Source organism: Amphiura filiformis, chromosome 4 (genome assembly GCF_039555335.1).
Source record: "Amphiura filiformis chromosome 4, Afil_fr2py, whole genome shotgun sequence".
NCBI lineage: Eukaryota > Metazoa > Echinodermata > Ophiuroidea > Amphilepidida > Amphiuridae > Amphiura > Amphiura filiformis.
In genome coordinates this window covers 66,282,471-66,398,096 of record NC_092631.1, presented here as the reverse complement: position 1 = coordinate 66,398,096, position 115,626 = coordinate 66,282,471, and the positions used below count along the sequence as shown (strand labels likewise).

The 115,626-nt window shown below is 37.9% G+C and overlaps 3 protein-coding genes across 5 annotated transcripts; all 3 read left to right on the top strand.

Moving 5' to 3' along the window:
* The first annotated feature begins 2,799 nt into the window (after positions 1–2,799).
* LOC140151230 (probable E3 ubiquitin-protein ligase MGRN1) lies at positions 2,800–28,056 on the top strand. Of its 3 annotated transcripts, XM_072173497.1 has the most exons (17): positions 2,800–3,005; positions 8,659–8,777; positions 9,742–9,839; positions 10,091–10,222; positions 11,906–12,023; positions 14,830–15,063; positions 15,775–15,889; positions 16,417–16,464; positions 17,033–17,115; positions 17,854–17,953; positions 18,680–18,743; positions 19,917–20,103; positions 20,879–20,929; positions 21,601–21,805; positions 23,653–23,828; positions 25,440–25,476; positions 27,969–28,056. In XM_072173497.1, exons 1-16 carry the CDS (start codon positions 2,918–2,920, stop codon positions 25,443–25,445), a joined length of 1,824 nt encoding a protein of 607 aa, XP_072029598.1. In that variant the 5' UTR covers positions 2,800–2,917; the 3' UTR covers positions 25,446–25,476; positions 27,969–28,056. The 3 variants fall into 3 exon arrangements, with proteins under 3 accessions (XP_072029598.1, XP_072029597.1, XP_072029596.1); XM_072173496.1 differs by lacking the exon at positions 27,969–28,056 and having other exon boundaries at positions 25,440–26,517; XM_072173495.1 differs by lacking the exons at positions 25,440–25,476; positions 27,969–28,056 and having other exon boundaries at positions 23,653–25,167.
* A 9,176-nt stretch (positions 28,057–37,232) lies between these two features.
* LOC140151229 (sialidase-1-like) lies at positions 37,233–39,881 on the top strand. The gene is made up of 3 exons (XM_072173493.1): positions 37,233–37,903; positions 39,071–39,165; positions 39,469–39,881. The coding sequence occupies exons 1-3, from the start codon at positions 37,276–37,278 to the stop codon at positions 39,769–39,771; spliced, it is 1,026 nt and encodes a 341-aa protein (XP_072029594.1). The 5' UTR covers positions 37,233–37,275; the 3' UTR covers positions 39,772–39,881.
* A 5,565-nt stretch (positions 39,882–45,446) lies between these two features.
* LOC140151228 (sialidase-1-like) lies at positions 45,447–49,076 on the top strand. Its single transcript, XM_072173492.1, has 3 exons — positions 45,447–46,122; positions 46,702–46,796; positions 47,298–49,076. Exons 1-3 carry the CDS (start codon positions 45,495–45,497, stop codon positions 47,760–47,762), a joined length of 1,188 nt encoding a protein of 395 aa, XP_072029593.1. The 5' UTR covers positions 45,447–45,494; the 3' UTR covers positions 47,763–49,076.
* Positions 49,077–115,626: the final 66,550 nt, after the last annotated feature.

Sequence of the window (115,626 nt, the reverse complement as noted above, 5' to 3'; positions counted from 1 at the left end):
AATTATTCCGAGATAACATGATTATCTCGGGATAATTTTCAAAAAAAAGTTACATGTCACCCATGAGGCTCCGTAATTATCTGTAGAATTCGTCTAAAAATAATTATTGAATTGGGAATTAGATTTCGTCAAAAGATTATTGAAATCGTCTCACCTATTGCATGGAGAGTAGTACTTGTACAATTATTAGTCTTTGTTCATTCATTTTCATGCTTTGATCAAACTAATACGTCCTCCATGTGTTATAATCCCGTGGGGGGTCACTCCCATTGTGGCCTGTACACCATCCGCGATAATCAACTTTTGAAAAGCACCCTAAACGAGGATTTAACCCTTGGCTAAAACGATACCCTAAACAGGGATTTTATTCCTTGCATCAAATTTCATACCCTAAATTTCATTTCCGCGTATTATAGCAATTGCAATTTTGCTAGGCCTACCCTTTTTTTCCCATTTTTGATGTTTTTGACACCCTAAACACGATACGCGCGTATCGTGCCTATCGGGGTTATAATAATGCATTGTAGGCCTTCATTTTTGGATTGCAGCTTGGAATTGAACCACTGGGTTTAAGTTCGTTCCGAGTTCGTTTCCCTACCTGATACAGATCGGAATAGACGCATCTAAATTTATTCTGACCAAATAACACATAGTGCAGTTATGCTGCACATCATACATGATTCGACCTTTGCAGTAGGCTATACTTGAACCTGGTTAACAGGAAATTACTCCAGCAAAATCAATCGATAAAGTCATAGTCCATCCTCCACATTGAATGGTGGGCTACACTTATGCCCATATATGTCACTTGCCAATAATGACCCAATTGAATCCCCTGACTTTCTCCACTGACCACCAAATGTAAGTTATGGATAGATTTGGGAGTTGTTTTTGCTGTTATCTGTCATTTTACGGCAGGGAGGTACGATCATTTGCACAACAGACGCCCCACCTACTCAGATTTTAGCCTACATGTAATGTATATAGGCCTACATTATTCTTGAATAACAGCAAGTGCAAAAAATATCCGTCAAGTGGTTAGTTTCAATACCCTTCGGAAGAGAGCGGTCCACAAAATGAGTAGTCCAGTCAAAGTGCGTTTTGACTCACCACTAATTGCAACAGAATTTTTTTCACTCCTATGAATGTCAGAGATGTCCCCTGAACAGCATACAAAAAGTATACTAAAATATAATTGGTGGAAAGGTAGTTTTTGGCGGGAAAAGGTCATACAGGGGTCAAATTTCCAAATCGCTCCAATCATTTTAAAAACTATACCAAATTATTCCTCTAGTCACAAGGATTCAGAAAAAATATAGTTTGCCATATCTGTGATGTACGGTTCTTGAGTTATAGCGGAAAAGGTCAAAGGTCAAATGTTGGGTTCAACAGAGGTCAAAAAACTAAATATTGTCTGATTTTAACCAAAATGGTCTCAAGTTGTTCGGCTTGCAAACATAATTCATTTAAAGAATATTTGCACTGTTTAGGTTGTTTAATTACATACCGGTACGTAACATCGAAAACTAGATCGGGGTCAATAGAGTTCAATGGTCAATTACCTCTTTTACCCTGCTACCTAGGTAACGAAACATCCAAGATATGGCAAACTATTCTTATTTTAGAGTGTTTTTAAAGGACGAACACATTGAGACCATTTTCAAGCAGATCGGAGCATTTTTTCGAAGTTGACCCACGTGGAGCCCAAAATTTGACCTTTGACCTTTTTGCTTATAACTTGAGAATGGTACATCACAGATATGACAAACTATACTTTTTCTGAATCCTTAAGACTAGAGGAATGCTTTGGTATAGTTTTTTTAAAAGATTAAAGCAATTTTGAAATTTGACCCCTGTATGACCTTTTCCCGCCAAAAACTACCTTTCCACCAAGTATATTTTAGTATATTTTTGGTATGATGTTCAGGGGACATCTCTAAAATGTATAAACGTGAAAAAAATTCTGTTGCAATTAGTGATGGGTGACGCCACTAATTTGTTTAGATTGACTGGACTAGAGTGATAGTCACTAAAAGTTGCATTCGATTTACACAGGGAATTTTGCAGGCCATGCCGTGCCCTTTCTTACCAAAAGTATACTTCCAAACATCTATTAAATTAGCTAAAAATTTAGGACATGTTACAAACTATATTTTCTAGAATTTCAGAGGGTACAAACAATTTTGGCCGGTTAGTTTTCACACAGTGATGTTAACTAGGCCGCCCTATAAAGACCTCTAGCATACACTGTTTGTAGAGGTCACACGTCAATGGTGAGAGCACTGTGTTTTGTGTAGGCCCTATATCTTGCAGTATGAGTTATAATGATATAGAAATGAGAAAGAAACAAACAAAATAAATAAATAAATAAATAAATCAAACAACCCGTCCTGACCTCCCCCACCCCACCCCCATATAGGGCCTAAATGCGTTTTTGCATCATTTACGTTGTCCTTACGGTCATAGTAAGAAACCGAGGACGTCCTCGGTCGCCGGAGGTGTGTCTTCGTTTGTATGGCCCAGGGGGGGTTATTCGAAAAAAATTTACGGTGATGTGCCACGCAGACTTTCGGATGTTGACTCTCTCGGGTTGTATGGTGTGTATCCCATATGTAGGTCCTCTTTTGGAGGTATTTACAAAAGTACACCCCCCCAAAACATGTTCTCGCCAACACAATAATTTGTCGGTAATTACTGACCAACATGAGTCTCCGTAGCTAAAATTCCCGACAGTTTATTTTGATAGACGATTTTAATGCCACAAAAAAAGTAAATTGGAAACCAACAATATTGCAATGGTTGACGGAAGAAGAGTGTCGGAAGAAAGATTGTCGTAGGTGGTATTTTCACGAAAGATCACAAATAAGAAGTAACAGTTTGATATTTGACTCTGATTTTGTAATATACAGAAAGCGGAATGGGCTCTTTACTAGCCAGACCGAATTCTGACGTCCAGCAACTGGACATAACGGCAAACTCAGCATACAGATACCCTCCCAAATCTGGTAAGTAAACTCAAATCGTATTTTAATTTTGTTGTTTGTGTAAGCTTACCAAAGTTTCTGCTTCTGCTTCTGGTGGTTACTGCATAATCTCCTCAATCGTGGGATGTATAATGCAGGCGCGACTGAGCAGATGACGATTAGTTTTTGAAATGTGCCCCTTGATGACGCCCCAATATTGACTGCCTGAAGTTTTGTCTTGAAAGATCCTAAAGATGGTGCCTCCCGAACATCGGGTGATAATCTATTCCATTCAGCAAATGTTCTTGGGAATAGCGAATATTTGTAACAGTCTTTAAGCGCAGGTATTTTGACAAATGCAGTGGAAGCTTGTTTTCTTGTGGTGACCCCTTGAACTTTGGATTGGTAATGACTGGTGTCGACGGCAATTAACTTGTTGACAGACTTGTACAGAAGTGTTAGCCTCTGGGCTGCTCTACGGTGTTCCAGAGCAGTGTTCGATTTAGAGGGGTTTTACATGCACAAATGCATGTAACTTTGGCTCTGTGCATGTAGAATTTTGCCTGTGCATGCAAAATTTTGTGTTATTCAGCCCATTTTGAGGAAAAAATCGGAGTTGTGCATGTAAATTTTATTTTCTAAATCGAACCCTGTTCCAGAGGCTCCCATTCAAGTTGAGAAAGCATTTTAGTGACACTCTCCTTCCTCTTGTTATTGTTTAAAACAAATCTGGCGGCACGACGTTGAACCCCTTCTAACTGGAGTTTGTAGTCTTTCTGATATGGATCCCAGATTGATGCGCAGTACTCTAACCGCGCCTAACTAAAGTTTTGTATGCCACGGATTTCACTTCAGCTGAACAGCTGTAGAGGTTTCTACGCAGCAAACCAAGAATTTGGTTTCCTTTTGATGTGACTTTTTGAATATGGTTTGCCCAGCTCAATTTATTGTTTATTTCTACTCCCAAGTAGGTGTGATTTGTCACTGTTTCTAAGATGGTATCACCCATCTTATAACTTGTCTGGAGCAAATTTTTCTTATGGGTGATGTTCATAGCGTAGCATTTGAACAAAATGTAAAGACAAATGCAAGTAAAGACAAATGCAAGATAAATGTAAAGATAAATGCAAGTAAAGACAAATTTTAGTATTCTGTCGGTCCATGGGTCGCGTCGAAGTGTTGTCACAACTTGGCCAATTCCGTGGCTTTTTCTCAACCTCCCTCTGACGCTGGAGTGAAAGATTGCTGTTGTGAATGGCGCATACCATGGGGATGGCGAAAGTTTAGTCCCACTGAACAAAATATTCAGAAATTACTGACCATGTCCATGATCGTAATATCGTGTTCTGTGTAAAAATTTTGGGTCCCACTTTATGAGCTTTTTAATCCCTATGCATGTTGCGTGAATCACTCTATTGTGGACCATCCTTCTGATACTAAAAGTGTTTTGGACAACTTAACCCGAACACAGTTTTGACAGGTCTTTTAGTACAGTTTTTGTCAGAGAAGAACGGCACTTGTCATTTTGAGAGCGTGCAGAGCGTAAACACGGAAGTGGGTTTCTGATTGGCTGAATCAATCGTCTGACTATCATAGCAACAGACCGATAATTTTCAAATAAAAAAACCAGTCATGACAGTTAAGAACGAAACTTACATTTAAATCAAAAATTAATAATTATACAAGAATTAAAAAGTTGATTTTAAAAATCAGGGATTTGTTTGACTTTGAAAATAATCATTACATTGTATTAGGATGACCAATATGAAGGCAATAAGATTTGGGACTGCATTTTGTTGAAAATACATTGGAAATGGCCAATATTTTGAATGAAAATGAACTTGCTTCCATGTTGTATTTCCTGTTTAACTTTTGTATGGCAGTGATGCCATGGGATGGACGACACTTTGGGACAAAAATTGTTGCCTGGTTCCATCATTTTTATCCTCAACGGGCCACATTAATTTGGACTTACATCGACACCCGCCATCTGCCAAATTTCACCTTTGTTGACCCAACTGGACGCATGTTGGACGCACAGTTGGCAGAAAAAGAATCCTCAGAATTTCACATAGTTGCATGTTTTGTAAATAAAAGATTCTGAAACTTAAAAAAAAAAAAACTTATTTCATTTTTACAGTGACAGGTGGCGAGCATCTGCAATTTCATTGGTAATTGGACTGCTTAATTTCAGACTTAGAGGGGACTAAGGGGTCCATTTGGTCCCCTTATTTTTTTCATGTTGAGGCCTGTAGTACATTGTACACCAATGTAGCTTGATGCAGTTGTAGTAACTACAAATTTCGAACGTTTGAGGACTTGTTCTCAAGTTATAGCAGGTGCCATAGGGTGTCTTCAGTATTAATTATTTTCATTATAAATGTTGCAAAATATTAATATTGACAATAATTAACAACCTGTTTGATCTCTCCATATTCATACAAATACAATGCTCACCTGTGTTTTCATATCATATTTTGTGGTGAAAAACGATTTATACAAATTATGTGTAATTTGCAATCATTTTTGGAGCAATAATGATTTCTTCATACTGAGCGCTAAGTGTGTATGTGAATGCACATTAAACACATGCAAACACATACATACAAAAATGTAGACTTCTCCGTAGTCCACTTGCCCATTGTGCATACTCTTAAAACTATGATTTAATTATAAATGTGTGCACAATTGATAGATTTTCATGTCTGATCTGATCGTTTTAGTCACCGCACTCCCTCTGTTTGTTGGCTTCCCAAGTGGACTACTTACTTTGCATTGCGGTTAAGGGGGTACTACACCCCTGGCCAATTTTGTACCTATTTTTGTATTTTTCTCAAACATTATAGCGCATTGGTGGTAAGTAAGATGTATATTACATGTATAGGGGCAAGGACTACAACTACTGCACCGAAAATTCAGCAACTCAAGGCAAGTAGTTGTTGATTTATTGATCAAATATTGGTTTTCCCTCATTTTTGACTGTAACTCCACAACTGTTGTCTGTGCTGAAATAAAATTTACAGTGCAGTAGTTGTAGTCCTTGCCCCTATACATATGGTCGCATGTCATAGGTTGGGTATGCTAAAAGGGTGGAGGGATTACACTTTTCTGAAAATTGCGATACAAATTTGATTGGCTTTCCGTAACCCCATATCCTACAGCAGTGGTTGATACCTCATTTTAAGCCTAATATTATACTCTTTCAGTCTACTGAAGCATATAATTATACATTATTCAGTAAAAAAATCACATCAGTTGAAATGAAAAATGCCAGGGGTGGAGGAGCAGGCGGATGTGGAGCAGGCGGATGCGGGAGTGTACAATAGGGCCTATGTGAAAATTCACATGTCAGCATGTCAAAACTACTGGTTACTTTTTCAAATCTAGGGAGGGTATGATGTATTGACAGCTTTGAATGTTGAATTTGTACAATTACTGACTACTTAAGGTGGTACTACACCCCCTGATAAATTTTTTGACTAATTTTGCATTTTTCTCAAAAAGTAACTGCACACTGGTAAGTGGTAACAAAAATTATATGTATATTGTAAACAGGGGCAAGGAATCCAATTACTTCACTGAAATTTCAGTGATTCAAGACAAGGGGTCATTATATATGTTAAGAAATGAGGTACGTTCTAGCGGTACCTCTTTTCTTGTCATAAATAACGTAGCGCTTGTCTTGAGTCACTGAAATTCCAGTGTAGTAACTGGATTCCTTACCCCTCTAATATACATGACTTTTGTTACCAGTGTGATATTATTTTTTTGAAAAAATGCAAAAATAGTCACAAATTTATCAAGGTGTGTAGTACCACCTTAAAGGGTTATATGTTCCATTTTTTCATTTTTAATGAAATCCTAGTTGAATTTCAGTATTTTTAGCAATATGCTAATGTACATTTCTCTTCTTGATATTCATTTCCTCAATAATAGAATAACCATCTTGCTAATTACTCGTAAAAAGGTCATTGACCTTCACAATGTAATTAACTTACGTACAATTATTTTAAAAAGTTCATTTGAAGCATTAATGTATTGGGAACATATCCTCCAAATCTGATGACATTCTTGCATAAAATAAAAATTTTACAGTCATTTTTGTAATTGAGGTCCGATTTGAGAAAAACGCAATTTGAAAATTGAGATTTACATAGACACCTGTGTATTAATTACTTACTAATTAAGCATTATCTCAAAAATTGAGCATGTGTTAAGGTTAAAAATGGTGTTAATTATTAGAGACTGTCAATATATACAACATATCCAAAAACACATTTTTTGTCATTTTTGACCATGTAATGGAAATTGTACCCAACTTATGACATGCGACCATATCTTACTTGTCACCAATGCACTTTAATTTTTGAGAAATACTCAAAAATAGGCACAAAATTGGACAGGGGTGTAGTACCCCCTTAACATGTTTAACACGGTTGTCTATGGATGAGATTGTCGGATTTCTGGCCTACTAAAATTGGCCATGATGTAATGCATCTTTTAATGGATCTGGCTTGTGATTGGTTGCCCATATCTCGTTATGGTTTAAACCCTCCGGGCACGAGCCATTACCATTGATAACTACATCATACACAACTATGCAGCGCTTTGTGTACTAGGTGCATGAGCACGTCTTTTACGTCCCTGAGGCTTTTTTCTTGCGGTTAAACTGTTGAATTGGATCGATAAACAAGTATGATTGACAGTGTGTGTTCCCAGTGTGTGTTAGGGACTAAGTCCCCGGGCAAAGTCCGGCTCAACATGCAAAGTACATAGACGATATTTAACTTGGACTTTCGCGATTAATAAACTGGTTGATTCTAAAATCAGAATTATTCAGTATTGAAGTGTCATTATAATATTGCATTCAATAATATAAGCCTTTACTGTTACTCTCACTAATATAATTTATACCACTTTTTCATAACCATTTACTAGCATTTTGATGTAATATAATTTCGAGTTCAACTGAATGCATTCATCATGATTAATAACATATTTTTATTTATCAAAAATAAACTATGGCATAGTTTAACACATACAGTACACAGCACAGGACTCCCGGTCGGAGCCGGGAGTTTCAATTATTGGAACTGAGCGTGATGTGGCTTACATATTCGGGGCCACAAAAAATTGTAAGGGCCCCAAAATTTAAGATCAAGGGCCCTCATTGTTGATCACTTCATACATATTCCGTATCAACATGTAATATGTGTAATTCATACACTCTTAAAACCACATAGCCAATCAGAAAAGCCGTTAGAAAAATATGCGGAGTGCATTAATATTGAATAATTGCACGGGCGTGCACTCCGCATACATGTACTATGCGCAGTGGTTTAGCGCATGTTCGCATCACGTAGGATTGATTCATTTTCCTTGCGGGTTGATGCATTTATACATGTACATGTTTTTGTATTTGCTTGTATTTTCCAACATTTTTAGTGACAATTTTGTTATAAATATAAAATTAGCAAAAATCACAGCTTTTTTTCTCGTGTATGAAATAGGTTAATAAATGCGCATTACATGTACTTGTTGCTTGAGAAATTGTACAAAATAATGCACTCCCCCTTTGTACAATTTCAAGTAAGACGCATTCATTAACCTATAAATAAGAATTTCATCATATCAACCCAGCGTAACCGGTATATTATAATTTATATCTGAAAATCACTTAAATGTTTCATTGTAGGGTGCTATTTTGGAAGCCATTTTAGCATGGGAGGTCAGAGGTTTGAGACACCTCAACCAGAAGCCTACCTATTTGGTGAAAATGCAGAGCTTAACTACCTGGGAACAAGGCCATCACCAGTAAGTAAATTACTGTTTGGAGAATAGAGATGTATGTGAACTGTGTGTGAGGTATGGGGAGGAGGGGTGGTGGTGCGTATACATGCATTTGTAAAATGTGTGAAACAGGGATACATATGCATTATAGGGGGGTTATAATAGCCCCATAAGCATATGAAAAAATACGGTCAGCATTTAATGGGTAAAATTCGTTTCATGTCATACACAAAAAATCCGCCATTTTAGAATGGTGGGTTAGAATAGTGGGTTAAACCGGTTTTTAATTCCTTTAAAGCCGGTTTAACCCACCAGAGTCTGGTCCTAAGTCCAGAGACCTCAGAGAATTGTTTGATGCCAACCCAAGACAAGGAGATATGCAGCTCAAGAAATACTCCCCAAGACACCTTCAAAGAGGCATTATAATGGAGTGCTCATCTGTATAAGGGTAAAATAAGGCTCCGAAGGTGACTGCGCTGGTACTCTACCAATGAATTGCTTTTCCCACGGTTAGGCGATGAAAACACCATACACCGGTCCACGGTTGGATAGCAATACTGTACACAATATGTCCGCTGTTGGCGGTGGTCACACAGGTGTGTTTGTTTTCACCTACAAACATGGACTTTGAGTCCGCACTTTCTTGAAAACCACACAGAGCGAACCGTGGATGTCCACAGTCGTAAGACAGTGGCAGAGGGTGCTATCCTGCTATGACATGTATACAGCATAACTATGCATAGGGTCCTCTATCGTAGGTGGAATACCAGGTGTCCACGATTAGCGGATAAGTCCACATTTGGAATATGATGTCTGTGTGTGTGTGGGTCCATGGTTTCACTAAAACAACCACACATACAATACGGATCCACGGTTGTTGGTGAAAATGTGTAGGGGTGCGTGTGTAGGTGTGTCATGGGTAATTACCCTCAAAAGGAGATGCAATTGCATGAATTATAACATGTTTCATTTACTGTTTGTTTTTCAGTTCCCATACCCAGCCCCTCAGGCTAATGAGCCAACCAAGACGTTGAAGAGTTTAGTTAACATCAGAAAAGACTCCATCAGATTAGTCAAAGTTATGAGGTAAGTTATATAATAATGGTTTTAAGTGGCAGCAAGAATATCAGCATGAGTAAAACATTTATAATGCACCATCTGTCTAGAAAGACCTATTTCAAAGCACAACAAGATGAAGCAAAACATGAATAACAGTATTCAAGTTGAATAAAACTAAATAGCCTTTGGGGGAAGTATGCGAAGATATATGCATAAGCTATGTCAATGAAATATCATTAAAACACTGTTAACATGATTCTCTGATCATATTCATACAGAGAGGCTACAGAAGATGATGAAGCACCAACTGATAACCTGTACACCATAGAATTTGTATTTGATAGTGAAGCTAGAACAGCCATTACAATCTATTTCTTTGCATCAGAGGAGGTCCATGGTGGTCATGCTAAGTGAGTATTACAAGCATGGACTAAAGAGATACAGATGAACTCCAAAGAGTCAAAGTCTCAGCATCACCCGATAATGAGGGCCAATCGTTCCATGAATTGCGACAGACGAAACTGCTATGCACATACCGCATATTTTTACGATCTTTCATGTAAACACGAAGATACGCAATGCTATATCGCATATACACGAAGGCACGCAGCGCTGGTGTGATTGTTAGACTCAAACGATCGGCCCTCATTCATATGCAAGAATTAACAGCATACAATGCACAGGGACTTCCTGACTGTTGGAAAATAGTCTGTATTAGCTGAGACGATAGTTATATTCGCCTCAGGTATAATTAGTCTATGATTATAAGCTTATGGCATGTTGAATGTGCAGGGAAGGAATGAATACTCCCATTTATATATGCTGTGAGCAGGTAATGTGCCCAGTCTCTCATGTTTGGAGGGTAAAATTGAAAAATCATGAGTGAATCCCACTTGTTCCAGCATGGCTGATATCCTATATTATTATGCACATGGCTATACACCACCTATAATCTATTAGCAGGTGTTGAAAAATACCAAATCTAAAGAACATGTTCTTGACATTCTTTATCATGCTCATATTTAGTGAAATGTTGTATGACTACTGTCTTGCTGCTTGTGGTCAACCTGGGTAGAAATACACGTAGCCCAGGGCAAGTTACAAAGGTGATACACCCCAAGCTATAAAAGGCACCACACAGTGTCATCGCCCCGATATCTTCATGGCAGAAATCGCCATGGTAGGTTGAATCCACCGCCACGCATGGCCATTTTGTATCGACCTGTTTTATAGTTTTGAGTCGCATAATGGGCCGAAGGACATCTGACTAAGGCTACTGACAATAGCCCCGATTAGCTTGGTGACTGACCTCGCTGTGTGTCAGTGGAGCACTACGCCATGTAGGTCATATGCTTTTAGATTACCTCCACGATTGGCCTATACACTGCGCTGTATAATGCGGCACATATAAAGCAGAATTATTGTCAGTTCAAGACGCATAAGCTACTCTCTCAAGACGCATAAACTAACGACTATCATATCTGTTCAAAATATATATTCAAGTGCAAGGAACCACATCTGGTTTCTTTATACGAAATCATTTACGGGAGATATTCATCATTTTCTACCCGGTATCCAAAGATTTTCTTCTCATATCAAACTCGTGCATAGCAAATTCATGTGTATCGATCCCGGGTATTTATTTAGTATCTCTGCTGACAAAGTAATTATTAGCCAGGCGATGTCGGTGTGCACCAATGAACTCTGATGGAGTACAGGGTCATAGTTAGCATCTTTTTAGTGATGGGTGATGTTTTTTGGGAAAAAATCATTATTTAGCTGAAATTTACCTATAATAATATGTTTTTGACACAAGCTGAAGCTTGATTTGAATGGTGGGCAGTAGCACTGAAATAATTGTTTATTAGTTTACCTAAAATCCTGCATGGGTACAATACAGGCACCAATAAACAAAAAATCACTGATGCCTGACATTGGCATGTCCACAATTACTATAAAAAATAATAGAAAACTATATAAATGAATAAACAAATATGAATTGACCAAAGCTGCTATTACAGTGCTTTTATCCCGTTAGTAGATTTTGTAAGTTAATACAAGACTTGTTGGATGTTCATTTTGCAACTTTGTAGTTACATGGCGCGGGATCCCACACTGCGCTCGGAGACATTTCGTTATGACAGAGGAGCTAGTCAACAGTTCAAGCAACCAGCATTCACAGTGAATCCAGCCGCATTTGACGAGGATGAAGTGAGTATTCATACTGGTTTGAAATAACAATGTGTGACCCATCTTACAAAGCCAGTGGTCTATAGTTTTAAATGTTTAGCTGCATTGTTTAGGAGAGATTGTAAATGGTTCAGGTCCTTTGATTTGGCTCCATACAGGAGTGCATTGCTGTAGTCAAGACGCAAATGAATGAGATGGCGAACTACATAATATTTTGTGTTCTGAATGATTCACAAATGTTAAATATTATTTTACTTGTAGTCAACAGAAAGGGGCATGCACAAGGAGTTACTTGGCATGGCTCTTTAAAACATAAACACAAGAAGTGGGTGAAAATGTAGTCATAGAAAATTATACCAATCCAATTGAATTGAACATGCATATTACCTACCAATATAAATGCGTTTTACATAACCAAGCTCCACCCCTCCCCAATCAATCATGCACACTGGCCTTTTCCCTTTGTACACTGTAGCCTTAGGAATTTTAAAGCAATTTATTTTGTTGTAGTTTGAAAGAACAATAATAAATAAGGTTTTCCAAGTAAAAGCAATAAGTCTTAAAATAATTTATAATAAACATGAACTGTGTATTTCATAAAGAAAATAAATCCTGACAAAATAACATTTAATATGTGATTATGCCTCAAAGTGTTGTTCAAGATATAGATTAAAATACACACACAAAAAATAAAGAAAATAATAAGAATTTGGGATGCTTTTTCATTTATAAAATATAAATGTCTTGAATTTTAAAGCTTGCAAAATGCTGTAAAAGCAGAAATACTGAATTCAAAATTGACTTCACTTGCAAAGGCCTCCCTTTGATGTGATGCATCGCATATATGATGCACTACTGCATAAAATGCACACATGAGTTTCGTGCAGGTGTACAATATACTTTGTTATGAATACAATGTTTACATGTACACACTTCAGTGATAAAGATATCAAAGTCCACTGATATTATTTATTGTTACTATTTATATTATCTAATAATACAGATTACTTGGTACAAAGAAGATAAGTACACACATGCTAGTTTTGTTATGATAGAACATGTTGTTTAGAAAATTGAGTAGAAATAAAGTAACAGTTTTGGAAAATGTTATTCATTTTTGTCTTAGATCATGACCCAGGATCTCGACAGAAACTGAAAAATGAATGTGGTTACTTGTTATGGTGTTTTGTTGCATACTATGTATGTAGTGTGCAGACAAAGTAAACAACATGAGCAAATTGAGGACATTGGACTGGTATTGTGTAATGTTGCCAGACTTTGTCCTTGGGCTCATGTATACAGTTTGCACAGACAAACAATTGAAAGAAATGATTCATGTTTTTTCTTATAATTATGTTGATATAATTTCGGAAATGATAAAGTCCTTTAGAAATGGCACTGTGCATGATGACATGGCAGAATGAACACATGGTATGTGTATATTGATTCAGGGTTCAGAATACTAAATGTCCATTGTTACAAGGCTATATTCAGGAAGTTTTACACACAATTTCTAGCATTGTGTGTACTTTCTACCATTGCTGAATATGTGGGATACATGTGGGAACAAGATGCCCTTAATCCCTATGTGGTTTGAGCCATAGCCTGATTTAATATTCTTGTACTATAGTTTCCTTCTCATTCTGTGCATAAGGCCTAAAAAAGTTTGCATGTGTCCTTTTCCGACTGACCCAAAAATCTCATAATATTGGGTTGTGTTCATTTATTTACTTATTTTTATTTGTTTTTTTCATATTTGAATTTTGATATATTGAATTTTTATATTATTTTTAAAGCACATTATTAAAGCACATTTCTATAGCGCTCTACAAATAACACAGCACTTTTGCTCCCAAACGAACAAGACAAAATACACATGGAAAACAACAACAATAAATTACACATTAGGAAAAAGATACATGTATGTCTTCAGAAGCCGCTTAAAAGCTGTATATACAGTATTGACAGGCCTGTACGCAGGATTTCATTTGGGGGGGTGCTGATTTTGAAAAGTGGACTTTTGTCCAAGGGGGGGAGCGATTTTATATGTAGCAAAAATTAGTTTACGGCCCGACCGGATTTGGGTCTTATCATTAACAAAGAGGGCAAATCCTTGTCATTCTGAACTACAAATCATGAAAAGTATGTTCTTTGTAATCAGTTGTTGGCTTTAGAATGGTGTGTTACATCCTGTTTATAACTGGTTAAGTCCCTGCATTCAAACATGTTGTAGCTATACATTGTGTAAATATTAGAAATACATGACCCTTGATTCTCATATATGAATATTATAAGTGTTTTTGACATTAGCAAAAGTTAAATTAAGAGAATTTGTTGTTTTAATCTACATGTATTACATCAAGTTTCATAAACCATGGGCAATACCATTATTTTAAGAAGACCAATGAGGCTGAAAGCTGAGTTGTTCTACAACAAAATAGTATCACATGTTATATGAGACATATTCACTATAGAATCTAAAACTTTATTCTTATTCTGTAACACTTATATTCTATAAGATGTTATGGTTTAATGTACACACATTAAAAGAGTAATATAAATGAAGTTACAATTGACCTATTTAATAAATCCCATTATTCTTTGTGGTTACACCTGAGATGTCCACATTTGATGTCATTCCGATGTGCACATGATCATTTAGCGAACATCGTTGATGCCCATTTCAAGGCCGTGAAGTGCGCAGTAATGATATGCACATCACAGGTCAAACCGCAAAGAATAATGGGATTTACCAAAAAAGTCAATTTCAAAAAGCATATTTTGGTCTCAATCTTGACCAATTCTTTTGGTTTCATCTCTTCCACAGTTCTTGTATGATCCCTTGAAAGAAGTAATTCCAGTAGTAATCCAGTGTGTTGTGGAAGAGGGTGATGAACATGCAGGTCATAGTCACAGCACATTTGCCACATTTGAGCAGACAAGTGATAGTGTGTTTGCTATCAAACCAATGAAACAAAAACAAATGGTGGATGGGGTGTATTACTTACTGCAGGAGATATATGGCATTGAGAATAAGAATGTTGCTGATACAGCACCTAAGGTGAGTATTCGGCGATCGCATGGTCATCTCAAAACGTGGTTCTACCTGCAAAGTGTGCCTTTTGTGTGTGCGTAAGCCTGTCAAATGCATGCTTTAATTACTACGTATGCTTTGCAAAAGCATTCTGGCGCATTGCTACAAAAGCGCGAGAAACAAATATGCACTTTTTGCACATGCGTTTGCAGAGAGAATCTCGCTTTTGTAGCAAGATGGCCTTGGCGGATCCGTGCAACGGGCAAATTTTATGCGACAAGCAACAATATTCAAATAAGTATTAGTATTAGACTATTCCAGTTGAAATCCATACACCCTCTATGGAAAACATGACCTTAATATTCCACACAGGAAGTGTGAATTTCAAATAGAGTTACCTGAATGGACGACTCCATTTGAAATTTACACTCCCTGTGAGGGAGATTAAGTTCATGTCTTCCAACAGGAATAGTCCAAAATATACTCGGGGAAAATGAAGTTTCATTTGTCCATGTTTATATTAATATTCAGCACTAATTGTTAGTTTGACTGATAGGCGTGATAGCAGAATAATTTGACTCTCGTCAAGCCTTCTCAGCATGGAGCTTTTGACTGATTGCAGGTAGTTTATCTTCAAACATACTCTGTGTAGAATTTGTGACAAAGTAGATTTTGCAAGCCAATAAATGAATTTGTAATATATCCTAAAATAAGTTGTACATCTTTAATTTCTTCCAGGTTGAAGATGATGATTATTTGGAAGACAATAATTCTGATTGTGTAATTTGTATGTCTGATGCTAGAGATACACTCATCTTACCTTGTAGACATCTGTGCTTATGTAATGGCTGTGGTAAGTACCCTTTAACAAACAATTGATTTGCACCATTTGACATAGTGTTGAGGTTAATTAATATTAAATGATTTGTGAAGAAAATAGACTTTATATTGTTGATGTTTGTAATTGTTTTAATTTCATTATTTCAAGGTGAGTGGAATGACAGGATCCATTTTTCCATTTTTCAGCCATTTAACTAAAAAACTGCAGTGTACTTCTTAGTATTAATACATCAATCTTATAGGAAATGAGTCAATCAAGCCAATAATCACATGTATATTTCCATAGGTTTTGCGGTTCTTGGCCAATAGTATATCAAAGGAAAGGTTTTGGTCATAAATAACAGATCAAAATTGAATTGCAACTTTATTCAACTGTAAATAGGTCTAAATCATTATGATTTATTCTCTATTCGTTTTTGTATTCACCGTGTCTTTGACATTTGAGTACGTACACTGGTTACATCACCAACCCAAAAGATAAGCTATAGATTGACATTTGATGTGAAAAAAAGTTCAATAATTGCATTTTGTTCATTTCAGCTGATTCACTAAGGTACCAAGCCAGTTGTTGTCCAATCTGCAGAGCACGTAAGTAGAATGATTGAGATGGACAAAAAAAACATAGACGTTGTCGAGAATTCTTTGTCATTAATTTGCATACTCTTTATCAACAATTTTCCATGTTTCCACAACTGGATTACATATTATACCAATCTTTGTCTTTTATTTTGTCAATTGAGGATGACATTTTAAACATTTTTGCCATTATCGCTCTCCACACTCAGTGAATCACATATCGTAGGAATAATTCAGGGGTGTGGTGGGAGTGAGCGCACAAGGGTTATGTGCCCCGGGTTGTGTGGCAAAAACGTTCTAAAACTCAGGTGTTTCCGAGGATTTACCACCTGGACCCCCACCAGGGATCTGCTCATGAACTCCCGGCCAATGGGTCAGGATTAAGAACCACAGGGATGCTGTATCATGCTGGATACATCCCTGCACATGGCACTGGATGTATAGGGACAGTTTATAATTAAAACTGGTATTTATCAGTATGTGGAAATCAAGACGATATGTAACAGCAGCAAGTTGTGATAATGAGCACAATACAGTGTTATAATGCATTGTTGTTATTATTTGTCTCTCCTGATTCCAGCATTCCGAGCTTTGCTGCAAATCAGAGCATTGAGGAAGATAGGTTCAGCAGTCACAACTCCAGTAGATGATGAGGAGAACTCTGTAAGTTGATCAGCTTGCAATCATTTGGAAATCATTTGAGAAACAAGATACTGAATTGAATGGAATATGGAAATAAAACAAGTCGACTGTCATAGAGCCAGATCGATATATAACGTGTATATCAAAAGGAGACACTTTTGCCTGGGGGTGATTTTTTCACAATTTGGGTTTGTTGCAAATTTGTGATGTTAATAATGTTTAAAATGTTGTCTGATAGTTTCAGACCGGAATATAACTGGCATCTTGTATTTTTTCAGACATTTTTTAAGGTCATTCCTACTCTCAACATTGTCAATAATATTTTTAAAGGCCAATATCTCAATTTCTAATTTTATAATACCATAACTTCCAAACTCAATATCTTCGCTTAGGAATGTCCGATTTCATTGGGGAAAATGGTGTTGTGGAGCAAAATATCTCGATATTTAAAGCCTTAATGTACGATTTCCGTCAAATTTTAATTTTGTTATTCTTTATTCAAAATGTTGAAATGATATTAGTAATAACTGCCAGGAAGGGTTGCTGTCCATTTTAAGCTGAAATAACAAGGTAAAGTGAAAGAAACCACACTGGTTATTGTGGGCATTTAACATGCAGTTCTATGGGAGGACATAAAGTCATAATTTTTAAACTCTGTTATGTATTATTAAGAAGGGGCAAAAGCAAAGCAAAGCAAGAAGAGAAGAAAGAAGCCAAGCATATGATAATGATTTCTGTTGCTGTCCTTGTGTATTTTAGGTTAGTCAAGAGAATGTACCAGCAGGTTATGAAGCCATTCCTTTGGGTGAAGCATTAAATGGACCAACTCCTGTAAGGCAAAGTGTTCAAGGAGCAGAAGGTATGTGTGCATGTAGGCTCTCTATTGGCAGATTGAAATGTGTGTTTTTAGTCTGTATGTGTGTCTGTCTCAGTCAGTTATGTGTGGTCCTGTGTCTGTGAAATCAGGATGATGATTAAATTCTGAGCCGCTAAGGGTTGAGGGAAATATCTGTGATATATGGATTCATTACTCATATCATCTTTGCTCAGTTGTTTTGAGCTACGCCAAAACATATGTCAAGTTTGAGAAAATATTAAATAAACAGGTTGATTTATTCCAAGCTAATGAATATAGATTAGTTTAATATATGTTAATCTGCAGATGTGATTCTCTCTCTGTGTCTGTCTGTTTCTTGTCTGTTTTTTCTCTCTCAGTTTGATAATTAATTAGTGATCATAAGCATAGGAGTAGATCCCAGGGGGATGGGGGATAAGGGGGGATAAATCCTCCCAATATTTTGCCAGGGGGATCATGGGATGGTCCATACAATCTCCCATATTTGGTCATTTTAACCCCAAAGTGCAAATTTTTGCACGCTATACGCAAATTTATTCCACTTTTGCACAATATTTCTTCATTTTAGTTTCAAAATAGCGAAAGTTTTTGCGATAAACTTATTCTGTCGCCAAAAGGTGCTGAATTCACTATACTTCAAGAAATTTTACCAAACCTCTCCCCTTCCCAATGTCAAAAAGAAATCGACGCCACTGATCATAAGTTCATTATTTTGATTTTTGTTTGTAGGTGGTACAGCAAGTGAAAGAGCTGGTTCTGCAACAAGTGAAGGTCGAAGTAGAAGACAACGAAAGTAAGGCTTGCACATTGACCTAATTAGCCCTTATTAAAATTATGAATGAAAGTTACAGATAGGAATTTACACCATAAACATTCAAAAGACAGTGTAATCAAAATCATAATTATAAACAGGAAGATTTAAAAGGCAATTTTATTCAGGCATTCTGGAAGGTTTAGAAGATAATTGTATTCAGGCAGTTTAGAAGGTAATTCCTAGTACAGTGGAAACTCGTTAATCGAGATCGCTTAATGCGAGAAACCGCTTACTACGAACAGAAACTTGTGGTCCCGATTTCCCCCTATTATTTACTGTACAAAATAAACTGTTTAATCGAGGTAAATAATACGAAATCCATATATACTGAGCACTTGCTGTCAGTCAAAGCTTTTGTTTTTTATTGTTTTTATGATGGATAAAACGAGCTAATTTCCTAAGGTAAATTTATGATTTAAATCATGTGAGAAGTTGACAAAATACTCGCTCGAGACATCACTTTAGCGGCAAATGAGGATTCCCTTTCCTATTTTTAGATGTTTTATGACGAAATTTGCCATATAAGGCCAATTATCGCTGACGACATATATCAAACTAGCCAATCGCAAACGCGGAAGTCCGCCCTTGGATCGAAAGTGGGAAACCCTTCAAGGCATGTTTACTAGCTGCTGGAAGAAGGGGAAATCCCGATATCGCCGTAGGTAATTGTTTTATTTGTTTACGATAATCAGCTTGAGAAAATCATCTGAATTTCATCAGAAAGCTGTGAGAAAAATGCCTCTTACCGAAAAATCAAAAACAATTATTAGCCTATCATACCGATTGAGGGAATTTCGAACTGTGACATTGCTCGGACATGTCGGAGGCTGCAAATCTAGTATAAAATAATGAAGACAGCTATGCAGACTCGACCAGTGAAATTTTGCTTGTACAGCCCACTGAGCCGACTTTAATATTCTTAAACACATGCGGTCTTCCGACACATATTTTGTACCCGACTTTTAAAACGAACTCCGCTTAATACGAGCTAAACATGCCGACCCCGGCGATCTCGTATTAACGAGTTTCCACTGTATCAGTTTTTTCTTTTCCTTGGGGACAAGAATATCCCCAGGAACACGGCAGTCACATTCAGGGATCATGATGTTCACATATGATAATTATAATAATAAATATTGACACTCTCAACAGGAAAAACCGTTCCAGTTCAGCAGCCTCCCTACGTAGTCGCTCCAACACAACAGAGGAACACACAACAGGATTCAGAGAAGAGAGCGAGGTGAAATCTACTGTACCCAATGGAGGCATTCCTCTGGTTGTTTCTCTACCCAAAACTCCAGACAAAGCTAAAACTTTACCCTTAAATATGGACATAATGGTAAGTAGTTGTATCAGTGGGCTAATCCAACTGAAATTTATACACCCCCTGTGGAAAATGTGACCTTAATCTCCCACACTGGGAGTGTAGACTTCAAATGGAATCACCCATTCAGGTAATCTCATTTGAAATTTGCACTCCTTGTGAAGAACTTGTCCTCCATAGATGGTGTATGGATTTCAGCTGGAATAGCTTGGTAGTATATGAAGGTGTGGAAATCTTGAGACAAAGGAAGGTTTCAAGGAGATTGTGGGATTTTTAGAGGGAAATGTGGGTTTTTAGGGGGAAATGTGGGTTTTTTAAGGGGAAATGTGAGTTTTTTAGGAGGAAATGTGGGATTTTTTTAGAAGAAGGTGTAGTGTTCTTAGGATGTAATTGTAAACAGTTATAAAATAATGCATTGCATTCTCTGATACATGACTTTGACAAAAATACAGAATGGTGATATTGAAATCATACAATAAGTAACCAAATGTAGCAATTTATATTGGTTTGAAATTATATTATACAGAATATATCCAACAGTAAAAGGCTTTAAGCAGTAATCATTTAATGATGTTGTTTTCAATTTTGTAAGCTCATTCCTAGGCAGATTCTCTTTCAATGTTTTTGGACATTTCAAAAGTAATGATCTGAGGCCCCTAAAAGGTGTGTTTATAATCCCTTTTCAACTCACTGAATGCAGTGCATGCAATACTGTGTTTGTAATTTTTAGTAGTTTGAAAAAAAAACACCTTGCAACATGTTGTAAATAAGCATTGTGTTCTCATTGCAGGCATCAGCAGACCCTCCAACCTACAAGCAAGCAACAGGCAAAGTCACACTGGTAAGGAAATTATTTGTTTGACATTTACTTGTATTTCAAATTGTCATAATTATATTGCCATCTCTCTCTTACAGTTCTCTCTCTCCCAATCTCTTGCTCTCTCTTCCAACAACCTTTCTCCATTTCAACCTCGTTCCCCCTGTATTTCTCTTCTCTTTCTTTATCTTTTTCTCTCCCCCCCCCCCATCTCTCCCCTCATTTCTCCTTCTGTATCTCCCCCTTCTGTATCTTCTCCTTCTGTATCGCTCTCTTTCTCCCTTTCTCTAAGGAGGCCGGAGAACACGCAGATGATTCACATTCTACTTTTAAAACCATCTTTTTGGAGGACTATGTTTGCATATCCTAAAAACCAGCCCTAGATGGCACAGAACATAGTGATCTGTTGTAACATTTTTGCAGCCACAAGTTAGCAAGGTTAATGAACAGAGTAACCTCATTAAAATATAATTGTCAAGCCTCCGATTTTAGTTTGTGTTAACAGGAATTGTGTTGGCAGGTTTGTTGTTGTGTTACTGGTAGCACTTAATAATGACAAAATAGTTTTGCATTGTTGAGTTTCAATAAAGCAGGTTTGGAAAGTTGTCACCTGAGCATGTGACAACAGACTTAAAAGCTACCCTTAATAGTTTGCCAATTAAAGAAAGAAATTGTGTTTATATTTTGTATAACAGGCATCACCAGAAAAGATGGACTCAACTATGTCAGACCTAGAGATCTCACCTTCATCAACAACAGACTTCACCAGCTCATCCATCAATAGCAAAACAACGGACGAGAAGTTATCTAGCGATGCAACTCAAGCAGCTACTAGTCCAAGTAGTCCAGGAGAGGAGGATTCACCGGTTTGTGATTATGTGGTTGACTTAGATCCAGCAGGTATGTGTATTCAAAACTAAATAAGTGCAAATATAATGAAAGACAAAATTAAAAAGACAAGTTTGCATACGTCATCTGTCAATCAAGCTCGGGCACAGTTTGTTTACAAGTGTCATGATGATGAGTCCCAGAACTCGGCGGAAAACATTGCCCTCTATGGTTAATTTTGCACCCTCAGATATCCAAACCGTCTCAATAGTTAGGTCTCCATAGTAGGAAACTTTTCTTTCCTGCAGGCACCATGTCCACAATGCCTAGAAAAGTTGCTTTTTGCCTTGTAAAAGCATGTAAATTTTTGCCATTTTTTTTCAATTCCTTTTCTTAGATCGGCACCAGATGAATCGACCTTCCTTTTACGCGCTATTAACCAAACAAGGGTCGTAGGGAATTTGATTGACAATGATGTCAGACACAAACTAGTCTTTTTAATTATGTTTTTAATTTTAGCCAATTGAATAATTCAGCATGGAAGTGCATTGTTACAGTAGGGATAATATCAGGGGAGTAAACAATCCAGTCTCATATGATGTGTGGTCTTGTGACTGAACTGTGATTGGTTAGGTATTCCTGTGATTTGACTTGTCAATTACAACACTAGCAGTTCTAACCTAGTTCAGCCAATACTTTTCTTGATATTATACAAGTGCTGTGAGACATCAAGACATAAAATGTGCAGCATACAAGCATTTTTTACAAAATGTGGAGATTGTTGCTATTGAAATACTGTTTAAGCTCCACACTGTTAACACCATGACCATACCCACAACACATTTTATTCTGAATTACGAAATTGCTATTGTCAAGCTTTGTTATTATTATAAAGCATGAGAATTATCAGTTTTAAAACATAATTCAGGTTTTTTAGTCAAAATTTGAGCAACTTTATTTAATTTCAGCCTGTTTTTTTTTTTTTTTGCCCAATTTCATGTGCATTTTCATTTTTTAGGAAAGTGCAGTCTCATGCTACAATCAGTATCCAATTTTGATGTAATAAAGGAAATGCCAGGATAGAGTCCAACATTTTTCCGAGCATTTTTCCATTATCAGTATGTTCAATTTTGAAACTTACTTTATTGTATGGTATGTGACCATTATACAGTAGTATTGGGTAGGTCATGCACAGTAAATATCAAGCCGAGGGTATCAAGTGTATCAACAGAAAATAGATAGGTGCTGATGAGGGAATGCTACAAATTCTTAAAGCCACACTATGGGAAAAACAAATGTGGAAATAAGAGTATAAACTGACCAGCAGATAGCAGTTGTAGTCCTACTAATGAATGTATGGCACATTGGATGCCTAGGGGAACGTAAGCCCGTATTTCAAGACTATGCATGCCTTCGACGTGAAATAAACTTGTAGCCTGGCCTGCTGTCAGCTGCTTTCCTGGGAAACAATGATTTCCAATTTGGGGGTTTAACAATCAGATGGTAATATGATGGGCAAGGAATACTTACAGAAGTTGTTACGTGAGGTGCTTTATGGAATAAAGCATGAGCCCTATACAACCACATTTATGTACATATCAACTTTGGGGGCAGTCCTTGTAGAGATCGGTTATTATTTCTAACATTACTAAATACTCTTGAACAGTGGTGGCACCAAGGGGGGATATCCCTCAGTCGGAACTATTCCCCCTCCGCCGAGTAAAAATCCAAAATGATAAAAAATTCTACTTTTTGCAGCAATTTTTCGCACATTGTTGTGTTGATTTTGCCCCCCCCAAATTTCACTTTACACCCCCTCCGAAAAAAATCCTGGCATCGCCACTGCTCTTGAACCTGTCAGATGAGGTGAGGAATCAAGTTTTGAAGAGGTTTTGTTGCATTTGTATTTCCCCATACAGAGAGTGAATTCAGTAGCAGTATGGTGCGGTCATCATCATCATCAGGGGCAGCTGGCCTCATGTTTGAAGAAACTGCCTCACCTCGGAGTCTACAATCCAGCAGAGATGCCAGCGCAGTCAATAGTCAAATGAGTCTTGGAGTGGAGTTGGAACTGCCCGGCACACCGGTCAGCACGGTCAGTGGGGATGTTCGGGACAGGGACAGTAGTGCTAGCTTTAACAGCAGCTCAAGCGTAAGGCAACTGCTGTCAACGCCTAGCAATGTCCAACTGGAAGAAGCACATGGGCAGGACTATGTCTAAAGCAAAATACACTAATCATGTATTTGTTGTTATTATCACATACAGAAGTGTGCGAGTTACCTATTTCACGAAATCTGTATTGTGTATGATATATTTATGTTTGTTAATATTATGTTTGTGTTTGTTTACATGTCGATTCATGAGATTCATAAAACCTATCCACCGTAAGAATAACAGCACATACAATATGTCATCTAGTTCATCAGAAGTATGAAGTATAAAATAATGTATATTGTTGTAGTGCCAAAACATTTGTCAATACTGCAAATCACAAAATGTTACCATGGGCAGATGAAGTATGAATGCATGTTAACCTCTGTGAGTTGCAACACATTTGCATTTCACATGATCAAAAAAAGAATGTCAATGGACTGACTTATTCATATTCCATGTGACTTTGAAGTTCTTTATAATCAACCATACTACTGCCCTCATGTGATTATTGCTGCCAATTCCATCCAGGACAGTAGTAGCTTGTCACCTAGATAAGATGAGATGTTCTTACTTCATACTCAAGTCTCGACTAGATCAATAGGAACAGGGTGCCATAGGAACAAATGGACCAATGCATCAACAATAGCAGTCCCTTTTTTAGTGTACAGCTCATATCCCTGACCCTTCCTATCCTAGCTAGCATTTATTCCAGAAGGTTTGATATTACTTATATGCACACTGAGAAATGAATTCCAAGTTTTGAAATTGTCATTTGCAAGGTAAATGAAAACTGATTAAATAGTGCACCACTGTTGACTTGTATGTAATAATATAGCATGCTGGTGTCCAATCAAAGTGGTCTGCAGTGGTGGCACCAGCAGGGGACATTCCCCCTATCAATCTTGGGATTTGTCCCCTCCTCCGTCAAAATAAGAAATATGGGAAATTCACATTTCTAGGCAAAAAGTTGTTATTTTTAGGCAAATTTAGACCACTGGTGATCTATTCATACTGAACTTATTTCATTTCCTCAATTTGGTATATATTATGTGTAAATATACTTCGTATAGGGATATATGAATAAGAGATTATGTGTATACTGTCAGATGTATCTAATGGTACAAAGCATAAAACTTTGCTTTTATGCAATAGTATCTTTCTTGACTTAACATGTAAGCAATACACCTGATGATGATGACACACACTGGTCTAATTGAATGTGGTAATGTCAGTGCTAAGTATAAAGCATTCAACTCTTGTGTGATGTAATACCAATACACCTGGGTGGAGAGAGGCAAATGGCCTTGCCTAGGTGCAAAACGTAATAGCATGCCGGCTTGAACCTGCAATGGGCCTGTACCACTGAGCAATCACTGACGCTGCACAAGTTTTGGCTCTATCTCAAAATCTATTTTCATGACATTTGCATGATTCCATCACCGATTAGCAATTTAACATACAATGACATGCTGTATTTTAAATAGAGTGACCCAATGTTTGCAAATATGACATTTAACAGATTTTGTATTTTTTTGTTATGCAAATTTGTAGGTGTGACACTGTAGAACAGAGGTCAAGTTTGGATATGGTATGTAAGTTGAGACAGGATGATTGAGGTGAAGTGTGGCTATTTGGGTTTTTTAAAGTGAACTTTGAAGTTGAAATAAGCCAGTTTGCCAGACAATTCATTTTGTAAATGTTGACATGACTCAACTCTGATAAGCACCAATTATATAGGAATACTGATATCGTTGTTACCATTCTTGAAAAAGTATGTCAATTTTCAAGCAATTGACAAATCTGCATGATTCTTACCCACACTAAATTGATTATGATGAAAATACTTAGTATATTTTTAGATACAAACTTACTATGTCCTTGATACTGAGTGAACAGCTGATTGGTAGCACTTACATTTCATTAAGACTGGATTTAAAAAGATCCATATCTGGCAGACTGTCTTTTCTCGTCGTCTCCTCTCCCTGCTGCTTACTATGCCCATATATCTGCTTAATAATTTGTGGCACCTGCAATATTATTTGCTCATCTTTCTGTGAAAGGGTTTTTTCAGCTTGGGAGTCTTAATTGCACACAGACTTGCAGTGTATTGTAGGTACCATATTCAACCTAATAAGAAGGTTATAAGACGGGTTCTTATTAGGTTGAATACGGTACCCATCCTGTCACAAGTATAAATTAACCACTGAAATCTGTATGTATTAAACATGTTCAGAGTTCTTGTTTCCTCTGTGGTTACGAATGTGTACCCAACACGATGTACACGCACACAAGAAGTAAGTCAAATTGTACATGCAACAGTTAAAGCAGGTGCATATGATTACAAACAAGCTTGATGCACTGCAAAGAACTCTGCATATTATGATACCGAGTTTAGTCCCTCCCTCAAGATGAATTATTGCAGACATATGAGAGGAAAATTCCCTTTGTTTATAGCAACCTCAGTGTAAATTCAGCTCTAGTAAAGGCATAGTTGCATATCGTTTGTGGTTTTTTCATACTGATGAACCCAGATATACACATTATACTGACTGGGTCTATATTGATTTGTTTGCAGTTCAAAGCTATGTTTGCCATGGTGCTATATATGGCATGCAGTAAATTCGGTATTCATCAGCATGTGGATATATTAGGATCTTCTAGTTGAAATCCATACACTCCGTATGGAAGACATGACCTCAGTCATCCATGCAAGGGGTGTAGATTAAGGTCATGTCTTTCATAGGGGGTGTATGGATTTCAACTGGAATAGCCCAGGTTTGCAACCAAAGTTGAGTGCCAAATTGTGTTACATAATCAACGCTACTCCTGATTGATGGATGATGGATCTTGGTGTCATTACCCTCTGCTAGTTAATTCTGGTAGCATTGTTGCTTAACCTGCATTCCTGATACAATGTATATGTTTCCATTCAAGTCAAGGGCTAAGAAGCTGTTATCACTACTATCTGCACATGTGTCGAACTTGAAAGGCACTCTGGGAGTTGGGGTACAGAGGTAATGAAGTAAAAAACATAAATATGACATGTTAAGCTTCCATTGTACTAGCTAAAATGACCTGATCAAATTCAAAGTCCTTTTTGTTCCCATGACAACCAGCCACAGAATTTGTAGGACACCCTTTCAGTGCTAACAAATGAGCAGATGCAGGTTATTTTATGAATCACAGTACCCCAATCCCATGATACATTGCGATTTAAAACTCTCAATGATGGGTTATTAGTCAGGTCTGGTGTTCACATTCTACTGCCAAGTTGCAGTTTAACTTGTGTGATACACTTGCGTAAACATACATGAATAGCACTATTTTCTTAATGATTATAAAGTTGGTCAATTTCAACACATGTGTAATACTAACTTTAACAATGTGGTGTATTTATTAACATGATTGTTTTAAACTGAAATTAAAAATATATATGGAGAGTTAATTTTTGGAAGAAGTGTAATTGACTTGAGAGCCCTAATTAATTGTACAAGGAGCTATGACATGTGAAGATAAGAAAGTCAGTCAGTGAGCTGGTGCATATGGTTTCCTGTAATCAGTGTGTGCCGGTGACATCAATTAAAGCATTTTCCACGCTGATGTGGCAGTGACGTCAAAGCATTGCGGCATCTGTTTCGCACAGGCATCTATGCAGCGTCTTTAGGCGTGTGTACGCCATCGCTTTGAGCGAACACCAGAGATTTGTAGCTGCGCCCAATGAAATGTGCACTGACATCACTGCCACATCAGGGTGGAAAATGCTTCAGTGTTGGCTTACTGTGGCTCTTTCATATTTGTATACAAGCTTTACTCCTGCAGTGTGGTACTATGCTAATTGTGTTAGTATCTATTGTTGCACAGAGCACTTGCCTTTAAAAACAACAAACCTATTGAACAGATTCTTCTGTCATTTGCTGTGTTTTCTCATGACATTGTGCACTTCTATCAAATGAATACTATACAAGTCTATTGTAGAGAAGTATAATGCATTATTATGTGCTTTACCTCCTATGCCAAGTCAAGTGTAACCAACACTACATATTGAATCATTCAGGTCAAGTGTTTGTTTTCATCTCATAGGCTTTGTGCGACTGGCATGAGAAAGAGTTGTACAGCATATGGCAGTTATGACACCTGAATGAATTCACCATCCTCTCCTTAGATATTGCATGGAAGAAAGAGATGAGAAGGAACCACAACGACTTCGATCGGCCAAGTTTTAATCCGCTTATCTATTGACGCATGAAAAGAAAAGCTATCAATGGTACTTCCTTGCATGTATGATCCATTTACCGCGATCGATGCTTGGCGAAATCATTACTGGAAAAAATTTATAACAAACCCCATCCACGAACAAACAAACGCTACCCAGAAGTAAGATTCTGGAAGTTCACTGATGCTCTGAACATGTATAGTAGCTTTGTTTTGAGATCTACAGTCAAACTGTTTTCTTGATCGTGTTGTGTAGAAAATGTCCTATGAAACATCGAAAAGGTCATCAAAATCGGCCGTTTTTTTTGCTCAGTTTCATCTTTAGCAAATATGGTAAGATTTTGGTGACTTTTTCGATGAAAAATAGATGTAAAATGTTCTTAAATAATGCACAATGTACCGGTTGAGTCCGGTACATGAAACCTGTTTAATTTAATAGTTTATATGTGTATAATCGTAACTAGCTAACTCGTTTCAGTGCCAAAGACTGCCAACTCTGAGAAAAAAAGTCATCAAAGTTCGGAAAAATCGGGCAAAATGGAAGAAAAAGATGTAGGCCATCAATGACCGATGATCACGTCACCAGAGAAAATCCTATAGGGTGCTTGCACGTAAGGTCATTAGTTCAAATCATCCTTCAGACACGCTCCAGAAGACATGCAAATACATGGAATACAATACCAATCACCTATTTAACGCGGGGTATTGATCAAAGTAAATCCTCATGAATAACAATGTCAATTAAATGTCGGTAAAGGGAGTGGACAAAGTGAATGCGTTCGTTGTGGTTCCTTCTTATCTCTTTCTTCCATGGATATTGGTAACATCAAAATGGACTGTTTTTATGTGTGATGAATCAAGTGTAAGATTGACAAATCTTTGTGAAACAGGCTGCTGTATTTAACACAAAATCAAGGGAAAAGAGTTGCAGAGGTTAAGTCAAATATAAGATTATATTTTATGGTGCAAATACAATTTTGTATTATATGAAACGATGAAACCATAAATTAGATATATATTATGATCATGTCATATGTGACCCCTCGGCACAACTGAGCCCTGAAGTCGCCAATCATCATTTTTGAGATATTCAACCAAAATATTCTGCTTGAAATTAGCTTTAAAATGATGTATATCATGTCTATAGGACTTGACATTTAGGTAGTGAAAAATCAATAAAACAGTCAATAAATCCTTTGTTTCCTATTGTTTATTGTTAAGTTTGATGGAGCATATCTCAATAGTGGCACTGGCGACATCCGGGCTCAGTTGTGCCGAGGAGTCACATATTCTATGTATGTTGCTATTTACACAAGGATATAGTGACAAACTGGTGAGGCAGGTTTATCCAGCCTGCTTTATTGCTGCCATCACAATTCCACTGCATCCTTCCAATCCTAACACACAAGACCACAAATCAAAGAGATAGGCCCATTCAGTGATCCCAGCAAAAGTGTAAAAACAAATTATGTATAAATTGCCTAAAAGTGAAGGACAAGTAAGTATTTGAAATGAAAAATTTAGCAAAAAAAAAAAAAAAAAATTATGACAACAGCAGTATTGACAAATATAGAGAAATTACCGATTCATGTAAAATGTCTTATTTTGTCTTTAATACATGGTATTTGGCTTAATCTTGTTAATACATTTATTTGAACTTGTAAAACTTTTGGTTCAGTTTGCGTTTGGTTTTCATCTCAAAATTGAGATCTATTTTGCTGGCAAAATGTTGAGAAGACTAATCTTGGTGCCAACACAAAGGCAGAGTCTTAACTGCCTGATTGAATCAAGTTGTGAAATATTTGCTGACTCACTGGCAGAATAAGCCAAGTCACATGACATGGGTGTGCTTGGACAAGTCGAGAGGTCAGTGACACAAAGACGTAGCTCCATTTTGGTCATTCTGAGAAAAATGAGTTTAAATATAATGGTCCACATTGACTTTTGGGTCCGTATGCACAAAGATTTAGACCGGGTCTAAATTTAGACCTGGTCTAAGTGGAATTTAGTCTCAGGAGAAAGGATTTTTTAAACTTTGCATTAACATCTTTAGAATTTGCTAGCTACTATTGAAAGGAAATAATAGTAAAGAACCATTCCTGGTGGAACTAAATTCCACTAAGACCAGGTCTAACTTTAGACCCGGTCTAGCTCTTGTGCATACGGACCTTGTACATGTAGTTTAAATGTAGTTTTAACTGTAGCTGGCCAGTGAAACATAGACTTAAAAGTCTATATTTCACTGGCCATTGATTTCAATGGGGTGCTAAATGGAGTCACTTCTGTGTGTTTATTGGAAAATGCTCAAGTTTCTAAAAATTTTGATTTCAAAATCTCATTTTCGCAAAAAAATGGAGTTAGTCTTTGTGTCACTGACCCCTCAAAGTGTGAAAGGATTCTTTAAAATCAAATACCATTGTTAAATTTGGATACAAAAACTTTTTTTCAAGATTTATTCATGTTTCAACAACTCCTCCTATACCTTTGTACTGAGTCAACCGTTGTTAATCCGTGATGAACCCACACTTTTACTGTAGCGTATACGTGAACGCTTGGCGAGACTACGCGTTCTGCGAGAGCGTAAAATTCGTCATGCCTGGAACATGTGTGCGTGCGCAAGCTTTACAACTTTAATTCATTATTTTTCAGGTAGCGGCTAAACATTGCAGTTTTATTCTGTGGTTTTATTGCGGATATCAACAGAGAAATCATCGACGTTTTTGCAAGGCTGAGTGGCAATGATTAACTGACACTCCTCATGAAATAATCATATGAATTTACGATCTTTAGCTTCTTTTCGTTGTTGAAAGGGATTCAATCATGTTTCACCGTTGTTCATCACCGTTTAACAACTCGCGCCAGTAGCGTCTCGTGGTTTACTTACTCGGGCAGCTAAAGCTGCCCTCGAAAAAACCAGCGCAGACTGACGCTGACCGCATCGTTATGAACAACGGTAAAACATGATTGAATCCCTAAATATACATATGCCAAGAGGGGTGAGATTGATTTCAATAGTGAGGAATTATGACTGAATTATGTAAAGTAATAAGCTAAACATTCCATCAATGTTTATTGTATATAACATAACAATGTACATGCTTTATCACAATTTATAGTAAACATGTAATTTTTTACCCTGGGGGTACTCTTACATGTTCCTCTGCCACTTCAAGACCTATTTCAGCTTCAGTCATGTTCCCATCATTTTGTAACATAACCTTCTTTGCTTAACACATGCCTGTTTGTGCTAATATTTTCATCACCCAATAACCATTCTCATCCATTTATAAGCTGTATTCATTTTGTCACTTTTGAAAGCCTGAGCAGCACATACCTACCAAATAAAAAGTTGATGACCCAAGGCCTCAGTCCCTGAATTTCTCGAACAGAGTTATATGTGCTACTGCTAGGTGTTGTGTCAATGCTTGTGCACGCTTTGCAGAGTCTCCGACCTTAGCGAGCAACTGCTTATTGACAGCATTACTTAGCATGATTGGTTTCATCATTGAGTTGTGCATAGTTTACAACATTATACTTTCTGTATAAAATACTGGTATAAGTTTGCATAATGTAGTTTTTCATTGCTTCCAGTTACAGAAAATGGGAAAGCTTGGCATGTGATCTCATATGCAATCATTATTTGGATTGTATGAACATATCTGGTGTCAATATCTTTTCAAAAACAAACAAGAAAGTCAAAAGGTAGCATTTTCTCATTCTTCATGCTTATGTTTTTGCATAGAAACAAACATACAAGTGGATTGTATGGGATTCTAGTTTTCAAAAATCTATGCAATGGAAAAGGAAAAATCACTGATATTTTAAAAGTTCAATTGTTTAAATTGTAGTTAGTTATTATTGAGAATTTTTTAAGTAATTTTTTTAAATTTTAAGTAATTCTACTTACATCAAGATAAATTAGTTAATATTTTTATGTTGGTGTAATATTTACACTAGGGGTGGACATTTAAGGGGGAATCCAAAATTTTTGGGGGGTCTTGAGGGGAATCTGACATTTTTACTATAAGGGGGAATGTTAAGTTTTAAATAGAGAAAAAGGGGAAAACTAGGGGGAATCCAAAATTGTGAGTGAACACAAGGGGGGAAATTCCACTTCCCCGGTATAAATATTGAGCGGTCCCTTAGTGTCTTGAAATCCTACAGTTTCAGTTCCCAATAAATCATATATACAACAATAATTACACATGATAGATGTTGATGAATTACCTGAAAAAGAACTAGGCCCATATAAATGTGGGCCATCCCATAATCATAATTGGAAAATCCAAGGAAATTTGTTTAAACATCTGATCAGATTTCAGTGGCATGTCCAGGGGGGCCTTTGGGGGCTAAAGCCCCCTGCACTTTGTTAAAAATCATGTAAAATCAGCCCTGTTTTGGTGATTTTAGCCATAAGCCCCCCGCATAACTCTGAAAGCCCCTCTGAGCAGCCTGCAGGAACAGATCCTGAACACACCGGTGGATTTTGTCACGTCAGCTGGAAAAAATTGTTCCCATCTGATGATAAACACTGATCATGCTTGACACACCTGTTAAACGTTAGGTATCATGTTTCAAAACATTGCATTTACATTCATATAATTTATGATAATGATCTATTCCCATGCATTGCTAAACATGTCACCCTCCATATTTATTTTAGAGTGAGTAATGTAATCATTACTTCAAAATAATTGTACATTTTCAGGAAGAATTGTGCTTCAGCTTTCTGTCACCATCTTCATCATGCAAATCATGGAATTAATGAAATGTTATAAACCTTTTTATGAGGCAGATTTTTGTACACTTGATTATATATTCCTGCTTGGTATGAGATTTATATGATATAAATAATTTTTGTCATGTTTGTGATGTACTCTAGAGTGCATGTAAACATTGATGTAAAATTGGACAAAGGTATTAAGTGACTATGTAACATACACAATGTAGTATCATTATAATTTATATTCTTAAGGTTTCCATATAGATCTATCACTAGTATAGGTAGGAAGACTAAAGTTGACCAATTTATTGATGTTAACTGTCCTTTTCCATATTCTAAAATATGTCATCTGGGAAAGGGCAAGTGTGTTAATTATGTATTCAAAATGCATGTTATGTATCATGTACATGTGGCACAATAAGTTTTCCCATAAAATGGAAAGATTTGGTCTTTTATTAGCCAAGTATCTGATCATCTCCAAATGTTGAGATTTTTACTGATTTTCGAATGTACATATGCTGGCATTTTGACACATTTTGAAAATTAAAATTTAGATTTAGCATAGCACTGCTTGGCCCTGATTTGGTAAAACGATCTAACTTGAAATTTGGACATTTTGAGATAAATCCATATCATGGGTAATGTGAGGGCGCTCTTTCCATTTGTGACATCCTAAAATCACCACCATGCCACCAAATAATGAGATTTTTATATTTTCTAAGACATTAGATCTGTTTAATAATTTATTTTATTCAAAAAGAAAAACGTCAAGTGTTCAAACTTTACAGCTCTTTTTCTCGAAAGAGCGATTTTAATTTCAAGTTAGATCATTTTACCAAATCAGACAGCTGATGACATGTTTTAATCTATTCAAAGGAGGACAGCCCATCAAGTTCATCAACTTACATACTATCCAATCATTCTTTATTTATTGTAGAAATATTAACACTGAATACATAAACATAAATATGCCATACCAATCTGAGTGACATGTACAATATCATACTGTAGCTTGGATGCAGAGTATATATCTTACCATTCCCATAATCCTTTGCAACATGATGCATACACCCCCATTACTTTGCACAGATTCATTTTCATTTTAAGAATAGACTGGCTAAACATGGGCTGATAGTCAAGAAATTTTGCCAGATATGGATGGGATCTGTTCATTTAGGTACATTTCGTTTAAATATATCAACCCATGTTGCACTATACTATGTCTCATTGAGAGTATCGCCACACAGCGACAACGCCTGGGAAATAATTATATTGTACGGCAGGGAAACTAAATCAATACCCGGGATCAATACATGTGTATCTGCTATGCACGATTTGATATTCAGAGGACAAATCTTTGGATACCAGGGTAGAAAATGATAAATATCTCCCATAATTTTTGCTTTCTAAAGAAGCCAATTGTAAGGCTTGCACTTGAATATATGTGTTGAAAGAACATGATAGTCGATGTCTGCGCGCCATGTTGGATTTTATAGCGGCAGACTCAAATCTGTGCGTTTATATGATTGCGTCGCCAGCGTCTGACCAAATCGCCCTTCTACACGTGTGTATACGCCCCACAGGATTAGGGTATCGTGCGCAATTTGAAGCTGCCACTTCAAAATCCAGCTTGGCGTTACTCTCAATGTGTCGAGACACAGTATAGAATTAAATAGCAAATTAATACAGAAAATTAAAATGGGAGAAATGCATTATGGGAAATGTAAGATATCAATTCTGGCTTGGATGCTAGTGCCAAAGTAACAGTCGTTGTAAATATGTAATATATATAGAAAGGATTATGATAATGTTATTGATATGATGAAATGACTAGAGGAATAAAGGAATCTTAATATTCAACATAAGTTGACATTTTTGTGTAGATCTTTTCCAGGTACCTCAATTTTTCCCATAATGCCCCCACCTTTGTTACTGAACAGACATTGGGCTATTCCAGTTGAAATTCATACAGCCTGATGGAAGATATGGACTTAATCGTCCCACATAGGTGTAGATTTTGATTTTCGAATGCAGACTTGCTAACCGATGTTCCGATTTAATTGGATTCATTCTGATTACCGAGGTCAAAAGGTCACAAAAATCGGAACAGCCCGATTTCCCAAAAATGAAAATAGAAATTAAAAAAAAAAAAAAGTCCCTATAGACAATTCTTATAATGGGCACCCTTTTCACCATTGATGACTTAAAAATTACGGCAAGGTTGGATATGCCGGAAAAATACTTCTAGAAAAAAGAACGAATTGTCCAGTTGCTCTACCAAAAAGGATTAAAACCAAAGTCAATAATCTACCTAGTATTTGCCCCTTTATAAATGAACATGCAAGTTCATGAGTGATTTTTCAACATATTTGACTGTTGGATAAGGCAATATGCGCATTACTTTGAAGTTGGTAATGGGTAAATTACACTGCTTGATAGCACCCAGTTTTGGTTTGTGGTTTCCATTAGAGGTTAATAACTGCGCATCGGTTATTTGGAGGTCATTGTGAAAAATCTAAACATTTTGCCTTTGGAACTGAGGAATATCCGAGGTCCAAAGCAAAATGTTTAGATTTTTCACAATGCCCAAATATTACCGATGCAAAGTTATTAACCTCATTCATAACAGTCACTTTCATGTCTTCACTTTACAAAATATCACACAATTTTCCTCAAAAAATAACAATTTTTATGTTTTGCCTTTCCAAAAATCGATCTTTCTAAATATGACGACCAATAACAGAAGCGCGTATCACAATCTGTGTAAATATGGTAGCGTGCAATCCAAATACAGCGACCAGCGCTTTTGCAATTTGTTCGACGCACAACACGGCGCACACGGAGGTTACTAATACTTACGCTGACGGCGCGGAGGTCCACTCAGCGTTATGCGTTTTGCCAAATAAATAAAAATGATTGGATCGCATGCATGTATCGCGTATATTAATGAGGTTATGAATATTGCAATTATACATTGGTTCTTTCAAATATGAAACGTAAAAACCAGTGGCGACACCAGGAATATTTTATGTTACATGGGGGGGTGGCAAAGTGAATTTCAGGGTGGGCAAAATTGACAAATTTTGGGCCAAATTGCTGCAAAAAGTGGAAATTTACTTAAAGCAATATTATAACATTTTCAAACAAAATAGATTAGCATTTCTTTGCCATAAAATGTTAGCTTTTACTGTCAGATATATCCCTTTTATTTTTAAGCGAACAACTACTTCAAAGCAAAGAAAATTGAATTTACTACCAGCGCACATGTCGCCAATACCTACCACTCCTTCGGTCATGTTGTGGTACGACCCTTTGTTGTGTATATCACCGTCACAAGACGCCAGCGTAGTACTGTGTGTTATGAACATCGTGTATGCGTTAAACTAACAATTCCATCGTAATAATAAAGGGCTGAATCCGCCTTTTCTTCAAAATCTCTGATTTTGACAAAACTACAGCACCTAGAGTCTTGATTTTTGCAGGCTATATTGGTTTAATAAAGTACAATTTAATCGTGTAAAAAAATGAATTAAAAAATTCAGTGAGGGCGTCCTCCTCAGCAAATGTTATAATATGGCTTTAATTTTTGGGTTTTTTCCTCAAACGTGGGGGTGGGCAAGAAAAATTGGGGGTGAGGCCCGGGGGTCACTCCCATTGTGGCCTGTACACCATCGATGATAATCAACTTTTGAAAAGCACCCTAAACAAGGATTTAACCCTTGGCTAAAACGATACCCTAAACAGGTAACATGCGCCTTTTTTTAACACTCTAAACAGGGATTTTATTCCTTGTATCAAATTTCATACCCAAAATTTAATTTTTGCGTATTAGCCATTGCAATTTTGCTACCCTTTTTTTCGATCTGTCATGTTTTTGACACCCTAAACACGATATGCGCGTATCATGCCTACCCACGAAAAACTACGGTACCCTTTTTACGCGTTTTTATTATCACGGATGGTGTACACGCCACAATGGGGTGACCCCCCCGGACAAAGGACACCTAAATTAGTGTAAATTCAGGGTTAGATGATCAACTTAGATCCAGTGGTGGCACAAGGAATTTCATAGGGGGGATGGGGGGGAAGTGAATGTCAGGGGGAATCGACAAATTTTGCGCAAATTGCCGCAAAAAGTGAACATTTATGTAGGCCCCCTAATTTGGGGGATTTTGCCTCAGAAGTGGGGGGGAAGAAAAGTATTTGGTTTATAATGCACTGGTTTATATAGACCGCCATGACGGATGCCCACTCTGCCAGAACAGAATCCCCTGCATTCATGGGCTTTCTTTTTAAAGACATTTCTTGTTTATTTATCACTGTAAACAAAATCACATGACTAAAATCATGTGACCCGAAAGTCATTACACTGAGCAGTGAGCACCACACTGCACGGTGCACCATCGCATGTCGACTGTACTGTGTAGTCAAAAAGTTTAGGCCTGTATTAAAATGTACAAATTACAAATTATTTATTGTTTGATTAGTTGTTCAGTTATCAGTTTTATTTCTGCAACTATCAACCCTGTTATCTATGAGGAGCAGGTAATATGGGTATCAGGACAACAGGCAGAAATCAAAGAATACAGAACGCCAATTGTGATTCGCACACCACCGGGTGATATCTTGGCATTCGCGGCAGGTCGCAAGGTTAGTGGCGGGGATGCTTCGGCCAAGATGATCACCATGCGTCGCTCTACAGATGGTGGCTCTAGCTTCGATACAACTGAGGTGATTGTAGACGATGGAGACGCGACTCCTGATGGACTGAATCTTGGCAATATTATCATAGATAAAGAGAAGGGTTCCATTATTATTTTGTACTGTTTTTGTGTCCGTGATCGGTGTAATCCCCGCAGACCTGCATCAGTTTTTATGACAAGAAGTTTTGATTGGGGCTATTCATGGACTCCTCCAGTAGATTTGGGAGTGAAATCCAAGGATTTTGAAGGCTGGCATTGGTGCCCTGGACCAGGGTATGGGATTCAGAAGATGCATGCTCCAAAGAAAGGAAGACTGATTGCATGTGGACACTCTATTGGTTTCCCTAAATTGATGATGATATGCATTTACAGTGATGGTGAGTAAACCCAGGGTAGTAGGGTACACTTGGCTAAATTATATTGTCAACACAGATTTTAAACTTTTACCATACATTCATGTAAGGCTAATGAAATGAAATGATATTAGTTTCCCGTCACATTTTTTTCAGTGAAATATGAGGTCATGATTTCATTATTCATTATTTTGGAAAATTTCATTATTGTCAAAACTTTCATTTATCTCAAAACAGGTATTTTAAATGCTTAGATCATCATTACAGACATTTTGCAACAGATTGAGAAAAGTTTTGAATTTGTTTTTATTAAAATGAAAAGAAATTTGCAATTTTTGTAATCACTAGAAACATGATGAGGTAAACCTTGAATTTTCATTATTTACCACATCCTCTACAACTGCTGATTATGATCAGCAGGGCATGTCAGACATTTTGAGAGCTTCAATTTTGATTATTTCCATCTCAATTTTCAGATAAATGACTTTTATATGAAAATAAGGAAAGTTTTGATCAAATTTGATTTTTGGTTGTGCAGGTATGAAAAAGTTACATGAGGGCGGGTGACGGGAAACTAATAATTTCATTACATAGGCCTATTATGAAAACATGATAAACTGCCAAACTAGAAACTGTAGACATAAACGCCACAGTGGGGTACTGCAGGGTATTCCTAAAGGTATCACTCACAAGTACCCGGTAAAGTAAATTTTTTATACTTTTTAATAGTCTGTACGATGAGAGCTTAATACACAAGTGTAAAGGCATATGTGAATCGTCAGAATCAGATGGCATCAAGTATTGCAGACGAACCTGAAGCAAACCTATCCGCATTACCATTATCAACATGTAGGTGCAGTTCCCAGAATTCCACTGGGTGCAGGAAGTTTTTGATAACAAACAACTAATCACCGATGTTGAAAGCAGGAGGAAACTGAAGAACCCAGAGAAAACGTATGAGAGAGTGAGCCTGCATTGGGATAATACAGGTGCACATACAGTCCTTGGGCATGGCAGGGGCTTGAACCCGGGACTCAGTGATGCAAGGCTAAGGAGCCACCGCTGCACCAACTCACTACTCCCCCTTTATAAACTCACTCACATCAACTGTTGCTTTGATGTGTTGAAAAGTCAGAATTATGAAGGTAGCGCTTATTATTAAAAGTGTTCTTGTGTATCACTAATTTTCAGATCATGGCGACACATGGCATAAGGGAGCACATGCTGTAGGACTACCTTATGGTGTGGACAAAAATGCAGGGGATTTTGCTCCATCGGAACCTCAGGTCAGTAGCCTACATGCAGTATGTAATATCTTGCCTAGCTGTAGCTTGAGATCCAATTATACCATACCCATAAATTGTGTTACCGATAAAAGTGAAGCCATATCATTTGTACCCTGTAACTTCATTTTAACTTTTTTTAAAGCAATGATCAATAAGCCACTATTGCTCAGAATTTAGTGTTCAATTCCAAATGAAGTATTATTCTTTGAAAATGATGCCGTATACTTCTCCTTCCCAGCATACCAGCTTCCATAATTACTGGTTTTATTTTTAAATTATTTCATTATTTTGTTATTTTGACAGATGATAGAACTACCAAATGGTACATTACTCTTCAATGTTAGAAATGAAAAGCATTTCCACTGTAAATGTCGGATGTGGTTTACAAGCACAGATGGAGGGCACACATTTCCGATAGAGCAACTACGAATGGATGCAACCCTAGTAGATCCGTCATGCCAAGGAAGCCTTCTTCTCCATAATAACATAACATTCTTTTCTAACCCAGCTAGTGAGTCTCAGAGAGTTAACATGACTCTACGATGGAGTTTTGACTATGGAATGAGCGTGGTCAGGGTTTTTAAATGTGTACAGCAAAGGAAGTGAATACTCATGCCTCACATCAATTGATGACAATCATTTAGGGTTGCTTTATGAACGGGATGGTTATCAAGAAATTTCATTTGCCAAAATCAGATTGTATGCAGATGGATATAGGTCTAGTAAAAAAGCTCGCCAGTACAACCATGACAACAGCAAGCAAGTTGGCTTAACATGAATACTGTACTACATATATTAGTGTAGGCCCATGAATTTTTAAAGCTTTTTTGGTCAAAAAAGGTCTAATTTTGAGGAAGAAAGTCCACTTTTCACAGAATTGCCCCCCCCCCTCCTTGGAAAAAAGTCCCCTTTTTCAAAATTAGTACCCCCCCCCCAAAAAAAAATCCTGGCCATGGGCCTGTATTAGTGTGGGGTGTGTGGGGGGGGTGAAAATGCATTGACTCAAAAATTTTGTGGAATTTCTCAGAGCCCCTCTCAACTAGAATTCATGCCAACTTTCCAGCTCTAAACTATGACAAAGTAACCTCTTGTGTAATATAGGGCGAGGGAGGGTTCTTAAAGGTGGGTCCATGGATGTGCAACAGGTTTGGGGTGTACGTATTTTTGGAATATAGCTGTGTGTTGTAATTTTCAGACAATTGCTATTATCAATCCATCATAAATTAATATAATTTGTTACGTATATATATATATATACGCACAAATGGAAATACCCATCCGATCGTCTACCCAGGGTAACCTTACCCAGGGTAACCTTACCCAGGGTAACCTTACCCAGGGTAACCTTACCCTGGGTAGACAATGTGATTGGGACTTTAATATAGAGTTACGATGCATGTACAACATACAGCTGTTCTTATACAGCTCTCTAGAGCATTCTAACTTGGGGTGATCACAAAATACGTCCCCTACTTGATGTAACAAAACAAAAATCACAGTGTCAACCCAGGGTGACCGTTGAAGACATTTTGTCATCCTCGGGTTGTTAATTTAGTGTGCGTGTCACCCTGGGGTAGTCGGGATGTATATACTTTAATACACATGTAAGATGAATATAGTTGAACATGTAACATGAATATAGTTAAGTGAAGTGATGCTTATTGGGAAAGTTCTATACATGTAAAATAAGCGCTCAATAATATAATATTGTCACCACATGTATATTGTCAGTAACCAGAAATGCATGTCTTTTCCTTTATTAAAACAAAACCAAAATCGCAGTATCTACCCGGGGTTATCGTTAAGGACATTTTATTAACTTCTAGTTGTTATTTTACACCTACATGTCACTCTATTTGGACTAAACCATAAGAAATGAACTTCGAATCTTGCAGCACTTGCATTCAACCATTCGGCGAATCGCATAAACACATGCGCGCTGTTGTATTTACAGTGTTCCCTAATTCGATAATCTGATGGTATGTAATAGCGTTAAACGTATAAAAGACGTATAATGTTCATAGACGTATAATTGTGATAGACATTACACGTTGGCAAGAAGTCATACGCCATATACCTTGTTTGTGTTAGCATAGTAACATCACACGCAGTTATATATCCAGATTTTAACAAAGTAATATAGAGTCGACCCAGGGTAAGGTTACCCTGGGTAACCTTACCCTGGGTAGACGATCGGATGGGTATTTCCATTCGTGCATATATATATACATGTACATATATTATATTGGTGTATCAGGGTGCTGCAAAAATCTCATCTTATTTTTGGGAAGCAGAGCTGTGTGGATGTAATCTTGTGAAAGTTGATCTGTGTCAAATGTTTTTAATATTTTTATAAAATATTGCATTAAAAGCACCAATTTTGGTTCATTTCAAAAACAAAGTGCACACACACACAAAATTCTTTTTTGATCATTCCGTTGGTCAGTGGAAGGCAGCACATTCTTTGGCTTTTTTGCTGAATTTTGAGCTTGTTTTATTGGTTTCAAGAATATTTATGGTCAGTGTGACAGTAACTGATATGTGTCTTCAATTCCAGGGCACACCACTATAAACAAATCTTCATAAAAAAACAGGTAAATGTAAGGCATAGCAATTTTTTCTACCCCTTGGGATTATTTAAAGAATAAATTTGAAAATTTGAAAAACAATACAAAGCATTAAGCGCACGGATAGATCCACCCCAAATTGGACAAAATAGCCTGTGAAATTAATGGCAAATAGTGCTACAAGAGGGGTTTAGAATCTGTTCAAAGAAGCCTTTATAATTAATATTTACAAAATTGTATATTTTAATCCATGCCTATTTTCAACCTGCATTAAAACCTCCTTAGTCTCCTTACCATTTCCAATCACAGACTAGTTAAGCAGCTAAGTAAAATTTATGTGATTTCCTGAACATTGATGACTGACCAATTGCATTTCTTTCAATTTAGTCATATAACAAACATATTTGCAGTAGAATTTGGTACAAAGTGATTGTCATTGGGTGTTGTCATTGTTGTGCGACATTCTATAATCTTTTATTGTTTTTAAATACATGTACATGTACATGAAGTGTATATATTATGAGTTCTGGTGATGAAGAAACATTCCAATGCTTAATTTTTATTAATAATATCATGTCAGGTGCATATGAAATTGTTATATTGGGCAGTTGTACATAAAGTTTTCTAAAATATTTCACAAATGTATTATGATGTGCTATTAAATATTTAATTTTTGTTAAATATATACATTTTTGTGTTTGCTTGATATAATCTATCTATTAAAGGAGGATTTCGTGATCGTAGCATCCTATTTTTATGACATTTTTCAGTAGATATCCACAAAAAAAAGCTTACTCCCAAAATTTCAGTTGATGCCGATCTTGCGTTAACAAGTTATGCATGGTTATGTGTATTACACTGCTCCATAGACAATGTGTTGTAATTTCGTTCTGGTATACCAGAACGAAATTCAAATTTGACAATATTTTTGCTAAACGAATTTATCTGCAAGAAATGTTTGGTACATAAACATTATGTATATATAGCGCCAGAGGTTTCCAGCGATATAAAAATCTCAACTTTTTTTGAGAAAAGTGGGGGGATGAGGTTGTGGATAACGATATGCCCTTTTAATATGCAAGTACATTTGGGGAGGACTTTAAGGTTAGAAATTATAGGTAGAGATTGAGGTTAGGGTCAGGATTGTGATTGGGGTGGCAGTTTTGATAGGGTTAGAGTCTGAGGATAAGAGTCAGGGTTACGATTAGGCCTTGGGTTATAGGTTAGGGTTAGGGTGAAGTTTAGAGTTATGGTAAGGATTAGGGTTAATTTATAATACTTTTAGTTCGGTTTTAGGACTAATGACCCTTCGGACTATCGACCTGTAACCCTTTCATTATGAATGTTAATCCCTAAAATAAGCTAGCAGCCAGCTGACAAAGTAGACTTGCTACCCCCGGGCTTGCTACAAGGCGCATCCTTTAATCCGTAGAAAAAGAAGCTGAATACTTTCGATTCATCTGAATCTAATGAGCTTATTTGATTTTACTAGTCGAAATTGCATTATGATGCTCACAAGGATTTGAACCATGTATACTACTGGTCAGTCGCTGCATGAATGAAACGTAAGGTTTCTCATTAAAAAAAGACTTCACAAAAATATTGAAGTGTCTTCTTTAAAATAGTGCAAAAAGCATTAAAATCCGTTCTTGAGGTATTTGGGATTGTGCAAATAGACATTTTATGGTTTTTGAATCTTCAAGAAAGTTTAAATTTTACTGCAGACATTTTAAGTCCCCCATATAGACGCAAAATAGTCTCAGACTCATTTTCTTGGGATTGCAGTAGGGGTCATAATTGTTTTTACACCAAAAATAGGGTGGTTGTAAAATTGTTAAGGGCTGTGACTCAAAATTTTCACGCACTGCGCACACATTATTTTAAGTTACAATCGAAATGTGTGCACAATCTTTACTTATAAAATGCAAATTTTTTGCATGCTCAGCGCGTCTTATTTATACTTCGGTCATAAAAAATTAATATTTTGGTTCTTGTCCACTCCCTCCGCAATTTCTGGGATTTGTCAGATTTTTCTTTCAGATTTTGCAAATTTTTTAATAAGACTTTGGAATACTTTATTTTTAGAAAACTTTATACATATAAATAAGTTTATTAGAGAACATGGAGCACTTCCAAGACTTTTATGGTACTCTAGGGGATTTATCCCTCAGAATCTCACATTAAAAAAAGTGGCCTCCTCCTTTCCTCAAGCACTGTTGGAAAAGACCAAACACTACTAACAATGCTAATTTTACATTGGGAAAAAAAACCTCCCTCCCTCATCAATTCATGAAAATGCTCTGGACGAGAATCAAAACATGATCAAAATTTTAATATGCTCTTGGTAGGCCTACACACTTTCGTTACACTTACAAAGTTTTTGTGAGCTCTGCGCTTTTACTTCTGGCAATGAATAATCTGTCTCGAGTTGTGTAAGTGGGGGGGATTTTCGCCCGAGATAGGGGGCCAAAAATTTAGCTGGGGGGTCATAAAAATGACTGTGTCACTGACATATTCATGACCCCCCCCCTCCAAAGAAAATGACATCCCCATCATGATCGTGGACATGGCTAAAATGTGACCGGGGGCACTTATTGAACACAAATGACCATATGGCTACCCGTATGTTCCCCCGGCGGAAACGGACCCCCTTTTTGGATTTCGCAGCTCCAAGTCCCCCTATCATAAGGCCTATCCAAGGCCCGGGGGGCACTCCAACTTTGGAAATGACGCGTATGTAGGGCTGTTAAGACCCCCTTTTTCAGCATCGCTGTCACCCAAAGACCCCATATTTTTTACGAACATATGTTCTGTCACCCGAAGACCCCTTATTTTTTCATTTGATCTGTCACCCAAAGACCTTTACTTGTTCAATTTTAACAGCAACTTTCATTTATCACTGATTTTGTCACTAGTGATAAAACAAAGAAATTTGAAGCCATTTAGAACTAGAAATTCGATTTTCAAGGTTTCTGATCTGTTGCGCTGTTTTGGCTCTCACCCAAAGATTCCATTTAAAAAAAAGGTCATGCTCTCACCCAATGACCCCATATTTTTTGCATTTTGCTCTCACCGAATGCCCGTAGTGCGAAAAAGTGCCCATACACCGTCCATTTTAAATTGAAGTGCCCCCCCCCCCCAGACCCTTGATTTTGATAATTTAAGCTCTGAAAGACTCATTCCTCATATTTCTTGTTTTTTTTACAGGCGACCAGAGAGCCAAGAAAAACCCTTCACTGTTCGCCTGGGGTTCGGGACTGTTCGCCTCCAAAAGACCCCATTTTATTTGTTTGCAGCTCAAGACCCTCTTTTACCGGTAGATCCAAAGACCCACGGCCACCACCTCAAAGTTTCGTGGGAACATACTACCACAAAACTTTTTGACTGTGCCTCCCCGGCCCCGGGTGCCTCCCATGGTAGCTGACATGGTGCCTCGGACTGCCTCCACCACCGCATGGCCGCACCGGTTAAAAAAGCTTGTCTTTTTTAAAGGCAGTTCTTGTTTATTTACAGGCCAAACGAAATCACATGACTAAAATCATGTGACCGTAAAGCCTCCAGCATACTCTCCTGCCGCTTGCCGCTGCGGCAAGCGGCAGGGCGTTTCAACCAATGACAAGCTTTTATTGTGTCTGTTTGTCTGCAATGCGCGTGCGCCACGCCGCTCAGCGGCAAGCGGCAGGGTAGTATGAAACCAGCATTATGTTGACTTTTGATATTCATTTGCTGTACATGTAATTCGATAAAAAGCTTAAAATTAAAATGTATAAATTACACATTATTCATTGTTTGATTAGTTGTTCAGTTATCAGTTTTATTTCTGCAACTATCAACCCTGTTATCTACGAGGAGCAGATATTATGGGTATCAGGACAACAGGCAGAAATCAAAGAATACAGAACGCCAATTTTGATTCGCACACCACCGGGTGATATCTTGGCATTCGCGGCAGGTCGCAAGGTTAGTGGCGGGGATGCTTCGGCCAAGATGATCACCATGCGTCGCTCTACAGATGGTGGCTCTAACTTTCATACAACTGAGGTGATTGTTGACGATGGAGACGCTACTCCTGATGGACTAAATCTTGGCAATATTATCATAGATAAAGAGAAAGGTTCCATTATCATTTTGTACTGTTTTTGTGTCCGTGATCGGTGTATTCCCAGCAGACCTGCATCAACTTTCATGACAAGAAGTTTTGATTGGGGCTATTCATGGACTCCTCCAGTAGATTTGGGAGTGAAATCCAAGGATTTTGAAGGCTGGCATTGGTGCCCTGGACCAGGATATGGGATTCAGAAGATGCATGCTCCAAAGAAAGGACGACTGATTGCATGCGGACACTCTGGTGTTTTCGCTACAATGATAATGACATGCATATATAGTGATGGTGAGTAAACCCAGTTGTTTTCACTCAGCTAAATTGTATTGTCAGCACAGACAAAGTTGGTCAGCAAAGTCGGTCAGGGCAAGGCTTGTAAATTTATTAAATATTAAATTCCTACATGTATCGTGCTGAAGATTCACATTATTTTCGAGAGGGACTCAATCTTCCCAAATTCCAAGGTAATACTTACCTCACAGGCTTACTGGTGAATCATCAGAATCAGATGGCATCAACTATTGCAGTTGAACCCGGTGCAAACCTATCCGCACCACCATTATCTACATGTAGGTGCAGTTCCCTGAATTCCATTGTGTGTAGGAAGTTTTTGATAATGTTTACAAACAACTAATCACCAATGTTGAAACCTGTGAGAGCGAGCATGGATCGGAATAAACCAGGTGCACATACAGTCCTTGGGCACGACGTCGGCAGGGGCTTGAACCTGGGACTCGGTGAGTGGTGCAAGGCAAGGGAACTACCGCTGCACCAACTCACTCCCTCTACAAACACTCACTCAGTTTAACTGAATTAATAAGGTAACGCTTATTATTAAAAGTGTTATTGTGTATTACTAATTTTCAGATCATGGCGACACATGGCATAAGGGAGCACATGCTGTAGGACTACCTTATGGTGTGGACAAAAAAACAGGGGATTTTTCTCCAGGGGAACCTCAGGTCAGTAGTCTACATGCAGTACAATATCGTGCTGAAGATTCAAATACCATTCCCAATTCCCATAAATTGTTACGAATAAAAGTGAAGCCATCTTAATAAGTTACATGTCATTTGTACCATACCATGTAACTTCATTTTAACTTTTTTAAAGCAATGATCAATTAAGCTACTTGCAGTTCATGCCATTATGCACTATGTGCGGGAGAGCCTCGAACTGGCAGCATACATGAAAGGAAGAATTATGTAACCTTACACAGAACGTTATGACTAGTTCAATTCCCATTCATGTATGCTGCCAGTTCGAGGCTCTCCCTCACATAGTGCATAATGGCGAACCGTGCAAGTAGCTTAATACAATGTGTAAATAAGCCACCTATTGCTCAGAATTTAGTGTTCTATTCCAAATGAAGTATTATTCTTTGAAAATGAGGCCGTATACTTCTCCTTCCCAGCTTCCATAATTACTGGTTTTATTTTTAAATTATTTTGTTATTTTGACAGATGATAGAACTACCAAATGGTACATTACTCTGCAGTGTTCGAAACGAAAAGCATTATCACTGTAAATGTCGGATGTGGTTTACAAGCACAGATGGAGGACACACTTTTCCGATAGAGCAACTACGAATGGATGCAACCCTAGTAGACCCGCCATGCCAAGGAAGCCTTCTTCTCCATAATAACATAACATTCTTTTCAAACCCAGCTAGTGAGTCTCAGAGAGTTAACATGACTCTACGATGGAGTTTTGACTATGGAATGACGTGGTCAGGGTTTTTAAATGTGTACAGCAAAGGAAGTGAATACTCATGCCTCACATCAATTGATGACAATCATTTAGGGTTGCTTTATGAACGGGATGGTTATAAAGAAATTTCATTTGCCAAAATCAGATTGTATGCAGATGGATATAGGTCTAGTAAAAAAGCTCTCCAGTACAACAGCAAGAAAGTTGGCTTAACATGAATACTGTACTGTTAGCGTTTGATTTCACCTACAAACATGGACTTTTAGTCCACACTTATTTAATGAAAAACCACACACTGCGAAACATGGACGTTCACGGTCGTAAGACAGCGGCAGAGGGTGCTATACAGCATAACTTTGCATATGGGGTAGTGTCCTCTATTGTAGGTGTAATAGCACAGAAATATCACAGAAGTCCACATTTGGATTATGATATGTCTGTGTGTGTGGGTCCACCGTCCACGGTTGCAATGTTAACAGCCACGGTTGTCATTGAAAACGTAGGGTGTGTGGGGGTGGGACTGCTTGGTTATACCGGGGGCACTCCAACTTTGGAGGTGACGCGTATGTAGGGCTGTTAAGACCCCCTTTTTCAGCGTCGCTGTCACCCAAAGACCCCATATTTTTTTATGAACACATGTTCTGTCACCCGAAGACCCCCTATTTTTTCATTTGATCTGTCACCCAAAGACCCTTACTTGTTCAATTTTAAGTGCCAGCCCTACACCTATATCCATTTCAAATTGAAGTGCCCCCCCCCGTTATACTGACATGTGTTTAAAGTAGAGTGTGTGTGTAATTTTGGTTCATTTTGATGGAAAGGATTTTAAGATATGACCTTGGGAAAAGTTTCTTTTTTGGCTTAGTGTATTTGCAGTATAGACCTTGGTACTAAGTGATTGGTGTTGTAATTTAATATTTTATTGTTTTCAAAAAATGAAGTGTATATATTGTGAGTTCCGGTGCAGATGAAGAAACATGCCAACGCTTAATTTTATTAATTTATTATGTTATGTTATGTGCATATTTTGTACACAAAATTTTCTAAAATATTTCACAAATGTATTATGATGAGCTATTAAACTGTATATAAATTTTGTTGAATACATGCATTTTTGTGTTTACTTGATACAATCTTTCTATGATATAAGTATATTTGGGGAAGACTTTAAAGGGTTATGATTAGGTAGAGATTAGGGTAGGTTCAGGATTATAATTAGGATGGCAGTTTTGATAGGGTTAGGCTAGGGTTTGGGTCTGAGTTAGGATACGAGTCAGGATTATGATTGGGATGGCAGTTTTGATAGGGTTAGGCTAGAGTTTGGGTCTGAGTTAGGATACGAGTCAGGATTATGATTGGGATGGCAGTTTTGATAGGGTTAGGCTAGAGTTTGGGTCTGAGTTAGGATAAGAGTCAGGATTATGATTGGGATGGCAGTTTTGATAGGGTTAGGCTAGGGTTTGGGTCTGAGTTAGGATAAGAGTCAGGGTTATGATTGGGATGGCAGATTTGATAGGGTTAGGCTAGGGCTTAGGTCTGAGTTAGGATAAGAGTCAGGGTTATGATTAATGCCCTGGTCCCCCCCCCAACTCAACACAAAGGTTGGTAACCATAAGAGTTACCAAGTAGCGCTGAAAAGGGGAAATTTTTTTACCAGTAGCGAGGACCCCGAAATTGGCAAAATAGGGGTATTTAATTTGCACTGTCCACGAAATTTGACTATAAAATTAGCAAAATAAGGGGTATTTAATTTTGCACTGTCCACGAAATTTGGATAAAAGGGGTATTTTGGAAAACCCGGTAATTTAAAGTCAATATCTAGTCTCATTGAAAAGGGGTCTTTGAAATTCTAGTCATTGAAAAGGGGTGTTTGAAAATTTAGTCATTGAAAACCACAAAAAGGGGTTGTTTTTGGCTAAATTTTGTCCTTGATTTTGTATGAAAAGGGGGGGTAAATTTGATGAAAAATCTTTGCATGGGGGGTCTTTGAAAGATTTGGTAACTCTCATGGTTACAAACTTTTGTATTGAGTTGAGGGCAGGGATTAATGCTTAGGTTAATATAGGTTAGGGTGAAGTTTAGAGTTAGGGTAAGGATTAGGGTTTATAATCCTTTTTTGGATTTTAGGCCTAATGACCCTTCGGACTATCGCCCTGTAACCCTTTCATTATGAATGTTAGACCACAAATGAGCTAGCAGCCAGTTGACCAAGTAGACTTGCTTCAAAACCCAGCAAACACAAAACGTTTTAAACAGGTTATATTTTGGGATTTGGTTTTGGTAAAAATATTTTAATAACATTTATGTCGGGTTATGGTCATGGAAACTTTTTAAAACGTTTTGTATGAAAACACTGCAACAATTATTTTAAGAATGTTTTTAAAATGTTATTGTGAAATGTGTTTTGCTAATATTTTTTGCCAAAAATTTTGTCAACGCTTAAATAACGTTATGTTATAAAATATTTGCAGGAAGTTGTCAAAATGTTTTTGAATGTTATGAAAATGTATTATACCATTTATATACCCTTTGCATAACCCGACATTTAAATATTTTTGACAACCTTTTAACCTTTTGCGAATGATGTCCAAAATGTTTCATGTGAAGGCACATCCTTTAATCCTTAGAAAAAGAATCTGAATACCCACCTTTTCAATTCATCAGAATCTATTAGGGTTGTCATAAAAAAATTTTGACCCGAGATATGGGGGTCATAAATTTTTTTTAGCCTTGGATGGGGGGGGGGGTCATAAAACTAAATCCGGTCACATATTCATGACCCCTCTCCGAAGAAAATTACATCCCCCTTATCATCATACTCCTATGACCACCTATCAAATACAAAAGCACAATTTAGAAAAATTATGGAATCTAAAACAAATTGCTCACTCTGAAGTTCTGAAGCCTTTGCATCGGGGTCTGAGATTGGAATTCCAGTTTCCTTTCTCACGAAGTAAGGGCTAAGAGTAAAATTGTACAATTGTGTTTGGGAGTGGCCTTCTCTCTTTTCTCTTTTTCCTAGCTATTTCTTGCTTTGTTTATCAAAGCTATCTAGGCCAGCATGCATATATTAGCCTACACTGGCTATCCAGGCTTGTGCATTTGTATGAGCTTGGAACGGTCCATGGTTTTCCATGGATTAGCATGTGTTCCTCACGGACCAACCTGGGTAAACAAACAAACAAACAAACCCCGCTCTGAACCATGGGCATACATACATTCATATTAAAGCTTGTCTTTTTAAAAGACACTTCTTGTTTACTTATCAGGCCAAACAAAATCACATGACTAAAATCATGTGACCGGAAATTTATTTATTGTTGTCATGCCGATTGCTGTGTAAAAAACGATAAGCTTAAAATAAAAATGTACAAATTACAAGTCATTCATTGTTTGATTAGTTGTTCAGTTATCAGTTTTATTTCTGCAACTATCAACCCTGTTATCTACGAGGAGCAAGTATTATGGGTGTCAGGACAACAGGCAGAAATCAAAGAATACAGAACGCCAATTTTGATTCGCACACCACCGGGTGATATCTTGGCATTCGCGGCAGGTCGCAAGGTTAGTGGCGGGGATGCGTCGGCCAAGATGATCACCATGCGTCGCTCTACAGATGGTGGCTCTAACTTCGATACAACTGAGGTGATTGTAGACGATGGAGACGCTACTCCTGATGGACTAAATCTTGGCAATATTATCACAGATAAAGAGAAAGGTTCCATTATTATTTTGTACTGTTTTTGTGTCCGTGATCGGTGTAATCCCCGCAGACCTGCATCAGTTTTCATGACAAGAAGTTTTGATTGGGGCTATTCATGGACTCCTCCAGTAGATTTGGGAGTGAAATCCAAGGGTTTTGAAGGCTGGCATTGGTGCCCTGGACCAGGATATGGGATTCAGAAGATGCATGCTCCAAAGAAAGGAAGACTGATTGCATGCGGACACTCTGTTGGTTTCCCTACAATGAAAATGATATGCATTTACAGTGATGGTGAGTATCGTGCACTCAACTGACCAATATGGTTTTTGGTCGATCAGCATCATTTAAATTTGGATGAAAGTTATTTTGATGAGTCAACTGTATCATTTGAGTAAGGTTACCTATTTTGAACATTCTAAAATTTAGTTGAAACTTGTGCGATTTTAGCAACATTTTTGATGCTATCGGCCTACTTCTGAAATTCTTTGCAGTACACGGAATTTTGACTAGATTTAGAATGCAAGCAATGGTCTCTTGCCTCAACTGTGAAACTATCAGTTAAAGCAAATCTGTGGCTAGACTTATCGAGCAAGTATTAAACCTCAACAACCAAGCCCAATCATGTTTTTGAACTTTGTTGATATACATGTAATAGGGGCTGTGCCAAAAATGTCCCCCCTCGGCCTGCCAAAAATCGGCTGCCCCCCCACTCCCCCTGCCAAAAAGTCTTTTCCCCCCCCCCCCCTTTGCACAAGCCTAATTTTTGAGATCCCAATTGACAAACCTTTTCTAGATACATGTTGCGAGTGCAGCGAGCAGGAAAATTTGCATATTGGCGTTTTCATACTGTTTTTCCTGAGCCTTTTCCTGAGCCCCCCCCATCTCGGCTTGCCAAAAATTGCTTGCCCCACCCATGGAGCTTTATATTTATTAAGCTCCAGGGCGCACCCTTTCGGCTTGACAAAAATTTCATGCCCCCTCATAATTATTGCATACTAAAAGTGTTTTACTGTTATTGTGTATCACTAATTTTCAGATCATGGAGACACATGGCATAAGGGAGCACATGCTGTCGGAATACCTTATGGTGTGGACAAAAAAGTAGGGGATTTTTCTCCAGGGGAACCTCAGGTCAGTAGCCTGAAATCATGCTGTAACTTTGTGCCTTGCTATTCGCAGTCGTAGTTTGATGTCAAAATAAATCATTGCCAGGTCAAGTTTTTTAATCTGGTTCACGCTATCTGTGTTTGGAACTACAATCAAAATGATCACAGTTCACAAAGTGAAGCCATATCTTACATTAATTACCAGTAACTTAACTTTACTTAAGCCACTTATTGTTTAGGATTGATGTATTATGTTTTAAAAATGAGTACATGTATGTTTCTCATCCCCCACCATGCCAGCTTCCATAATTCCTGATTTTCATTATTTTGTTATTTTGACAGATGATAGAACTGCCAAATGGTACATTACTCTGCAACGTTCGAAATGAAAAGCATTATCACTGTAAATGTCGGATGTGGTTTACAAGCACAGATGGAGGGCACACATTTCCGATAGAGCAACTACGAATGGATGCAACCCTAATTGATTCAGCATGCCAAGGAAGCGTTCTTGTCCATAATAACATAACATTCTTTTCTAACCCAGCTAGTGAGTCTCATAGAGTTAACATGACTCTACGATGGAGTTTTGACTATGGCATGACATGGTCAGGGTTTTTTAATGTGTACAGCAAAGGAAGTGGATACTCATGCCTCACATCAATTGATGACAATCATTTAGGGTTGCTTTATGAACGGGATGGTTGTAAGGAAATGTCATTTGCCAAAATCAGATTGTATGCAGATGGATATAGGTCTAGTAAAAAAGATCTCCAGTACAACCTTAACTTAACATGAATAAAGTACTATTAGTGTGTGTCCAATCACAGACTAGTTTGGCAGTCTTTCTTGACCAAGTCAAGATTCACTATTTTGTGATTTGCTGAACATATCCAATTTGATTTCTTTCAATTTAGTCATATAACAAACATATTTGTAGTAGAATTTGGTACAAAGTGATTGGTGTTGTCATTGTTGTGGGACATTCTATAATCTTTTATTGTTTTCAAATACATGTACATGAAGTGTATATATTGTGAGTTCCGGTGATGAAGAAACATTCCAATGCTTAATTTTATTAATATTACATGTATGTTAGGTGAAATTAAATTATAACAGTTTGTTATATTGGGTATTTGTATATAAAATTGTCAAAAATATTTCACAAATGTATATAATGATGCACTATTAAACGGTATATAACAGATTTTTGTATTTGCTTTGTACAATCTTTCTATTAGTTAAGCTGTTCAGCTCCCATATTTGGTACAATTGTGCACTTTCTGATAGACGCATGATAGTTTCTACACATTACGTATATGGCCCAAGCTATACATTTTTTAATCCTTATGATCAGATGAATAATTTGATGTATCATTCAACAAGATTGGAGATTTTGTTTTACACCTGTATGACCTTTTGTGACCTCTGGCTGTCACTGGGATCAAATCCAAAATACCTCTCTATCTTAAAATAAGTTTTGGATCATGTACCGCATGTGTGCAAATAATGATGTTTTTTATCAGAAAGTGCACAATTATTTGTGTGTACCGGACAATATGCCATGTGATTTTCCCTTTCGCCTGTTTCAGTTCAAAATTAACGCAACTTTGGCACATTTCAAGGCCTGCGAAAATCGTAAAAATCACCACATTCATTTTTTGCACCTCTGTTATTAGCATAAATAATTAAACATAGCCTGCTAGATCTAGCCGAAAGCCATGTATTAAAGCCATAACATTTGCTGAGGAGAACGCCCTCAAAAATGTTTTAAATTCTGGTTTTTACACGATTGTAATGTACTTTAGTCAATAAAGATTATCTGCAAAAATCAAGACTTTAGGTATTACAACCGCGGGAGTAACATGCATGGGCGATAGTAGTGAATTCCCAATTTTCTACGCTTTAAATTTAAAATTAAAGGGGACATATCTGACAGTAAAAGCTAACATTTTATGGAAAATAAATACAAATCTATTTTTACAGAAATGTTATAATATGGCTTTAAGGGTTGATTAAGTATTGTTATTAGAGCCAGTGATCGATTTTCATTGTCTAAAAAGATAACACCCTGATGTTTTGCAGAAGTTCAATCTACAAATCATAATACTTTGAAAACTTGATTTATTGTTTTTAAGATGGCGTTCAAGATCTTGGTACCATTTGGTGGCCAAAATGGTTTGAAAATTAAGTTACTGATATTATGGTCAAAGGATCTTTTTATACGGCGAAATTTTATGCAGATTATGAATCTGTAATCAGAAATGTAAAATTTTTATAAAAAATTGACACAGCTTGTCTATGCTAAAATGCCAGCAAATAATGCCACAATATTATAAATTTGGATTGAAAAAAAAATCAAAACTCAAATATAGTACAATTCAGGCAAAATTGAAGATAAACTTGTTTACAAGCAACTATCTTGTTTGCATCTCAAAAGCTTGTTCGGTGTTTTAGTTTTGATTTTTTTAAATCAAAACCAATAATTTTACACGCCTCCAAAAATTAAGGGATAGGGGACACATTTTAGTTGATTACCTATTGATCAAAATAGTTTAAATTTAATGCCAGCATGTTGCTTATTAAATTGTGAATAAAATAAGGGCAAATCATTCTTCTAGCCTCTTCCAATCAAATTTCATAAATGTCAGATCCCGGAATTTTATCGTAAGTGGCCAATTTTCGGGAATCATTTGTAACAGAGACTCCAAATTTTGGGTAAACATTACGAAAATATTAAGCAAGTTATACGTAAAGTGATTGTTTTAATGGAATAAACGCACTATTGTCTAGTAATTTTTGTCATAAAATAAACAATAATAGTGTAATATTTACAATAGCATACCTACTGTGAAAAAACCCCACCAGATACCAGGTTTTTAGTTCTAAAAAGGAATCCACCCATAATTGTACCCTAAATATGATTTAAACATAAAATTTATCACTGTTTTCACCCTGAATATTTTTTACATACTTTTGGTCGCCAAATGGTACAAAGATCTTGAATGCTGTTTAAAATACGGTTTACAAAAGTGTTGTTGCTTCAGCCCTCTTTACAACATTTCGAACGACCAAATCGTTAGGGACCTAATACAAATTTTTGGCAAGGTATTAAATTTTTGATATTTAAGGCAGCTGTGTACTCTCAGACATGCATGTAGTAAAAGTGCCATAACTTTGTAATTATTCACGCAAGACATATAAAAGTATACATTTTTATAAAGGCAATACATCAATGAATCTTAATATAAATACAGATTTGGTGTAAAAACAACAATTATGAAGAAAATCACAAAAAAGTGAGTTTTTGGCAATTTTTGTTCGGTACATCATAACAAAAAAACACTCTTTCCTAAAAATTTTTTGTTGTTTTTTTCTTAATCTTGAGACACCATTCCAAAAACGGTTTTTCAGTTTTTTGATATTGGCCTTATTTTTTGAGATATTGACCATATAAGGCATCAAAATGAACTTTTTAAAATTCACAAACGTCTATTTGCACAAAATGATGCCTAAAATCGGAAATAGACCAAAATATAAAAAAATGAGAAAACCGTTTCTTAAGTCGATCATGCTTTATATGATGAGCATAATTGCTTACCTAATAGATGCTGTATTTATTGAGTTATCATGTACCTAAATCGTCATTTTACCGAGAAAATGAACATTGAAATAAAGGCCGTTGAAGTTTAAAGTGGTCACATTTTGCACTTTGATCGAAGCTCACAGGAGAATGCGGCAGTTCTCGTTTTTCTACCTTACATAACGTGAACATCGGGTAAATCCACAGCCCCTTGAGAAGTTTGGGCGAAATCGATTCATATCTTGATGTTTAAATCGTGGGAAAATTTATAAATCTAATGATATTTACTTAAAGCGTATGTAGCTGGGAGGAAAAGCTAATGATCATTTGAAAATTTTGACTTTTCTTATTAAATAATACTTTTTATTTCCGAAAAGACCTAAAAAATTAAGTCTTTTAATAATAAATAATATAATTTTTTAATAATTTGCCATAAAAATTGTTTTATATCGCTAATTTTAAAAAACCTAAATTACTTGATATCAAAAGGACATTTCTTGTATTCAGCATGTTCAGAATGCAATTCGATATGTGTGATGTGCAATCTTGTCCCGCAAAAATACTGTGCAAACGTTGCAATTCGACCCCTTAAAGACAAAATTAGACATTTTGTATAAAATAATTGTAATAGGTTAGCTACACGTGATAGGGCTTCAACTTGATCAATTCTGCAGTGTTCCTCGTTTTTTGCCAAAATGTTCATTGCAAAAATACCTAATGACAATTTTAATGACTTATCATTCACTTTTAAAGAATTTTTAATTTGTATACACTTTCGCTGTCACCGAACTGGCCACTTTGCACGCACTTGTAAGCATTTTCTTAGCCCGTTAAACACCTTTATGAGCTTCCGGAGGGGGGGGGGGGATATTAAAAAAACGTGTTCCCAACGGTAAAATTTCCAAAACGCCGTGCCAAATATATTGCTTGCCCCTTCTCGGACTGCTAAAGATTGTTTTCCCCTCGGCCTGCCAAAATAACTTCACCCCCCTCTCGGCTTACCCCCTGCACATGCCCTTTTTTTGGATTCCGATTTGCAAACATAATATGAGCGAAACGAGCAAGAACATTTGCATTATGTTTCCGTACTGTTTTCCTAAGCCTTTTTTGAACATCTTAATATTTAATAAGGTGTTCCTCCATGAATGTGTGCCAAAATTGTTCCCCGGCTTGCAAAGAATTTGCTTTCCTCCTCTCCGGCTCCCGTTTAGTAGCAAATGTGCATTTTTGAACTATTTTGGTAAAGTTCGCGGGATTTGGCAGAGCTTATTCTATTTTAATTTGATCTTCAGTAGATAGCACCAATAACACGATTCTGAAAACAGATTAATCTCGTTCAAGAGATAAAAAAAAGATGTATTAAATTTGAGCTATCTTCAGTAGATAGCAAAAACACGAAACACGACTGCAATAGTAATACGAAAAGAATAGCTGCAAACGTGTTTTAAGAGCAGATATGGATTAAATAAACAAAATATTGTCTTGCACAACTTTTGTTTAATAATATTCTTTCACGGTATTTCTGTACCTAAACTAACTAAGAATGCCCAAAATATACCAAAAGACGGGAAAGTTGTTCCCCTGCTTTCATTATGTTAACAATATATTGGAAAAAATCTGCGATTCCATTTCGCCTGCTTCAGGCAGGGAGGTAAATAACATGTTAACTGGGTGGGCATTTGCCCATTTGCCCACCCAGTAAATTCAACTTGCCCATTGCCCAAAAGTGCCCACCTAGTAAATTATTTTCCCCACAAAATATTGGGCACCATAATTACAATCTAATTTTACTGTTTTTTCCCTACGGAGGAGTAATGGTGAGTGATAATTAGTCCGGGTAATTAGTATAAGATTTGTTAATACCCAAAGTGAAATATAATATGGTATACAATTTTTCTTGAAAGTTGCTATATACATGAATATGCTAAAAATTGGCAGAAGATGCATTTAGGGGAGGGTAATGTCCACTTTTTACATCAAAGCCAAATTGTACGCATGTACAGGTCTACATTTCCGAAAATCCAAACGCCTGGATACCATTTATTATCGCTGCCCACACAGTAAATTATTTTCCATTATTTGAGGGCAAAAATAAATCAAATTGCCCACCCAGTAAATTATCCTTATTTACCTCCCTGGCTTCATGGCCAATATTTACCAAATTTTTGCACATATTCTATAAACATTAATAATGCAAAATTTTGGTTGAAAAAAGAACGATACGTTTGAGCAAATTTTACAATAATTGTATCCTTAATTTTCTTTTGACCGGTCAATTAATTGCAGGTATAAATCAATTAGATTAAATATTTATTTATTGTCTTCTTAATTGATCAGAAAGTAATAATTGGTCAACCGGGTTTTGTAAACAATAAAATATCGTCATAAGAAACGTACCATGCTAGCTCATTATGGGAATGTAAACTGGTTTGATCACGGTGCTTGCTCTGAAATATTCCGTCAGAAGTTACAAATAAGATAGCAAGTTGATGACTGCTTAAAAAAAGCGCAGTGATTTATAGTGCCCTACGCACAGGCGCAACGCCTAGACGTTGATCCACAAGCCTCAGCACACTTTACAGGTTGTCGCTGACTACTACGGCCCACATCATTCCATAAACCATTAAACAACAACTCAGCGACTTGCAGCTTCAAGAACGCACACCTAGACATTCCACAAATTGACCTTCGCAACCAGGATCAGCTCCCGGAGTTTCGTACGGGTTACAACGAGACAATATTTTCAGCTAACTCAATTTTCCACGAGAGCATACTAAGCTACCGCCAGGGTTCGAACCCGCAACCTCTTGCACCATTATGATAGTCGAACGCCTTATCGATTGAGCTAACTTGACTGACTGCTGCATTTATTGTCATCAAGTAAGTATCATCATTACAATCACCATCATCATCATCACAATCACCACCATCATCACCATCACAATCACCACCACCATCATCACAATCACCATCATCATCGTCATCATCACCATCATCGTCGTCGTTGTCGTCGTCGTCGTCTTCATGCATCATCCTCATACCTATACCATCATCATCGTCATCAAACGCATCGTTGTCGTTGCGTCCCTCCCATCGCCACCACCATTATCATCATCATAGACTTACCACTTTCATCATCATACTCGTCATCTTCACCATCACATTATGTTTTTATTCATCTTTCTTAGCTCGGCCCAGGATGGGAACTGTCAACGTTGTCTTTCTGATTTGTTCAATTTTCCTTTGTTCAGGTGAGTTTATTTTACAATCAATCTTTATTTTTGAACCAAGTTGAACGTTTATATATGTAAAATTTTATATGAATGCTACATGCATTAGTTTAAACCTTGGGTGAAAAAAGTCTACTAATGGCTCTGAAAAGAGCCGTTCACTGAAGACTGCCCCTTATCAACAGAGAACAAGCAGATCTCGCCTAATTTTAAAGGTTTTGATGGCTCTGAAAAGAGCCGTTCACTTGTGACTGCCTGTTGTCTACAGAAACAAGCAGACCTCACCTATCTGCTAATTTTAAAGTTTTGGTGGCTCTGAAAAGAGCCGTTCATTGAAGACTGCCCCTTGTCAACAGAAAACATTGTGGTTACCGTCCACATTACTTGATATAATCGACAGTTCATCAGACTTTATGGAACAAAAAAGGCCAGACATACTATTTCTAGCTAAACAGCAAAGAAAACATAAAACATGGATTACGAGAAATCGCAAACGTCTAATAAAATGAAAACTTATGCGAATAATCCAAAATATCCTAATACAAAAGATAAACGCTTTATACGAACATATTGAGGCATGAGCTGTTATCATTGCGGTAAAGCTGACGGGTTGGCGCCGAGATATACGTTAACCTCCTCTTTTAAGCTGGCCCGTTTTACAAATGACAATTCCTGGAATGTGAGGCGGGAGTGCATTCCATGTGCGAGCTGTAGATGGAATACTTGTAATGAAGGACCGTTAATGACTAACAATGTTAAATCATGGTTAAACCTTTATTGAACGGTAAGGTTGTGAGATCTAACGGAGCGACAAAAACGAATGTCATTCTGGAGCTGGTCAGGAAGTAGTTGACATAATAGAGAGTTTGCAAAAGGAAGTTTGAAAATGAATGAACACACTATACTTATCAACAAGGGTTATGTCGGGCCCAGCGCTAATCTCCTATTATTGAAACTAGCTATACGTTTCAATTAATATTCTTACTATTATATGTAATTTATTTAATAAAGGCTCATTTATTAAAGTTAACGTTAGGCCATTTTTGTTAATAATATTTACCCTTGAAAGTCACCTCCCCCATGTCCCTCCAACCATGAGAACGGCACTGTGTAGGGGAAAACTGAAATGAGATTAGGAGGGGTAAAGTTTGAGAGAACGAGAATAGATGGAGGGGGAGAATAGGGAGGACCAGCATCCAACAGTGAGGGTCAAGGAGGGAGCTCACCCTTAGCTAATGCCACACTGCACACCCCTGTCTACTTCCAATTCCAATTCCCTTCCTATCCTCTCTTTTCCCAGTATATACCCGGGTATATACCTACCAGTCGATGTATGAATCTGCTTCACTTTTCCAGAAGTATGCTACACTGCTCGCTCCAGTGAAAATAGACCATTTAAAAAGGAACTTAATTCCCATGCCGTTGAAGTTTTCAGAAGAACACGATTTCGCAAACCGATTTTTTTACGTCATGATCACACACAAAAGTATATACCAAGCTTGACGTTTGGAACATTTTAACCTAATTCAATCACTAATTCTCAACAGTATGTCCCAAACCAAATTAGTCTTTAAACTAGATATTAAATACAGGTAATTTTGCAGTCAATGAGGAAATGTGAAACTATTGACGTATCGTTCATAATTTACTGCTCGCTAGATTTTCGCGTTTACTACTTCGACATTGGTGATTATGATCGGATGTGCTTATCTTAATATGTATTAGGATTAATTGGCATTATCACAGAAACGCAGAACAGAGTAAACTGGTTAAGCAAACAAATAAACAAATACTAGCGTATTAGTATACAATATATTTAATTGTTTATCAATTAATACTACATTATTGATAAAGATGGCATTTAAATACTAAACTTTGTAATATCTTAGTTTCCCTGACAACAACGGAGGATGACAACATCTGTTACACTGGGCGACAGGTTAGCCACGGCAGACGTTTCAGATGGAGTTTATCAAGTAAACGTCCCTGTAAATGTACCAAGTTTGATGGAATACGTGTCACAACGGATGGATATTCCAGTTGCATTCCCACTGGTATGTATTGCTCAATTAAACAAATGCAGTTTTCAGTGTAATATGCGTAATTATTTTAAGACCACCGTGTAGTCGGACGTCGTGCAGGCGTATTTTCGTGGCGACAGACGCGGTAGCTAATTGACCTTTTCGGTAAATCCCAAGCCTTTGCGAGTAGCCTACACCTGAGAATTCGTCATTTGACGTCACGCCGACTTGCAATGCGCAGTAACGATGTTCGATAAACGATGTGCGCATCGGCGCAGATCGGCGTGACGTCAAATGACGAGTTCTCAGGTGTACTCGCAAAGGCTTATGGGATTTACCGAAAAAATCCGCAGAGGTTGAAATCTGCTTCAGTGTCCTCAGTTGTAGAAGCTAGAGCTATAGAGTGGAGAACTCAAAATGCGACATCTGTCCAAACAGTAAAAACCGCCGCTAAGACGTCGCACTACACGTTGTTGGCCTTTAATAAACTGATGTCTTACGAACGTTTGTCCGTTGCGACAGAGGCAGCGGCTATTATGACACTCATTTCCGCCAGCTTGTTCCGCAGCGACTTAAACGTCCTCCACCGTCTTCAGCTGAAAACTTGAGGAGAACAAAGCATTGAACAAGTAAATCGCCTGATAGGCCGAGAGTCGAGAACAGAACCTTAGGCTTAAAGAGCTAAAAGTGATATCATGCTAATCTATACAGATGCTTTTGAGTCATTCTCAAATTAAATTCTCCCTTTTTTACAAAATTATTCACTTTAATGGCACATTTTAAAGCTTTTTCGGATATAAAATGTATCTTTTAATGACAAAATTGGTGGCGCTATATACTTATTTGAAATTTCTCTTTCAAGCTTTTAATGCAAATAATTCCTTTTATTGTTTGTTAAAATATGTTTATAAAATTTCCTTGTTGCTTGTTTTACCTATTCCAGTTGTTTTAATGGCAGTATTATCAAGGATTCTCGAGTACTAATATACTATAGGATAAGCCACTCGTTTGCGCAAATGAAGTCAGTCACACAGCCAATGCACGATCATGCATGTGATGGCATAGCTGTGTAGGAGTGTATTTTCTGTGGCAGAGTTGATGCATGTTTACGTCATTGTTTCAAAAAAATTAAATTAAAAAATGGCGAACAATTGGTCGTTTCTTTCCCCCCAGTATGTCACTCTCAAATGCTCTTTAACCTCCAATAAAATATGAAATTATTTTCATATAATATACTTCCAGGTGACTCATTTTTAATTTAGTGCTACGTGCACTCAGCACTAATGGCACTTCGTCCTTTCCCTTGGCCAGAATGGTATCAATAATTTATAATATACAATAAAATAATATACGACATGAATCAAATATGAATGAATTCCGTCTAATAAGCAACGTAATTACAATATTTTATTTAAGAACCAATAACGGTACGTATCAGTCATGAATAAATAAAAAGATTGGCTAATTAGTGGGAGCTGAAGTGAGTTGGATGAGGACACTTGAAAGAGCAATGTAATATAATATCAGATCGTCAACAAGGATATATCCTAAAAAAGATATAACGATTAAAGTACTGGTTCAGTTCAGGCAATAATTTATGTCATAATGTATAGTCTTTAAAGAGTTTCATTGTTCACGTCTTTGACTCGCTGCTCAACCAATCAAAAACCCGTGGCAATGAGACTACCATAGGGCGTATGTTAAAATAATAAACAATGAGATAATTTCATATAACCACCACTTCACAATGAGCCATCAAAAATTGAAACGAGTGTCAATAGTAACGCAATAACGAGGTGGGAAGACGGGCAAGCGCTACCACCACTAAAGAAAGATCAAGGAGAGTGCCACTTGAACTGTGTAAATCGATGTCAAAGAATACATCAAATAACCAAAAACATCTGATATTGATGAATGGAAAGCCTTAGATGACCAGCTGGACGAAGAACTACCTACAGAAATCGGAGGATCACCTGCCGCTGAACAGCTCAACAACATAGGGGTGAAACCAGCATCACCAAGAAAGGCAGATAGAAAACCCAAGACGTCACAACAAAGAAAGTTGAGACGTCAAAAAGGAGACAAAACGTCAATTCAAATTGGCGCTAAAAATGGAGACAAGGTGGAGGCTAAGAAGCCGAAGAAAGACTTCCATAAGATCATAAGGCTACACAACAAAGTTCGGAAGCTGGAGCTGAAAAACCAGGAAAAAACATCCAGTAGCACAGCTCAACAGAATTTCCGGACAAATTTCTGACCAATTTGCCAAGAAACCTCTTGATCAGAATGAAAACAGAACTCCAACTTTCCAGAAACCTGTAGCAGAGAAATATTATTTTCAGTTGAGTCAACAATGAAAAGAAACGTGGATACAAAAAATACCACCCACTAAAGGGGATGAGCAGACCACCACGCCCAAAGAAACCATTCAATACCAAACCACCAAGTCTTGCCGAATTTTCAAATTACTTGCTGAAAAGAAGAAATTCCAGTGCTCCATGCACTCACTAACCGCATACCCTACTTAGTATGAAAAAAGTGCCCTAAAACAACAGAACTTCTCAAGTAATATGCAATATATGGCGGACTGGAAATGTGCCTTTGAGTTGGAAAATGGGCGAAACCATCCATATTTAAAAAGACAAGGAGACATCGGATCCCTCCCACTTCAGACCAATCACACTGAAGAACTCCAGTGGTAGTCTTGGAAAAAGGACCATGGCTTTATGGAGAAAGTATCCGGCTGTGTAGAACATACAGAGGCACTAATCCAGATGCGCCAGGATGCCAAAATAAATGGAAATCCTATTGTGACAACATGGGTTGATCTCCAAAATTCGTATGGCACTGTACCACACAACTTGATTCAGTTCGCATTGGAATGATACCATGTACCAGTTAACATTAACATCCGAAGGCTGATCTTTAAATACTATGATGAGAGTTACATTCGTGTAAAGACAAATGATTGGACAACAGACTGGATTCAGTTCCTCTGTAGTATTGGTGTCTTCCAAAAGCCCAGAAGATTGTCAGAAGTTGATCAAGATGGATTCAGGTGGATACGCACCATGAAACCCAAACCAATCAAATGCCGGTCGCATGCAATGAAGAAGTTCTTCTCAAACAGTATTTAAAGACGAGACAGAAAACTCAGTATGCTGCATACTACCCTAAGTTAACAATTGATGGAGAAGAGATTGCTAGCATCCACAGTCAGCGGATGAGATTTCTTGGCAAGTTAATATTTGAAGACTTGAAAGACCATGCCATCAGACAATCCGTGAAAGACAAACTGGCACATATGCTAAAAACAACGAACAAGAGCCAACTCAACGGTATCAAGAAGATGTGGATTTACAACAACGCAGTCATACCCAAACTGTCTTGGGAGTTCACCATCTATAACTTCCCAATTACGTTCCTCGAGAATCTGGAGGCTACGTGCACCAAACACTTGGAGCGATGGGCTGGTGTAAGCCGGTGCACCAACAACACCGCCCCTGTACCAAAGTAGGAATAGAATCGGCCGACAGCTAAAGAGGCTCACCACTTCTGTAAAGTGCACGCAGGTCATCAAGTAACATCTCAACAAACACTCTATAAATGGAAGCACTCAAACTCTACACAAAGACTGTCTCCAAAAGAAGGCAAAACAAGTCAGATGGAATGGATTCAAGGAACTAGAGCGGAGAGAACGCCAACTGATACTTGAGATGTGCAGAGGACAGACAGATAGAGCAAACCTTGGCTTTAGAAAGAACCAGAAGCCCATCAAAGATATGAGGCCGCAGGAACACAGAAAGTGCTTGACCGGTCTTGTCAAAGATAAGATGAAGATGGCATGTGGAAGACGGATTAGTGTAGTGGTCTTCTCACTTTCGTCTCACCACTACGGCACGGGTTCAATTCACCGCGATGCCACATGTGAGTTTGGTTGCCGATCCATGCTTGTCCTCGAAGGTTTTTCTCCGGGTGCTCCGGTTTTCTAAAATCGGACCTCTTCCCATATCCCTGTCCCGTAAAGTCCAGTTGGCATCCTTAAATTTAGTAGCCTCTGAGCACTATTGGGCTTTGCCTGGCTTCGGCCGAATGTTATAAAAAATATTATAATAATGCTTAATACTAATAGTAGATTTGTCTTATTTCTAGTCCAAGAAACAGTACTCACTGTGGACGTTTCGGAGTCTACCAGACGCCTTTTTCTACACTATTGTTGTTGTGACAATCTTCTGTTTACCACTACACAACTGATGCTGGTGGTTGCTTAGCAATGTGGTTGCCAGTTCTTTTTCCGGGAAGGTCGTCAAACACGTGACTGATATTGTATTGCCCCTTGTCCCTATTCAAGATGGTCTCTTGCTTTCTGATCTCTATCGCTTCCTTAATCCACCGTTTGTATCTATCTACCTCTTTACCTACTACCTTAGCCTCTTCCCAGTCTATAATATGGTCGTTCTCCTCCACATGGTCTGCATGTGATGGCTGGTTTATTAACAATAGATTGTGATGCCTTTCTAACCGCGCGAGTCCACCCATTGGCCCCTGCCTTTTCCGCTTCCGCATTCGCTTCCCCATTCGCTTGCTGAACTTTCTTCCTGTTTCTCCTACATTATGTTGAATTACAGTTCTTACAAGGAATAGCGTAAATGACGTCCGTGAAGTTCTCAGGATCACGCTTTTCTTTGGGATGAACTAACATATTCCTTAGGGAGCAATGGGGTTTCATGGAGGTGGTAATGTTGTAACTTTTGAAAGTTCTGGCGATGTGTTCGGAGACACCTTGTACATAGGGAATTACGACAAGACTCCTAGACTTGCTATTTTCGTCTTTCTTGGTGTTTTTCTTCGCTTTAGGGGTTTCCATTTGTGTTTGACTTTATCAATAGTCAACAGGTGTGAAGCGCTCTTTTGATGTTTTCTTCTTCCTATTGTTTGTCTTTGTCGTCGTCGTCTTCTTCTTATATATTGGGAAAGGAAGAGAATTCTCATCTAAGGCAAGCCCAAAGCTCGAACCCTCGGCGATCGTAATCTCCCGGCCATCTCGCCCTTCTGTGATGATCAGGAGGGCGATATGTGATGATCTTGACTACTTTTCTGTCCATAAGAATTCTTATCACACCCAGTTTCTGATGCAGAGGACGGTGAGATGCGAAATTCAAATACTGGTCAGTGTGTGTGGCCTTGCGATACACCAACAACTTGACAGTGCCGTCCTCACGCCGAAACGTATCAAGAAAAGCGATTTCCCCATCTTTTTCTTCCTCGAAAGTAAACTTGATTGAGTTGGTATCGTCGATTTCGTTGAGGTGGCTAGTGAGCGGTAGAAAAGCATCTTTGTTGACTACTTCCAATATGTCATCAACATATCGTTTCCAGAGTTTGGGTTTGCAATTCATAGGCGCTGTAGCGATTGCGGACTCTTCCAGATGTCCCATGAATATGTTCCGGCTAACGGAGAAACGGGACTACCCATAGCGGCTCCAAATAACTGTCTGTAGATTTTACGGGGGGCAATACAATGTCAGTCACGTATTTGACGAACTTCTTGGAAAAAGAACGGGCAACCACGTTGCTAAGCAACCATCAGCATCAGTGGTAAACAGAAGATCGTCACAAAAACAATAGTGTAGAAAAAGGCGTCTGGTATACTACCCTTTGGTTTTTAATGTTTCATTCGCAAGAACACTCAAGAAGGTGAACACTTTGATATTAATTAATCTAAGTTTCCATGGATATAGACAGGTAGTTTGATGATATTAAACAGAATAACAAAGCTATTCTTTGTGTACATGTTGTAATCCATTTTTTATTTGCTTAAGCTTCATTATTACCATCTACGTCTCTTTCTGTTGGCATGAATGATGTAACTACCGATGTAGATTCTATAAATGGCCATATCAATGAAGCGACAAGTAGCACAAGACCTACTGATGACATCGCCATTAGTTCGACGTATCATATCCATGATCATACTAATGACGGCATAAATGACTTGAGAAGCACCTCCACACCAAACAAGAACAACAACTCTGCGTCAACTGGCAACGGCGATGGTGATGCGTCAACTGGCAACGGCAACGGCGATGGTGATGCGTCAACTGGCAACGGCAGTGGTGATGCGTCAACTGGCAACGGCGATGGTGATGCGTCAACTGGCAACGGTGATGGTGATACATCAACTGGCAACGGCGATGGTGATGCGTCAACTGGCAACGGCGATGGTGAGTTTTGATCAGTTCAACACGCGGCACTCAGTCAGTTGGTATCAGCTCTTTTACAAATTTGCTTAAATTTGTTATATTTATTTGTCTGTGGCTCTTTGTAATATTTTTTATATAGATAGGTATAGGAATAATTATATGAAATAAAGTAAAGGTAAAGGTAAAGGAGTCGATCCTGTATAAACAGTAATCGGAGTGCCCATCTCTTTCATTGGCGATTGGGCCAGACTCCTCCATGTATTAAATGTTGCTATAGGGGATCGCTACACCTCCTCTACAGCGAGTCTGTTACCTTCCCAGCATTTAAGAATGCCGGTACCCATTTAAACACCTGGGTGGAGAGGAGTAATCGAGATAAAGTGCCTTACTCAGGGCACAACACGATGGCGTCGCCGGGGCTCCTCGAACCCGCAACCTTTCGATTATGAGTCAGTGCCCGTTCCACTAGACCACCGTGCTCCCCTAAATGAGTTATTATATGAGTATTGAGTCAAAAGTGATGAACGGGAATGAATGAGTGAATGAATGAATGAATTGTTGAACGAACGAACGAACGGGTGATGAATGAACGAACAAATGAATGAATGGATGACTGAATAAACGAACGAATGAATGAATGAGTCAATCAATCTATGCATGAACGTTGGTAGGTCTACATCCACGTAATCGATTTGTTATGATCATGGGCCTATTATTTATTTTTTATGTTGATTATCTCATTTTTGTATAATTTTATTTAAATTTTATTAAAGGCTATCACTGGAACTCTTTTGGATGTTTCGAGTTCACCGTACTTGGTAGTTACATAATACATTATGGAGGTATGACAAACGATATATGTGTTGGATATGCCGTATATCTTAACATGCAGTATTTCGCCGTAACGGACACATGGTGCAGCGTTGGTAGTGATAGCGCCCTCATCAACCAGAAAATTGAAGATCTAAAGTGTAATGTTACATGCCCTGGAAATTCTGATCAAATATGCGGTGGTAGTGATGGCATACTGTATTGGTACACGTCAATATATGAGCTACAAGGTAATTAATTTAAAATTTATGAAACTAATACTTAAATTTATGACACAAATCGATTATTTCATCAACCGTGTTTCTGGGTAAAAGATAATATTTTTCATATCACTATATTACAACCACAGGTGAATGCACTATTCCATCATCATGGAAGTACTCATCATATGGATCATGCTATCAAGAAATTGAATCTAATTATCACAACTGGGTTTCAGCAGTTTCGGCCTGTTCTGATTTGGCAACAGGTGCCCATTTGGTCGTCATCAATAGCAAGGAAGAGAATGACTTTATCCGTGGATTTGGCTACTTGTATAAAATCTGGTTGGGGTGCAGTGATATAGAAACAGAAGGCCATTGGGAATGCCTCGATGGATCTGATAGATCGTATGACTATGAAACAAAGGCCGCAACGGGATACTGGGGTAGGATTAATTCTCTTAAATGTTAAATTTGAATAAAATTATAACTGTCCTATCTGACTTAGAGCCGATTCTTCAACAACAAAAAAAGCGAACAAATTTTCAAGATATTATACGTACTTTAATGTTATTATCCATTTGGTAGGTCTTCAAATCTTCTTCCCTATCATCCAATTGCGTAGCGACATAGTGTGATACAAGAATTGCAATCGATATAAAAATATATTCTTGTATGTCACCCAAAGCCATTCAATATTACATAAACATCAGAGACTAGCGTTGACTTTCCTTTCCTTGGGTACCCAATATTGTGCAACATCAGAGAATAGCGTTGATTTTCCTTTCTCTGGGCACCCAATATTGTGCAACATCAGAGACTAGTGTTGATTTTCCTTTCCTTACGTACCCAATATTGGGCAGCATCAGAGACTAGCGTTGATTTTCCTTTCCTTACGTACCCAATATTGGGCAGCATCAGAGACTAGCGTTGATTTTCCTTTCCTTGGGTGCCCAATATAATTGTGCAACATCAGAGAATAGCGTTGATTTCCCTTTCCTTGGGTACCCAATATTGTGCAACATCAGAGACTAGCGTTGATGCTTCTTTCCCTGGGTGCCCAATATTGTGCAACATCTGAGACTAGCGTTGATTTTCCTTTCCTTGAGTACCCAATATTGTGCAACGTCAAAAACTAGTGTTGATTTCTCTTTCCATGGGTGCTCAACATAGTGCAGAATCAGAGACAAGCGTTGATTTTCCTTTTCCCGGATGTATATTGTACAATATCAAAGACTAACGTTGAATTTCCTTTCTGTGGGTGCCCATATTTTGAAATATCTGAGACTAGTATTGACTTTCACGATCACACTAAAATACTTATTGAATGATGTTCACCTAAAGATTTTATAAAGCACTTGTAAATGATGTTTAAATATGGATTGAACTTACAAAAACAAACAAAAGCACCTCAAACCAAACAAGTCCCAAAACAAACAAGTCCCAAAACACAGTAATACCACATGATTAAGCGACACTTTAGGCGTCTTTCATATTTTTTTCATAATGGTCATTGACACAAAATGGAAATCCTATTGATGTTAATTACAGTCTTGTATTGAACCATGCATAAACTCTTTTTTTCCATTTAATTTCTATTACTTCAGTATGGGGTGCTGGTCAACCCAGACAAGATCTTGGACTGTTCTGGTCATATGAAAACTGCATGTACATGTATTCTATAGACCACACTTGGGGAGACGCATCTTGTACAGACTTTGGCGGCTATAGAGTGATATGTGAACTTGATGTGAATGAAACCTGCTGTCCAGCTTGATATCAAGGCAATATAGAGTAATGTGATCTTGATGTGAATGGAAACTGCTGTCCAGCTTGATATCAATGCAATATACAGTGATATGTGAACTTGATGTGAATGGAACCTGTTGCCCAGCTTGATATCAAGGCAATATAGAGTGATATGTGAACTTGATGTGAATGGAACCTGCTGTCCAGCTTGATATCAAGGAAATATAGAGTGATATGTAAACTTGATGTGAATGGAACCTGCTGTCCAGCTTGATATCAAGGCAATATAGAGTGATATGTGAACTTGATGTGAAAGGAACCTGCTGTCCAGCTTGATATCAAGGCAATATAGAGTGATATGTGAACTTGATGTGAATGAAACCTGCTGTCCAGCTTGATATCAAGGCAATATAGAGTGATATGTGAACTTGATGTGAATGGAACCTGCTGTCCAGCTTGATATCAAGGCAATATAGAGTGATATGTGAACTTGATGTGAATGAAACCTGCTGTCCAGCTTGATATCAAGGTAATATAGAGTGATATGTGAACTTGATGTGAATGGAACCTGCTGTCCAGCTTGATATCAAGGTAATATAGAGTGATATGTGAACTTGATGTGAATGGAACCTGCTGTCCAGCTTGATATCAAGGCAATATAGAGTGATATGTAAACTTGATGTGAATGGAACCTGCTGTCCAGCTTGATATCAAGGCAATATAGAGTGATATGTGAACTTGATGTGAATGGAACCTGCTGTCCAGCTTGATATCAAGGCAATATAGAGTGATATGTGAACTTGATGTGAATGAAGCCTGCTGTCCAGCTTGATATCAAGGCAATATAGAGTGATATGTGAACTTGATGTGAATGGAACCTGCTGTCCAGCTTGATATCAAGGCAATATAGAGTGATATGTGAACTTGATGTGAATGGAACCTGCTGTCCAGCTTGATATCAAGGCAATTTAGAGTGATATGTAAACTTGATGTGAATGGAACCTGCTGTCCAGTTTGATATCAAGGCAATATAGAGTGATATGTGAACTTGATGTGAAAGGAACCTGCTGTCCAGCTTGATATCAAGGCAATATAGAGTGATATGTGAACTTGATGTGAATGGAACATGCTGTCCAGCTTGATATCAAGGCAATATAAAGTAATGTGAACTTGATGTGAATGGAACCTGCTGTCCAGCTTGATATCAAGGCAATATAGAATGATATGTGAACTTAATGTGAATGGAACCTGCAGTCCAGCTTGATATCAAGGCAATATAGAGTGATATGTGAACTTGATGTGAATGAAACCTGCTGTCCAGCTTGATATCAAGGCAATATACAGTGATATGTGAACTTGATGTGAATGGAACCTGCTGTCCAGCTTGATATCAAGGCAATATAGAGTGATATGTGAACTTGATGTGAATGAAACCTGCTGTCCAGCTTGATATCAAGGCAATATAGAGTGATATGTGAACTTGATGTGAATGGAACCTGCTGTCCAGCTTGATATCAAGGCAATATAGAGTGATATGTGAACTTGATGTGAAAGGAACCTGCTGTCCAGCTTGATATCAAGGCAATATAGAGTGATATGTGAACTTGATGTGAATGAAACCTGCTGTCCAGCTTGATATCAAGGCAATATAGAGTAATGTGAACTTGATGTGAATGGAACATGCTGTCCAGCTTGATATCAAGGCAATATAGAGTAATGTGAACTTGATGTGAATGGAACCTGCTGTCCAGCTTGATATCAAGGCAATATAGAATGATATGTGAACTTAATGTGAATGGAACCTGCAGTCCAGCTTGATATCAAGGCAATATAGAGTGATATGTGAACTTGATGTGAATGAAACCTGCTGTCCAGCTTGATATCAAGGCAATATACAGTGATATGTGAACTTGATGTGAATGGAACCTGCTGTCCAGCTTGATATCAAGGCAATATAGAGTGATATGTGAACTTGATGTGAATGAAACCTGCTGTCCAGCTTGATATCAAGGCAATATAGAGTGATATGTGAACTTGATTTGAATGGAACCTGCTGTCCAGCTTGATATCAAGGCAATAGAGAGTAATGTGAACTTGATGTGAATGGAACCTGCTGTCCAGCTTGATATCAAGACAAAATGTGAACTTGATGTGAATGGAACCTGCTGTCCAGCTTGATATCAAGGCAATATAGAGTGATATGTGAACTTGATGTGAATGGAACCTGCAGTCCAGCTTGATATCAAGGCAATATAGAGTGATATGTGACCTTGATGTGAATGAAACCTGCTGTCCAGCTTGATATCAAGGCAATATACAGTGATATGTGAACTTGATGTGAATGAAGCCTGCTGTCCAGCTTGATATCAAGGCAATATAGAGTGATATGTGAACTTGATGTGAATGAAACCTGCTGTCCAGCTTGATATCAAGGCAATATAGAGTGATATGTGAACTTGATGTGAATGAAGCCTGCTGTCCAGCTTGATATCAAGGCAATATAGAGTGATATGTGAACTTGATGTGAATGGAACCTGCTGTCCAGCTTGATATCAAGGCAATATAGAGTGATATGTGAACTTGATGTGAATGAAACCTGCTGTCCAGCTTGATATCAAGGCAATATAGAGTGATATGTGAACTTGATGTGAATGAAGCCTGCTGTCCAGTTTGATATCAAGGCAATATAGAGTGATATGTGAACTTGATGTGAATGAAACCTGCTGTCCAGCTTGATATCAAGGCAATAGAGTGATATGTGAACTTGATGTGAATGAAACCTGCTGTCCAGCTTGATATCAAGGCAATATAGAGTGATATGTGAACTTGATGTGAATGAAACCTGCTGTCCAGCTTGATATCAAGGCAATATAGAGTGATATGTGAACTTGAGTAGACAAAAACAGACCAGATTTTGTATCACCCTGCATTATTGCAGGAAAGCGTTTTTATTCTATTGTAACGCATTGGACCACAATAATCTACCTCAAATATTTTCTCAGGAAAGGGCCATAATCAAACGATGATTGGGTTATACACAATGGGCATTTCAAAGGTTTACGCATGCAGTACTTACCAAGTAACATTTTATATTGTCTAAAAATACAGGGTGTATCAAAATGATTAGTACCCGTCAGTTCTCAGCGGACAGGACTGCCACATCACAATGCAACATAGGATGTACCTAAATTGTAGACAAATAATGTGAATGATTAGAACTACAAATTGAGGCCATTATACCGTGGTCCAACTCTGCATTTGGGAGCAACAGGCTTGTCAAAAAACATGAAAACTGATGGGTGCCGATCATTTTGATACAGCCGGTAATAATATGCTATTCATTGGGCCAAAGGGCTAAAAAAAAGCTATGTAATTTTATATCTCCAATAGGCCTAATCTTGTGCCCAAGTAGTGAATCTGCATCTTAAGAAAGGAACCGAAGCTGACAGTCGTCTTCAGATCGTGTGTATTTAAAAAGGCATTTAAGAGATCGGATACCAACGTTTGAACAGTATTTTTGTGGACATGAGAGCACATCAGACACGACAAATTGCATTCTGAATACAAGGACTGTCCTTCTGAAATCAACTAATTTTGATTTTTTGAAATTCGCGATATAATACAAAGTTTATGATAGAATTAAGAAATAATGGGTAGTGCATTATCCTTTACGTAGTAGATAAAGGGTGAGAAACAGACCATTATCAGAAATAATGGGCGTGTTGTTCATGACTGGCGAGATGTTAGTTGGTTTGAGGTTGAGACCCCGATAGGGGTCGAAATGGTTGGTGCAGCGAACCTTAAACAAAAGAAATACAATGGATAATCTGTGAATAGAAAAGGGCTAGACGTATATACCCAAATAATGTGTCCGAGGCAGTAAAAACGTAAATAATGGGTGAGGCGCAGCCGAACCCATTATTTAAACGTTTTTACTGCCGAAGACACATTATTTGCGTGTAAAGGATAATGCTGCACCCTTTATTTCTATTGTACTAGCGGTCACCCGTCTTTCGCGGTTCGTAAATAAATGCAATGTTACATGTGCAAATGCATCACCACCCTCCGAGTTTCTATTGGAAACAATTTTACCAACTCCCTAATTTATTACCGAAGTTTTGCACTCGGTAATTTGTTATAGATTGATCAGTCATTTCATTTATTTTAATCAACTTCTCATTTTTGTTGCCCCCACCCCTTCCCGTGTTGTCCCCTATCCTCCCGTTCTTTCCACTGTTCCCCCTTTAGCTCACCGTCCCTCTTCTCCCTTTTATCCGATCTGCCTCTTATCTGTCCCTAGTATCATGGTTTTAGTAGCCTACTTCTTCCTAGTCTACTGCTAAAAAATTTGTGAATGTGAAACATAAAATGTACAATATGTATTATAATAAGTAGGTCCTATGGTCCAAAAATTTATAACGGCTATTATTGTATTTTTGCCATATTCACAAACTTTGATGGTCACCCATGCATTACGGATTGTTAAATAATATCGCCAACCCATGACACCCATTCACTCTCCTCCTCACTCATTTGGATTTTCCCGTGTTAATTCTTCCCACTCGCTTTAGAGGCGGCGTGCTCATGCGTGCTGACGCGAGATGACGCGAATTAAATGATACGCGTTTTTTTTTGACGCGGTGTGTTTATACGCGAAGACGCAAGATTGTTTTGTTTGACGCGATGTAGTTGTTAGGCGGACATAGTAACTGATGCTCACTATTTTGAGGTCCCTGGATATTTTTTAGGTATTTTTGCTCATTTTTAGACTTTAATCACTAAGATTGAAAAAAATGAGGTGAATATGCAGCGTAACTCGGTGAATGATTAGGTTTGCAAAAGTGAAATTTGCAGTTGCATCACCACCGTTCGAGTTTTTATCCCGTTTTTGCAACTCGGTAATTTGTTATAGATTACCAGAAAATAGTGCGATTTAAAGAGAAAATATCATTTTTTGGCACACATATTTTAAGTTGTTTACTTCAAGGTGGGGTGCGTACGCGTAAGTGACAGCGTGTATCGCGGAAATATTGCATGCGCAACCAAGCGTAATCGGTGAGCGTAATGCTGTGCGTAGAATGTGTTACGGCGCTTGACCCATTATTGCAGAATAATGGGCTCTCACGTGACGTGTTTTAACAAATCACAGTGCGCGTTTTTGAATAATGGGTAGTAAGAGTAATAGAATTGTAAATACATTACAATATAGTTTTATTGCAGTGTACAAAATATACAGTGTAAAATATCTCTTTGTCTATAGCAGTCTGCTATTATTGGTTAATTCAGAGGTTTAATAATTGAATTGTTTATGAGTTCAATGATAGGAAAAAAATCATGAGGTGAAATATGGACTGTTCCATTCAACGAGTCTTTGTCGAGTTGAATGGAACAGTTCATATTTCACCGAATGGAAATATTCTTTCCATTGAACGAATAAAAACATTCAATATTTGTTTTATATAACTCTTAAATAAGTTCCCTTGCTTCCAATTAATTTTTATAAATCACCAGGAAAACAAAATAAATCAAAAGATATCGAAATGCATATTAACACCCGAACCTGTAATTGGCGAGTCGAGGTGGAAAACTCGAGCTATACGCTTGCCCATCTGTCAGCGTTGCTATGGTAGCTCCGAGTTCGTGCAATGGAAAAATGACTATTGCACGGATGCGGAGTGCAAGATATCCTTCAGCAGCTGGCCCCTAAAAATAGCAGAAATAATCAATAGTAGTTGGCCAATCAAATGACAAGAAACTTTGTATGAGTTATATAATACCGTCTGACCCACTTTTGGATTTTGTTACAACTACAACACATACACCGCATATACGCTATACAGGCTGATATTTACATTTACCAATGTATTATTGGCAATAAAGCCGGAATTTTCAGAAATTTGAGCCATCTTGCAATCTGTCCATAATTTGACGTTGCCCGGGTAATCAATATTATTAATTATTTCTTAATGACCAAATATATCTTGTTTTGTACATATGAGACCAAATTTAATTATTAATTATTTCTTAATCATCAAATATATCTTGTTTTGTAATTATGAGGCAGAGTTATCATTCTAATCAATAAGCCATCGTCATAGCAACCGCATCGTGCTCAGCTAAACAGGTTTGACACACATAATACCGTGATCAGATATGCCACTTTTTCAGGGTTTTGCCTAAATTTAGGTCTCCAATGTGTCCAAATTTTCGAGCTGTAAGTTATTTTCAGCCCGTTTTGGAAATTTTTAACCAATTGTACGCACTATTGTATGTTTTGTATTCTACATTATCAGCATCTCTGAGTGGTAGTCCTATCACATTGTGTTTAATTATTGAAGACATCTTTCTTAGTAGCTGTAGGCCTAAGGGCTAGCGTGTTTGAGCTCGGTCCATGATGAGAATGGTCAACTTTGTTTTCCTGATTTTTTCAATCTTGCTTTGTTCAGGTGAGTAAATATTTTATAATCATACAAACTATTATTTTCTGACTCTTCTAAAAGTGCAATAGGGCAAACAGTCGAACTTGTCAATTTGTGACACTTAGTACGAATGCTACATGCATTAGTAACATTGACCGCTTAATTTTTATGAAACTGTTCTGAACTGCGACACCCAATATTAACTTTTCTCCACAAGGCACCGCAATTTGGTCCGTGATGAAAAATATTCCCACACACTACGTGACGATCCTCCACAGTCTGGGGATTGCCGCGCAGTAGCGATCCACCGAACTCTTAGAGAATCCCCAGAATCCCAGGATCCCACACACTTCTTGAAGATCCTCCACAGTCTGGGGATTGCCGCGCAGTAGCGATCCACCGAACTCTTAGAGAATCCCCAGAATCCCAGGATCCCACACACTTCTTGAAGATCCTCCACAGTCTGGGGATTGCCGCGCAGTAGCGATCCACCGAACTCTTAGAGGATCCCCAGAATCCCAGGATCCCCACACACTTCTTGAAGATCCTCCACAGTCTGGGGATTACCGCATAGTAGCGATCCACCGAACTCTTAGAGGATCCCCAGGATCCCCACACACTTCTTGAAGATCCTCCTAACTTGTTTTGTGCATACGAACCATAATAACACAATGTCTTGTTGGAAACAGCTGATGATGCTGACAACATCTGTTACACTGGGCGACAGGTTAGCCAAGGCAGACGTTTCAGATGGAATTTATCAAGTAGACGTCCCTGTAACTGTACCAAGTTTGATAGCATTAGGGTCACAACGAATGGATATTCAATCTGCAACCCCGCTGGTATGTATTGTTTATGAGTGTGGGCAACATAATACATTTCTTTTACACATACTGCAGTTACTGTCCGTTTTCCTATACACAATACACAGTGCTCTTACCATTGACGCGTGACCTCTACAAATAGCGTATGTTAGAAGTATGGGGATTTGCCTAGTTAACGTCGCTGTGTGAGAAATAACCGGCCAATATTAAAAGTACTCTTCTAAAATTCTAGAAAATATAGTTTTGTAACATGTCCTAAATTTTTAGCTAATTTAGATGTTTGGAAATATTCGTACTTTGGTGTTAATAGTGTATGTTATAGGTAATAGTACATTGCCTAGTTAACGTCGCTGTGTGAAAAATAACCGGCCAATATTAAAAGTACTCTTCTAAAATTCTAGAAAATATAGTTTTGTAACATGTCCTAAATTTTTAGCTAATTTAGATGTTTGGAAATATTCGTACTTTGGTGTTTTAGGAAGGATATGTAAACGACAGATAACACCAAAAATATGAAGAAATTATTTCCAAACCGTGTTAAGTCTGCAAACCACCATGCTTCTCATTTTCAAGAACGCTGGTTAACAATAAGCAGAGTTTTGTCTCATTTCGTAAACAAAAGCCCACACAGAATTGTTCTGTAGCGTTCGCTTTATAATCGTTCACCCAACTGAAACTATAATACCAGCTCATTGCTCCATTATACATGTAAAGCAGAAACATATGTTGTGTGTATTTAACCAGAGAAGATATGATTTAATCAGTTGAGCTGTTTTCAATGAGTGTTATCTTGGTTTACTTTAATGGGGTTTAAGTCCTGCAAAGGTCGTGGTGAATTCTACTGCAGACATGACTGCATCATGATATGTTTGTAAAATAAAAATATAATTATTTTCTTGTATGTATTTGTCGTCATGCATTGAATGTAGTTACTGCATAATAATCTTGTTTCGTAGTATAGCACCGATCTCCGTGGTTCGTCCCCGCACGCGCTCGAGGGACCGTAAGTCTCGTTTTGGATTCTATATGTCATTGAGGTAGTCTGAGGTGATCAATGCAATATACAGCCTGTCTCAAAAAAAAATTGTGCAAGTGAAAAGCGCCCTCTCTGGCAATTAGAAAATACCGTTGTGAAATAATGCTTACATCAAGGGTCAAGGGTGTAGTCTTAGCTCTCGAATACCGTTTGTTCTGTTCAATTTGATTGTTTTAATCTCGAGATATGTTTAGTTAAAGACGAAAGGGTAAAATCACAATTGTGCCACTTTTACTAGGGAAGAGGGCTTTACATGTAACAGTGATAGCATCAAGTTTATCAAGAGTCCCTTCGTGAAATCAAAAGAATGCATTAATTACACAATACAAAATTTTTTTGACTGTTTTTACAGTTTTATCATGATGCAGGAATGATGATTCTGTTTTTCCACTTAAAAGAGATTAAAAGATAAATAAATATTTCACATTCTGCTGTAAAAATGGATTTCACATTCTGCTGTTCTGCATGTCAATGATTTTATCATGGTAAATACTGTTCTCTTAGTCACTTAAGACATGTTAAAAGAAAACAAATATTGCGCACTTATACATGTTTATAGGTTAGTGAACGCGTATTACTTGTTGGGAGAGATATTAGACAAAATAATGCACGCGTGCTGATGTTGATGCGTCTAATGCATGGGCCCCGAAAGGGAGAGTGCATTAGACCCATCAACATCAGCTATCATTGATTTACATGCACAGCTCTCTTCCCTAGTAAAAGTGGCACAATTGTGATTTTACCCTTTCGTTGCTAAATAAACATATCTCAAAATTGGAACAAGCAAATTGAACAGAACAAACGGCATTTGAGAGCTAAGACGCATGCGCCCGTGACGTTGATGTAAGCATTATGTCACAACGGTATTTTCTAATAGCCAAAGAGGGCGCTTTTCACTTGCACAATATTTTTGAGACAGGCTGTATATCATGGCTAGGTCCTGTATTCAGTGTCACCTGTTGTTAGGGGCACTGCGGTCACTGTATGGTGGAATGAGTTGTTTCACCCCTTTTGTAATGTATTGTGATACTGAATCAGATCTGGCTATACATCGAGACCTAAAGAATGAGTTGAATACATTTTACTGATACACCAATACGTACATTTCAGGATTGCGTTTCATTAATTATTTTTCAATTGATAGGCCATTCTGCTGACGCCGATGATCATACACCTGAAGTTGAAGACACCTCTAGACCACACACGAGCAATCTAAGCTCATATGCCTCTTCTGTCGATGGTGAGATGGGATTGGGGTCAAACGTTAACCTACAGTTTTGAACTGACTTTGTTTGTTGCTCCGCCAGTGCGGAAGTGGTTGCTTGATCAATCAATCAATCAATCAATCAATCAATCAATCAATATTGGTATACACACTAAGCAAAACAAAGGATCACACATTTGCCCTTGAAAATTTTAACACTGCCTCATTTCAAATATATAGTTTTAGTTTTGGTTTTGGTTTTGGTCACGTGGTTTCCTATTGTCCTGCCTAACCACTTGAATCACAAGATATCGAACTCTTTGTTTCTACCTTTTGTTTAAAACTAAACATTTGTGACAGGTAGTTTCGGTTTTGGTTTCAGTTTCTTATAAGTGGTGTGACGAATAAAATTACAGGATTTTCGAGTTACCTGATCTAAGTATACAAAAGAAATGTTTAAATTTCGCAGTGCAATATTCACGAGCAGAGAAGTCGAACAAAACAGTCTACATTTAAAAGCATTGATTTAGTTTGAAAGCATTGGCTTGAGACTACGAAATAGCCTAAGCTGATTTCACTGTGAAAATATATAGACCATCGAAATATTTGCATTCGACATTACAAAAGGGGCCACTACTGTAATTGTATAGGTGCTATAAACAAAATCGATTCATGTCCTTAATCCCATGTACCAGAATCGATGGAAGGCCATTATATGACCTCTAATAACCTAATGACTTTTACTGAAGCAATTTTTACTGCAAAAAGTAGAAGATAGAGGGGAGAAGAGAAGAGAGGCCTAGAACTCGTGAGTGTAATATGCCACCTACCTTCGACAGAGAGCATCAACTGTCGTCCGCGGGATAGATTTCCGATATCAATCATGATAATAATTATGTTAGCACAATAGGCTATTGTATACTTCTGGTTATATACCCTATACTGTGTCCTCCCAGCATAATAGTGTTATGATTGCAGATCAGATCAGCTCTACTTTTTAATCCCTTGATTTTTGGTTTCTGAACAAAAGAGAAACCAAAACTATATATTTGAAATGAGGGACTGTGAATTTCATTGACCTTGATGATTGTACACTGAAGCGCACTGTCATGCTCATCAAACAATTTGAGTAGTTACAATTGCTCATTCATGCGTTTCAAAGTCACAGGCAGCTAGACTCTGAAACACATGACTGGAGTGATAGACGGTGATTAGTATTACATAGGTCTTGCACAACCTCTGATGCCCATATTTTACTGTCTTTGCACAATAATAAAGACATATGACTGAAGTTGTTGCCAGAGCTGTTCAATGGTTGGGGATAGGATGACTCAAAAGCATATGCCTAAAAGAATGGGGGTGGCTCAGAGTGTCATCTGGGTTGTGGAGAGGTAGAGTGAGACAGGCGAGTAGCATTGGGGAACTGGACAAGGTTGCCCAAGGCCCACAACCCCTGCTCAGGATTTCTTACCCTCAGGAACCTGTTTCACACAGCGGGCGGTCCAAATGCGCCCTGCCTTCCATAATGATATTAGAGTGCAATTTTGTGACCAGATCATTTGCAAACGTCTTCACAGTACTGATTTTCATGCCAAAAGACCAGTTGGTGTGCTACTCTGGTTGTAGCACATCACAGAGCTAGACTTGTCTTTGCCAACGCTCATGGCTGCTCAGACACTGGACTCCTTTTCGCAAATTTCTTACCAGGACCTACGAGTGATACAGTGAATTCTTCCACTGTAAGAGGGTGTTGCTGACTTTGAACAGTGTGCTTAAGCTTGTCTAGCAAAATGTAATGCTAAATGGGATACAGGTCATGTGATTGCTCTGGCCATTCCACCCTTAGGGAAGACATAGAGGTATGTACGGCCATCAATGCTAATTCCTCCAAGACCACTGCGCTACCGCCAAAATGAGTGTGTTCCACCATGTTGTCCTCTTCAAAACACTGCCCTCTCTGTCTCCATTGTCTGAGCTAGCTTCCAGTCTACATGAGCGTTGACAAAGTGAACTCTGGCTCTGCGATGTTCTACTATCAGAGCAGGAATATATCATATCTTTCTTCTGTCATAAAAGGATAAGTACTGTGACGACGTTTGCGAATGGTTTGGTTACAAACTTGAACTCTTGTGGCATTGTGAAAGGTAACACGTGTTAGACCACTGTGTCGAACTGGTTACTGAGGGTAGCAATTCTCAGGTTTCTGTCGGTCCTGGGTTGGAGTTTCGACCCTTGGGTGACCTTGTCCAGCTCTCCTATGGTACTCGCCAGTGTCTCTGTACTTCTGCACAACCTCTCTAAGACACTCTGAACCACTCCCACTCTTTCAGCCGATTGCCCTCGAGTCATCCCATCCTCAACCATTTGAACAGCTCTGGCAACTTCAACTTCAGTCGTCTGTCTTCGGAAAAACATCACACGTTTCTACCACCACTATGCGCAAAGACAGTAAAAGATGAACATATTTTGATGTTGTGCATGACGTACCTATGCGATACGAATCACCACCTTTTTATCCCTTCAGTCATGTGTTCCAGAGTCCAGCTGACCGGGACTCTGAAATGCATGAATGAGCAGAGGATAAACTTCTTGTAATGGACTCTGCTGAGTCTCGTCCCCGAATTATCCCACACGTGCTTTTTTGGTGAAAGGTCCGGTGCTCTAGCGAGCCATTATCACACCAACAGTGAGTATTATAGTCGAGCATAGTCCTGCTGGAATGTGAGGTTCTGATCCTGTTGGGTGGCAGGAAGGACGACATGTTCAAGAACCTCATCAATGTAACGTTGTGCTGTTAATTATTATAGACCTACCATTGATTTCTACAAGTTCGGCTCTACTGTTCTAGCTGATGCCTCCCACATCAAAGATATGCACGAATCCAAGATTCTCACTGATGGAAGAGGTTTCACCCTTACCCGACCATCATTGAAATCAAGACAGGAACGTCTTTCATCGGTAAATAGTGTGCACTGTATCAAGTTCATCTAAATTGGGTGGGGGAGCTGCTAGGAGCCCAAAATAAAAGTGGGCTGATTTTGCCACAAGTACGGGAGTGGGCGACGTCGAGCTACTGATCTCAAAACAAGTTGAAAATTGAACGCTTTATATTGGTTGCAGGTAGATACAGTTATATTTATGTTGATTATTTTTCTCTTTATATTAAAAACATAACTAAAGGTTATTCATGGGATCCTCTTGGATGTTTCCTCACGACCGTACTGGGTATCAATGCCTTCTCCTATGACGGTATGACAGTAGATGCATGTATTGGATATGGCACGTATCTTAATATGAAATATATCAGTGTACTGGACATAGGGTGCAACGTTGGTAATGATAGAGCCATCATCAACCAGAATACAGATGATCAAAAGTGTAATGGTCCATGCCCAGGAAATTCGGATCAAATATGCGGTGGTAGAGAATTTATTGAGGCCAATCTACTGTATTCGTTCTACTCGTCAATATACGAATTACAAGGTAAGTGATTTAAGGGGGGTCGATCTTTTGTGCGTAATTATAGATGGCCAGGGGATTCACTCTAACATTAAAAAAATTATTTGAAGGAGTCAAAGAGCCCTAGGAATAAAAAATGTAGCGTAATTCACGCCAGATACAATTTCTTTATACGACAAAATTAATTTTTGTAATCGATCAAAAACGAACGTTTTATATCAATTTTAAATTTAGCCTGAATCCGTAAATATGGTACCTCTCGCCCTTTTTTGAGTCAAGGCTATTTTTACCATTATGCAGCGAACCATTGTTGAAGCTATTTCACATACATGTACAAAACATTCTAGAGAAAGAATGAGGACATATAGTGTTGAAATATCTTTTGTTGATTTCGAATGATAATGTCATGAAGTCGTAAATTTTAAGGTAAAATTCCTAAAACCAAAACAAAACATTGCGACGCAGATAATTCCCGACTTACGCAATTTCATCATCACATCAGTGTCTTTATTATTTGTTTGAAACCTTTCCCAAACGTTCGTGCTATTTATGCATAAAACGGCCAATCTATCTTTACAAAACGCGTCTTTTTTTAGCAAACAAAAGGCTAAAGATGGCATTATGAGATTTATCTTTTATCATTACACTCCATCGCTCAACTGCCACGGTGGCCGAGCGGTAAAGCGCTAGACGCGTAATCGAAGGAAGTTTAGAATCGCTGGTTCGAGTCCCAACGAAGCCTGTGGAAACTTTTTTTTCTTCAAAATTCATGATCGCATTCCGAAATGAGTCACTTGTCGGTAAATCATGTATCGTATCCTTAAATAACAGTTATGAAACTGGTGCTTTTAAAATTACTAAAGTGATCAATAGCTGTTCTAACTTGTTAGTATTTTTAAAGTTTATCAGCCGTATCAATATATCAAATATTGTTTTCCTGAGTAAGATGTCTCGTATCACTATTACAATCACAGGTTACTGCACTATTACATCATCATGGAGGTACTCATCGTATGGATCATGCTATCAAGAAATTGACAACGCTCTTCTCAACTGGTTTGTAGCAGTTTCCACCTGTTCTGAATTGGCAACAGGTGCACATTTGGTCGTCATCAACAGCAAGGAAGAGAATGACTTTATCCGTGGATTTGGCCACCCTGGTAAGATCTGGTTAGGATGCAGTGATGAACAGGCGGAAGGACAGTGGAAATGCATCGACGGATCTGACACATCGCAGGCCGTGACGGGATATTGGAGTAGGTTTCATTCTCTTGATCTAATATCTATAGCACAGATTTTTGCAAAAAATACCGTATACCGTAAAACCTCGTCTACAAGCATATAGAGTGCTTTTGATGAAAGCTCAATTAATCCAGGCGCCATCCATCGACAAAATTAGAACATTGTTGAGTTTTAGCAAATAAATTACCAATACAAGCATATACAAACAAGTACTATTGTGTGACCAATCTATTGCATTGGGATATTTATGACTGCTTCGTTTTAATATAGCCTTCATCAAAACCACTCTATATGCTTGTAGACGAGGGTTTTACGGTAATGCCCTGTCCCTATAGGTGCCCAATATTGTGCAACTTAAAACTTTCACAAAAAGTAACGCAACCGTTAAAAATACGCCTATAGCTTCAGAACTCTTAATCGTATTCACAATAATTCAACGTGGTAAGAACGATGGGTTGTTTACGCGCATTTTGATAGTCCAATGTCGTTCAGTATTATCAACACAGTAGAGTTTTTAAAGAAAAATACCCAAATTAAAAAGTTGCGGTAAATTGTATTGATTTGAATTCAGCGCGAAGACAATGGCGGATTTTACATGCCACAATGCTTGCGTAATACAAACCATTGATGGCTGTAAAATGCAGCTTTTGTGTATTTTTCTTTAAAAACATTATTGTGCTCGTTTGTCTGGGACGACTGTTACCTAGGGCGCCCTCAATTTAAGGCTTACTGATTTTACGTAAGCTGTACCTATCGATTTATCGGAACTTGTAGTGCCGTGATTGCATGTGCAGTGCGTAGTTTTGCAAAACTATAAAATTGTAGATAGGAGCAGCTAACGTAGCCTCATTTGAGGGAGTCCTCGATAAAAGTGATCGTAATAAACGGCACGTTCGTATAATATTGTACAAAACCAGATTCTTATTTTCCTAGGTTCCGAATATTGTGCAACATCAGAGACCATTCCTTGGTTCTCCTCAAGTTCGGTAGTGACGAATTTGATTGATTCTAGGCATGAAAATGCTTCAGCTGGGAGGAGATGACGAAATGTGGTTTGAAAAACTGGCTTTGAATTTCCTTTTCCTGGGTGCCCAATATTATGTAACATCGAAAGATTAGCATTTCATTTTCCTTTCCATGGATGCCTAATATTGTGTAATATCAAATGTAATATCAAATACTTTCTCCGAGTGTCCATATTGTACCTATTGCGCAATATCAAAGACTACCATTAATTTTCCGTAATCTGGGTGTCCAATATTGTGCATTATTATGTTTTGATGGATCCAATTGTGTAAAAATATTGGATCCAAAACATAATAATGATAAAATTGGATGCTTTACGCCCAATATTTATTGGTCTCGCTATATGAGTTGTAAAATATTGGACTCGACTACGTCTCGTCCAATATTTTAAAACTCATAGCTCGACCAATAAATATGGGCTCAATCGATCCAATTTTATATCAACATCTGACACTAAGCGTTGATTTTCCATTTACCGGGTGCCCAATACTCAATGCACTAGCCTACAGGAAACTAAATATTTTGCGATCGCGACAAAACACTTATTGAATAATGCCTGTATACTAAAGCACCTGGAAGTGTTATTTTAAATGGGGGTTGAAATCAGAAAAAAAAGCGCCCAAACCAAACAAGTCCCAAAACACAATAACACCGTACATGTGATCATGGGATACTTTAGGTGTCTCTCACATTTGATTATTGAAACAAAACCTATTGATATTAATAATAGTTTTTGTATTAAACCATGCATAATATTCTTTTATTTCTATTACATTAGTATGGGGTGCTGGTCAACCCAGTCAAGATCCTGGACTGTTCGGGACGTATGAAAACTGCTTACATATGAATTTTCATGACACCACTTTGGGAGACGCATCTTGTACAGACTATAGCGGCTATAGAGTGATTTGTGAACTTCACGTGAATGGAACCTGCTGTCCAGCTTGATATCAAGGCAATATAGAGTGATATGTGAACTTGATGTGAATGAAACCTGCTGTCCAGCTTGATATCAAGGCAATATAGAGTGATATGTGAACTTCATGTGAATGGAACCTGCTGCTCAGCTTGATATCAAGGCAATATAGAATGATATGTGAACTTGATGTGAATGAAACCTGCTGTCCAGCTTCATATCAAGGCAATATAGAGTGATATGTGAACTTGATGTGAATGGAACCTGCTGTCCAGCTTGATATCAAGGCAATATAGAGTGATATGTGAACTTGATGTGAATGAAACCTGCTGTCCAGCTTGATATCAAGGCAATATAGAGTGATATGAGAACTTGATGTGAATGGAACCTGCTGTCCAGCTTGATATCAAGGCAATATAGTGATATGTGAACTTGATGTGAATGGAATCTGCTGTCCAGCTTGATATCAAGGCAATATAGAGTGATATGTGAACTTGATGTGAATGAAACCTGCTGCTCAGCTTGATATCAAGGCAATATAGAGTGATAATTATGTGAACTTAATGTGAATGGAACCTGCTGTCCAGCTTGATATCAAGGCAATATAGAGTGATATGTGAACTTGATGTGAATGAAATCTGCTGTCCAGCTTGATATCAAGGCAATATAGAGTGATATGTGAACTTGATGTGAATGAAACCTGCTGTCCAGCTTGATATCAAGGCAATATAGAGTGATATGTGAACTTAATGTGAATGGAACCTGCTGTCCAGCTTGATATCAAGGCAATATAGAGTAATATGTGAACTTGATGTGAATGGAACCTGCTGTTCAGCTTGATATCAAGGCAATATAGAGTGATATGTGAACTTGATGTGAATGAAACCCGCTGTCCAGCTTGATATCAAGGCAATATAGAGTGATATGTGAACTTGATGTGAATGAAACCTGCTGTCTAGCTTGATATCAAGGCAATATAGAGTGATATGTGAACTTTATGTGAATGGAACCTGCTGTCCAGCTTGATATCAAGGCAATATAGAGTGATATGTGAACTTGATGTGAATGAAACCCGCTGTCCAGCTTGATATCAAGGCAATATAGAGTGATATGTGAACTTGATGTGAATGAAACCTGCTGTCTAGCTTGATATCAAGGCAATATAGAGTGATATGTGAACTTTATGTGAATGGAACCTGCTGTCCAGCTTGATATCAAGGCAATATAGAGTGATATGTGAACTTGATGTGAATGAAACCTGCTGCTCAGCTTGATATCAAGGCAATATAGAGTGATATGTGAACTTGATGTGAATGAAACCTGCTGTCCAGCTTGATATCAAGGCATTAAAGAGTGATATGTGAACTTGATGTGAATGAAACCTGCTGTCCAGCTTGATATCAAGGCAATATAGAGTGATATGTGAACTTGATGTGAATGAAACCTGCTGTCCAGCTTGATATCAAGGCAATATAGAGTGATATGTGAACTTGTTGTGAATGAAACCTGCTGTCCAGCTTAATATCAAGGCAATATAGAGTGATATGTGAACTTGATGTGGATGGAACCTGCTGCCCAGCTTGATATCAAGACAATATAGAGTGATATGTGAACTTGATGTGAATGAAACCTGCTGCTCGGCTTGATATCAAGGAAATATCCAAAGAGATTACCCACCAGACAATGTTTTGTGGCAACAGGTGATATGTTTAAAAAAATGCTCTTTTGGAAATGTTTTATAACATTTATTTGAATGTTTTCTAACAAAAACGGCTGTTGTGTTTTCTGGATAGACTTGGGCAGATCAGACTTTGTACAGCCCTGTTTAATTGCAGGAAAGCAATAAAGAGTGATATGTGAACTTGATGTGAATGGAACCTGCTGTCCAGCTTGATATCAAGGCAATATAGAGTGATATGTGAACTTGTTGTGAATGAAACCTGCTGTCCAGCTTAATATCAAGGCAATATAGAGTGATATGTGAACTTGATGTGGATGGAACCTGCTGCCCAGCTTGATATCAAGACAATATAGAGTGATATGTGAACTTGATGTGAATGAAACCTGCTGCTCGGCTTGATATCAAGGAAATATCCAAAGAGATTACCCACCAGACAATGTTTTGTGGCAACAGGTGATATGTTTAAAAATGCTCTTTTGGAAATGTTTTATAACATTTATTTGAATGTTTTCTAACAAAAACGGCTGTTGTGTTTTCTGGATAGACTTGGGCAGATCAGACTTTGTACAGCCCTGTTTAATTGCAGGAAAGCAATAAAGAGTGATATGTGAACTTGATGTGAATGGAACCTGCTGTCCAGCTTGATATCAAGGCAATATAGAGTGATATGTGAACTTGTTGTGAATGAAACCTGCTGTCCAGCTTAATATCAAGGCAATATAGAGTGATATGTGAACTTGATGTGGATGGATGGAACCTGCTGCCCAGCTTGATATCAAGACAATATAGAGTGATATGTGAACTTGATGTGAATGAAACCTGCTGCTCGGCTTGATATCAAGGAAATATCCAAAGAGATTACCCACCAGACAATGTTTTGTGGCAACAGGTGATATGTTTAAAAAAATGCTCTTTTGGAAATGTTTTATAACATTTATTTGAATGTTTTCTAACAAAAACGGCTGTTGTGTTTTCTGGATAGACTTGGGCAGATCAGACTTTGTACAGCCCTGTTTAATTGCAGGAAAGCGTCCTTATTGTATTGTAACGCATGAGAACCACAATAATCTACCTCAAATATATTTTCTCAGGAAAGATCCATAATCAAACGATGATTGGGTCTTACAAAATTCAAAGGTTATCGTATGCAGCATATAGCATTGAACCATACTCTTAACCTTTTATACAAAGTTATAATAATATTGTCTTAAATAATATGCTATGCATTGGGCCATAGAACTACAGCCATGTGTTTTTATATCTTCAATAAGCTTGTGACTATATGTGAATCATAATACATGTATTTTGGTTAGCATAAATCGAACAAGAATTTTTTAAACTTAAATTTTTAAGAACTTAAAAGTAGATATAAGCTCATACACTACGCAAAAAAAGTTTCTTTATGGTTAGGAAATTTACCCACTATTAAAATATATCGACTAATTTTGTACGTTTGCTAAATATTTGCATGCGGGTGATTGTCCTGCGCATTTTGACACCTCAATCACTACCTTACGATACTCCTGAGAAAAGATATGAATGTTTCAGTAACACGAGGTCGAAAAATCAAAATTGCAAAAAGGCCTATTCACGTTTTCAGCATAAAAGAACACACATAAATAAAAACCCAACAGACATGCAGATAACATTTTTTGTTTACTTGCTGAGCACATTTCAGGCATCATGCTGCCGCTTCCAGCTTCACTTGAATTGATCTCTTTTTTCTTTCAGTACTTTTTGTGTCCACCGCTGGATTCCCTTACAGCAGCCACGCGGCGTCTCATGCTCCTAATGAGGCGTCGAATGTTACCTTGCTCAATCTCGTTCCACTCATTGATAACGATGCGAAGCAATCCCACCAGAGTTGTATCTGCCTTTATCTTCTTGTTGACTCGTCTCTTAAGCTGATCCCAAAGGTTCTCCAAGGGGTTTAGATCAGGGCTTCTGGAGGGCCACTCAAGTGTCAATTCCTTTTGTTTTGGTAACATATTGAACATACAGTATCTTCCAAACTGCTGTAATCATGACCTGTTTTGAATCCCTTTTCTAAACCCATCTCTCAAAACGTAAATGTCTTAGTACCAACTCACCTTTGTCTTTGATCATTCATCTGCACAATAGGCAAAGGATTATCCAACATGCATCAAGGGAAATGCATTAAATTCAAATTGAAAAGGCGGGAATAATGAAACCGTCTTCGATCAAGTGAATCAGCTCTAAAACCATTGAATAGGCTTCTTTGCAATTTTTATTTTTCGACCTCGTGTTACTTAAACGTTCATTTCTTTTCTCAGGAGTGTTGTAGGGTAGTGATTGAGGTGTCAAAATGCGCAGGACAATCACCCACATTCGATTGTTTAGCAAGCGGACAAAATTAGTTCCTAGATTTTAATAGTGGGTAAATTTCCTAACCATAAAGAAACTTTTTTTGCGTAGTTTATATGACATGTTGATGACTATCTTCGTATTGACTATCGCATCACAAAAGGTTAGGCCAGGGATAGAACATGAACTACATTCACAAGACGTGTACTCAGCCGTGAAAAAAGGCGATTGTTTCAAATGTGGTATTATTGTAACGTGGAATAAGGTAGCTGTCCACTGAAGTGCATCATGTGCAACTTCATGAACATGTCACAAATAATCTGAGATATAGATGCTTGAAAAAACTTTTGTTGAGGAGTTTATGTTTATTAGACAGTCGTCTTCAGATCGTGTATATTTAAAAAGCACTTTTACTTATGTGTTCTCATAATTAACGTTTTCAATTTTGTATTTTTTATCATGTACACTTAAGTTGATTTTGTAAGCACTCTGAGCTTTGCGGGAGTGGCGTATAAAACGTTTCTGTAGTAATGTAATGTAATGTAATGTAATGTAATGTAATGTAATGTAATGTAATGTAATGTAATGTAATGTAATATACTGTAATGTACTGTAATGTAATGTCATGTCATGTCATGTCATGTAATGTAATGTAAATGTAATGTAAAAGGTAATTTAATTACACATCAAGTATTCTTAAGACTTAAAATCAGTCCGTGCGACATTTGGCATGTTATTTATAATGAAAAAATCTTAATGATCCGATTTTTGGAAATTTCTGGAAGACAAGTTAGACAACCCTAGACAAAAATATGAAAAGTACTCGTTAACGTTTTCAGTATTCTTCAGTATTTTTCTTGTACATTCGTTAGTAAAATCTAATCAGCACCAAATGCTGAACAAATACTGGGCAGCTCTGTCTGTGATTTCCTATATACTGTAGGTATGAATCAGAGATTCGATCAATTAGGCAGAAGCGGCCATTTTGTATTTTGCGTGAGCAAATAAGCAATTCTTCGCTTACGTCATTATTTTTGTCTGCTTTTTGGATATGTTGTTCTTGAGGGTTTGTTGAGATACTTGCAGCAACAAAAACATTTTTGTTACAATATGTCTAGGTTCAATTATACCTTGACCGGACTTCCATGAATCTGGTTTGTAAATAGCTGCATATCCTATCAGCGACTGCTATACCTTGTTTAGGACGTTCAAAAGAAGTACCTGCATGTGCAACCATGACTGTTTCAAAATAACCCGCCAAAGTCATCCAGGCAATACCAAGGTCGTGCATTGAATTGGTTTGAATGAGGAATATTACGGGAACCAGTGCCCAATGTTAAAAGTCGCACAAGAGTAAAGTGGATAACCTCTATTACGAGTGTATCTAATACAGACCCCATATGCAGTCTTTCATTTACGTTACTTATGTGTTATTTGCAATCGTGTCAGGATTTTTTAACAATTTGAAGGCCTTATACGTGTGAGCTATCTCACAGTGGAGCTATCTTGCAATTTGTCCATAATTTGACCTTGTGTGGGTCATTAATTTCATTTCTTAATGAACAAATATATCTTGTCCGGGCCGGGTCATTATTGAAATTAATGAAAATCACATTAAATATTAATTCTTTGTTAATGACCAAATATCTTGTTTTAGTTTTATAAATATGAGACAGAGATCATTTTAATCAATAAGCCACCATAGCATTGTGCTCAGCTAAACAGGTGTGACGCACATAATATCATGATCAGAGATGCCACTTTTTCAGGGTTTTGCGTAAATTTAGCTTTCCAATGTGTCCGCATTTTCGCGCTTATAGTTATTTTCAGCCCGCTTTGGAAGTTTTTAACCAATGAATTCTACGCGATATTTCAGGTTTTGTATGATATACATCATCAGCATCTTTGAGTGGTAGTCCTATCACATTGTATTTAATTTATTGAAGACATCTTTCTTAAGGCTAGCGTGTTTGAGCTCGGTCCACGATGGGAAATGTCAACTTTATTTTCCTGATTTTTTCAATCTTGCTTTGTTCAGGTGAGTAAATATTTTATTATCATACAAACTTTTATAGGCCGACTCTAAGAAGTACAATAGGGCAAAAAGTTCATCTTTATTTTGAAACGGGAGTTTTTTAATTATGGGAACTTTTTAATTTGGGACACTTTATATGAATGCTACATGCATTAGTAACCTTGGGTGAAAAAAAATCAAGTATATAGCATTGACCGTTATGAACCTTCACACCCATTTAGTCCATGGTGCAAATGGATCCCCCTACACCACCCCGCGCGGCGATCCTCCGAACCTTTCGAGGATTCCCCAAATTGTGAGATTCCCACACACTGCGTGGCGATCCTCCACCGTTGGAGGATCGAGACGCAAAATCCGCATATTAGAAGGAAGACCTTGCCAAGGCAGCCACTAAGAAAATGTTTCTCTGCTTGTGAGTATTTGAGCCATCTGAGCAATGATTTTGACCATTTGCTAATGAAAGATCATTTTCAGATTTCCAGATTGTGCAACCAAGTTTCTGAAGACGAAGTATCAAAGATCGTCATGAATCTTACCAATAAACAGTGCACTTTGGATATTTTGCCTACTTGGCTGTAAAACTTGGTTGCCAACACGCTCATCACTCCAATACCAGATTATAAACAGATCCCTTGCTTTGGGAAGTTTTCCAATGAACTTAAAATCAACTATTGTGACACCTATAATTAAGAGATTAAGCATGGACTCTAACGAACTTAACGAACTCACAAGTTACATACCTGTTAGCAATATACAGGTATTTGTAATGATCATGGAGAAAGCAGTTCTTCTTCAGATCAGATCAGACGAACCATTTCAGTCAAGATATAAACCACCGCACAGCATTGAAACAGCTCTACTCAGAGTAAGGAGCGATATCCTGAATGCCATCGACAGAAAGCACGCCGTCTGCCTGTCAGTGGCGTAGCGTGAGTCATCCTATGTAGGGCACCGACCTGATTAGTGGGGGCACCGCCGCACCGGGGCTGATGAGGGGGGTGGGAACAAGCCGTTTTATGACAATTTGCCTATGGGATTTTCTAAATTTTCAAATCCGTGCCCTTATGACGCTACGCTACCTGGACCTAAGCGCGGCTTTTGATAACGTAACGTGGACTCCTATCTCACCAAAAGAGATCACAAAGTTTGTGTGTCAGGATCTGCCATGTCGGAAAGCCTTCCTCTGCTTCATGAGCTTTTATGGATTTCCACAGGGTGTCTTGCATCAGCCCGGGAATTTTTACAATGTACACTTAACCAATGGGATCCGCCGCTATAACATTGAGTTTGACCCCAGAATTCCGGGTAATGCTGCTATTGCAGCTTAAGCTCCAGGCGTGTATTGCATAACTTAAAATCTGGATGAGCACTAACAAGCTGCAACTAAATGAAAGTAAAACAGCATTCATGGTGATAGCTTCAAAACACAACTTGAAAGACCTTTCTGACTTCACTTTGAACTTGGACAACACCATCATCCCTTGTACCATGTCCATGCTTGTACTGTCATTAAGAACCTTGGTGTCAAGTTCGAGTCGGACATTTCAATGACTTCTGATCTCACACCACCAAAAAGAGTCCCAAAGAGACGTGTACTGAATTTGCCTTAAGAAAACGTCATTTTTTTCTTCACAGGAGCGACTCAGATCTTAGCGACAGCTAAGACGGTTCAAATAATTATTTATTCATATTTATTTATAAATCAGCCCTTGCCTAATCACTCTGACTAGAAAAACTAATAGGATGACCGTCATTATTTTTTACGACTGGCCCTCAAAGTCTATAATATCTGGGAATTAACTAATCTACATACAAAATCATGCTAGAGTTTCTATACAAAAAAACAAAAGAAAAGGTTGTTTAAAATTATTAAAAATTACTCGATTTCTCCCATCTGTGGTACACTTACAGGATCATGACCAATCCAAATTTAGGTTAAAATTGTGGTGTGAAATCTTCTCAGGTCGCTTCCATATCTAGCTCCACTAATTACCTCTCCGCAATATCAATACAGAATCCGTTGCTTCATCGACAAAGACACCTGCAAGCAAGCAGTTCGAGCGCTGATAACATCCAGATTGAAAAAAACCTCTCTGCTCATTAACATCACAGACATTCAAAAACTTCAGAAGATTCAGAACCGCTCAGCATGTCTCATTTTACGGGCAAGCAGACGTGAGAATACTTCTCTTCTGATTCACGAGTTGCACTGGATGCCGGTCAAATAGCGAATCATATTTAAAATCACCCTGCTTGTATACATGTGCCTGAACAATTTAGCCTCCACTTACTATATACTATACCTTACAGAACTCCTTCAAATCAGTACATTCCGTCAGTCAACCTGTGTTCCGGACGCGATCAACCTTGTATAGTCAACATAACCTTCACTGCTCAAGGGTCTTGTGCCTTCACAAATGCTGGCCCAATGATGGAGGACCTTGCCAATTGCTATTAGAAACTCTACCACAGAGCCACTGAACAAAAAACCCAGACTAATTTTCCCTGAAGTTTTATGCTGCTTTTCTTGTTTTTGCTTATGTTTATTTTGTAATGTAAGTTTTGTAGAAGATTGACTTTTTGTAAAGCGTTAAGGTCGTGTTTGGTTATGTAACGGTGCTATATAAAAGCCATTTGTTTTTTGTTGTTAGTAGGTCACTGATAATTAATGACGGTATTTAAACATAGGTCCGTAAGCTAGTTAGACCAGGTTTAACATTAGACATGGTCCTTTGGCTATTAGACTTAGGGAGGGGTCCTTTTGGTATTTTCGTTTCCTCCTTTATTTTTAGCAAAGTCCAAACGTTAAACTGCAGCAAGCTATATTAAGCTACATGTATTTGCCCTCAACAGGTTCGCGCCTTGTTTAATGGCATGTAAAACTGAGTCATTTTAAAGAAAAGTTGAACAATGATGGCGCTATATCGTGTTTGCATCTTTTCAAGGAGTATACACTTATACCGTATAATGGTATTAGAACATCAGCAAAAAGACTAACAAATGAAAAGGGAGTTTTTAAACAACTTTTCATGTAAGAGGTATAACTCATATTATTTGGCTAATTTAAATTAAAAACATAATGAAAATAACGCCCTCAATTTTCACACAAATGTACAGTTTATAGAATAAAAGTTACCAACAATCACAAAAGCAGACAAATTTGAATAGTTTGATATAGAAACGAAAATCTTTAAATTAATAAATGATCACATCAAACAACCATTCCACAAAAATATTCTTCTCCGTAGGACTAATCTCTATAGTTAGACCAGGTTTACAGTAAGACCTAATCTAACTTGTTTTGTTTTCGTTGACAACAGCGGATGATGCTGACAACATCTGTTACACTGGGCGAAAGGTTAGCCAAGGCAGGCAATTCAGATGGAGTTTGTCAAGTAGACGTCTCTGTGAATGCACTAAGTTTGATGGCATTAGGGTCACAACGAATGGATATTCAATCTGCAACCCCACTGGTATGTATTGTATATGGGGTGACCAATAGGCCTAATGCTTTTTTTTTTACATGTTTGCAAACAAAAAACCCATAGGCCTATGTTACTACATAATCTTGTTTCGGGCAGTCCCCCGTGACTTCTTCCTGCGCGCGCTGGAGTCGAGGGAAACACACACTATAAACATCGTTTTGGATATTCTGTATGATCAATGCAATAACCAGGGCCGTTATGTTAGGTACTGTGGTCACAGTATGGTGGAATGAATTGTTTCACCCATTTTGTAAGGTTTGTAACGTATTACGATACAGATCTGGCTAGACATTTCAGTAAATTGCTTTTCATTTATAGGCTCCTTGGTCCGCTGGATCAAAAATATCAAATCCATTTGAAATTTACACCCTGCGTGTGGGAAAATAAGGCCATGTCTTCCATTGGAGTTGTATGGATTTCATTTGGAATAGTTTATCAAGTCTTATATCACTATCTTTTAATCAATTTACATCTAATTCAACTGCACTGGATTATTTTAATCGGCAGGGACAGAGCGCAACGACTCAATTAACCATATTGCAACTACTAGCCCGGATCATCATACTAATGACGGCACACATGAAGTAGAAAGCACCTCTAGACCAAACACGAGCGATCTAAGCACATATGCCTCTTCTGTCGATGGTAAGATGGGTGTCAATTCGCTAAGACGTGAACTTACTGTTTCGAAGTCTTAAAACATATGATTGGAGTGACAAAGAAAAACTGCACACAACACAACCTCTATGTTCACCTTTTACTGTCTTTGCGCATTAATGATGGTGATAGAGACGAATGATGCTGTTTGAAGACAGATGACTGAAGTTGATGCTACCAGAGCTTTTCAATGGTTGGGGATGGGATGACTCAGAAGCATGTAGCTGAGTACCATAGCAGAACTGGACAAAGTATCCCAAAGGCCACAACCCTACCCAGGACCATATCTTCAAATTCTTACAATCAGGAACACAGTGGCCCAACTGCGTGCTGCTTTCGTTAATGAGTGCATGTTTCTGACCAGACAATTCGAAAACGTCTTCACGGTACTGCTTTTCATGCCAGAAGACCAGTTGTGGTACTACCATTTTTGTAGCACATCACAGAGCTAGACTTAACTTTGCCAACGTTCGTGGCAGCTCAGACACTGAACTCCTCGACAATATCTTACCAGGACCTACGGAGTGATTCAGTGAATTCTTGCACGGTCTAAAGAGGATGTAGCTGCAGATATCAAACGCCGCTTCGAACAATGTCTAACAAAATGTTAAATGGGATTCAGGTCATGGGATTGCCCTGGGCACTCCATTCGCTGAATATCTTCCTCCTCAAGGAAGTTGTTCACGTGTACACCCTAGCTCAGTGCGGACGGACATTGTTATCCATAAGCAAAGTTTCACCCACTGCACCAGCGTAAGGCACTGCATTGGGATCAAGGGTTTCACTGAGGTAGTAATGTTCATTAATCCAACCCCTAGGGAAGTCATAGAGACGTCTTCAAAACGCTGCCCTCTCTGTCTCCAGACTTGGGCGCGTCTCTCATTAGTCGAGAAACAAAACCTGGACTTGTTGGTATAGCGGACAGGGGTCCATTGTTTGAGCTGCCGGTTCACATGATCGCTGACAAGTTAACTCTGGCTCTGCGATGTGCTACAGTCAGAGCAGGTACCACATCTCTCTTCTGTCAAAGTAACAGTACTGTAATGACATTTGCTAGTGGTCTGGTCATACACTTGCACTCTTGTGGCATTGTGGAAAACAGCACGCAGTTGGACCGCTGTGTTGAACCGGTTCCTGAGGGTAAGAATATTCATATGACGGTTGTGGGCTGGGGTTGTGGTCCTTGAGCGACCATGTCCAGCTCTCCTATTGTACCGCCAGACACTCTGGGCCACGCCCATTCTTTCAGCCAATTTGCTTCCAAGTGCAAGTCATCCCATCCGCAACCATTTGAACAGTCTGGCAACTTCAGCTTCAGGTATTTGTCCTCGAACAACATCACAAGTCTCTACCACCAGGATTACTGCAGTCACGTGTTTCAGGGTCCAGCTGACTGCGTCTCTGAAATGCATGAATGAGCAATTATTGTAAAAACTCATATTGTTTGGTATGAAATTGCGTTGTAATTCACAATCATTGAGATCAATAAGGCTCGCACATGATTAAAATATCAAGTACAAAATTATGATCCTTTAATTATTTGACAAGTGTACACTCGATCTTTTTACCTCAATGTCACGTTGATATTTTTGACATTTAACAGTCCTCGAAGTAAACTATAGATGTAGACCTTATCAATCCAATGCTGCATACTTGTAGTGTTTGTAGTTTGGATGAAAAGCCGATCATTATATGAACATTTTGACCTTTTGTATTGAAGATATACATGACGTTTACCAAAATACCTGGAAACTTGTATGTATATCTGCAATACGAAAGGTCAAGATTTTGATATGATGGTCGACTTTTACTCCCAGATACATACACTTTAAGTACATATCATTAGATTGATAAAATTTACTTCGAGGACCGTTAAATGTCATTAAAAAAAAATTTGCCTTAAAATTTGTATTATCGTGAATTTAAAAAAAAAGTATCTATTTGATATCATCAGGACATTCATAGAGGCTAGATGTAGCGGCCATCTCCTTCAACAAAAGAAAATTACAAAACGGTTACACAAGCACAAAAATGGCTAATAAAGTTATATTTATATTGATTATTTTACTCTTTATATTAAAAAACGTAATTCAAGGTTATTCATGGGAACTTCTTGGATGTGTCCCCCTCAACATACTTGATATTTCCTTCGTCTATGAGGGTATGGCAGTAGATGTATGTATTGGATATGGCACGTATCTTAATATGAAATTTATCAGTGTATTGGACACGGGGTGCAGCGTTGGTAATGATAGAGCCATCATCAACCAGAATACAGATGATCAAAAGTGTAATGTTACATGCCCAGGAAATTCTGATCAAATATGCGGTGGTAGTGAATTTATTGAGGGAGTATGGTATTGGTCCGTCTCGTCAATATATGTATTAAAAGGTAAGTATTAAATGAAACTGGTACTTTTAAATCTATCCCCACGTCCTTTTATTTTATTGTAGTTGTATTTTATAGGTTATATTGTGTTTTGTGCCCTCCTGCCTGCTTGATGGCCTGCCAACGCAGGTTTTCAGCGTCTCCTCGGGTGTTCGTACATTCTTTTGTTAAATTTATGTATTTTTATGATGTGATTAGTAAAGAATAATTGAATAATAATAATTCAATAGTTCCAAGTTATCACTATTATTTTGTAAAGTTCATCAACCGTATCAAAATTTATAAAATATTATTTTCCTGGGTAAGATAATATACGTTTCTCATCACTATTACAACCACAGGTGACTGCACTATTCCATCATCATGGAAGTACTCATTGTATGGATCATGCTATCAAGAAATTGAATCTGTTTATCACAACTGGTTTTCAGCAGTTTCAGCCTGTTCTGATTTGGCAACAGGTGCCCATTTGGTCGTCATCAACAGCAAGGAAGAGAATGCCTTTATCCGTGGATTTGGCTACTTGTATAAAATCTGGTTGGGGTGCAGTGATATAGAAACAGAAGGCCATTGGGAATGCCTCGATGGATCTGATAGATCGTATGACTACGAAACGAAGGCCGCAACGGGATATTGGGGTAGGTTTAATTCTAGTAATTTAAGCTGTAGTAGGGCACTGGCGACTAAGAAACAAGGTCAGTTGCAATTGCCAGCCTTTCCGACCCAATTAGACCTTATATGCCAAGACACCAAGGAAAGGTGGATGGAGTATAGCACCAAAGGTGAAAGAATGAAGGAGGAGCGGCCACCACTTCGATCAGAAGTGGAACAGGCAATGGATCAAATGAAGAAGCAGAGTCAGCTGACATTAATGAAATACCAGCAGAACTATGGAAAGCAACAGGCAAGGAAGGTGTTGACATAATGTGGCGTTTATGCTGTCGCATATGGAAAGGGGTGAATGGCCAAAAGACTGGTGCAGAGCTGTATTTGTTCCACTCCCCAAGAAGGGTAACTCAAAAGAGTGTTCCAACCATCGCACCATCGGCTTGATATGTCGTGCAAGTAAGGTTCTGTTAAAGATCATCATTAGAAGGCTAACCTAAAACTAGACCAGGAGATTTCTGAGGAGCAGGCTGGCTTTCGAGAAGGAAGAGGGACTAGAGACCAGATTGTAAACATCAGGCCTTTGACTATGTCAGCCATCCCCAATTGTGGAAGTCAATGAGAAGGATGGCATTCCTCATTTCCCTGGTGACATTACTGATCTCATTAGTCAAATATAATTATGGGGACCAGGAATTTGCAATCAGGACAGGTATAAATAGAGATTTCCCTGGACCTCAAGGAAGAACAGATGATTAATTGTGTTTTCAACCGATTGAGTGTCCCAGGTGAAAGAAGAAATAAATAAAGTAATAAACAAAGAAACAAATACCGAATGGTTCAAGATTGGAAGAGGGCTGCAACAGGGCTGCATATTATCACCAAACCTGTTTAACTAACATATACTCAGCAGAAGACATCTAATCCTAAGAGAAGCGTTGGACGGGTTTACTGGTGGAGCCAATTTGGCGGCAGCAGTACGCTATGCTGATGATATCACAATATACAGCAGTAGAGAGGAACAGTTTACTGCTGACCCTTTTGAAGTACATCAATGAAGCCAAGGGAGAAAGGCCTTCTTCTAAACGCCAAAAAGACTACAGTAGTGGTTATTAATAGAAATGTAACTGGGGAGGACTTTTGATAAATAGTCAAGTGATCGAGGATGTTAAATAATTTGAATACATGGTTCAATGATAAACAACAATAGCACATCTTAGAACAAAAGAAGATTAGCTATGACAATTGGACATTAACTCAGAGTATGTCAAGGATCTGGAAGAGTCGTGGTTTATCAATCAATGTCAAAGTACGGTTACTTCGTGCAACACTCTTCTCAATTGCTACATACGGGTACGATTCCTGTGTAATGACAAAGAATGAGAGGAAGAAGATAGATGCATTTGAGATGTGGTGCTATAGGAGGCTGGTCCTGAATAAGATTGGCATGGACTTACACATCAGAAAGTCCATCATTGAGAGAAAATTGTGCTATTATGGCCACATTGTAAGAAAGGTTGGTGGAGTTGAGAAACAGTTTCTTAAGAGAGCCGTAGAAGGCCATCGTGGAAGGGGACGTCCATCAACATCTGGGACAAACGACGAGAGAGATGCCAAGGGGAAAAACTACTCCACAAAATAACATTTCCTATTAAAGTGCAAAAATAGCAATTTTTCTGGTATTTGATCTTTTTTTTTGTTATTTCTGTGCACCTGGAATTATTGGGGTGGGGTGGGGGTAAAGTGTATTCGAGCAAATTATCGAGGGCTGGGGTGGCTGAGCCAGAGCCTATGCTTATTGTTTGAACATACGGGTGCCAAATAATGTGCAACATCAGAGAGTAGGGTTGTTTTTCCTACCCTTGGGTGCCCAATAATATGCAGCATCAGAGGCTAATGTAGATTGTCCTTTCCTTGGATGCACAATAATGTGCAATACCATAGACTAGTGTTGTTTTTCCTATACTTGGGTTTCCCATAATGTGCAACGTCAGACTAGTCTTGTTCTCCCTACACCTGGGTGTCAAATAATGTGCAACACTAGGGTTGATTTTCCTATACCTGGGTGCCCAATAATAGGCAACATGACACTAGGGTTGTTTTTTCTACCCCTGAGTGCCCAATAATAGACAACATGACACCAGAGTTGTTTTTCCTACACCTGGCTGCCCAATAATAGGCAACATGACACTGGGGTTGATTTTCCTACACCTGGCTGCCCAATAATAGGCAACGTGACACTAGGGTTGATGTTGTCTATTATTGGGCACCCAGGTGTAGGAAAAACAACTCTGGTGTCATGTTGTCTATTATTGGGCACCCAGGTGTAGGAAAAACAACTCTGGTGTCATGTTGCACATTATTTGGCAGTCAGGTGTAGGAAATAATGTGCAACATGACACCACTAGGGTTGTTTTTCGTACCCCTGGGTGCCCAATAATAGACAACATGACACTAGGGTTGTTTTTTCTATACCTGGTTGCCCAGTAATGTACAACATGACACTAGGGTTGGTTTTCCTACCCTGGGTGCCCAATAATAGAAAACATGACACCATGGTTGTTTTTCCTACCCCTGGCTGCCCAATAATGTACAACATGACACTAGGGTTGTTTTTCCTACATCTGGCTGCCCAATAATGTGCAACATGACACCAGAGTTGTTTTTCCTACACCTGGGTGCCCAATAATAGACATTCATTCATTCATTCATTCATTCATTCATTCATTCATTCATTCATTCATTCATTCATTCATCTTTATTTCATTCAAATATAAAACATAACAACACAACAATTAAACACATACATTGAATGAGGAGGTTCTCGGAAGGCCGGATGGCCTGTATTAAGAACCCCCTGTCCTAACCTAAATAAGTTTCAAAATAACAACAACAAAATATACCGCAAAATGTCAAAAGCCTGTTTTGTGATCAAGAATATGCAAGAAATTACCGTGATAAATTCAATACTACATTAACTATATTACAGATAATACGATACACAATTAAATTACTTACAAGCCGTACAAGAAAATTAGATAAAACACTAAATGTAATTAAGAATAATATTATCTTTCACTTTGGTTTTGAAATGCTTGATCGTCCTTATAGTCTTTATATGTTTCTCAAGTGAATTCCACTTAATTGGGCCCGCTGTTTTTAATGTTTTATGAGCGAAATTCGTTTTAGATTTAGGAACCTGGTAATCTTCATTATTTCTCGTGTGGTACTTGTGCAGAGTACTCTGCCTTACAAAATACTTTTTGAAATGTTTCTGAAAGTTGATTGGTAAAATGTTTATACATAAAAGTACTTAATTCAAGATCATAGGTATCGTAGACATTAAGTATTTTATAGTTCTGAAAGAGAGGAGCTGAATGACTTAGGTAATGACTATTTGATACAACAACATGAGACCAGAGTTGTTTTTCCTACACATGGGTGCCCAATAATATGCAACATGACACTAGGGCTGTTTTTCCTACACCTGGGTGCCCAATAATATGCAACATGACACTAGGGTTGTTTTTCTTACACCTGGGTGCCCAATAATAGGCAACTTGACACTAGGGTTGTTTTTCCTACACCTGGGTGCCCAATAATATGCAACATGACACCAGGGTTGTGTTTCCTACACCTGGGTGCCCAATAATAGACAACATGACACCAGAGTTGTTTTTCCTACACCTGGGTGCCCAATAATAGACAACATGACACCAGAGTTGTTTTTCCTACACCTGGCTGCCCAATAATAGTCAACACGACACTAGAGTTGTTTTTCCTACACCTGGCTGCCCAATAATAGTCAACATGACACAAGTGTTGTTTTTCCTACACCTGGGTGCCCAATAATAGTCAACATGACACTAGAGTTGTTTTCCCTACACCTGGCTGCCCAATAATAGGCAACATGACACCAGAGTTGTTTTTCCTACACCTGGTTGCCCAATAATAGGCAACATGACACTAGGGTTGTTTTTCCTATGCCTGGGTGCCCAATAATATGCAACATGACACTAGGATTGTTTTTCATACACCTGGCTGCCCAATAATAGGCAACATGACACTAGGGTTGATTTTCCTACACATGGGTGCCCAATAATATGCAACATGACACTAGGATTGTTTTTCCTACACTGGCTGCCCAATAATAGGCAACATGACACTAGGGTTGATTTTCCTACACCTGGGTGCCCAATAATAGGCAACATGACACTAGGGTTGATTTTCCTACACCTGGGTGCCCAATAATATGCAACATGACACTAGGATTGTTTTTCCTACACCTGGCTGCCCAATAATAGGCAACATGACACTAGGGTTGTTTTTCCTATACCTGGGTGCCCAATAATATGCAACATGACACTAGGGTTGATTTTCCTACATATGGGTGCCCAATAATAGGCAACATGACACTAGGGTTGATTTTCCTACAACTGGGTGCCCAATAATATGCAACATGACACTAGGGTTGTTTTTCCTACATATGGCTGCCCAATAATATGCAACATGACAGGGTTGTTTTCCTACACCTGGCTGCCCAATAATGTACAACATGACACTAGGGTTGATTTTCCTATATACACCTGGCTGCCCAATAATATGCAACATGACACCAGGGTTGTTTTTCCTACACCTGGCTGCCCAATAATAGGCAACATGACATCAGAGTTGTTTTTCCTACACCTGGGTGCCCAATAATAGACAACATGACACTAGGGTTGTTTTTCCTACACCTGGGTGCCCAATAATCATGCGCGTATTTTGGGGGGGGCTTTGGGGGCGCACAGCCCCCCCGGGGTAAAAGGAAGGGGCGGCGAAAATAGAAGGGGTGGCGTAAGAAGAAGGGGCGGCAAAAACGAAGGGGTGGCAAAAAGAATTAGTAAATAAAAAAGGGTGGAAAAATTTGATAAAGTATAAAAATTTGTTGAAAATGTGCTGCTTTTATGGCGCTAGCGCCTGAAACCGTTTTTTTTTTTTTTCTCTTCACTTTTTCAAACGACCGAGAAAAAAATTGGGTCAACCTTTTCGGGCTTTTGAGGAAGGGGCAGCAAAATTGGATTTTCTTCAGCCCCCCGGGTTTGGGGCGGCCACGGTACGCCACTGATAATGTACAACATGACACTAGGGTTGTTTTTCCTAAACCTGGGTGCCCAATAATATGCAACATGACACTAGGGTTGTTTTTCCTACACCTGGGTGCCCAATAATATGCAACATGACACTATGGTTGTTTTTCCTACACCTGGGTGCACAATAATAGGCAACATGACACTAGGGTGGGTTTTCCTACACCTGGCTGCCCAATAATAGGCAACATGACACTAGGGTTGTTTTTCCTACACCTGGCTGCATAATAGACAAAATGACACCAGAGTTGTTTTTCCTACACCTGGGTGCCCAATAATGTGCAACATGACACCCGGGTTGCTTTTCCTACACCTGGATGCCCAATAATGTGCAACATGACACTAGTGTTGTTTTTCCTACACCTGGCTGCCCAATAATGTACAACATGACACTAGGGTTGCTTTTCCTACACCTGGGTGCCCAATAATGTGCAACATGACACTAGTGTTGTTTTTCCTACACCTGGCTGCCCAATAATGTACAACATGACACTAGGGCTGCTTTTCCTACACCTGGCTGCCCAATAATGTAAACATGACACTAGGGTTGTTTTTCTACACCTGGGTGCCCAATAATGTGCCATTGCACTGGCATGCCATTGCACTGGCAATATACTAGTATGTCTAGACCATTTAAGGTTTGTAAATTGGCCGAGAAGGGGGCAATCGATTTTTGGCAGTATTTTTTGGCATGTCATTTGGAAATTTTACCTCCCTCATTATTATTGCACAGCCCCCAACCTATAAAGCAGCATTATGTACTACATAGCTCAAGAAAATCACAAAAATTTCAACAATATTTTCATAATCCAAAATTTTGAAACAAAAATGTCAACATCTTTATGGTACACAATGAGCAGTATGTCAATGGTGTGGCAGCGTGTCTGTGTTGTGGTCTTAGGAATTAATTAATGTACAGTATGACCAATACCCATAATGGCTCAAGGAACCATAAACAAGACAATCAAATACTAATTAGTGATACAGTGGCCTTGAAGTTCAATTTACTTTATTATCTTAATCAAGTTAAATCAAGTAATACTTTATTATTAATTTTTAATTATTTATTATTATAGGCCTACTTAATATTAGATCCACAAGGGAAATTTAACTCATGAGTGCTTATACATATTCACAAATATTACCACAAAATATCAAAACAGCAATACTAAAGATGAAGGGCATAACTACAGAATACCCACCTCACCTCCCAACACAGCGTTAGGGTTAGGGCTAGGCTTAGGGTTAGGGTTAGGGTTAGGCACCCTGAGCGGGGTATTCTGTAGTTACTCCAGATGAAGATATGATGTCTGATAGAAAGCAAAACGATCTCAATTTGAACCATATTCCTCTGTATATTTGACATCTTTCTTATTAAATACAAGTTCAGTCACAAAACTAACGGTCCAGCCTTGAGTCATCTCATCGATCAGAGCCTCAAGTCGATTTGAGTCATTGAAGTCTTACATGTAATTTGAGTCGTATTGGAGTCTCAAAAGTTCTTGAGGTTGTAAAATTTTGAGTCTGAGTCATTTGGGATTTGAGACTTGAGTCAAGTCTTGAGTCTGACAACTCTGAGTTGAATTGAGTTATTTGAATCTAGTCTGATCAGGCTGAGCACTAGTATTAGCACCCTAACCACTGATTAGTCCATCCACATGTGTTATTTCAATATGGGTTAAAGCCACAACAAAACTAAACTAAAATGTCCAAGACCAAATAAATAAATAAATAAATAAATAAATAAATAAAGTTAGTCACCTGAAAAATAATACTTGTTAAATAAATTTTAAAAAAATAAAACATAACAAAATGATACATTGATCATGGGACATGTAGGAATTGTTGATCAGTGATCTGATCATTATTGATTATTGATATGAGCCTTTCCAGTCCCATGAATTTCTTTGGTCACCGAAACATAATAAGGGGCTGTTGTCACGAGTCTTAATGACTCAAGGTCAAACACACCTTTTTAATACCCAAATTCACTTCAGAATTATGCACAACAAAACACACTGTTTGATTAAGTTAACATCTTTAATCAAAATCAATGTATGATTTAATAATAATCTTGTGAGTGAACATAAATACATACAATCAGTCAGAATCAATCTAATACATTATATGTTTGATAATGTTACCTAGCCAGCAGCCTTCTTCTTGTTGTTGATTTCAAAGTTCTGATGTATATCCTTGTTCACTTGTCCTGCTACATCTACTGAACACCTTTATATCCTTTGCATAAAATCCTCGCACAGATGACAATCTCCAAATTGAGCTCTTTTTACTTTTCACACAATTTCTAATGGAAAACAGACTTGCCTTGCATATAGTCCCCCTGTTTCCACTTACATCGACTGATGTGTTGTTTCATAAACCAGACTTCAGCAAGTCGACAGAAGATTATGTTCCTTTCTTGGAAGAGGTATGCACTTTGACGTTTTCTAGATCTCTGATATTACTGGATAGTAATGCATTGACTACATAAGATATATCTGGTTCGCACTTACCTTTCTTTGAAGGCACATGAACTGTAAGCACATTAACTAGCCCACAAGTTCAACACTGTAATAATCCCTGTACATTTTCTTATATACTAGGCACGACAAAATCCCATTATATTAATAGCCAATTACTTCATTCACATCTCAGTGACATCTTCCCAACATAATAATGTAATCTGGAAATTCTCAAGACTAATTATAAACATTAACCTTTCACAACACTTCCTGGGGGAATTCCAATATGCTCTCATATCCATCTCACTTTCTAGGGAAATATCCAATCCATAACTAGTCCTGACTTTGTTTTCTTTGGTCGCATGGCAAAGGGGATTCCCAAAATGTCATCACATACCAGCTCTTGCAAGGGGGTTTCCCATATGTCATGGAAATTGGAATAACTTTAAATTGTATACAAAGATAAATAATCAAATTAAATTACTCAAGGCACATCACACTGTGCAATAATTTTGAGCCCTGGGGAGGGTAAAATGGAGGAGAGGGGGGGCAGCAAAAATCATTTATGTGTAATAATTTGGTTGCAATTTTTTGATGTTTTAATATTTTGATATTGTAAAAAATTGAAGCAATTTGGCCGGTGGGCCACGATGTTATTTTAATAAAATTGAATTGAATTGAATTGAATTGGAATTAAATTGAAAGGGGGAGCAAGCAATTTTTGGCAAACAGAGAGGGGGGAAGTGATTTTTGGCACACATTCATGGGCGAATTTTAAATAAAACATTTAAAAAGGTCTTAAGAAAACAGTATGGAAACGCTTTTAAAAATATGCAAATTGTCCTGCTCTCTGTCTTCAATATATATCTTTAGTCCATTTAAGGTTTGGGGGGGGGGGGGAGCAATTTTTGGCAAGCTGAGAGGGGTAAGATTTTTTGGCATGCCTTTTGGAAATTTTACCCACCCCGAGTGAGGGGCTCAATATTATTACACAGGCCGTAAGTCATTATGTTGATTTAAATAACCATGCATATTTTTTTTCATTTAATTACATTAGTATGGGGTGATGGTCAACCCAGACAAGATCCTGGACTGTTCTGGTCATATGAAAACTGCATGTACATGTATGCTATAGACCACAATTGGGGAGACGTAGATTGTGCAGATTCTGGCGGCATTTTTAATTCCGGCTATAAAGTGATATGTGAACTTGATGTGAATGAAGCCTGTTGTCCAGCTTGATATCAAGGCAATATAGAGTGATATCCCAGCAAACACAAAAACGTTTTAAAAACGTTTTAAATAAGTTATATTTTGGCTTTTGGTTTAGGTAAAAACGTTTTAATAACATTAAAATGTCGGGTTATATAAAGGCCATGATAACGTTTTAAAACGTTTTGTATGAAAACACACTACAACAATATTTTTAAATGTTTTCAAAAAATGTTATTGCAAACTATTTTTACAAACATTTTTGCCAAATATTGTGTCAATACTTAAATAACATTATGTGACAATGTAACAATGTTTGAACCCAGCAAAAACACAAAAATGTTCTTAAAATGTTTTTTCAAAACCTTTTAATAACATTTAAATGTCGGGTTATATAAAGGTCATGAAAACGTTTTTAAAACGTTATTGAAAATATTTTGGGCAAACATTTTTCGCAAAATATTTTTCAACTAAAAGTAACATTCTGTTTAGAATGTTTTGTATCAAGTTTTCAAGAATGTTTTTGGAATGTTATTAAAACGTTTTTATACCCTTTATATAACCCGACATTTAAACGTTTTCTGTAAAACATTTTTGTTTGCTGAGCAGTAGATTATCAAAAATGTTTTTAAGGTGATGAAAACGTTTTATACTCTTAATATACCCTTTATATAACCCGACATTTAAATGTTTCTGACAACCTTTTATAACCTTTTGCGAATGATGTCGAAAACGTTTTGTGTTTGCTGGGATGTGAACTTGATGTGAATGGAATCTGATGTCCAGCTTGATATCAAGGCAATATAGAGTGATATGTGAACTTGATGTGAATGGAACCTGCTGTCCAGCTTGATATCAAGGCAATATAGAGTGATATGTGAACTTGATGTGAATGGAACCTGCTGTCCAGCTTGATATCAAGGCAATATACATATGTGAACTTGATGTGAATGAAACCTGCTATCCAGCTTGATATCAAGGCAATATAGAGTGATATGTGAACTTGATGTGAATGGAACCTGCTATCCAGCTTGATATCAAGGCAATATAGAGTGATATGTGAACTTGATGTGAATGGAACCTGCTGTCCAGCTTGATATCAAGGCAATACATATGTGAACTTGATGTGAATGAAACCTGCTGTCCAGCTTGATATCAAGGCAATATAGAGTGATATGTGAACTTGATGTGAATGGAACTTGCTGTCCAGCTTGATATCAAGGCAATATAGAGTGATATGTGAACTTGATGTGAATGAAACCCGCTGTCCAGCTTGATATCAAGGCAATATAGAGTGATATGTGAACTTGATGTGAATGGAACCTGCTGTCCAGCTTGATATCAAGGCAATATAGAGTGATATGTGAACTTGATGTGAATGGAACCTGCTATCCAGCTTGATATCAAGGCAATATAGAGTGATATGTGAACTTGATGTGAATGGAACCTGCTGTCCAGCTTGATATCAAGGCAATATAGAGTGATATGTGAACTTGATGTGAATGAAACCTGCTGTCCAGCTTGATATCAAGGCAATATAGAGTGATATGAGAACTTGATGTGAATGGAACCTGCTGTCCAGCTTGATATCAAGGCAATATAGAGTGATATGTGAACTTGATGTGAATGAAGCCTGCTGTCCAGCTTGATATCAAGGCAATATAGAGTGATATGAGAACTTGATGTGAATGGAACCTGCTGTCCAGCTTGATATCAAGGCAATATAGAGTGATATGTGAACTTGATGTGAATGAAACCTGCTGTCCAGCTTGATATCAAGGCAATATAGAGTGATATGAGAACTTGATGTGAATGGAACCTGCTGTCCAGCTTGATATCAAGGCAATATAGGGTAATGTGAACTTGATGTGAATGGAAGCTGCTGTCCAGCTTGATATCAAGGCAATATAGAGTGATATGTGAACTTGATTTGAATGAAGCCTGCTGTCCAGCTTGATATCAAGGCAATATAGAGTGATATGTGAACTTCATGTGAATGGAACCTGCTGTCCAGCTTGATATCAAGGCAATATAGAGTGATATGTGAACTTGATGTGAATGAAACCTGCTGTCCAGCTTGATATCAAGGCAATATAGAGTGATATGTGAACTTGATGTGAATGAAACCTGCTGTCCAGCTTGATATCAAGGCAATATAGAGTGATATGTGAACTTGATGTGAATGGAACCTGCTGTCCAGCTTGATATCAAGGCAATATAGAGTGATATGTGAACTTGATGTGAATGAAACCTGCTGTCCAGCTTGATATCAAGGCAATATAGAGTGATATGTGAACTTGATGTGAATGGAACCTGCTGTCCAGCTTGATATCAAGGCAATATAGAGTGATATGTGAACTTGATGTGAATGGAACCTGCTGTCCAGCTTGATATCAAGGCAATATAGAGTGATATGTGAACTTGATGTGAATGAAACCTGCTGTCCAGCTTGATATCAAGGCAATATAGAGTGATATGTGAACTTGATGTGAATGAAACCTGCTGTCCAGCTTGATAGCATGGCAATATAGAGTGATATGTGAACTTGATGTGAATGAAACCTGCTGTCCAGCTTGATATCAAGGCAATATAGAGTGATATGTGAACTTGATGTGAATGGAACCTGCTGTCCAGCTTGATATCAAGGCAATATAGAGTGATATGTGAACTTGATGTGAATGGAACCTGCTGTCCAGCTTGATATCAAGGCAATATAGAGTGATATGTGAACTTGATGTGAATGAAACCTGCTGTCCAGCTTGATATCAAGGCAATATATATAGAGTGATATGTGAACTTGTTGTGAATGGAACCTGCTGTCCAGCTTGATATCAAGGCAATATAGAGTGATATGTGAACTTGATGTGAATGAAACCTGCTGTCCAGCTTGATATCAAGGCAATATAGAGTGATATGTGAACTTGATGTGAATGAAACCTGCTGTCCAGCTTGATAGCATGGCAATATAGAGTGATATGTGAACTTGATGTGAATGGAACCTGCTGTCCAGCTTGATATCAAGGCAATACAGAGTGATATGTGAACTTGATGTGAATGGAACCTGCTGTCCAGCTTGATATCAAGGCAATATAGAGTGATATGTGAACTTGATGTGAATGGAACCTGCTGTCCAGCTTGATATCAAGGCAATATAGAGTGATATGTGAACTTGATGTGAATGAAGCCTGCTGTCCAGCTTGATATCAAGGCAATATAGAGTGATATGTGAACTTGATGTGAATGGAACCTGCTGTCCAGCTTGATATCAAGGCAATATAGAGTGATATGTGAACTTGATGTGAATGAAACCTGCTGTCCAGCTTGATATCAAGGCAATATAGAGTGATATGTGAACTTGATGTGAATGGAACCTGCTGTCCAGCTTGATATCAAGGCAATATAGAGTGATATGTGAACTTGATGTGAATGGAACCTGCTGTCCAGCTTGATATCAAGGCAATAAAGAGTGATATGTGAACTTGATGTGAATGAAGCCTGCTGTCCAGCTTGATATCAAGGCAATAAAGAGTGATATGTGAACTTGATGTGAATGGAACCTGCTGTCCAGCTTGATATCAAGGCAATACATATGTGAACTTGATGTGAATGAAACCTGCTGTCCAGCTTGATATCAAGGCAATATAGAGTGATATGTGAACTTGATGTGAATGGAACCTGCTGTCCAGCTTGATATCAAGGCAATACATATGTGAACTTGATGTGAATGAAACCTGCTGTCCAGCTTGATATCAAGGCAATACATATGTGAACTTGATGTGAATGAAACCTGCTGTCCAGCTTGATATCAAGGCAATATAGAGTGATATGTGAACTTGATGTGAATGGAACCTGCTGTCCAGCTTGATATCAAGGCAATATATAGTGATATGTGAACTTAACGTGAATGGAACTTGCTGTCCAGCTTGATATCAAGGCAATATAGAGTGATATGTGAACTTGATGTGAATGGAACCTGCTGTCCAGCTTGATATCAAGGCAATACAGAGTGATATGTGAACTTGATGTGAATGGAACCTGCTGTCCAGCTTGATATCAAGGCAATATATAGTGATATGTGAACTTGATGTGAATGGAACCTGCTGTCCAGCTTGATATCAATTAGGCAATATAGAGTGATATGTGAACTTGATGTGAATGGAACCTGCTATCCAGCTTGATATCAAGGCAATATAGAGTGATATGTGAACTTGATGTGAATGGAACCTGCTGTCCAGCTTGATATCAAGGCAATATAGAGTGATATGTGAACTTGATGTGAATGAAACCTGCTGTCCAGCTTGATATCAAGGCAATATAGAGTGATATGAGAACTTGATGTGAATGGAACCTGCTGTCCAGCTTGATATCAAGGCAATATAGAGTGATATGTGAACTTGATGTGAATGAAGCCTGCTGTCCAGCTTGATATCAAGGCAATATAGAGTGATATGAGAACTTGATGTGAATGGAACCTGCTGTCCAGCTTGATATCAAGGCAATATAGAGTGATATGTGAACTTGATGTGAATGAAACCTGCTGTCCAGCTTGATATCAAGGCAATATAGAGTGATATGAGAACTTGATGTGAATGGAACCTGCTGTCCAGCTTGATATCAAGGCAATATAGGGTAATGTGAACTTGATGTGAATGGAAGCTGCTGTCCAGCTTGATATCAAGGCAATATAGAGTGATATGTGAACTTGATTTGAATGAAGCCTGCTGTCCAGCTTGATATCAAGGCAATATAGAGTGATATGTGAACTTCATGTGAATGGAACCTGCTGTCCAGCTTGATATCAAGGCAATATAGAGTGATATGTGAACTTGATGTGAATGAAACCTGCTGTCCAGCTTGATATCAAGGCAATATAGAGTGATATGTGAACTTGATGTGAATGAAACCTGCTGTCCAGCTTGATATCAAGGCAATATAGAGTGATATGTGAACTTGATGTGAATGGAACCTGCTGTCCAGCTTGATATCAAGGCAATATAGAGTGATATGTGAACTTGATGTGAATGAAACCTGCTGTCCAGCTTGATATCAAGGCAATATAGAGTGATATGTGAACTTGATGTGAATGGAACCTGCTGTCCAGCTTGATATCAAGGCAATATAGAGTGATATGTGAACTTGATGTGAATGGAACCTGCTGTCCAGCTTGATATCAAGGCAATATAGAGTGATATGTGAACTTGATGTGAATGAAACCTGCTGTCCAGCTTGATATCAAGGCAATATAGAGTGATATGTGAACTTGATGTGAATGAAACCTGCTGTCCAGCTTGATATCAAGGCAATATAGAGTGATATGTGAACTTGATGTGAATGGAACCTGCTGTCCAGCTTGATATCAAGGCAATATAGAGTGATATGTGAACTTGATGTGAATGGAACCTGCTGTCCAGCTTGATATCAAGGCAATAAAGAGTGATATGTGAACTTGATGTGAATGAAGCCTGCTGTCCAGCTTGATATCAAGGCAATAAAGAGCGATATGTGAACTTGATGTGAATGGAACCTGCTGTCCAGCTTGATATCAAGGCAATACATATGTGAACTTGATGTGAATGAAGCCTGCTGTCCAGCTTGATATCAAGGCAATACATATGTGAACTTGATGTGGATGGAACCTGCTATCCAGCTTGATATCAAGGCAATATAGAGTGATATGTGAACTTGATGTGAATGAAACCTGCTGTCCAGCTTGATATCAAGGCAATATAGAGTGATATGTGAACTTGATGTGAATGGAACCTGCTGTCCAGCTTGATATCAAGGCAATATAGAGTGATATGTGAACTTGATGTGAATGGAACCTGCTGTCCAGCTTGATATCAAGGCAATAAAGAGTGATATGTGAACTTGATGTGAATGAAGCCTGCTGTCCAGCTTGATATCAAGGCAATAAAGAGTGATATGTGAACTTGATGTGAATGGAACCTGCTGTCCAGCTTGATATCAAGGCAATACATATGTGAACTTGATGTGAATGAAACCTGCTGTCCAGCTTGATATCAAGGCAATATAGAGTGATATGTGAACTTGATGTGAATGGAACCTGCTGTCCAGCTTGATATCAAGGCAATACATATGTGAACTTGATGTGAATGAAACCTGCTGTCCAGCTTGATATCAAGGCAATACATATGTGAACTTGATGTGAATGAAACCTGCTGTCCAGCTTGATATCAAGGCAATATAGAGTGATATGTGAACTTGATGTGAATGGAACCTGCTGTCCAGCTTGATATCAAGGCAATATATAGTGATATGTGAACTTAACGTGAATGGAACTTGCTGTCCAGCTTGATATCAAGGCAATATAGAGTGATATGTGAACTTGATGTGAATGGAACCTGCTGTCCAGCTTGATATCAAGGCAATACAGAGTGATATGTGAACTTGATGTGAATGGAACCTGCTGTCCAGCTTGATATCAAGGCAATATATAGTGATATGTGAACTTGATGTGGATGGAACCTGCTGTCCAGCCAGGGAAATCCAAAAAGTTATCCACAGAACACAACTATATTTTAAATTAATATTTCAAAGCAATTTAGCAATGTTTAAGTAAATGTTGAGTTATACAGTTCATTAAGGGCTGGGGTATGAGCGTTTGGACAGTATTTATTTTGGGACATTAGAGCACATCAGACATATCGAATTGCATTCTGAATACGAAGAATGTCATTCTGATATCAAATAATTTTGGTTTTTGAAATTACAATTTAATACACATTTTATGGCAAATCATTAAAATTGATATTTTTGATATTTAACAGTACTCGAAGTAAACTTTATAAATCTGATGATTTATACTTAACGTGTATGTAGGTGGGATGAAATGCCGACGATCAATTGAAAATTTTGACCTTTTCAGTATTGAAGATATGGATTTTTTTCCCAAAACACCAAAAAAATTAGGTCTTTTGGGAAAAAATCTATATCTTCAATATGAAAGGTCAAAATTTTCAATTGACCGTCGGCTTTTCCTCCTGCTACATACACTTAAGAATATATCATTAGATTTATATAATTTACTAGAGGACTGTATATATCAAAATTTGAAAAATATCACATTTTTATAATTTGTCATAAAATTTGTATTATATTGTGATTTTCAAAAAATGAAAATTATTTGATATCAGAAAGACATGCTTCGTATTCAGAATGCAATTCTATAGGTCTGAAGTGCTCTCATGACCCACAAAAAATACTGTCGAAACGCAATAAACGCTCATTTTAGATCCCTTAAAGACATTAAAAAACATGGTATCAAAAAAACGCTACAAAAACGCGTAAACGTTATGGTGGCAAAATATTACTGAAAAATATTTGTGACT

What these genes read in the sequence shown, in the direction of transcription:
- LOC140151230 (XM_072173495.1), top strand. Translation starts at nt 2,918, where the DNA reads ATGGGCTCTTTACTAGCCAGACCGAATTCTGACGTCCAGCAACTGGAC. An exon ending in TTGCTGATACAGCACCTAAG is followed by an intron (nt 15,064 to 15,774) that starts GTGAGTATTCGG and finishes AATTTCTTCCAG; the next exon opens with GTTGAAGATGATGATTATTT. An exon ending in GTGCTTATGTAATGGCTGTG is followed by an intron (nt 15,890 to 16,416) that starts GTAAGTACCCTT and finishes TGTTCATTTCAG; the next exon opens with CTGATTCACTAAGGTACCAA.
- LOC140151229 (XM_072173493.1), top strand. Translation starts at nt 37,276, where the DNA reads ATGTACAAATTACAAATTATTTATTGTTTGATTAGTTGTTCAGTTATC. An exon ending in GATATGCATTTACAGTGATG is followed by an intron (nt 37,904 to 39,070) that starts GTGAGTAAACCC and finishes ACTAATTTTCAG; the next exon opens with ATCATGGCGACACATGGCAT. An exon ending in TTGCTCCATCGGAACCTCAG is followed by an intron (nt 39,166 to 39,468) that starts GTCAGTAGCCTA and finishes TTATTTTGACAG; the next exon opens with ATGATAGAACTACCAAATGG.
- LOC140151228 (XM_072173492.1), top strand. Translation starts at nt 45,495, where the DNA reads ATGTATAAATTACACATTATTCATTGTTTGATTAGTTGTTCAGTTATC. An exon ending in GACATGCATATATAGTGATG is followed by an intron (nt 46,123 to 46,701) that starts GTGAGTAAACCC and finishes ACTAATTTTCAG; the next exon opens with ATCATGGCGACACATGGCAT. An exon ending in TTTCTCCAGGGGAACCTCAG is followed by an intron (nt 46,797 to 47,297) that starts GTCAGTAGTCTA and finishes TTATTTTGACAG; the next exon opens with ATGATAGAACTACCAAATGG.